At 43.6% G+C, this 121,896-nt stretch overlaps 2 protein-coding genes across 2 annotated transcripts; one reads left to right on the top strand and one right to left on the bottom strand.

Annotated features, from left to right (window-relative positions):
• Positions 1-2,066: 2,066 nt before the first annotated feature.
• Positions 2,067-38,345, top strand: FBXL5 (F-box and leucine rich repeat protein 5). Its single transcript, XM_087828194.1, has 11 exons — positions 2,067-2,174; positions 10,237-10,452; positions 13,186-13,281; positions 15,016-15,202; positions 17,242-17,424; positions 19,432-19,557; positions 22,296-22,444; positions 23,047-23,129; positions 24,178-24,897; positions 30,873-31,021; positions 37,552-38,345. Exons 1-11 carry the CDS (start codon positions 2,091-2,093, stop codon positions 37,626-37,628), a joined length of 2,070 nt encoding a protein of 689 aa, XP_087684320.1. The 5' UTR covers positions 2,067-2,090; the 3' UTR covers positions 37,629-38,345.
• A 3,355-nt stretch (positions 38,346-41,700) lies between these two features.
• Positions 41,701-116,002, bottom strand: CC2D2A (coiled-coil and C2 domain containing 2A). The gene is made up of 35 exons (XM_016204210.2): positions 115,816-116,002; positions 113,843-113,972; positions 107,602-107,690; positions 107,181-107,282; positions 106,084-106,185; positions 105,157-105,345; positions 103,093-103,255; positions 100,633-100,769; positions 99,873-100,004; positions 94,548-94,757; positions 93,488-93,594; positions 91,346-91,486; positions 88,474-88,630; positions 87,426-87,664; positions 86,094-86,271; positions 79,607-79,763; positions 77,229-77,376; positions 74,482-74,620; positions 72,356-72,559; positions 70,755-70,847; positions 69,100-69,191; positions 65,810-65,977; positions 65,498-65,603; positions 65,195-65,304; positions 63,354-63,450; positions 62,799-62,897; positions 60,642-60,818; positions 56,095-56,298; positions 51,246-51,335; positions 49,205-49,318; positions 47,778-47,912; positions 46,868-46,990; positions 45,623-45,681; positions 43,741-43,918; positions 41,701-42,023 (listed from the first exon to the last, which is right to left on the bottom strand). Exons 2-35 carry the CDS (start codon positions 113,946-113,948, stop codon positions 41,835-41,837), a joined length of 4,734 nt encoding a protein of 1,577 aa, XP_016059696.2. The 5' UTR covers positions 113,949-113,972; positions 115,816-116,002; the 3' UTR covers positions 41,701-41,834.
• Between the last annotated feature and the right edge of the window lie 5,894 nt (positions 116,003-121,896).

Below are 121,896 nucleotides of genomic sequence, written 5' to 3' on the forward strand. Positions count from 1 at the left end.
TTATTTATCAAGCTCCTATGGTGTGATAGATAATAGGCACGTAAGAGGTGTGAACAGAACATATCTGGTTCTTGCCCTCCTGGAGTCTATGGCCATTGTCAACAGAAAACAAAGAGTCAGGAGGCTCGGCCTAGAAATAAATAGCAAACATTTATTCAAGGGTCTTAGGGTTTGCAAACCAGATACACAACCAGGCAATATCCAGCGTGTTACGAAGGAAAGGAAAAAAAAGCTGAGCCCTGACAGTTTCTTACAGTCAAGACTACGCTCTTGAGAAGAATCAGTCCTGCACGCCCATCCTCTGGATGTCCTAGAGGCTTCCCGCCTCAGCCCACCTGTTCTTAGTGAGTGAGCAGCTTGACTACAGTGGCTCCCTTTTGTTTCTTTACTCTTCCCTCACCATTACGGGAGACAGGTAACCCTACCCTCTTTCTCAGCCTTCCCTGCTTTCTCCCATCTCTCTGTGTCCACCAGTCCCCGTCCCCCCCCCCCGCCAACCCCTACGGTGTCGTGGAACTGTGACAGATACTAGGCATGTAAGAGGTGAACTCAACAGTGGAGAGCTGATCAGGGTGACCCCGAGGCAGGGCAGTAAGAAGCCGGGAGAATTCCTGGGCAAGCAGAGCAGGGAAACGGAGGCAGAGCTGGACCCACTGGCCGAGCGATGCACAGCCGGACAGAAGGCCCCTCCTGCAGGTGACATCAGGCCTCGGTTGTATTTCAGCTCCAGGCCCAGAGAAGCAGCAAAACCAGGTCCGCGATGCCAGGACCCGCTGAAATAATGAATGACCCCTCCCTGAGCTGACCAATGGTAGAGACCAGAGCCCCGAAAGAGCGCACCTGGGAAAGCGGTGCACAGTCGGCTGAAACCCTCCCACACCTGCGAGAGAGAAGCGTCAGCACCAAGGCCGGCCGGGCTCTGCCTTTCCCTTCCCCCTCCCCCTCCCCCCAGGCCTGCGCCTCAATTCCACGGGACCCCCCCAGACTCGCGACCGGGGAGCAGGGGGCGGCGGCGGCTCCTCTGGGGCTACCCCCAAACCCGCGCCCGGGCCCTCCTCCGACCTCCCGGGGCCGCGGCGCCCGAGCGCGTCCTGGCCGCTCCGTGCGGCTTCAACCCCCCCCGCAGCTCCCCGGCGAGGTCTGCCCGCGGGCAGCCCGGCCCCGCACACCGCCGGGGCCCCGCCAGGGGACAAGGGGCCGGACCGGGGCCCCCGGGGCCCTGGGCGCCGGGCAGGGGCCAGGCCACCTGGGCGGGGAGGCCTCCCGTCCCCTTGCCCCGAGCCCCCGCTGGCCGCGGAGGGGCGCATGCCAAGGCTCGCACCCACCCCTGGGGACGACGCTCCGTCACCCCGCCGCCTCCCCAGCGCTCGGGCACCCTCCCTCCTCGGGGCCCTTCCCTCCGTGGAGCCTGCAGAATTCCATGGCGCCCCCATGTCCCCAGAGAGGGCAGGAGAGCCCCGCTCCTTGGTCTCTGCCCTGCCCCAGACCCAGGCCCAGGCCGCCCTGAGCGCCCGCCGGGCACCAGTGCCCCTCCTCGGGCCCCTCCCCGTGCGGTGGGGAGCCCGGAGCCCTCCCGCCGGGCTCACCGTCACTGGGGCCTGGGGGGGAGCCCTGCCCGGCGGTTGGGTTTGACGTCCGGGAGCCACGGGGGCGTCCGAGCGCGGGCGCGGGGCAGGGCTCCCGGCCAGGTCCACCATTGTGCCGGCGCCGGGTCTCAGGGTCTGGTGGGTGAGGAGAAGCGCCCGGCGCTCCCCGAGAAGGACACCCCGTCTCCACAGACACTGGGTTTTATGTTGCAAAGCGAACAGGGAGAGACTTGGTCCCTTTCTGCGACTCGCGACTCGCAGGCATGACGCCCGCGCGGGCGGCAGGCGGACGCGCGAGCCTCCGCCATGCGCCGGGTCACGTGGGCCGGGGCGCCCCTCGGCGGGGTCCGCGCGCCCCCGCGTCCCGCCCGGCCGCGCAGCTCGGGTGCGCGCGCCGACGGGGCGGGCGCATGCGCAGGGGGCGCGCCGCCTCTGCCCGGCGGCGAGGGTGTCTATGGAGAGGCGGCGGCCGCGGCTGCTCAGGCGGAGGCTGGAGCCGCGGCGATGGCGCCCTTCCCCGAAGAGGTGGACGTGTTCACCGCCCCGCACTGGCGGATGAAGCAGCTGGTGGGGCTGTACTGCGACAAGGTAACGGCGCGCGGGGCCTGTCGCTCCTCGCGCTCGCCGCGGCGCGGGCGGAGGGGAGGAGCGGGCCGGCCCCCCGGCCGCCCGGCCTGCGCCGCGCCCGCGGCCCCCGGGCCGCCCGGCGCCCACCGCCACCCCCGCACCTTCCCCGGCGCTGTCAGCGCCGCGCTCGCCGCCCCGCACCTTCCCGGAGCCCGCGCCCCGCCCGCCCCGGCCTCCGACCTGCCCTCGGGGCTGGCGGCGCGGCCCTCCCGGCGGGGGCCGGCTTCCCGCGGCCGCGCGGGGCCTCCCGCTCGCGCGCCCCGAGGAAGCGGGGCGCCTTCGCTCCCGCCGCCCCGCGGGGACTCCGGGGCCGCCCCTGCGGCGGGCCGCCCGCAGCTGTTCCCGCCGCCGCTTCCGCGCGGCCCCCGCCTTCCCCGCGGCGGGTTTGGAGGCTCCCGAGCCTCCCTGCAGACACCCATCCATCCATCTTCCGAGCCGCGAGCTCGCTTCCTGGCTCCGCGGGAAGCTTCTCCCGGCTGCCCCCAGCTCGTTTTCAGCCCCAGCTTTTCACTGGCTTGATTTGGGAGAAAACCCAGGTTTCTTGGCTTTAGGAACTAGCGGATCTTCCCTCTTCGTTTGTGGTTCTTTATTTATGTTTTCATTGCAACTTTTATTGTCCTGAGCATTTAGAATTCTTTACGCGGGCTGGAATAAAAAGGGGCCTCGGAAAAAGTTGGTTTAACCGTTGAGGACCTTTTTGGACTCTTAATTGAGCAGCATAAGCTGAATAAGCACTTTTGTGGAGGTGGGTCAGGGCCTTTTGCCCATGATTCTAAAACAGTAGTAAGAGTGCACGTTTTCTTGGGCAATATCCTGAAAACTTTGGGCAGTTGTGTTTCGTGTAGAAATGAACCACATAAAAACCACTTAAACAACTATTGTTTAAGCACAGAAATCAACTTTTATGAATTTTCAGAAATTACATAGCATTAATCAGAACCACTGTTAAGAGAGGAGTTCTCATGGCCCAGGGAAGTGGTTGCAGATGCCCAGAGGTTCCTTGCTAGGCCACACTCAAAACCAGCCATTTCAAGTGCACTCACAGCCATCCTTCCCTTCATTTTGAAAATTAAAAACTCCCTGATTCAGATACAGGTTTAAACACCAAGGTATTCTAGTGTAGTGCTTGTCAACCTCGGTTGCTCGTTAGAATCACCAAAAGCTGTTGAAAACCCTGATGCGGAAAGCACTAAAACCAGGATCTCTGAGGCATCGAGTACAGTCATGTGCATGTAATGATTCTTCCTTCAGGAGGAACGGCATATATGACCTTGGTCCCATAAGATTACAATGGAACTAAAAAATCCCTGTGGCCTAGTGACATTGTAGCCGTTGTCTCCAGTGCATTACTCATGTGTTTGTGGTGATGTTTGTGTAAACCTTTTGCATTGCCAGTGGAGTAAAGGTATAGCACATGCAGTTCTTCACATAGTACTTGATAATGATAAATGACTGTTACTGGTTTCTGTATTTATTATACTTTTCATCGTTTTTTTTGGAGTGTACTTTTTTTGCTTAGAGAAAATAGTTCCTGCCCCGGCCAGTATGGCTCAGTGGTTAGAGTGTTGGCCCTCCCTTGGAAGGGTCTGGGTTTAGATTCCTGGTCAAGGGCACGGACCTGGGCTTTGGGTTTGCTCCCTGTCCCTGGTTGGTGCCTGTGCTGTAGGCAACCAGTTGATGTGTCTAGATACTTCCATCTTTCCCTCCCTCCCTCTCTCCCCCCCTCTGCCCCCTCCCTCTCTCCCCCCTCCCTCTCCTCTCTCTCCCTTCCCCTCTTCCCCCTCCCTCTCCCCTCCCCTCTCTCTCCCTCCCTCTCTCCCCCTTCTCCCCCCCTCCCTCCCCCTCCCTCCCTCCCTTGCACACTCTCTGAAAAAGCAATGAAGAAAATATTTGGGTGAGGATTAACAACAACAGAAAAGTTTCCTGCACAACAGATGCCGTGTCATGCCACATCTCTTGATTGCATTATTTGCTCTCGTGCTTGCTATGACCTTATGTTTTGTGCAGCAACATGCTGTACAGGCTTGTAGCCTAGGAATACTGGGCTACACCGTATAGCCTAGGTGAGTCATAGGCTGTGCTTAGATGGTGTGCAGCTTGATGTGCACACAACAACAAAATCACTTCATGATGAGTTTCTCAGAATGTATCCCCATTGTTAAGGGGTACATGATTTAAAGTTCCAGGTGAGTCCAGTGTGCAGCCAAAGGTGAGAACTACTTACCCAGGAGAAGCATCAAGAGTGGGTAAGCTGTTAGTTAGGCTGAGTAACCCTGATTTTTTTTGAGTTAGCTTACTGTAGTGTTTTTAGCTCCTCTGGCTTTTGAACTTCTGACAGTATCCTTTAATTGCAGCAAAGAAGAAAAATGGGGAGGTTTTTTTACTTTCTCAAAATCAGAAAGGGAAAGTTAGTGAGGACTAGTGGAATCTGAAGTCTTTCCATTTTAGATTTGAGGAGAGGTAGTCAGGTGATCACCTGAAGTTGTTAAGGAAATTGTTGTGCATGTGTACGTTTCCCTAGGAGGTTTGAATCTGGAATTCTGCATCCAGATTTCTTCTTGATACTAATAGCCAATGGAACTCTCCTAGGACTTTTTGGGAACTAGCATGGAAAAAAATAAGTATTTCATAATGGCCGAATAGTTTTAAAGGACTATTTGTTTTTACTCATTTGCCACCCCAGCCTTTGCCTTCATCGTCTTTTGGTTGCTTAGACCAGGGATATCCAATGCAAACAGTCTACAGTAAAACTTTACAAAATGAGAACTAGTTTTTATATGCAAACTAAAAAACATACAAAGTATGTTATTTCACTGTATGCTAAATGTTGTCTCTGCCCAGTAATTATAAAGAAGCATGTGGGACTTGTAGGCTTAGGTTAGCTAGACCAAGTTTACATAAGCAGTTAGTGATAGATTCAGGTGAAAACCCAAGCCAGGATCATGCATGATTCCTAGTTTTATTTTCTTTGTATGAAACCAGAGTAGTTTCTTAAGAAATTTTTTGATAACATTCTTTTATGACTTTTTTTTTGCTAATTCACTGACCTTCCCAATTGGGATAATTTTAGTGAACATTTTCATTGGACAACATTCTTTTTCCAGTTTACTCCAATTCTTCAGTCTTTCCTCTAAAAATTTAACATTAATTCTGCCAGTGAGCATTGAGTTTCTTATGTCATTTGGCTGTATAGTAACTTATGTTGGCGATGTGAGATGAGGTCCCTATTCTTAAGGACTTTACACTCAAACCTTTGTGGTAGGATGGAAATCCAAGTGCAGAATAGTGGGAGCCTAGGGAGGTATATGGTCAGCTGTACAATAGAGTGCTGGGACTGGTCTTAGAGTCTCTTCAAACTAGTTTCTGAGAACAAAGTAGGTGGTGGTTGTAAGGACGTGCATGGCTCAAAGATTCCCAGACTTACACGTAAGCCAGTTATAAAAATTCAAGTGGTGAAGGCTTTACAGAGTGCCCAAGTTTTTCAGGTAAGGATATCAAAAGTGCCATCTACTTTTTCATTTTATAAAGAAAGCACCTTTTATGACCAAAGCAACTCGGGTAGGAATAAGTTCAGAGTAATTTGAACAGATTTTTAAAAAATTGAACAAATACAGCTTTATGAAGAATTCGTTTAGTTTCCCTTGTTTTTCTGTTTCTTCGTATACTGTTATTGACTGGCATTGAGAAGATTGGTTTATTTGAGACAATGCTGAATTGAGAACTAGGAGAGGAAGGAAAAGGGTATTCAATGAATTCTTACTACATGCTTAAGTTATTTCTTTAAATCCTCACAAGAGCCCTGTGAGACAAGTATTATCCCTCATTTAAAGATGAAGAGATAGACTTAGTGGTTAAGTAATTTACCCAACTCACTCAACTAGTAATTAGGGGAGCCTGAATTTTAATCTTAGGATTTTTCCCGTTTCTGAAGCCCATGTTTTTTGCATTACCTTACTGGTTCTGCTGCTTATTACTAACAATATGATTTTACGCAAAACATCTTCCCTGTGGATCACAGTTTTTTCTATTTGTAGAGTTAGTTTGACCAGAGGTAGTTGAGTTTCTTCATTAAGTGTAAAAGTCCCTTAATTAAGTGAAAGCATTGTCTGACTGAGTAGACAAAAAGTAAAAATTTATTTGGGATAATAATAGTGTTTGGGTTTTGTTATGTTTTTTTCTTATCTGTTTTTGAACTTATCTAGTATTTAAGTGACACACAACTTTTCAAATCAGTTTGAAGCGAGGCTGTAAGATTTTAGGTTGTAGAGTGAGACAGAATCAGCTATAAATTTTTAAAATATGGGAGATACCATGTTACTGGTTGTTGTTATTTGTTGATTATGAGTATTCTGTTCTACGTAGTTGTTTGTTGAATTTGCCAGGCATCAGAGTATACAAGTTTATAGGTCACCCAGGAACTTTTATATCCTACTGTAGAACATTGTTTTTCAAAGTGTGCCCTATGACCCATTTGGGGTCATTAAATCAATTTTGTGGATCAGAAACAGCATTAAAAAATGAAATGAAAAAGTAAATATTGGAGTATATCACAGATTAGAGAGAGAAATACTGTTTGCTGAAATTTGTTTGAAATGTTTGTGTATCTAGATTGCGCTGTACTTCATACTAACCATCATAGTTAAACATATTTAAAAAACACTTCTTTAGAGCAGCATTTCTCAACTGCAGCATTACTGACATTTTGGGCTCGATGATTCTTTGTTGTGGGGCCCTTCTGCGCATTCGTAGGATGTTTAGCGGGATCCCTGACTTTTACCCACTAGAGGTCAGTAGCACTTCTGCAGTGGTAACATCCAAAAGTCTCCAGACCTTGCCTGTTAGCTCCTGGGAAGCAAAATCAACTCCCTCGGGAGAACTTTTGCTTTAGAACTGGCATTCTTTTTGACAGTACACTCTGTGGGATCTGAAAAGATGGCTTTTATGATTGGGACTGACACTGTATCTCATAGGTTTTAAAGTCGTAGAGATCTGATCTCTGTTTTGTTGTCTACTACTTGCCTCGTTTAGGGGTAAGTCATTTTCTCTGAGCCTAAGGTTTTTCACCTATAAAATGGGAATTATAATACCCACTTTCTAGGGTTATTGTAAGATAATATCTAAAAATACTTAGAATAATACTTAGCACATCATACTCCTCAGTATGTCCCAGATATTATTACTGTATAGGTTTATTTTTTCCCTCAATCAAGCCTATATGCTTGAATAACTTTGCACAAGCAAACAAAAATTTAAAAAATAATTCATATAAAGAGATTTTATAAAAGTTAAATTGTTTATGCTCTGGTTATTTTTTTAACTGCTGAATTTATTCACTTTAGTGTCGGGTTAAAAACAGTTCTTTTCAAATGGAGAAAAACTAATTTGGGTAGTATAACGACTTTCAATGATAGTTTTATTTGAGCTAAATATAGAAATAACAGAAAAGCCCAAGTAAGGCTTACACATGTTATATTCTGTGTTCTTTAAATGTATTAAATTTCACAAGAACCCTCTGTGGTAGTTAATGTTAGTAGTCTTATTTTACAGGTGAAGAAACTGAGGTACAGAGCAATTTAATGGCTTTTGCTGACAGAGGTGGATTCACACCTAAGCGATCTTGCTCCAGAGTCAGCACTTTTAACCACTATGCTGGATTGACTCTCCATATGACATAGAGTCCTTTTATGTATCTGATTTGGTTTTCAGTCTGTAACATGAACCTGGGCTTTACCTTAGCTGGTCATTAAATCTGAAAGATTTTATAATAGTCCAATGAGAATGTATGCAAAATTCCTGTATGTCTTTTAAAATGTCATTTTCCTAAGTGAGGACATTTTTTTGCTTAATTGAGTTTAGAGAGAGAGGAAGAGTTTGGGGGAGAAAGAGCAAGAAAGAGAAACGTCAATTTGTTCCACTTAGTTATGCATTCATTGGTTGATTCTTGTATGTGCCCTGATCTGGGATTGAACCCAAAACCTCGGCACATTGGGACTATGCTCTAACCAACTGAGCTACTGGCCAAGGCCTAGGACACTTTTTTGCCACGCTTTTGTTCTTGTGTTTTAAAAAATTTTTAGCTATTATTAATGCTTTCTTTTGATTTATCTCTTATTTCTACTGAGTCATTTAAAATTTTTTAAAAATACAGTGACACATGATGGTATTTGCTGAAATTAGAACTAATAAATTTTGTTGTGATCTTATGTGGCATTTCTTGGGATAAAAATCTACATTGGTTTAACCAAATCATCCTGTGTTGTTTTTGTGTGGCTCAGGAGCTAAAGTTTGAAAAAATTAAAAGAATAATATTTTAGGATGTGAAAATTATACAAAAATCAAATTTCAGTGTCCATAAGTAAAATTATGGAATACAGCTATACTCATTTGTGTGACTATTTTTGTGCAACAACAGCTGACTTACCTTGCAAAACTTAAAATATTTACTGCCTCGCTCTTTACGAAAAAAGTTGCCACCCCTTGTTTTAGATAATTTACTTATTTATTGTGGTTATATTCATTGTCTTATTTTCCTTTATTTACATCATAGAATGTAAGCTCTACAAAGACAGAGATGTCATTTTTATTAACTGATGTATCCAAAGCATCAGAAACAGTACCTGGCTCATGATAGCTGCTCATTAAATATCTAGAGTAAAGAATGCATGAATTTATAAAACCAAATGATTAATTTTCAAAATAATGATAGCTACATTTACTAAGCACTAATTCATGTTACTCTCACAAGTACCTTGTGAAGTACAGGTGTTGTTGTTATTCCCATTTAACCCCAAGAAGAAACTAAGGCATGGAGGGAGAAAATTAACTTAGCTACGGTTACACAGCTAAATAAAAGGTAGAACTGGGATCTGATCTTAGAATCTGACCATAGGTCTGGTTTTCTATAAATGACTCTTAATAGCTCACCCACGCTGCCTTTTACAGGAGCTAAATTAATTCTGTTGTGTATAGTGGAGTTTTGTGTTAGTCATCTTTTCTCATGCTTTGTCTAGCCTATTTCTGCCGAGAACAGGCAAGACAGCTTAGACCGTGCTCCATTGTAGGAATACTAGATCAGGCTTTACAAAGCAAGTCTAGGAAGTACTGTGTTAGTAACTTCTCTCCACCCATTTACTGTTATTTCTAACCTAATCAGATTTTCCACTTCCAAGTGCATTTTGAAACTGGAATTGGTATTAATCAAAGGTGGATTTAATATGGCAAAAGTAATGGAAGGCTTGATTATTTGAACTTTCAACTTGAGTTAAGTTGATAATATGTATGCATTACACATGAGAATTTAATGTGTCATTTAAATGTAAAAAAATAATCAGAATAGTCATTTTCTCTTGTTGAATAGAATTTTAAAATGGCAGTGTATATATTTTTTTATGTTTTCATTGATTTGTTTTTTCCTTCAAGTGCATTTGCCTTCTTATGACCTAGGTTTCCACATTGTATTATTGTAGTGCATCCACTCCAGAAAAGTATGTGGTTTCTAATATAAGCTGCTGAGTTAGTTTCCCTAAAATTTTCTAATAATGTTCTAATAGCTCAGTATTTTATAATTATTTTTTGAACAGAGCAGACTCATCTTAATATTAAAGTTGTAAACAAACTAACAATATTTTTGAATTGTTTAAATTGTAAAAGTATAATAGCATTAAGAACTTTTTAAACAAAGAAAAAATCACTTATCACATTCTAATGACTTTTTTACATCATTATTACAGTATTATTTACTATATTCCCTGTGCTATACTTTATACAACTATTTTAATGTTTACATATAACTCTACAGAGTATCTGTATTTAGCATATGTATAGACTAATGGAATTTTAGGTTTAGAGGGAATCTAGTCTAATCTCTCTTTTTTAAAGAAACCTGAAATTTAATCAAGTAATTTAACCAAGTATAAGAGAGCTATTTTGCTATGTACAAACTAAATAGTAACGCATTTCAGTATTTTTTACTGGTGCATATTTACATGTATTTATTACACCTCTCTTTTTAAATTTTTTTCAGCTTTCTAAAACCAACTTTTCAAACAACAATGATTTCCGTGCTCTTCTACAATCTCTGTATGCTACTTTTAAGGAGTTCAAAATGCATGAGCAGATTGAAAATGAATACATTATTGGTTTGCTTCAACAACGCAGCCAGACCATTTATAATGTACACTCTGACAACAAACTCTCTGAGATGCTTAGCCTCTTTGAAAAGGGACTGAAGAATGTTAAGGTGAGTTGTAAAATGGGTCTTGTATGTCATTGGTAAAACTTGTTAGCATTTTATAGTAAATGATGTTAAAGAAAAAAAACATTTTGACACTTGTTAATGACTGTAAGGAAGACTTTATTTAGGGGGTTATTGCAGTGGGGTTCAACTCTGAATATAACAAGGACAAGTGGGGATTTATAGCTAAGGAGCAGGTTGTGAGCAGGAAAATTACTAAGGGGAAACTTCATGGCTATGGAGATTCTTGCTAGACTGATAAAGATTTTTCCTGAAGGCAGACCTGAGTGGTAAGATCTCAGGGGTGAATAGATATTAAGGGTGATAAGATGCTAAGGGAATTTTTTGGTAGGTTAGATTGATTCAGGATGATTTTTGCTAAAACTGGACTAAGTGTGCCAAAGACAAAGCTCAAGGTTGAACCTAGCTAAGAGGGCTTAGTGGAGCCTCAGTCAGGTTTGATAAGAATCTTTGTCAGTAACATCTTTATTACAGTATATAAAATCCTATAACGAATGCTGCTCCCAAAATCTTAGTTGTTTTTAAAGTTGAAATTTTATTACTGTAAAAATTTTACTGTCTTATATTTGCTGAACTCTTAAAAGAAAGATATAATAAATGCAGTTACTGGTGACTAAAGGTAAAATTGTTACACAGAATAAACACTGTAATTTTAGGAATTGTATTTTAAAATTAAATGTTAGCTAAAATGTTTACTATATTTTCTTTTTCCGTATTTAGGACAGAGGGTTTGTTAAACAGGATCATTTTACTTGTGAACATAAAAGTTAAATAGTTTTGAGTGTAGTTTAGGAAAATTATATAGAGAGATTTTTCTACTAATTATATTTACATATTATAGGATTTTAAAAATTTGGTCATTGTTTATCCCCCTGCTGCCTTGGTGAAGCATAGACTTAAGTTGCAACTCTGTCAGACCACCGTGCACCTGTCGCCTATAGAATTGTATTCTATCTAGAAAGACTGTTCTGCAGTAGGAAAGAGGATGGCTTGAAAGGAAAGAAGATTTAAGCAGGAAGACTGTTACAAAAAATTACTGTAATAGTCTCTGGAAGAACACTCAATAGCTACTTGACAGGGAGGTGGAAGATGGGCTAGTGGTAGGTTACTGGGTAGTGATGATGGGAGATTTACTTCTATGAATACTTTTTTATACTCATTGAATTTTATACAGGGTGGGGCAAAGTAGGTTCACAGTTGTGAGTACATGAAAGCTTATTCTTGTATTATTATTTATTATTGTATTATTTTCCATATGAACAACTGTAAACCTACTGTTGCCCCACCCTGTATTATGTTTATGTATTACCTATTTTATAAAATGATTAGATATGAACTAAAGTAATGGATAATGGAGATAGAAAGGAGGGGGCAGACTTGAGAATTTTGTAGGACATATAAAATAGATAGGATGTAATGCCTGCATAAAAAGGGAGGAGGGAAGGAGAGAGAGAAAGAAAATAAGAATGAGAATTGAGCCTGATTTCTAGGGAGTATAGAAGACACTTGGGGAATAAAAAGATCTGTTATAGACAGATTGGGTTTGACCTGCTTGTGCAATCCAGGTGGGCATTTATTAATAGGAGGAGGCATAGATGGGTTTCAAGGTCAAAAAAGAGTAATTTGGTTTGGAAAAGCAAACTTGATCAGTATTGGCAAGTAAGAGGAAATGGAGGCTACTTGGGCATGCTTATGGAAAATGTATAAAATTTAAAGAGAATAGGACATGCAATTGAATAAATTAGTTGAAAAAGGAGGAGATTAGAGAGGACTCAGCAGGAATAAAATATTCCCACATTTTGAAAGTTAATTATTTTATAAATTTTCCACATTTTAAGTTTAGAGGGCTGATGTAGAAGTGATGGATAAGTTATAGGGAGATGTCATCTTAGCTCATATGAGGAAGAAATTTTTAGCAGTTATCTGGACTTAGAGCGATTTACTTTAAGATGTAGTGAACTTTCCTTGCTTTTAGAAGTTGATACCTTGTCTCTGGAAGTGTATATGCTATTCTGTAGGGTAATGTAACATGTATTTTGAATTGCTTAGAGGAAGATACACTAGATGATCTCATTCAACCTTTTTCATCTCATGGCACATATAAACTCATTACTAAAATTCTGTGGCATATCAAAAATACATTTTTTGCTGATCTGACAAAATAAAATAGGTATGTTTGATTCATTCATACTGGATGGCTGTTACTGTGTTTGCTCGTCTTATTTTTTTACCTGATAATCTCAGGGAAGAGAGGTCAGTGCTTCTGACTAAATAGTCAGGTATTACATGGTTTAAAAATTCTTGCAGTGTGCCTCTTGTGGCACAGCAGTTGAAAATCACCACCTTCAAGGGATTCTGTAACAATAAGAGTCCGGTAGGCTCCTGTGGACTGCTTGGAGATATATTAAGAAAACTGACACACAGAAATTATACAAATATATACATTAAAATCAATAGAAGTTTTGAGCAAATACTTGCTATTTTTAGATTTCTTATGATATTAAAAAAAGTATGAGATCTCATTATTTAAAGGAATTCAAGGTTCAAGATGTCCTTAAGACAAGACATCTTTTATACTTAGAAAAGTACAGAGACCACTTTGCTATTTGTCTTTTTTTTTTTTAGGTTTTATGTTGCATTTTAAACTGGCTTCTTAGGATCAGGTACAGTGTAAATAATGAAGCAGGACTTTTATAGAATACTTTCGTTTCTTTCTAGAACGAGTATGAGCAGCTAAATTATGAGAAACAGCTGAAAGAGAGATTGGAGGCTTTCACAAGAGATTTTCTTCCTCACATGAAAGAGGAAGAAGAGGTGAGCATACGTTTTCCTCCTTGTGATTTTGATTTATGAATTTTTAAAAACATTATTTTGGGCTTTCTCTGCCCCTTGGGTGCAGGTGCACATTGTGCCTTTCCCTTCCGCCCTTCCTCCCCCAGGTGCCTTACCTTTCCCTTTCCCTCCTCTAAGCCCCAAGGGCCCCTCTTCTGCTCTGTAAGTTGTTTCCTGAGCCTACACAGTGTAGCTGGCTCGCTTCTGTTACTTCTGTAACTTGCCAAATAAACTTTCCCTTATATTTTGAAAAATGAATAAATAGTTATTTTACCTTTGATTCTTCAAATAATACATAGGAAGATAAGCCTCCAGTTCATTTTAGGATGTGATTGTTACTTTTCATTGAATGAGTGATGTAATTCACTTATTTAATATTTATTTTCTTATTATGCAGATGGCACTGTATTGAATGTTCGTAACTTTTTATGCTACCCTAATGCATTTTCAGAACCTTTAGAGGATTCTTTAAACTTTTTGTATATTTTCATGCTAAGTTTAAAGAATTTTTAGTGTTCTCTGTTTAGTAGTGGATAAGTAATTAAGTGGTGGTGTTAAACTTATCAATCTTAAATGTAGTACACATGTATTAGGATATCACTAAATGGATGAACAAAATATTTTCTCATTCTGTTCTTTCTCGAAAGTGGGATGGGTGCACTCTTCTTTGAGCACGCCCTTGCCCCCCTTTCCTCAGGTTTGTGCTTTGCTGCTTCTGCCCTAAACTCTAAGGGTCCCTATGAGACCTGCACCCAGGGAAGCAATGGGCAGTGGAAGCTTGTTCTGGGATTACCCCCAGATCCTGTTTCTAGGAGCTCTCCCTTTGCCTCACTGTCCCAAGCTTTAATAAACTTACTGTCACTTAAAAATAACAATAATAATAATAATAATAGTAAAGTGGGATGAATATCACTGTAAGGAATAGAGAAAGTAGTTGATAAGGAACTGGATTCTTGTTCATCTGTAAATCAGTTATTATAGTAATTCTTAACTATAGCTTCACTTTATAATCAGATTGGTATTTAAAAAAACAAAACAAAACGCTTTTAAGCCCTTTCCAGACCAGTTAAATCAGGTGGGAGATAACGGTATGGGTACATTTCAAAGGCTCCCCAAGTTATTGTTACAAGCAACCAGCATTGAAACCACTTAGTTACTAGAGCAGTGTTTCTTAACCTGTCATGTACATCAAAATTATCTGTGGACCATTAAAAAAAAAAAAAGCTCCACCTCTAAAGGTTCTAATTCTGTAAATTAGCAGTTGGGACTAAGCATCTATTTTGATGAAGAAATCTAGGTAATACTGAATAGTTGAAAGTCGCCGTAGAGCTGGTCCCATTCGCATAGGACTTTGAGGCCTGTTCAGGTAGAGCCAGTTACTGGAGGAGCGGAAGGCAGTTAACTGACCCAACTGTCTAACTGTCAGAGAAGGACCAAGAGTGTTGGACAGGCTCTGGACAGGAGGACATTCTGGTTCTGATGCTTTGAAATTGTTTAGGGGTTGATTTAACTAGAGAATTCATAGAGAGAAGGGTCTTTTTGGTGATAGTCTTCTCTCTAATTTTTGGATAAACTAACTTGGTGGTAACAACTAAAATTTTTATTTCTTTGAAATAGTTGGTAATAATACTACATTTCAGTCATTGGTAGTTTAAAAGGTGTAGAGTAAAATAAAACGAATTAAGCATCTTTCCTCATGACTTTTGTTTAATTTAGGTTTTCCAGCCCATGTTAATGGAATATTTTACATATGAAGAACTTAAGGATATTAAAAAGAAAGTGATTGCACAGCATTGCTCTCAAAAGGATACCGCAGAACTCCTTAGAGGTCTTAGCCTGTGGAATCAAGCTGAGGAGCGACAGAAGTTTTTTAAATATTCTGTGGATGAAAAATCAGATAAAGGTGAGATTCATGTTTAGATAGCAAATGATTTATTAGTTTCAAGGTCATTTTTTTGTTGTTGATAAGAACTTTAGATTTTTGTTTGAGGAATAATTTAAGCCATTTGTTTTCAAGTATAATAAATTTAATTGAAGGCAGTAGTTGCTGTCTTAGAATTCAGTGTCTGATAATTTAATATCTCATATACTTGGCCACATGTAACAGTATTTCTTAAAGGGATTTATATATACATAAACTAACAGTAATAATAATTGGCCTGGCAAAATTACTGAAAACTACCATATACAGAGCACTTTAGCAGTATCATCCAACTTTTTGAGTTCCGTTGACCATAATGGCTGCTTTTATCTTTCCTTGTTTTTTCATCAGTTTTCAAAATCATTTATGCTTATAGTTTTATTTCCATCCTTTCCCATGTGTCATTCTCTTAGCTTACATCCTGTAATACGTAGAGGAGTATGAGAGGCATAGTTTTTCTGTGAATAGTTACTTTGAGAAAATAAATGAGAAATGCAAATAAAATATGCCTACTTTTTTAAAAAGAATTTTTATTGCTTTATAGAGAGAGAGGAAAGGAGAGGGAGAGAGAGACACATCCGTGTGAGAGCAAAACATCCATTGGCTGCCTCCTGCACACCCCCTACTGGGGATCTAGCCTGAAGCCTGGGCATGTGCCCTAACCTGGAATAACAGCAACCTTTCAGTGCACAGGATGACACCCAACTAACTGAGCCACACTGGGCAGGGCAAAATATGCCTACTTTTTTTCTTAGACTACTTCCTCCTTTTTATTCTTATTTGTCTTTGAGATAGCTTTGCCTTTTAAACACCATTTTTAAAAAATTGGCATCCTTAGGTTAGTAAAAATTCCTTTGTTTTTTCTAGATGCACAATAGCAATGACAGTTCTGTTAAAATAGCTTAAAAATTTTTGAAATTGGTCCTTTTCTGTTATTTTTACTTAACAAAGTAGGTGAGATGCGTGTTGAAACAAAAACGTTTTTGTAGGTTAAGCTATAATTAAACCTATAAAGCTTGTGTGCTTCACTCTGAAATTCAACTTGTGCCTTAGACACCAAGCCAAGACCTGCTGTGTCTGGTTTAATTGTAGTATAACATGGGATTTAAAAGCATCATACTTATTACATTTAATTTTCCCACTCCTTCAAAGCAAATTATAGCTGCATTATTTTTAAAATATTTGCCATTTAAAAAGGGTTAGCCGTAAGTAATTTGATCACAGCATTTCTCTAGTTGTGTGAAGACACATAATCCAGAGTCCTCAAATTCTTCATAGTACTGTCACAGTGAATCCTACTGTATACCTCATTTATGTTTTTTTCAGAAAATTGCTACTGAAATAATACATTATAGGAAATTTTACATCCAATGACTACTTTCTGTAATAGTTGCTGACAAAAGATTCCTGATAAATGTATGCCAGCATTAGAAATATTTACATTATATTGTCTCAACTGGATCATAAATAATAGACGTATAAATAGCTTAGGATATTTACAGGTTCAAGAATTGAGATTTCACAGACCTCTTATATGAAATGTGAAAGGAGGGGGCACTGTGAAGATACTGACAGGAATCATAATGCATGAATGGAAAATGTTGTGAGATTTTTGTGTGTCATTAAAAATGCCAGGGAGATCTCATAATCTGGCCGACTCTACACTTGTTGATTTAAAGCAGTATAACCTGTTGGGTTTCTTTTTGAAATGATGCGTCTTATGCTACAAAGTGAGTATTGTTTTTTCTGTGACGCCTTTGTAAGAGGAAGTGGATCCTGTGTTTGCTGTTGTAGCTTCCACTGATGAAGTATGATTTGGACCATGATAGTTTAACCCTACGGATTCTTAACAAGTTTAACATCCCCATGTTACGTCTAATCCATGTTACTTCCTTTTCACATCTTGCAAGCAGGAAGGAGTGGACTTTAGGCACTTGATTTTATTTATAGAAATATGATTGTAATTTCTTACTGCATTTGCTCTTACAGCATCTAATACTAAAGTTTTCTCTTTTTTTCAGAGGCGGAAGTGTCAGAACCATCCACAGGTATAACCCATCTTCCTCCTGAGGTAATGCTGTCAATTTTCAGCTATCTTAATCCTCAAGAATTATGTCGATGCAGTCAAGTAAGCACCAAATGGTCTCAGCTGGCCAAGACTGGATCGCTTTGGAAACATCTTTACCCTGTTCACTGGGCCAGAGGTAGGTGTATGGGACTTTTAGATTGTTTAAAAAATATTTTAGTGGTTTTTTTTAGATAAATACTCATAGACATTAATAAGCAAGGCTAGGGATGGAAACTGAGAGGTTGACTAAAAAGTAGATTTTAAAATTAGATTATGATCTTCGTATGCATTTTGGAGAAACTAGCAAAGCTAAATGAAATATTCCATATTCATGGATAAATTATGTGATGTGTGCAGTTTCCTTTAAAATAATCACAAGAAAATAGTTGGAGAAAGAATGGAAAATAATAAACTGTTGATCATCGTTGAAGGCAGGCGGTGAGTGCCTGGGTACCGGTGCTGCTTCTTAATGCTCTTTCTTCCTGCTCTTGATTATGTTTGGAGTTTTCCATAACGAGTAAGAAACAAAGTGTCGGAACAGCTCTAAATAAGTGGGTTGTTTGAGTATTTAAAAAATACAGAATAAGTTAAATTAGAGTGAGGTGCTGTTAGTTGCCTTTTGGTAGTGGCACAAAGTAACTGAATCTGTTTCTGTCTTCTGCATATTTTTTTGTGTGAGTAGTAATGCCTCATTCAGTAAATCAGAATTTTATGTTAATTAATTTCATGTGGTAAGTTACTTTTTTACATGTGAGCAATGAAAGAAAATTTCTTTTCATGAGCATGTAATGCACTCATAGGATAAATGCAGCTACTATTGCATATATTTTTTTTGTCACTGAGTTAAAGTAATTTCTAGGTGAGTATTAACCTCAAAATTCACAGTAAGTTATTCTTAGTTTTCTATAATTTAAATGAAAAAATATATGTATTTCTCACATAACTAAATTATAAATCTGATTTTTAAAGTTTTATTTTTTTCATTAATTATGTAGCACTTTTAAAAATATGCTGTTGTTAGATATTTAACATTTTTTGCGTGAAGCTATTTGGAGTTGTGGGTGGGCTTATGTGATCCAAATGATCAGAATTTCTATTTTTATATGGGATAATATTTTCTATTAGTGTAGTATAATGAAAATCAAATGACAAATATGGACGTTTTAAATGCTTGTTTGCTCAGCTCTATTTTTAATTATGAATAGTTATTAGGAATTAATATGTAACGTAAGTACTATTTAAAATAAAGATCAAATGTCATCATGATGCTGCGCTAGACTTCTGTGAAGTTAAGTGGATCTTAATGTTTCTTTTATTCCTTGTTTCAGTATGCTTGAAAAGTTCCAGTAGAAATGGTTTTTATTTACTTAGAGTATTTGTTTCCAGTGGTTCTCACTCAGAATTGATTTTACCCTCGTTGAGGGGACGTTTTGAAATATTGTGGAGACATTTTTGTTTGTCCCATCTGGGGACATATATATATACTGGTCTTTATAGTAGGTAGAGGTCAGGGTTGCTGCTAAACACCCTGCAATGCATAGGACAGGCCCCCACAACCAAAAATTCCCCAGCCCAGAATATCAGTAGTGTTGAGGTTTGAGAGACCCTAATTTAGATGTAATGTTGGGAGTTCAGTAAGTTAATCCTGCGTTGTCTCTCGCTTCACAATCATATAATCAAAGTGCAGTATATTCTCCAGGATCTTTAGATTTATGGTTTACTTTACCTTAATCTTTCCCTTTTACTTCTGTTCCAACCTCCTTGTGAATTGCTGACTAACTCACTAAGCCGAAAGTCTTGCTTCCTTTTGTTTATTAGCTGTCATTATAATGGGGATAGTGCTGGAGCCAGTGTGAAGCCCCTGTAGGGGGAAAAGTTAGGTTGTTTTTAGTGATTTCTAAAGTTGCCGGTAAGATTATTGATAAATTGTTTTTCATTGTTCTTTTTAGTATGTCTGAAATTGAATTCTTTGCTTATTTAAGTGTAATTCTTTTTAACCGTAATTGCGTATTTCTAACAATAGCTGGCCCATTGGCTGGTTCTCATATATTTTCCTTGTGCAGAGATTTTTTTATTATAAATAGGTTATTTTTTTTGTAATGGTAGCCAATCTAATCTTATTTTGTTCTTGTTTATTAAATAGGTGACTGGTATAGTGGCCCTGCAACTGAACTTGATACCGAGCCTGATGAGGAATGGGTGAAAAACAGAAAAGCTGAAAGCCTTGCTTATCAGGAGTGGGATGAAGATGCCGATAGGGATGAGTCTGGTAAGCCCTGCTTGGAGGTAAAACTCTTCCATGGCTCTTTAGTCATCAGTATTGTATTAAACAAGTAAATGCTCGGATGTTAACATTTATGTATTTTGTGTTTTCTAAAGAAACTTGTTTTTAAGCCTACTACTTTTTAAAATTTGAAGGAATAATCAGCAATTTAAAATGTATTCTGTTTGAAGTAATTTTTTAAATGTGTATGGGGTTGTTTCTCATATACTTCTATATTTAAATACCTTAAAAATCAGAAAATCATGACTCTTATTGAAATAATGTACATTTATTATAGTGCTTTGAAGTGTACGATGCGTTTTTTAAAATGTGCTCATTTGATCAGTTCAGTAGTATTTATTGAGCCATTCGTGGCCCAGAGGAAGGAGCATGGAGCTATTGAATCTGTTTTTTCTCTTCTTTTTTTTACTTGACTATTAGGGTGACATTGGTTAATAAAATTATGTAGGTTTCAGGTGTATACTTCGATTACACATCATCTGTATATTGTGTGTGTACCACCCCAGCTCCAGTCTCCTTCCATCACCATTTATCCCCCCATATGAATCTGTTGTTTCATTTGTGAACAGTCATACCACTTGCCTCATGTGGTCGTAGAATTGAGAAGTAATCTATATGAAAATTCTTTGCAAATGGTAAGGGACTAGTGTAGCCATTGGTTAGGCACTGTGGAAGAATGCATGGGTGAATAAGACTTTGTCTCTACCCCTAAAGTACTCGCAGGTAAGAATTTAGAGTACATGATTCTTAATTCACAGTTTATAATGAAAACTGCATTTTAATAGAGGTGTAGAAAGGTGCTATTTGGGAAAGGAGAAAAACATAAAGTTTGTCTCAGATGTTATTCGGATAATAATCACTAAAAGATGATGAAATAGTAAAAAGACCAGCAGATAAGATACTGTTCTACTTGGTAAAATTGAACCGGTAGAAAATTTTTATTTAGAAGTTGCCCACTTAAAAAATAACTTGGTCTGGCAAAAGAACTATACATGTGGAAAGTATTTTATGACATGAAGGTGCCACATTTTGGTATAGTTTTGAGCATTTGGAAGGTGCTATATAAGGAATAAAGAGATCTATTCCAGTTAGATTTGACGATGTGCTTGTCCTGTTGCAGGTACTTTCTGAGCATGGGATTAATAGTGAATAAAATGGGGGAAAATCTCTGGCCTTGTTTAGCTTAAAATTTGTAGAGAGTAGTCAGATAATAAATGCAGGCAAAATATATTCTGTATTAGGTAGTGTCTACTGCTGTATAGAAAAACAAAGAAGGGCAAGAGTGCCAGGAAGAGAGAAAAGTTATGTTTTTAAATAGAGTGAATAATTAAGGTCGCTTGAGAAATTTGAGCAAAGACCTCAAGGAGGTAAGGCCTTTATGCAGATGTCACCTTAAGGAAGACTTGATTTATCTGTTCTAGAAAATTGATTCGTAATATCCATGTTGAGTTTTAAGGCTTTACCAAACTGTTTCAACACTTGAAGATGGCCAAAGTGAAGGTGTTTTCCTGTGTATTGGAAGGGGAAAATTAAGGCTATAAAGCAAGGCCTTTCTAAGATCGTATGTCTGTTCAGTTATTTGGTGGATCTAAGGCTAAACTTTGGATCTACCATCTAAGTTAGTACTTTTTCAGCTTAGCTGTCCTTACCAGTCTTGTATAGAAGTTAATGTTCTTCATAGAATGTTTAAGTTTTTTTTTAAGATTTCATAGTAAACAGTACACATTTAGGTAGGGAGGGCCACAGAGAAAAGAAGCATTTGTGAATAAAATTATAGTAGAATAAATAGGGTTAACCAAAAGTCATTTCTATCCATAAGTATATAAAATGTCTGGCTAAAGGAGGAATTTGTGATATTACCTGTAAACATGGAACCATCAGTGACAAATTCAGAATTGTTCTTTCTCTTATATTCCTTTCGTCAGCTACGTTGTTTTGTTTTTTAAATGAGACTTCCTTAACTTATTTGGTTAAACTGTTTTATGTTTAGAGACGTTTAAGGTCTTCAGGTAAGCATAATGACAATAGGACCCTGAGAAAGGTGATAAAATTATTAGTTCATTCTTTTTAGTGTAGTGTTTTTTTTTCCTTATGTCAAATTGAAGTTTGTAGTTTTTTTGTTTTGTCTGTTGTTACAGTAGTGCAACCTGTTGTAAACATCCAAGCTCTACCGAAATTGTTAAGCAAAAAGCAAAAGCCATGCTCATTTTTAACTTCTTAAAAACCCTAAGGTACTTTACTTTGCTTGATACATTATGACCAGGATGACTTGTTTCAAATCTTTTCCAGTTCTGTGTTCCTTTTATTTAGGTAAAATAACAAATCCCACTTTTAGTATGGCTTGTTTTTCCTTTGATGTCCTATATTCTCTTGAAGATCTAATATTCTTCAAGTATTAAAATTTTTTTCTGAAACTGTTTTCAGTGCCTGAAACTGGAGTTATTTTTAATTTTTCTCTGCTGCCTATCTTGATATGAAAAAAACATTCCCTTAATTCTCATTGTAAACCATTTTTTTCTTCTTTCGCATCTTTTTAGTTGAAGCCAGACCAGTTAAATATTAAGGCCTGGAGAGTGAGACTTTGTCTATTTTACTTGCTTTGCATACATAAGGGAGTTTAAGAATAGCAAAAAGTGTTTTGTATTTAATGATTTGATGATTCCTTGAGTAGCCTAATTATAATTAGTGTTTCAAGTTCTTAGACTTTTGAATTCATTTTACAGAAGAGTCTGCAGAGGAATCGATTGCTATCAGCATTGCACAAATGGAAAAACGTTTACTCCATGGCTTAATTCATAATGTTCTGCCATATGTTGGTACTTCTGTAAAAACTCTAGTATTAGCGTACAGCTCTGCAGTTTCCAGCAAAATGGTATGTATAAAGTAGCACTGTTTTGGGTATTAACAAAAACTAGCAGTGATCTAAATTTGGTTTGCTTATTCCTGAGTTTAGTTAAGGAGAACAAAAAACTACCCATGAGAGCTCCTTGCCATGTGTAGGCATACACTGCTCATTTTTATATTATTTCATTTCAGGTCTCACAGTAATCTTTGTACGTAGATATCATTGTCCACACATTATAGATAAGGGTGCAGAGGCTAGGAGAGGTTAAACTGTTTAGTTTTGCAGATGTTAGTGATGGAGTCCAGTTTTATATGATTTTTTATAGTATGTGAGGCATGGTCAGATAGGCAAATGAGATTAAATCTGTTTTATAAAAATATGTCTTGTGATGTCCTACATCAGAATCTCCTTGGGTATTCCTTAAAAATGTAAATTCCCTGGATCTGAATTCACAGTTACTAAAACAGATTCTCTGGGATTTGAGCCCACAATATACACATTGGCAATGCATATTTGAAGTGATTTTTACATGCACAGATGTCTGAACACCTCTGGATTATGTTATTTACTAAAAGTTATCTGCCTCTTAAAAGTTTATAGATCTTCACAGTGACTTTTCCCCCCCTTAGGTTAGGCAGATTTTAGAGCTCTGTCCTAATCTGGAGCACCTGGACCTTACCCAAACTGACATTTCAGATTCTGCATTTGACAGGTTAGTTGTTTTTATATTTAAATATGATTTCTAACTATGAATTCTTAGACTTGTTCTGTAGTTCCTTATTTGCATAATTGTAGTTTAATCAGACTCTTACTTTTTATTGTCAATTCTCAGTCACGAATGGCTGTAATTTGATAGCACCTCCAATTCTTTGCCTCTCGTCAGGTCCCAGCTGATCCAAAACTCCAGTCTGTATCATCCTGTCATTTTTTTTTAGTATGTTTTTATTGATTGCGGAGAGAGGAAGGGAGAGGGAGAGAGAACTGCCTTCTGCACGCCCCCTACTGGGGATGGAGCCAGAAACTCGGGCATGTGCCCTGACAAGGAATCAAACCAGAGACCTCTTGGTGCATGGGACATTGCTCAACCAACTGAGCCACACTGGCTGGGCTCATTCTGTCTTTTTTGTAATTCTGCACTGTGTCTAGGCCTCTGAGCCTTGCTGTGCACTAATGTTTTTAAGATGTTTTCAATTTTAGTTGTTCCCTAGTACCGTTTGGCAAGGCTCCCTCTTATAGTCTTCATATTTATTCTGAAATTGTAACACTTTCTTCCAGGTACATTCTTCACAGGTTTTATTTCTTTGGATGCTACCGATTTCCTTCTCAGTCTACCTCAATTTCCTTTTTTTACCCTCGCATTTAGATCAGCACTTTCTTCCCATGTCAGGGGAAACGGTGTACCCTTCTCTGGCTAAAGCTAATGCTCTATCACTTCCTAGAGCTTGTTTCTTCTGGATCTTCCTGCATTAATCATTAGTTACCTCTTTTCTCATGTACACAGCCTTTCCTTTACTGGTTACTTTTCAGTAAAATAAACTAAGTCTTTTCCTTTCCTACCCTTCAGTTAGGTTAACTACTCTAAGTTCCTAATTTCTCTTATTGTGTTTTTGTATCTCTGGCATCTAAAATTGTGCCTGATGATATATATTTAGTAAATGTTTGATTATATTTAAAGCCTTTTATTTCTACTTACATATAGTCAAATGCTTTTGAAGAATTTAATAATATCCATTAATAGTCTTGTTACCTCTTAATTATAGTTGGTCTTGGCTTGGATGCTGCCAGAGCCTTCGGCATCTTGATCTGTCTGGATGTGAAAAAATCACAGATTTGGCTCTAGAGAAGATATCTAGAGCTCTTGGAGTTCTCACATCTCATCAGAGTGGCCTTTTGAAAACTACAAGCAAAATTACTTCGACTACATGGAAAAATAAAGACATTACCATGCAGTCCACCAATCAATATGCTTGTTTGCAAGATTTAACTAACAAGGGCATTGGAGAAGAAATAGATAATGAACACCCCTGGACTAAACCTGTTTCTTCTGAGAATTTCACTTCTCCTTATGTGTGGATGTTAGATGCTGAAGATCTTGCCGATATTGAAGATGCTGTAGAATGGAGACATAGAAATGTGGAAAGTCTTTGTGTAATGGAAACAGCATCCAACTTGAGTAGTTCCTCCTCTGGCTGTTACAGTAAGGACATTGTTGGACTAAGGACTAGTGTCTGTTGGCAGCAGCATTGTGCTTCTCCAGCCTTTGCATATTGTGGTCATTCATTTTGTTGTACAGGAACAGCTCTAAGAACTATGTCAGCTCTCCCAGAGTCTTCTGCATTGTGTGGAAAAGCATTACGGACTAGATTGCTTAGGGAACAAGACTTACACCCTGGGAGGGAAAAAGCTGATGGAGAGACTGGACGTGTACTTCTGTTTCTCAGTCTGTCTGGGTGCTACCAGATCACAGACCACGGTCTCAGGTACGTAGTCAGTTGCAGAGTATTGGGAAATGGACATATTCTCATTCTCAAATGGAATATATATTTTGAATCCAAGTGTCATGCCTTTTACCTGATTTATTTATCCAAAATTGTCAACCCTCATTTGTCCTACTTTTAAAGTGTTGGAACAATATAACTTCAGCATGAAGTTTCATTTCGGTCAGGTCAAATACTTTGTGATATGTGGAAGAATATAAACGTTTAGTAAATACTTAAATGCCTACAACATATTTTCCGCAGTGCTTTAGTGGATGTAAACATCAATAAGATAAGAATTTTTACTTGTAATAGAGAAGAAAATATGTATGCCATCTTCTGTTCTTGGGTATTATTTGTGTACATTTGTTAAGTAATTTTGAATAAAGATTCTGTGGGGATCAAAGAAGAAAGTAAATGATCAGAAAATGTAATGAGGTGGCACTGAATTGAACCTTGAAGAAAGGTGAAGGATTTTGATAGGTGGCAGTGGGAGAAGAGACATTTCTAAGCAGTGGGGATCACTTGAACACACAGTATAGCACTGTTGTACCTGCTGTTAGGTTATTTTGTTATGGTTCTCATCATTAATAATGTGCAATAATTGATTATCTTTGATATGAGTCTTTGGAAATTGATTACATGTTTTTTGTTTTGCCTTTTAATAGACTTGAATTTTTTACTAAGGCTCTTTAATAATGGGATGTCAGTCATGTTAAACAGTGAAAATTCATCCAGCATAAAACCTAGTAGTTTCTCTTTTCTTTTAAGTATTTTCTCTAGCAGATTAAATTGAAGTTGGTTGGGAATGTTTAGAGGAGACTTGGTATTCCAGTTTGGTTGTAGTGAGGGATATGTTTTGGGGAATGCCGGGAGATAAGGCTCTGAATTCAGGGCAGAATTCTTTTGGGAATTGGAGAAACACAGGAGCTATCTTATGTGATATTATTTGGACTGGTAGATAATAAAAAACTTGGCAATCTGAGTACAAATGGTCTCTTTAATTAGGTTATCTCAAAGGAATCTTTCTTACTCATTTAGATATTTATTGAGCACCTACTATATGACTTGTCCTGTTCTCATTACTAGGGAGCCAAACAAATTTCATGCTTTCATAGTTTATAATCTATTAGTAGAAATAGACAATAAACATAATATCAAACTCAATATTCTGAAGAAAAGTAAAGTAGGGTTACAGGCTAGAGAACATTGAGAATACTTCATATTTGATGGTCAGGAAAGGCCTTGAAAGGAAGCATTTTTTTTTCTTTTAGTAGAGATTGGAATGAAATTAGTAATTTTGTGTGCATTTTCTGTGAAAAAAAATAAGAAAATAGAAAATACAAATTTAATATTTAGAAACAACTTTTTTGCATTCATCATGTTGGTTTAAAAAGTATTTTCATGCTTCTATGCCAGTGAATCAGTCTATTTTGTTTACCAGTTTATTATGTTCTTTAGATTCCAGATGTGAGGTCATGTGATATTTGTCTTTCTCTGCGTGGCTTATTTCGCTTAGTATAATATTCTCCAGGTGCATCCATACTGTCCCAAAGGGTACGATATCCTTTTTCTTTACAGCTGCATAGTATTCCATGGTTTAAATGTCCTACAGCTTTTTTATTCACTCATCTACTGATGGGCACTTGGGCTGTTTCCAGTGGGTGGAGGATGGAAGGGGTTAGTGGGGGAAAAGAGGACATCTGTAATATTTTCAACAATAAAGATAAATTTAAAAAATATATATAAAGTAAAAAGCAAAAGATATTTTAGTTAACCAGTTATAACACTAAGTACAACTGGTGTCAACAGGTTAGAGAACAAATATAGTTCATTAAGTATTCAACTCAACTTATGGGAACAGAAGAGCTCAACTTGGAAAAGAAGAGCTCAGCTTATGGGAACAGAAGTGCTAGTTGGGAGCACTCAGTGTATCCTTCTGCATTATTCATTATGTCTTACGCAGAGATGAGTAGCATGAGTTTTGGCAAGTTTGTTAAATGAGGTTTGTTAAAAGAGTATTGTACAAAATGTAGCTTGAAGATTAAAGCTTCAAACTAAATGGAAGCCATAAGGAACAGATAGTGTTGTATGTAGTGCTAATGTAACATTTTAAGGTTTTCATAGGAATGAAATAAAATAAATTTTGGTTGTCATTGAATAAAAATACCTCTTAATGTAAATTCTCAGTCTTTTTTGCCACCCTTCACATTACCATTATTGTTTTTGTACAAACTACTCTTTCTCTTCTTGAACTGAAGACAGCTGCTCTTTAATTTTTGCAGACAGCATGCATGTAGTTGGGTCTTTTTTTTATGCAGTTGAACATTGTTATTTAGTTGGTCTGTTTAGAACATTTACATTTAATAGAATTATTGATATGGTTAGATTTTCTTTTAAATTTATTTATTTTTTTAATACATTTTATTGCTTTCAAAGAGAGGAATGGAGAGGGAGAGAGAGACAGAAATATCAGTGATGAGAGAGAGTCATCGATTGGCTGCCTTCTTCACACCACCTGCTGGGGGTTGAGGCCGAAACCCTGGCATGTTCCCTGACTGGGAATCAAACCTCGATCTCCTGGATCATAGATCGATACTCAACTGCTGAGCCATACCGGCTAGGTGATATGGTTAGATTTATGCCTGCCGTCTTGCTGTTTGTTTCCCCCTTGTTTCATCTTTTCTTTATTGTTTTGTCTTTTCCTGACTGCTTTTAGATTTATTAAGTACTGTTTTATTTGCACTATTTGCTAGTACCTCATTTATTTAGTGTTTGCTTCAGGGTTTATATGCATCTTTTAAAAATAATGGAAAAATAAACATAAAGGTTACTATTTAAACCATCTTTAAGTGGCATTAAGTGTAACCTTCACCACTATTTCCAAAACTTTTTCATCACTCAAGACAGAAACACTGTAACTAGCAAACAGTAACTCCTTATTATCCCATCTCTCCCAGTCTCTGGTAACTTCTGTTTTACTATATGTTTGCATTATACATCATAGATACGTCATATAAGTGGAAACATATAATCCTTGTTCTTGTGTCTGGCTTATTTCACTTAATGTATTCAAGATTCATCCATGTTGTAGCATGTATCAGAACTTCATTCTTTTTTATAGCTGAGTAATATCACCACGTTTTTTCATTCATCTCTGATATCATTGATGGGCCTTGGTTTGTTTCTCCCTCTTAGCTGTTGTGAATAATGCTGCTGTGAGCATCAGCATACAAGTATTTGAGTCCTTGTTTTCATTTCTTTAATTTTTTTAGCAGTGTTTTGCCTTCTTAGTTAAATTCATTCTTAAGTATTTTTTATCTCTTTGATGCTATTGTAAGTGGAATTGTTTTTTAAAAATTTTCTTTTCAGATTGTTCATTGCTCATATATAGAAATTTTTGCATGTTGATTTTGTATTCTGCTACTTTACCATATTTATTGATTAACTCTAGTGTTTCTGTGAATTCTTTAGCGTTTTCTACATATAAGGTCATGTCATATACAAACACATAATTTTACTTTTCCCTTTCCAATCTGGATGTTATTTATTGATTTATTGATTTTTCTAGTCTTAAGTGCTCTGGCTAGAATTTCCAGTACTGTAGTAAATGGAAGCGTCCTTAGTGGGCATCCGTATCCTGTTCCTAATCTTAGGGGGGAAAGCGTTCATCCTTTTACCATGGAGTATGTTAAATGTGCATTTTCCATATATGGCCTTTATCATGTGGAGGAACTTCTTTTCTGGTCCTAGTTTACTGAGTGTTTTTATCATGAAAGGGCATTTGATTTTGTTAAATGCTTTTTCTGCATCAGTTGAAATAATTATGTGCCCCCCTACTTCATTCTGTTAACATGGTATGTTATGGTATAAAAAGGTGATTGATTTTCATATGTTGAACCACCCTTGCATTCCTGGGATAAAATCCATTTGGTCATGGTGTTTAATCCTTTTAATATGCTCCTGGATTCAGTTTCCTAGTGTTTGTTGAGGATTTTTGCATTTATTTTTATAAGGAATTTGGCTTGTAGTCTCTTTCTCTGGTGCCTTTGTCTCACTTTGGTATCAGGGTAACACTGGCCTTATAGAATGAGTATGAAGTCTTCTTTCTCTAGTGTTTTGGAAGAGTTTGAGAAAGATTTTTAAAAATTATTTAAATTTTTCAATTACAGTTGACATACAATATTATATTAGTTTCAGGTGTACAACATAGTGATTAGACATTTACATATGTATACCTTACCAAGTGATCACCCGGTAAATCTAGTACCCATTGGATACCATAGTATTATTTTTAATTGTCCTTTAAATGTTTAATAGTATTCACCAGTGAAGCCATCTGATTTTGGCTTCTTGGTTGGGAGGTTTTTGATTACTAAATCAATCTCCTTACTTGTTACATAGGTCTATTCTGATTTTCTTTCTTTTTTTTTCCATTCAGTTTGTTACTTTCTGTGTCTTTAGGGAATTTGACCATTTCATCCAGGTTACACAGTTTGTTGGCATACAGTTGTTTATGCTACTGTTTTATAGTCCTTTCTTTTTCTATGAGTGGTAGTGGTGTCCCAGCTCCCATTTTCAACTTTGATCATTTGAGTCTCTTTCTTTCTTTCTTAGACAGTCTAGCAAAATGCTTCTCAGTTTTGTTGAACTTTTCAAAGAACCAAGTTTTGGTCTCATTGATTTTTCTCTATTATTTTTGTATTCTTTATTTTAAAAAAATGTTTGCTCTAGTCTTTGTTACTTCTTTCTTTTCTAGCTTTTGGTTTAGTGTGCTCTTCTCCTAATTTGTTATGGGGAGTTAGGTTATTGATTTAAGATCTTTGTTTTTAGTGTCAGTGTTTACAGCTGTGAAGCTTGCTGTCTGCCCTGTGTTTCCTGTATTCCAGCAGCTTTGATTTGTTGTGTTTTTGTTTTTATCCATCTTTAGTTTTATGTGTGTGAGACTTTTTTTTTGGCCCATTGGTTGCTTAATAGTATATTGTTTAGTGTCTACCTATTAGTGAGTTTCCAGTTTTCTTTCTGTTAATGATTTGTAGTTTGATTCCAGTGTGATCAGAAAATATTTATATTTTGTATGAGTTTAACCTTTTTAAATTTATTAAAACTTGTTTTGTGGCTTAATGCGGCCTTTCTTAGAGAGAGAATGTATCTTCTGCTGTTCTTGGATGGAGTATTCTGTCTTTCTAATTGGTTGTGCTGTTCAAGTTCTATGGTTTTCTGTGCTTTCCTATTGACCGTTTGTCTGGTATTGAAGTCTCCAACTGTTTTTGTAGAACTGCCTCTTTTTCCCTTCAATTTTGTCAAATTTTGTTTCCTATATTTTGGGACACTGTTATTACATATGTATATGTTTATAATTGTTTTATCTTCTTGGTGTAGTGAACCTTATATCAATATATAATATTCTTCTTTGTCTCTTGTAACCTTTTTTTAAATTTAAGTTTACGGTCTCTGTTGTTCAGCAGTAGTATGGCCACTGGAATATGTTTTCTCATACTTTTACATTTAACCTCTTTGTGTCTTTGTATCTGAAGTGAAGTCTCTTATAGATAGTACATGTAGATGCATCATGTTTTTTTAATCCAGTCTGCTAATCTCTGCCTTCTGGTAGAAGTGTTTGATTTACATTTAAAATTATGTATATAATGTACCATTTGATTCCCTTTTTTCCCCTTTTCTGTATTTTTAAAAAGTTATTTTCTTGGTTGTTACCTTGGGGATACAGTTAACAGAACTTAAAACAGCCTACTTTGATAACCAACTTATTTCAATTATATATAAACACTCTGTCCTTACACAATCAAATATATTCCTGCCTAAGGATGAGGTTAGTTATCATGTTTTATGGTGATTTTTAGATTTTCTCATTACCAAATTGAAAGGTTTATTGATAGTGGTCCAGTGGGCCATTGGAATGGAATAAAGAAGTTTTCATAGATGAACATATTCTAATTGCTGGATTGCTTCTCTTACAGGGTTTTGACTCTGGGAGGAGGGCTGCCTTATTTGGAGCACCTTAATCTCTCTGGTTGTCTTACGGTGACTGGTGCCGGCCTGCAGGATTTGGTTTCAGCATGTCCTTCTCTAAACGATGAATACTTTTACTACTGTGACAACATTAACGGTAATGCCTTTTACCAATGAGATAATTTTGAAGGAATTGATTTTTTAAAATTTTAACAATTCGGGTTATTCTTAGGGTTTCTATTTAGTTTTCTAGATTCCTAATTACCAAACTGTTTTACTTTCAGATTTAGTCCTTTATGTTTGATAAACATTTTTTAAAATCACATTTTTATTAATTAGCTCCTCTAAAAGTGTTTTATAGATATTTCAGATATCCATTCTGCCATATTTTTGAGATACGTAGTAGTTCAGTCATTTCAAAGTGGCAAGTTGTAGAAATACTAAAATTCTTATAAAGTTTTGGGCAGTTCCTCTAGAGTGACATAGCGCTCATTAACAGTGTGGATGTGTTGATGTTCTGGATACATTGATTTCTCAGGCATGACAGACTCAGTTTTCTAGTGGGACAGCTTTATAAAATGCAGTAGGAAAGGAGGACTTTGGTCATGTGAACTCCTCAGGAATTCTGGGCCTGGTTCCAAACAAATCATGGAAGAGTGAGGAGGGTGAGGGAAGTGGCTGAGGTGCTTTAGAGATGACTAAAATTCTTAAAGCATTTTGAAGACTGATTCCTGAACCTACTTTTAACAATCATCAGATAAACATGTCTTGAATTTTACACCTATCCCTACCCTTCCGTGGGTCTCTTCCATGTGCTTTTGCAAAGTATAGCCAGTGCCCTTTTGAGCATTTGATAGTCACTGGTAGAGACTGAAATTCCCAGATGCATAAAAAGCTGCTCTCCAATTATTAGTAAGCATTTCAACTTTCTGTATTTATAACTGGAAACATTTAGATGGTTCAGATTATACCATGCACTTGTTTTTTTACACCACATACTGTCGTCTGAGCCTGATTCATCTTAAGATGAGGGGAAGATCAACTGAGTTTTTCTCAAGCACAACTATGGACAGGAGCCAGGAAGCCTAGAGGAGTGGTCTCTTCTTTAATTACTACCAGTAGGCAGAGAAGTCAGCAAATTTGCTGTTTCTCAGAGATTAGATTTTCCTTAAAATATATATGAAGAGACAGGAGATAGCAGCTCTCTTATTTCTGGCATCACATTGGTGATGCAGGAGATGATCTTTCATGTCTCAAAATAGCAACACTAACTTGGAGCATTTCTTTGCCCTTTGTCGCCTTTGGTGTATAATCAAGGAATGTGAAATGAACATCTAAAATTTTAGTTGACCTGCTAGGTGCACTGTTAAAAACAGTCTGATCACTATAGTGAAGGACTTGCTTTTTGCATAGATGCAGTGAGTTTGAGAAGGGAGATTTTTAAAAAATTTATCTTTATTGTTGAAAGTATTACAGATTTCCCCTTTTTCCCCCCATTGATCCCCTCCACCCCACATCCACCCCCCCCCCCCCAGGCCTTTCCCATACCATTGTCTGTGTCCATAGGTTACCCATATAAACATCTAAGTTCTTTGATTAATATCTCCCCACCCACTCCTCCACCCCTGCTTTCCCTCTGACATCCCTCAGTCTGTTCCATGCTTCTATGTCTCTGGATCCACTTTGTTCATCAGTTTATTTTGTTCATTGTATTCCACATATAAGTGCGATCATGTGCTACTTGATCAGTCCCTCTCTGACTGACTTATTTCACTTAGTATAATACTTTCCAGGTCCATCCATGCTGTCCCCAGAGAAGGGAGATTTTTTTAATGTACAGTTATGTTATTATAGGTGTAGTATTGTACTTCCTAAGGCTTAATAGGACGCATTGTGAAAAGTAACCAGTAAGCAGTTATTTTTATAAGAAAAATATATGTATGTTGCACTTGAATTGTCCAGAATGATTTTAGCATAGGTTATGCTTGTGGGAATAAATCTCACAACCGAATTTGTTGTATTTATTTTGGGTATATAGACATTATGGGGTAGGGGAGATTCGTCTCAGTTCATTTTTATGATCTGCCTACTTGTTTTGTGTGCATAATTTTTTAAGTCTTTTGAAATAATTTACATGATGGGATAAAATACTTAAAAAACTTTTGTACTTTGTTAGGATGTTAGAATTCCTTTCCTCTTAACTGGTTTTGAATACATAAATTATAAAGTGTTCCAGAGGAGCTGCTATATTCCTTTTATTGAATTTTAGATTTTTTTCATGTGAGTGATAATTTTCAATAAATGAACTTTAATGAAGATACCTGACTTTGAAAGACGTTGAAGGAATTGACAGTGCTTGTGTAATCCAATAGTAAGCCTCCTTTACAGCTTCCTAAAGCATGATGTGGGGAAATGGAAACCCTTTAACGCTTATGGGTGAACTGGTCATGTTACTTGTATTCCAGAGTACCAGCCAATTGCTCTGATACAATCTTTTTCTTAAAAAGACATGGACAGCCTAGAAAGTGTTAGGATACACTTGCATTGCATCCAGTTTTGCAGGATGACACGATTCATCCAGTACTTTTCACTGCAGCTCAAACTTATACAGTAAATAGTGACTGCTTAGGGGGCCTCCCTTTTTATTATCATTTTTATTATTTTTGAAAGTAGTTAATATGCTTTATACATGGTCTTAAAATAGTATGTATACTTAGGTGACAAATTATGTTTTAAATATTTGAGAGTAACATTTAACGAAAAATGTGTTTTGTCAAAAGAAAGTTTACATAGTTAACTACAGGTTACTAACTAAAAGAAGTAAGTACTGATTAATAATATTCATTATCTAAATAATAAGTGATAAGTAAAGCAGAATGATCTGTTTCCTAAGCTCTGGCAGAGGTTTTGCAGAAGGTAATTCAGTAATCTAATATTTAAACAATATCTACTGTGAGGAAGACATTGTACTAAATGTCGATATAAAATGCCATTTTTTATTCTTCTGAATGATTCTTCATGACATTTAAATTTGTTATTTGACAAATTAAGATTTAAATATAAAAGAAGGCTTCTTAGCCTTCTTTTAACAAGTGTTAAATGGAATTGCATAGTTTTAGAGCTCTGAACAATGATAAGAAATAAACTTTTTGTACTTATTTGCATTTCAGTATATGTGTAATTTATGAGTTAAGATAGATTAGCTTATAGTTTTGGAGGTGACAGTCTCAGATGATTTGCTCTCTTATGTTTCTAATTTAAGTTAAAGAGGAATTAAAGGTAAGTTCAGGTAAGTGCAGATATACAGCATAATAAGTAAGATGCTTAATGTCAAGGAAAAACAAATCATTCAATAATAAAAAATTTGAGTGAATAACTATAGCTAACATATTTAGTCATATTTTTTTCCCAATGCTGCCTCTTTTTTTCTGTTGTCCATTTATTGCCTTTTCTGAACAGCCCTCTGATGCTTAAAGGTTTTACTCTTAACATTGCTTATGATTTCCAGGCTTTGGAAATTGTCACTCTCCCATTTTCTACAATATGAGACTAACCCAAGTTAAAGATAGTGGTTGTCTTCACTTTTGCTTTGCCCTAGGCCATCAACAGCATACAGTCCCTTCATGGATGACATCACTGGGATGGATTGTTAGGATCAGACACCTGCTCTGTCATTGACCTTATGATGGGATTGCAGTTACTGTTGCAGTTATTGTTTAAGTACCCATAGGCTTTCTACTTTCACATTTGAAAATACTGGCATATTAATTCCCCCTGTTTACTCTGTTCACTTAGAATCCCATTGAAATGCAGACATTCTAGTGATGACTGTTTGAGGGAGGGAGTGCATTTTACATAAGTGTGAGCAAGAATGTTGTTTTGTCATGAATAATGAGAAGCTGACAGGCAGCAGGATTGGGTTTCTGTCTACCTAATAGAGGGCATGTGTTCTTTTCTTTCACTATTATCCCTACTACCATCCATTAGCTTTTGAGAGCAAAGAGTAGCCCAGGTGGCCAGAGTGGAGATTGAGGATGCTGGGCCCCTCTCTTTTGGGGCAGATGGTAAAAAACTGTGGTATTTGGAAAGAGGGATCTTTAGCTTCTTACATCCAACTGGCTCCTTTGAAGGCTCTCCTTTGTTTTCTCCCTTGAAAACCAGTAGCATACCTCACTTTTCATTGCTTTCAGTCATTGTTTATGATTTTTTTCTGGCCACTGATGAATTTACTCTAAAGACATTTTGAAGTATTTTAGGGAGTTTTAGTTTGGAGAATTTATATGACGTCTCCATGTCTCTTTCCTCTTATTTCTCCTGTTTAAAAAATTTGGAGTAGAATTACATACTGAGAAAAAGATAATCAATATCTTTAAAGGATAATACATTTTTGCACAAGCTACCAGTTCAAGCATTTCACCTCAATTTCTAAGTGTCAGGGCAGGGCCATGGTAGTGAACAGGGGGTTGGGTCTTGAAGAAAGTCACTGGGTGATTGGTAGGCACAGAGTTCATTGGGGTGGTGGTGGTGGTGAGGTAAGGCAAGATGGGGCGGCATGGAGGGTTGGGTGGTGTTGAAAATATAAAAGCTGAAAATGTATTCAAAGGGAAAACCAGGTCAAAGGTTGACAGTGGGAGAAGGGTGTGAAACCATAGGCTCCTTATCAGGGCATTTTTGATAATAAATACCTGATAATGTGCACTAAGAAATTATACTTTGATTTTGGTTAAGATGACTAACCTTGTGTCTTATTTTAAGGGAAAATAATCTTAACAAAAATGCTACTTTGTGAATTTTAAATATTTGACACACTCAACTTCTCATTTTAAAATAAAAAATGAGCTTGTGGTAATTTGGTTTTATATTTGAAATAATTTTAGATTCTTTATTGTGGAAACATTTAAACCTATAAATATGGACTAATGTAATGAATGTTTGTGTATCACTGGCTTCAGTAGTTGTAAACCTATGGCCAGTCTCTTTCATATACCACTGCCCACTTCCATACACGCTCCCCATGTCCCAGGCACCACTTCCGTTTCAGAGTTAAACATAAGTGAAAGTAAATGAAATGATAAGCTGTTGCAGTTCCACATGTTTGTAAAGTTCATTACTTTCTCTTCTTACTTATAAGATACATTATCATTTCTATAGTGAAATATATGAACATTATGCTTCATTGACTGTATATACTAAGAAATTTGCCTTTTGTATTTTATACATGCAATTTCAGGGATACAAGAAACAGTTAAATTCTGGGAAATAAATGTATTATGCATGTCCAGTTGCGAGTAGTTATTTTCTTAGGTTGGCATTAGCATAGTGGCCTTTTACAATGGGTTGCTGTTTTAAGAAACAAAGCTAATTTAAAGTACATTTCTGGTTAAGCTAGATGTCAATCCAGAGTACTGCAATTTTTCAATTATAACCCTTTGACATAGTCTATAATAAAATTACATTTCATGTACTTTTTGTGTGATCCTTAACATTTATCACAATTGCAAGTCTTTTAGTTCTGACTGATGAGTAAAGAACTATTTTCTGCTCTTTCTTTGTTCATGGTGCAGGTGCACTGAAAGGCTTCTGTACAGTTAAAACATCTTTTTCCACATTTGCCTGCCTTTCTGAAAACTTATTCAAAGTAATTGACATTTAACTGTGTGCCATGATATCTTTTTCCACATTTTAAAATTCACAGCTATGTTCCCTAATGGTCTTTTATCTAGTTTCTGGGTAGCATAATGTGACTGGGATAAAATATCAGCTATTCCACAAGTATTATTACTGTACTTTGTAACTGAATCACATTTTTTATTATGTCTTGATATGTTTAGTTAGTTAACCACTCTATACTTAATTCTGGAAGATTATTTCACTTAACACTACATATGATTTATTTTGACTGCAGATGTTATAAAAATATGACAAACATGTTAAGCCTATGTCTCTGTAGTTTTTTAAAATTCTGAATATAATGTTTATTGTAATTGCTCAATATTGGATTCTTTAGCTGATCTATTACAGATAAGGCTGTTTTTGCCTTAATGATAGTTTTCGGAAGGATGTTCAGAGTATAAGAAATCTGTTAAGCTAACCTGTCAGTCTTTTTTATTTTTAAAAAATTTTTAATATATCTTTATTGATTTCAGAGAGAGGAAAGGAGAGGGGGAGAGAGAGAGAGAAACATCAATGATGAGAGAGTCATTGATCAAGCCCACAACTGGGGCATGTGCCCTGACTGGGAATTGAACCCCGATTGCCTGGATCCTAGGTGGATGCTCAACCGCTGAGCCATGCCCAGCCGGGCCCTGTCAGTCTTGCTGTGGGTTATCTCCTTTTATTCTTAGATTTTTATTTTGTAAGAATGTTGCCAAAATATTATTTTCCTTCTTTTTTCATTTAGCTTTTGGACCATGAAGGATATATTAGTTGAAGTCAAGCTATTGACAATTTTTGTGTCTGAATAAATTTTTATACACTAATTGTGAGATTTTACTTCTATGTTACAAATGCATTGCTGGTAAAAAAAAAAAATATATATATATATATATATATATGTGTGTGTATATACATATATATATATACACACACATATATATATCAGTGTTCTAAGCTCTTTCATAAAAGCAAGATTATTTTTATGTGATCCCAAAGAAATTCCTCCTTTCACACTTTTCTGTTTTTATACAGGTCCTCATGCTGATACCGCCAGCGGATGCCAGAATTTGCAGTGTGGTTTTCGAGCCTGCTGCCGCTCTGGCGAATGACCCTTGACTCCTGACCTTTGTCTACTTCATTTAGCTGAGCAGGCTTCCTTTCATGCACTTTACTTGTAGCACATTTCTTGTGTTAACCATCCCTTTTTGAGTGTGACTTACTTTGGTCCCATTCCTTATGGCCTCAGAAATCTTAAAACTTACCAGTGAATTGTACAGTGTTGTTTCTCTTACAAATCATATTTTTGTTTTAGAAAGAGATTAGGTCTTTTCATGAGGATGAGAACAGTTTTATCAGATTTCTTTTAAATTGAATGCTTTGAAAATAATGTCACTAATGCCTTGCCATTTAAAGTATTTTTTAGATTATTTTGAGTTTTAAAGTCAGTGGGGGTTATTGGTTCTCTTTCTATATAAACACTGTACCAAGCTTTGCAGATCTTTTCAAACATACACTTCTGAAGTTTTATTTTCAAAGACTGCACGTTTTGGAAACCAACCTGTTCTCCATAATGTTTCTTTTACTTGAACAATTCTCAGAGGGCCAATTCAGACACACCCACATATAAGATTCTTTAAGATTATAGAATAAATTGGCTACTTGGCAGTAGCTCAGTGAGCTCGCAAAGCACCAATTTATTTGTATTTGCTTCAAAGAACCCTGGTTCCTACCACTGTGTCCCTAAATTGTCAAATTTGGGAGGGATTTTTAAAAATTCCACAATCATTTGAAGAAATGTATAAATAAAATCTACTTTGAGGACTTTACCAAGTAATGTCTTTCGTGTTTTGACTTTATCATCTCAATGCAGGTTTACTTTAGTGTAAAATAGGACTAAATATTTTAGCCCCCATGAAATCCTGACCTTGATAAACAGTTTTAGACAGACACCTAATTTTGTTGAGCTGACTTTTTAAAAATTAATTATGCAGTAGTCAAAATTGGAATTTGTAAGCTTATCTTCATTGCTGTGTGAAAAGATAATGGGAATGGAGACCTCCTGTCCAGAAAGGTGCATACTGAGCCAATTTTTGATAATGCTGTATATAATTTTATGTCACGAGGAAGAGAATAGTGAGTGGCATGCCATCAAAATACGTGCGAGGCTGCGGAAGAGGAAGTGGTCTTGCGGTCCTGTAACTTGTGTTCCCAGGTATTGTTTAGTTTATTGGGGGATAGGAGGAGGAGAGATAGAAACGATAGGTAAACAGGTTTCAGTTCAGCCTAAGAGAAAACTTGGTCTTAGAGCTTTTTAAAGATGAAAGAAGAATCATTTGATGGGCATATAAATAAGGGTAACTCACGCATGCTTTTACATTTCACTAACATTTGAGTTTACTCTCTGAGGGAAGACCAGCTCTCGAGGGTGGATGTCGAGTGACTGAATTGGGACCATCTTTCTTTTTGAGTTTGCAGCTCTTCAACTTAAGCAGTTACGTCTTTGTGGTACTGCTTGCACCGCCTTGTCCTCTAAAGGCTGGCCTAAGCCCTGGGGGAGGAACTGCTTCTCGATCCCTTAGAGAACTCGAAAGGAAACCTGAGCTTACGGAACACTTACAGGGTCGGAGGTTTCATTTTGTAAGGTTGACTGTCTTATAGTTACATTTTTATTTCTCTAAATGTTTAATCAAGTTTATTGGAAAAGCTGACATCAGGGACTATTTCAAGAAAACAACAAGAATTTTTCTGTGGTGAATGCCACCCAACTCTGTACTTGGTCTTCTCTGTACTTGCATAAACTGCATGGTAAAATTACTCATCTAGAACCATGCCCAGGTCGCCAAGGGAGGACTCACTTTTATCTCCCGTGAAATCATACAACAGCATAATATTCTGGGTGGAAATTATGAAAATACTTATGTAAAAAAAAAATCATGATTAAATGGTGTTTCAGGACTTGGTTCTAAATGTTATTCTTTTAAATTAATTAATTTGAGCAGCTCATTTCCCTAGGGATTGGCGGTAATTGAGGTGCCTCCCTTTTGCTTTGCCCTGTGCCGGTTGATGTTAGCGAACAATTAAGTAGGACTTGGCAAGCTTGAACCACATTGACTTCAAGTCAGTACTCGTCATGTGGAAATGTTTTCTACTCTCCACCTTCCGTCCAGTTGCATGGGGGAGACAGCGTAATTTGCATTTAGTTTTCATACATTATTGCTGTTCCATTATTAAGAGGATGGTTAATATTTAATGTTACACTATATATACTTGGTTTAAATTTATCTTGGGTTTTGTGATTGATTTCACAAACTATTGAAACTTCATTCTTAGAATGCAAGGCAATGGTTAATGTAAAGCACCTTGTGGTTCCTGACATCAGGTGCTCAGTGCTGGGCAGGGTCCTAAGTACAGTTGATCCTTGAACAGCTTGGGTTTCCACTGTGAGGGTCCACATACATGGAGTTTTTCAATAAATATTCGACTGTTTTGATCCGCAGTTGGGCGTCTGTGGATGTAGAGAGCCCATTGTATGCATTGATGTACGCCATCTTATATAGGGGACTTGGACATCTGGATTTCGGTATTTGTGGGAGTGTCCTAGAACCAGTCCCCCTGTGGATACTGAGGGACACTAAGGTTTTTGGGAGTCAAAAGTTATATGCAGATTTTTTTGGGGGGGAGCTTGTGCCCCAGCCCCTGTGTTTTTTGAGGTTCAGCGGTACTTTCCATGTACTGACTTGTTTAATCATGACAACGATGTGATGAAGTAGGCAATGTAACCATCACCATTTTTATGTGGGGAAAAATCAGTAACAGGTTAAGGAACATGTCCGTGGATTCCCAGCTAGGAAGTGGCGAGCTCGGCTTTCTCTAGAGTTCATTCTCTTACCCACTGTGCCATTCTGTCTCTGTTGTTACACTGATAATGACTGTTAGGGGCCAGTCCTGGACCTCTCCCCTTAAGAGTTCATGTCGGTATCAGAGGCGTGTAGAAACATTATTTTAACAGTTTGATAGGAAGGCACAAGGGAATATAAAGGGGAAGGTTTTCCTTTATTTGCTCCCTCTGTCTTTGTTTTGTTTTGAAGTGAGGTCCTATTCCAGGTACATTAGTTGTTCACAGCTGGAGGTGATTTATATCATAAAGGACATGAGGCAGTGTCTGGAAACGTCCTTGGTTGTCATTTGGCAGAGGGGAAGGATGTAACTGTAGTGGAGTGGGGAGAAGCCACAGACGGTGCTAAACATCCTGCAATGCACACGGCAGCCCCCACCAGCAGCATTTACGTGGCTGAAATGTCAGCGGCGCTGCTGCTGAGAAATCCTGCTTTATGGGTCTCTCCTGGGCACACCTTCCTTCCCTTGCCAGCACATACATTTGATCCTCTGTAACTGCTTCGTATGGTACCTGCACTTCGGTCCTCATCGTCTGGGCTGCTATGACAGTGCCATAGATTGAATGGCTTAGGCAACCTTGCTCACAGTTCTGGAGGCTGGGAAGTACGTGGGCAGAGTGCTGGCTGATCTGGCTTCTGGTGAGGGCTCTCAGTCTGGTTTGCAGACAGCCATCTTCACGTATCCACACGGCCTAGAGAGAGGAAGCAAGCTCTCTCCTGTCTCTTATCAGGGCACTAATCCCGTCTTAAGGGCTCTACTCTCATGACCCAGTTAGCTCCCAAAGGGCCCCATCTCCAGATACCATTTACAAAGGTATCAAAATAACACTTCAGAATAGGAGCTGGGGGTGGGGGTGGGGGGCACAAACTTTCAGTCCATAGCAATGGCTTAATTTTTTAAACTACTTCCCTTTTGTTACATATTTAAAAATATTCCCTTTTCCCCTCTAAAAATACTATAGTGCTTCAATCAGTGGGTGTATGTGTGTTTGTATATATGTGCATGGGAATGCATATATCTAGTTGCTTGGTATTTCTGTAGGATATGGTCTTATTCAGCATTAAAAATAATTGTATAGTGCAATGTTGTGCCTCCTCCCCGCAGAAAAGTTGAGTTGTTTTACTGGGTTTTAAAGGTATGATTGATACTCTGCTGGACAGGCAGAGAAGGCATTCCAAGTAGGAGGTCAGCAATACAAAAGTATGGCAGGATAAAGCTTGGTGTAAGGAAACTGGTAGTTTCTGAGTTTAGGTCAAAGCAGCAGAAACTAGGCTGACTACTAAATACTTTTTTGGCACTGTTTGAAATTTTTATTTCATTTGCAAATATTTTCTTCTGATGTGACTGATCAGTATTAAAACTATTCTCATATCCTAATTACAGTTTTACATCATATAAAAAGTATGGAGTGAAAAAAATTACCTGTTACGTATAAGGGAGGCAACATAGATCCAAACAGACAGAACGTTTTTGGGATATGGGTGGATATATACAGCTAAAGCAAATTCAACATTAGGAACATCAATATTGTGTACTCCAGTGCTATACACAGCTTCAATTAAAGGCTTCAATTCAGAGTAGGGCATGTGGAGGGGAAATCCAGAGAACTGGAGGGAGAAAACAAGATTTGTAGACATTAGTGAAGCTTAAAGATTTTATTTTTTTTTCATCTATGCAATTCTTAATAAGCCTTCCTTCCGGATCTCAAAGTCATTTATTTAGCTCTTTCTGTTCAGCTGTATACTAGCAATACAGAAAAAGGAGTGGCTCTAGATATTTTTTTTGTTGTTAGTTGCAAGCATACTGACCTGGTGTATAAGACACCTGTTAGTCACCCTCCGTTGTTCCCTTCCCTCTTACCTATAGCCCCTAGTTTGCACAGTAACCCATGTTATTTCAGGGCCCAGGTTAAGGTAATCATTGCATTCTATCCCCCTGGCCACAGGGATGGGCACGTGATCAAAGTGGAACTTTGCTAGGAATAATGGCAGTCAGGCTCTCCTGCTTTGGCAGTGTGTATGCATGTTGTCAATAGGTGGGAATCCTGTCTGGAACTTTCCAGCCATTTGCTGCCACTGGAGAAGCCAGTTTGAGGAAGATAGCATCACTTGGAGGAAGCAGACTTGCAGAAAAGCCCTGATACGTACTCGCCTCTTTTATTTAAACAAGCGAGTAACATTTCTATTGCTCAAGGATGTTTTGACTAAGTTTTCTGTTACTTGAGAACATCTGGCTGAAAACCTGGCCTTAAAAGTTCAAGGATACATTTAAGTCAGTGAATAGAATTAAATGTCCAACTTCACACTGTTTGTCTAACAAGGAGAACCTGCTTGCAAGGTTTTACTGGCCAGCTGTGAACACTCAGCACTACCAATAGGCAGTAGAGAGGATATACTGTCTATTAATGAGAATTGTTCTTAGCAGTGAAAAGCAATTAGTATAAAATCATATCCTTTTAAGAAACCTGATTGAGAGTGGTTGGTTTCACCTTTATGCACAGATGAATCTAACATCAGCTACATGCTTTTATTTAATACTTGCAATGTATTTTATAAATTACTTTTTATAGGATCATCTTATAAAAATTGGTGTTTTCATTTTAAAGAGGTATTCTGCTGTTTAATGATAGGTTAATTACTGAGATTTAAACTTTTAGGGACATCTTTTAGTCTGCACTACTTTATCTATATCCTTTGCAGAGAAAGTAGGATTTATTTTTATTGTTCAGTTACAGTCTTCATTGAATACCATTCTACACCAGCTGCAGATACACAGCATAGTGGCCAGAAAACCATGCACTCCACAGAGTGGTCTCCCCGCTGCCCCAATCACCCGCCTGGCCCCATACCCGTTTATCTTGATGTTACTGCCTATATTTCCACGCTGCAATCCACATCTTCGTGGCTCTTCTGCAACTACCAATTTGTCCTGCTTAATCCCTTCACCGTTTTCATCCAGCCCCCCAAACCCTCTCCCCTCCGACAGCTGTCAGTCGCCTGTGTCTATTAGTCTGTGTCTATTTTGTTAGTTTATTTTGTTCATTAGATTCCACATGTAAGTGAAATCATATGGTACTTGTCTTTCTCTGACCAGCTTATTTCACTTGGCATAATACCTGTAGGCCTGTTCATGCTGTTGCAAAAGGTAAAATTTCCTCCTTTTTTTGCGGCCGAGTAGTATTCCATTGTGTAAATGTCCTACAGCTTTTTTATCCACTCATCTGATGGGCCATTGTAGGAATTTGATGCCAAAAACCCATTACAGAACAATTTCCCATTTGAAACATGGAAATGCACAGACGCAGTTGAGGGCCTCGTGGCTTACCCTGTAGTCCCCCAGCTGTCTCAGCAGCTCCGCTCGGTGGTCCTCCTCTACCTCCTCTCCTCGGCTCTTCTCCAGCAGGGGCAGGAAGTGGCGCAGTGTGGAGGTGCAGTACCTGTTCCACCGCGTCAGGTGCCGTGGCCGCCAGTCCATGATTTTTTCTTTTAGTATTTTTTCAATCCTGTTTATAAAAAATAAACTTCATTTTTTGCTGCTTTGACTTCCATTTTAGACAAAAATTCAGTTTGAGTGCAGTGGAGATTCAGGTGATTACATAGCCACATTTTTGTCTGCGGAGTTGTCATTCACTGGGCGTAGTTGGTACCTAATACGAGCTAGAAATTAACACAAGTGATCCCACCCTTAAGGGCTGTATATGGTTGGGATGGGAAACAGACCTGTGATGGAAAGTATATGATATCCTAAGGGCCATAACAGATTCTTGAACTGGAACACAAAAGGGAGCACTGAATAAGGGGAGTAGCTAAATTCAATACAGTCAGCAAAAGATTTATCACGAAATGTTTTATCACTTTGTTTACCGGTAACATACGTACAGACCAATTAGACCTGGGCATACAGGGTGGGTTTTTGCCGAGAGTTTCCAATAGGCTGTGAATGGCGCGTATTGCTTCCTGTGCCTTCTATTCATGAGGATTATTTTTCTAAATTGCCGTAAAACTGCCTTTAAAATATCCATCATCATTGCAACTTAAGTTTTGATATCCTACTTTATAGTTAATATGATGAGTGTTGCATCCAGAGGATGGGGAGCTTAAACATGGAATGAAAGGAAACAGCTACTACTTACTGAGCCTTTATTCACTAGATACTGTGCTAGGGCTTTTTATACATTTTTATTTAATCCTAACAGTAACCCTATGAGGTTGGGTGATATTGCCCTAATTTTGCCTGTGAGGGGACAGTGAGGATAAATGATGATGGCAGGGGAGCTGGGATTTGAGTTGAGGCCCTGCTAGCTCTAAAGCCACTTGTGCGTCCCTAACCAGACACTTGGGTGTAGGGACCCCACCAGCGTCCTATGGCTCAGTGCTCTGGGATCCCTTCCTCTTAGCACATAACACGGTCTCTGTGTTGGGTTTCAGGATGGGCTAAGCAAGAATTGCCTTGCACTTCTCATCAGTGTTAGAGAAACAGATGATATGAGTCTAACCAACAGTGTCCTGAAACTATTAGAAGAGATAAAGAATTTCTTGGCAATTAATTCTAGGTGGGAATCCCAAATAAGGCTTTATTTGAATTTGAAATTGAGTGAATTGGTGTTTCCTAGTAGTAGTACCTTAAACCGGGCCATGTTCAGTCTGTGTAATTTGGCGTGCTGCTCCTCAGAGAGCTTGGTACAGTGGAGAGGGCGCACAGGATCTGGATCACAACGATCTGGCAGGGCTCCAGCACCCCAACCCTTAACAAGGACGTGGACCTCTCTGAGCCCATTTCCACATTTGTGAAACTGGGAGAAGTGGTTCTGTTTTGCAGGATTATGAGGATTATAGGGACTCAAATAGGTTCTTACAAGCCTCTGCCATAGTTTAGGTTTATAAACTGGCTGAAGCTCTGTAAGCCACTAATTGGACAAAGGAGGCATACAAGCTGAGGATTATGATCTGCCTGAACAAGACCCATAAACACGATGTTGAACTCCAATCCTAGCACTGCGGAGTTCACATCTGCTTGTCCCACTCCATGCTGATGCTCAAGTCTCCTTTTGAGCCATGGGATTTAGAGACCACATCTGTGCTTGAAGTCTGTAAACATGGATTAAAATTTAATTGCCCAAATGATTTCACGTTGCTCCAGGCTGAGAGTCAGCTAGTGTGGAATTATACTCCTGGGATAGTCCACGTGAAGTGATGGTTTCACTGACCTGTCTTGTAGCTCGGCTGCGGCCTCCTTGTTGGTACGCTGGTAAACAAGCTCTTCCGGCTGTGAGAGAGGAAGAGTTCAGAATTCTAGGGGCCCCGTGCACCTGATTTGGATAGCTCTGCACCCTCTCCTGCACCCTTTTCTAAAGCTGTGGCATCTTAGACTCCCAGCCAGACACGGAGAGGGACATGCCCGAAGCCAGTGTGCCCATGCCCGTCCTAAGTAAGACATCACCGGTAACTTATAGTTCTCCCTCGGTTTCCCTTCTCTCTCATCACAGAAGTAACCATGACCTGGATTTGTTTTCTAGCACTTTCGTGATACATACATAAAGTACCTACTCTGTGTCAGGTGATGGGCATGTAGCTTTGAATAAAAGCTTCTGCCCCTATGATATTTAAATTAAAGTGGACATAGGCAAGTTAATAAAGTGCGTTTATGATTTTATTACAGACATACATATCCCTTAACAATATACTGTGTTGTATGTTTTCTAAACTATGTAATTTTGTACTGTGAATATGCAACTCGCTTTTTCTCTCTTAACAGTATATTTAGAAATAGCAAACACATTTTTAGAGTGCTTACTAAAATTAATTACTATTAATTCATTTGTGTAACAACTATAAAATACTCCATTATGTACCATAATTTATGCCCACGCTGTTCTAATTCTTAGACTTTTGAAAACGTCATTGCTATGAATAGTCTTGTATATGTCACCTTGCACACGTAGGAGAATTTCCCTAGGACAAGGTTTATTAAACCTTTTTTTTTTTTTAAGGTTTGATCATAGTAAAAAACACATTTTATATTACACACCCAAGCATACACATACAAATCTAGCTCTCAAACAAAAGTGGCAGTCAACAACTCTCATGCTTACTGCTTAACAATCTATTACCAGGACCCCCCATATTAATCTTATGGAGGATCATGCTATAAAATTAATTTTGTGAGTTGACACCAGAATTTAAAAAATTATGTAGAATAAACTTCATGATACTTTTTATGTCACGGGACTCCTTATATCAAAACGTTTTCTTTCACAGGTGTGTACTGGTTCATGACATGCGGTATGTTTCTTATTGTGAGTTGGGCTCAACTAAGTTTGAAAACATATTATTTTAGACAAAATATCTAGGAGTAGAATTAAGGGTGAAAAAGATATCTGGCTACCTAGTACAGTGACTTCAAATTCTTCACTTTCTTTGTCTACATTTACTTGTTATTAAAAGAATTATACCTGAACGCTGGAAAGGCCAGGGTATGGAAGGCTTCTTGAAAAGAAAGATTTCCATAGCTTGGGCTTGGTGACATCAAAATTTATCCTTAGTGGGGAATCGTATCGTTGAATATTAAACCAGATCTAAAAAAGACAGGACCAAATTAGCACATATGGTGTTAGATATATATGCATGTGTGTGTGGGTGTGCATGTACGTATAGTGTTAGATGTATATGCATGTGCATGTGTGCATGTATGTATGGAGAGGCAGATCCCTGCTTTATACAGTATTCTCCATCATTAAGAGGCCCGCAAACTGGATGCAACCAGAAGCATCTAGTGGTACCTGGAAATCTCAAAAAAAAAGAAACTCAATTTTCTCAGGTGATAACTCAAAGCAGTATGCGTTAGGCACTGTAAGATATTTTGGAAGAGTAAACAGGACAGGGGCAGGACACAAACTTGGGTCCTCTGACTCTAATCCCATATTACTTCTTTAACTTCATTCTGCTTCTTTGCAGGGCAGGTGACTAATCCAACAATAGCTTATTTAGGACAGTTGTGTGACTGTGCCTGACAGTACATTTCTTTAAATGGTATATAAATAGCCCTGGCTGGTGTGGCTCCGTTGGTTGGAGCAATGTCTTGTACACCAAAAGGTGGTGGGTTTGATTCCTGGTCGGGGAACATACCTAGGTTGCATATTTCCGGTCGGGTGCATACAGGAGACAACCGATTGATGTTTCTCTCTCTCTCTCACTTCCTGTCTCTAAAGTCAATAAACATCCTCGGGTGAGGCTAAAATAAAATAAATGGTGTATGTGGATGTTTATATAAGCTCTTTGGATACATAATTATTTAAGTCAGTAGGTCAATTAAAAAATAAAGCAACAGTCCGCCAACCATATTTAAGAGATGTTAATACTTACATTATCGGGACCTATTAAACAGCCTACAGTTTTTAAGGGACAGAATGTATCAAATTGTCCATAAAAATGTCCACTGCAGGGATTCCATAGTAAGTAGTGACTTTGCTCCAGAGTTAGCACGTAGGCAGTTGGGCCCTGAAGGAAAAGAGCCATTAGAAGAGTTTCCAGCTACTGCAGTTTAGTGAACAAACATGGCTCAACCAATATAGCTTCAGATTGACTGAAGGACTATTATTAATGGAAATAAGTACTCACTGAATTTTCTCTTTTAGTCTTTCAAGTATTTAGAAGGCTGATTATGTCTGAATACTGCTATTTCTAGTATGTTAAGTAATATTTGATACACATTTATAGTTGTGTAAAAACATAGAAGGCAGTTTGACAAGATACATATCCAAGTGTCAGTAGTGAGTGACTACACCTGAGGAATCGGTAGGATTGGGTTTGGAGCCTGGAATGCATCTATATTATTGGGTTATCTTTTTATAATGAACATTTATTCATTTTTAGCTCATGTATGGTTTCTTTTCATGCTCACAATAGCCTTCTGGGGAAGGCAGGGTAAAAATTATCCCAGTTTTCTTAGAGCTCAGAGTTGTGAAATGAGTGGCTTAGAGTCACAGCTCCGGAGGAGTGGGCAGAGCCTTGAACCCGGCCCTGTGACTTCTAGCGCAGTGGTCTTTTCCCTGTACCAGGCTATCTGGAAGGGGAATGATTAGGATTCAGATATGATGCTACCTGCCTTGCAGCAACCTGTGCTATTTAATTCCTAGAAGACTCTTAGAGCCTCTTTTTGAAACACTTTGGATAAGCTGCTTCAGTCCATGTGAATTTTCTAAACTTGTACCCAGAATTACCCCAATGTGTCCCAAGTGTAGGGATATTTTCAGTGGCTGGGACACAAATTCTAATCAGTAAATCTCCAGTCTAATAAAAATAACTGATAATATCAAAATACAGCTGCTCACATACTTTGCTCCTTGTGGTTTCTGCCTTGCTCCCTTCCCCTGCGGGTTAATAGCAGATGCCTGTAGAAGCAGCAGGAACGGAAGGAGAGACCTTTAACTTGGCCACACTTCTGATCCCCTTACCTTAGCATGAATAACACTAGATCGCTGAGGGAATCAGAATTCTTAGTAACATGGCAGGAGAGGCTCATACTAAACAAAGCTAGGCGGTGCTTTGCATGGGAAAGGGTGAAGATTTGCCAAAAAGTCTGAAGTGTGAAGGGTTTGGTACTCGGGCACCGCTGAAAATCACTTCATGTCTTATCACTGATTCTCTCTGCCTGTGAGGGAATCTCTGGGCCACATTCCTTACAACTCAAAAGATAGTTGTGAAAATAAGCCCTGTTTTTGACCTGGAACATAACGCAACCCTGTTAGACAACTCCACCCCTCTGCTAGAGCCAGCCCACCGGGTCTCACCTCAGGAATAGCATTGCCCATCACAAGCCAGGCCTTTTTTCCCAGGGAGAGAAAATAATTACATAGTAACACTGCATGTTCTTCTTCATCTCCTGCCAGGAGGTCCAGAAATTGCTGCCAAGAAGAAAAAAATACATTGACTGACTGTTTCATTCTGGGTTGGCTGTGCAGGATTTTAAAAAGCCATTGTTAAAAGTTGTGCCTTAAAGTGTGTGACCTAGTTTTTAAATCTGTTCTAAAATTTGGGCCCTGGGTTTTAATTCATTTTATTTTTAAGCGCTTTTAGTGAACGTGGCACTTTCTCAGACATTAATGAAATGGATCGCTAGAATCAGTGCTATGGGGTGGGGGAGACTAATCTCAAAATTTTACATTTCATTTTGAATTTATATGTGACAGCTCACTATGTGCAGAACGCTTTTTTTAGTCTATTTTTAGAGCAGTTAGGTTCCCAGCAAAGTCGGGAAGAAGGTGCAGAGATTTCCCATGTAACTCCTGCCCCGCATGCACAGCCTCCCTACCAACATCCCCCGGCAGGGTGGTACATTTGTTAGAATTGATGAACCTACATTGACACTGACACATCACAATCGCCCAAAGTCCATAGTTCACATGAGGCTTCACTCTTGGTGTTGTACATGCTATGGGTTTGGACAGATGTATAATGACATGCATCCATCACTATAATGTCGTACAGAGTATGTCCGCTGCCCTACAAATTGTGTGTGCTCTGCCCACTCATATAGATCTTCTTCACCTGCCTCCAAAGTGTTCTAAACACACTGCATTTTTGGATAAGTTGCTTCAGTCCATATGAATTTTCTAAACTTGTACCCAGAATTACCTCAATGTGCCCCAAGTGTAGGGATATTTGCAGTGGGCTGAGGGAACAAATTCTAACCACTAAGTCTCCAGTCTACTAAAAATAACGATAATATAAAAGTGTAACCGCTCACATCGTCTGCTAATCCCAGAACAAACCTTGGAGGGGAAGTGGAGGCGCAGAGGGATGGGTACTACCTAGGAGGTGGGAGAGCCAGTCTGGTTCTAGAGCCCATGGACAGTGTTTTGTATACCTTCTAGATGTCTCCAGGTTGTGGAAATTTTTATCTCTGAATTGGCAACATCATGTTGCCAAAATATATTGGGGAACAAAAACTTTAAAGTGCACTTCAATTTCTTCGTCTTAGAGCTGTCCTTCAAAGGGAGTTGCATAATCAAGTTTGATTTTATGCAAATACAGTACAACCCGAGATGCAGAACAGAATCGGGACCAGCGATATATGTGTGTTTCCTTCTTCAGAGATCCCATTGGACGTTAGTGGCACACCTAGACTAAGCTCTGTGAGGGCAGAGACCACGCTGCTTTCCCTGGTAGCCAGAACTTAGTACAGTGTCTGATACGTGCTTGGTGGCAGGAAATACATACTGAATGCATAATGACATGGCATAGCGTAAGAAGCCCACAAATTAAGGAATGTACAATTCGGAATGTAATAGAGGCTGTAGTTTTGATTTTTTAATGAATAAAACTCGGATGTTGATAAGACTAAATACTAGAAGGATAAATCACAGTTAAGACATCTGAAGTGCTTGTTTTTTTTTTAATTTCTTTGTGCAAATAATTTTTAATATATTTTTTATTGATTTTAGAGAGAGAGGAAGGGAGAGGGAGAGAGAGAGAAAAACATCAAGGAGAGAAACATCCATCGGCTGCCTCCCACACGCCCCCTTCTGGGGATCGAGCCCACAACCTGGGCATGTGCCCTGACCGGGAATTGAACCCATGACCTCTTGGTTCATGGGTTGACATTCAACCGCTGAGCAAAACACCGGCTGGGCGCAAATAATTTTTTTTAACTTTTGATCTTTGGGCAGATTAATGCAGAAAGAAAAAATACTTAAGAATTCAGCCCACCCTGTAAACAGATGACACAGTAGATTTTTATAATGATTAATGAATGTTGTGATTTAAAATTATGCAAGGTAATATTCCAAGAAGTCAGCTCCAACTGGTAAGTTGTGACGAAAAACGACTTACATCAGATGTGCTCCACAGGTCACAGATGCCAGCAAAGGAAACGGTGTCAGGCAGGAAAGGAATCAGTGACACATACCAAGCCACTAGTTCCTGTTTAAACAAAAATTAGCTTTAGAAAAATAATTTCTAATCCAATAGAAAGCTGGATCCTGTGCCTCACTGCCTGCAGGAAACTTTCATGTATCACAAACATTCATGTGCACAAAATAAAACGAGTGCTCACCAGCGCTTCCCAAGTGCTGTATTAATATTAGCCCATCAGTCCTCTCCAGACAGCCTAGGAAGAAGGTCGTTTTTATCCATTTTTTACAGATGAAGAAACTGGTCCTGTGTCTCTTCGAAATGTCTTTATTACCTCCCCACCCCCATTTCCTTACTTTCTGCTAAAACGACACTTTTCGGGATCATTTTGTTTATTTTTTTACATAGTCTAGCTACTATTCCTTCGTCTATTACATATGTTGCAAATATCCTCTCCTGATTTGTGGCTTGTCTTTTTCTTTATAGCGTCTTTTCATCAACTCAAGTTCTTGGTTTTAATGTGGTCAAATTTAGCATACTTTTTGTAGTTTGTGCTTGTTTTGCCTTGTTTAGGAAACACTTTGTATCTCAGGTCATAAAGAGAAAAATGCCTTTCATATTTAAGTCCTCAATCTGCAATTGAATGAGGTGAAGTAGGACTCTGTTTCTATTTTTTCATGTGAAAATCAATGATCCTGGTACAATTGATGCAGTAGTTCATCTTTTCTTTACTCCTCTCCAGCGCCCGCTTTGTCGGGTACCAGGTTCGAGTGGGTCATTCTTGAGTGGCTCCAGTTGGGAGCTTTTATTCTTTTATTTTTCTCTATGTTCTCCGTGCGTCAGGACCATTTTACTCTAATCACTATGGTCTTAGCAGTCGGGATGTGTGGTATGGCAAATGTTTTGTTTTTCTCTCTCTTAATATTATAAGTTTATTTTGTTAATATAGTCATTTAAATTAAGATGCAAATCATCCCACTGAGCTCTTACTCTGCAGGACTGTTTTGGCTACTTTTGACACTTTGCACTCCATATAAATAAATATTAGAATCCGCTTGTCAAGTTCCACTAAAAACCAGAAATCTATTTAACAGACTGTCTTTTAGCAGGAAAGTTAATCCCTTAGCTTTGATTGCTGTTATTGGTAAATATTTAGACTATTTTCACTACCTTATTCTGTGCTTTTTATTTCTTGCACTTTTTCTATATATTTTCCCCCTCCCCACGTTCTTCGCCCCATTTCATTATTTTTTCTGCTGCTATTTTGGAAGTTATAGCACTCACTTTTCTTATTCTTTTAAGTGGTTAGTCTAGAAATTTCAACATGAAAATTTTACTTAAATTCAAAAGTCAGTAAATATGCTTGTCCTCATCTTGGAAAATATAAGGGTGTTACCCTCTGGGACAGCGTGGGTGGACCTGGAGAGTATTATGCTAAGCAGAAAAGCCCGAGAAAGACAAGTGCCATATGAATTTGCTTATATGTGGAATCTAATGAACACAATAAACTAATAAAATAGAAACAGACTCATAGATCCAGAGAACAGACTGACAGCTGTCGGAGGGGAGGGGAGGGGAGCTAGGGGACTGGGTGAAAAGGGCGAAAGGATTAAGCAAAAATAGAGGACAGTATGGTGATTGTCAGAGGGCAAGGGGGCTGGAAGGGGGCAGAGGGGGCAAGTTGAAAAAAACAACTTCCACCAATCCTGTCCTGACATACACGCATTTTTTCAGGATTTTTTTTCTATCCTGATTTTTCACCCACATTATATTACTATTGGTATGAAAACAATGCTTTTTAAGATTTCCTCACAAATTTCATTTATTTATTTTTACCTAGCCTTATGTGTTTCATCTAGAATTTATTTGAGAGCCTTTATTCTCTTTAAAGTATATATAGGGTGTCCCCAAAAAATGTATACACACACTGGATAATTATAAAGGCAGTGTTCATTAAAATACATTTCATTTTCAAAATTGAGCTGTCAGCTGTTCAAATGTGTGTACATTTTGGGGGGACACCCTCTATTTTAAGGAATTCCTTCAGTGAGGATCTTTTGGCTGTAAATTCTACCAGTGTTTGTGTGAAAGATAGTCTCACTGGGTATAAACGATTAGTTTGACAGCTCTTTCCTTTCAGTCTTTTGAAGAAATTATTCCTGTTCTGGCTTTCATTTGTGTAGTTGAGAAGTGTATTGGTTAAACTTCTTTCTTTTGTAGATAATCTGTTTTCTCTTGAGCTGCAGTTAAAATCATCCTTGTCTTTGTAGTTCCCTCTGATATGCCTAGATCTTCATTTCTTTATATTTATCTTGCTCAGGGTTCACTGGACTTCCTGAATTAGAGGATTGTTGTCTTTCACCAAATCTTGAAAATTCTCAGCTCGTTTTCTTTGAATATTGCTTTTTTTTTTTTTTAAGCACAATTTGGTTCTCCTGCCTCCACCACCTACATCTCCTTAACCATTCCTTTCCATTTTCCATTTTCTCACTCTCTGCTGTATACCAAGGAATTTCTTTGCATGTGTATTCCAGTCCACTAATTTTCTCTGTTTTTAGCAGTCTGTAACTTAACTCTGTATTTAACTGCATTTTGTTTAACCTGTTTGTTTAATTTCTTAGTTAATTTTAACTATACAATCTTTTATTTCTGCAAGTGTAATTTTAACAGCTGCCTGCCAGTTCTGATAATCTTTTTCTTTTGTTGTACATTCAATTCCATAGATTTCTGAAACTTAGTAAATGTATCTATTTTATATTCCAAATCTGATCACTCTACTCTTTGCAGTCTTTATGCCCCGATTCTACAGTTTGTTGTTTCTGATGTTTTCTTCCTCATGACGGCTTATTTCTTCATTGACGCTCTTCATGTTGCTTGGAACTTTGTCTATGGACTTTTTTTGAGGCTGAGCTTAAAGGGTGTTTTTCTAGAAGGATTTGTGTTGCTTCTGACCGGGATCTAGGGGCATTACCAACAGGGAATACTTTATTATTATTATTTTTTAATTGATTTTAGAGAGCGAGAGGAAGGGGTAGAGGAACAAAGATTTGTTGTTCCACTTACTTCTGCATTCACCGGTTGATTCCTGAATGTGCCCTGACCAGAGATGGACCCCACAACCTTGGCGCGTGGGGATGATTCTCTAACTAACTGAGCTACCTGGCCAGGGCCAGGGAGTAGTTGCAATTAAATTTTCGGTTGACGTTTTTCTGGGTCGTACTGGTTGTGTAAGTTGCAGCACTGAACGTGAATAAATACAGCTTTGGGATGAGGAATTCGCAGGGGAGTTTTCTTGTTTTCCCTTCCGTCGAGGCAAGGCCGAGACAGGCGGGCCTCCTCCTGCGCGCAGGGCGGCCCCGGGCTCGCCGCGTACCCGTCGGGTTGCTCGTGGTGGCCGAGCCTCCCGGTCAGCCTTCTCGGGCCCGGTTCCCCGTCTCCAGCAGCCTCGCGGCCCGTGGAAACCAGCTCTGGGTGCCGGGAACTGTTCCACGCCCGCGGGGCAAATGCTACTCCAAGCCCTCGCCCTGGCGGAATCTCGCTCTTGCTGTTTCCCGTCCCTTCCTAGTTCAGCCGCGATTTTAAAATGTTTTAAATATTTAATTCTCTCTTAAATGTTCTGTCCTGTGAGAAGGTTTCCGCACATCTCTACTGTGCTGGAGACGGTAGAAGTCCCTTTATGATTTTGAGTAAAAATCGGTTAATAAAAAGAGTAAATAAAATGTGGAACACACGGTTTTTTTTTTTTTATATACTTATATCTGCAAATAGAGAGCTCGTTATCCTGGTCCTAAATTACGATTTTAATAACGTAGCAGCAGCAGTGACTCCTGTACCATCCCCTCTGCAGACAGCGGGGGTTAGAGTCGCTGAGCAAGAGCCTGCTGAGCGCGCGGCTGGGCTGAGCTGCGCCGCGTGCCGCCGGCGCGCGGAGAAGGGCGCGCGTCCCCGCGGCCACGGCCCGGGTGGGGATGCGGCCCACGTGCGGGGTGGCCATGCGGGCCCACGCGCAGGGTGGGGGTGCGGGCCCACGCGCGGGGTGGGGATGCGGGCCCACGCGCGGGGTGGGGGGTGCGCGGCCATGGCCCGGGTGGGGATGCGGCCCACGTGCGGGGTGGCCATGCGGGCCCACGCGCGGGGTGGGGGTGCGGGCCCACGCGCTCCACGCGCCCAAACACCGGGACTCATTTTTGCCTATTTGAGCTCAGCGATGCCTGTACGGTCAGCATAACGCTGAGCAGCTGTCTGGGGGGTGGAAGCGCCCGGGTTCTGCAGTGGGGGCCCAGGCTCAGGGCCTACAGAGCTGCGCGTGGACACCGCGTGGGGAAGACGCGCTCAGGGAGCCCCCGTGGGAGCGCAGCGCGGCCCGGGACCTCCGCTTCCCGGCGCGCCCCGAGCGGGGGACGCAGGACGCGCAGTGAGGGCTGGAGGGCGAGCCAAGGATGGTCCTCCCCGGGGCCCCGCGCGTTTCTGAGGACGTAAGCTTCGCGGTACCACGCACGCTTTCATCCTTACCTTAATCACTCATGATCTGAGTGACAGTTACCTTCATTTTTAAAAAAATATGCTTTTATTGCCTTTTTGGAGAGAGGGAGGGGGAGAGAGAGAAGCATGGATGTGAGAAACAGCCATCAGCTGCGTCCCTCGTGGGTTCCGACAAGGGCGCAGCCTGAGCGTGTGCGCTGGCCCAGGCCGCCTTGGGGCGCAGGGCGACGCTTCACCCACCGGGCGCCCCAGGAGGCTGGGGCACTTTCTTAAGTACCGTGAGATATGCCCCGAAGCTGGCAATGCGCTCAGCGCCCCCGCACCCCCGCCGACCGCGCGCACTCACCGCGGCCGCCTGGGGGTGGCCGGGATGCGCGTCCAGCAGCTCCTGGGGCGGGTTCAGCGCCTGCAGGTAGCGAGTAACGAAAACCGTCTTCCCGCCCACGTCGATCACGGTCGTGAGGCACTGGCGATTCGGGAACTTGGAGGCACACTCGGCCTGAAACGTCTCTGTTGCTTGAAGCAATTTCTCATCTTCCTGAGAATCGAACTTGAAAGAGAAAGACCCGCGGAGCCCACGTGTGAGGACCGGGGGCGGAGTAACCCCCGCGCAAGTCTCAGTCCCGGGAGCCCAGCGAGCGACCCCTTCCCGCCCGCCCGCCCGGTGTCGCCGAAGCCTTATAATCTTAAAGTTAGATGGTTCATTAAACGCTTACAGTACATTTAACAGGGTTGAAGGAAAGTAGCCAACAGACAAGCAGCCATACAGGATTCACAAAACAACCGATAAGACTCACACCCGGATGGGCTAATTCTCATCTCCGAGACCAAGCGGCAGTTCTAGGCCTATTTTGATGTTGGGTTTAGAGGGGAGAGGGGCTCAGAAGTCTAAATCTCCAAGGCAAAGCTCAAGGTGAAAGGACAGCAAGTTTACAGAAGTTGTGGGTGTACTAAAAAGTCTCAAATCCATAATCAATGAAATAACTAATGGCTCTCAAGGAGAAAGGAAGCAGGACTGGAAACATGGAATGGATAAGTTATTTTAGTGGTTTGCTGATCCAAGATGAGCTACCATTTCCCAGACTTTTTAAGTAACTCAAAGCAGATGAAACAGAACAAATTTCAATTGCCCTTCCCCCCCTCAAGCCATTGCTAAAAAATAGCATGGAAAAAATAGCAGCTCTTTAAATGTTTTTATAAGATTTGTGTTGCTTAGTATAAAAATATATGCATTGTTGCTTACACCTCAGAGGATTTCAAGACAAATGCAAATAAAATCTTATTAGGAAAATGAATTTTCAAGTAGAATTTAGATTCTAGGCAGTGCTTGAAAGCTTTTTGTTTTGTTTTTATGGTTTCTTTTTTTTTAAGACGAAAACACACGGAGCTTCCCCCCCATTCCCTGCTATCCTCCTCATCTCTATTTTATTATTTTTATTGTTTAAAATCGCTGATATATGTTAAGTTTATTTGCTCTATCTCCTCCATAGAGTAAGTTTCCTGAAGTCAGGGATTCTGTTTTGATCTCGGTTTTTATCTCCAGTACCAAGAATACTGCCCAGCACATAGTAAGTTTAACAGATATTGTTGAGTGAATGAATGGAAACGGTCACACTACTGTTTGTGACTTCAGCCAGAATCGAGAATGTTGTGACTGTTCTTTCTTCCCTTATATCGAGCTGGACCATGGCTTCTGTTTCTAATTTGATCTCCGCACCCTGAGGGATTAGGGTAGCGGTTGTGGGGGTTAGGCAGGGCAGAGGCACCTCCAAAAGCCCCCTATATATTCCCATGGGATGCCCCCCTGACATCAGAATCTTGAAAACATCATCGTCATCGTGACCACCTACCACTCAGCACATGGCAGCCACCCAGCAGGTGTAGTGACGAATACACAAATGGACAAGGCGAGCCTGTGAGGTTTGGTATGGGTGTGTCACAGACCCCTTGGGGACTCTCAGGCCAGACAGTGTTACAATTTTAGAAAGATGGAGAATTGTGAAACAAGTGTGAAAAAAGCACTCAGTAAAATCTTATTCCTGTTCTTTCACTCACTTCCTTATTCATCCATCCGATTATCTAAAAATGTCGCTGGGAGTCTGCAGGGTCCCAGGCACTCTGGACAAATGCGTATGAAACAGCCCCTCAAGGAGCTTCTAGTCCAGAGGGGAGCATAAGTAAGCAACGGGCGCTTCAAGTGCTTGACCAGAACCTCTGTGGGGATCAACACTGTGCTACAGGGCACTGAGGGAGGCAGGCATAGGCACTGTCCAGAAAGGACAGTAAAAATCTCGACTCGGGACTACTGGCCTTGCAAGTTGGGAAAAAGTGTGTTACACTTTCTCTGCCACTTGGGCCTGGTGTTGTGTTTTGACTCGGTAGCCAGTGCTTCCTGAGAGCAGGGCCCATGTCTGAATCACTTTTTGTTCGTTTCTGCACAGGGCATGTACAAGGTAAACATTTAATAAGTATCAGTGGCCATTAATAGTTATTTAGGCCGCTGGGATGCCATTTCATGGCGCGAAACAGTAATTTAAGGAGCAGGAGGCTACACTGGTAATCTAAGAAGTGCCAAGCAAAAGCTCCATGCTGAGAGAATTCTGGTCATTTGTGATGAAACTATTAAGGTGGAACTGACAGAGTCACCATTTGATTCAAGGTGACATCTGGAATTTTCTTAACTGGCTCAGCTTTCTCTAGCCTCCAGGTTAATGTAAGTACTAAAAGGAGGTGAATGGGCTTCTCCCTGTGAACAGCCACATGGCAACCGCTCCCCCGGCTAGAAATAACTGTCTCAGACACACCTTCTCTAAGATGCTGCTCACGGGCTTTATGGACTTGGAAACACTGGGAGCACCTGTGACTGAGAGTCAAAGCCGAATAACAGTCCTTCTGACAAAATGAGATGGGCCGAAAGACAAAGCTGGACATTCTGTGGAACTGCAGACGTCTGCAGTGCATTGCTGAGGGAACACACACACGTCAGGACCCGGCAGACTCCACACGGCGGCGGGGACAACAGCAGGGAATGAAAGCCTAGGAACTGGTGACTGGTGGATGGTGAAAACAAAAGACTTGGTACCTTTTTAAGCATCTCACTCATCTCTCAGAGGCAAGAAGAAAGAAAAGAAACAAGAGAAATACTTTATTAACAGAAATAATCTATTTTCAAAAACTTGTTTTAACCAAGACAATGTAAAGGAGGGGATGTTAGAGTAAGAGTTTCAGGATTTGCTGCTGACTGTTTAGAAAATTTCATGAGTAAATACCTTTAAAGACCTCATCAAAAGGGGGGACATCTGTAACACTTTCAACAATAAAGATACATTTTTTAAAAAGTCCCATGGAATGGTCCCATATGGGATGATGGTGGAGGGAAGACTCGTCCACTAATCCTGGAGGTTGCTGTCAGTGGAAAAACAATTCCAGGTGTGGGTCCCTATTATTTTCGGGAGAGCTGCTCTTTCCCGCATAATGTGCAGGGGTCACCCCGAGGGACCTTCTCTGCCTCTGTGGTTAGGATGTGAGGGTGCTGTCAGGCTCTGTGCCTTCCTTATAAAAAAGCATCACAGAATCTGGCTCCGAGGGGTTTCTTGGGGCCTCGGTTTTGGAGGTCTCAGAGAAATGCCTCCTGCCGCCACAGCGGGGCAGTGAAATGCCACACAGGCAGCAAGGACCGCCTAGTTATCTGCGCCAAGGCAGGCAGGCTGCAGGTCTGGGGAGCTACGTTTCCGAGCCCTGGAGGCCTCTGGAACATTCTGCGATAGGAGGCCGGTGCCCCTGGATCTGCCAAGTGCCAGGGAGTCTCTGATTTCCTCCTTCCAGCCACGGCCACAGCCGCAGGCACAGGGCGCCCGCAGGGCCTGGAAGCGCACCTCCGGGGGCGCGCGAGCTGACCGCTTTCCCTCCTTAGGATGCACGGACCTGTAAACTGTCTTTTGTCCAGGAGCCTTCTGTGTAAACATGCCTGCTGGCTTCCTCCAGCTTACACATTCGGAACATGTTTCCTTTTCTAAACTATTTTGCAATGCATATATTCTAACATGCTTTCTAGACAACACATTTTTCACAGCTTTGGTGACAAAAGACCAGCATGTAAGATGAATCTGAATTTCAGTAAATTTGTTTTTCCAAAAACCCTTTATTTCCTCTGTAAATGCTTTGCAAATGGGAAATAACGAGAGTATTTTCCTCTGTGAACCAAATTGTAATACTGAAAAAGGAGAGGCATCTGCTCATTAAAAAAATCTCCATCTGAGTCTAATTACAACGGGTAAAGAGTCGGCATTGTAGTTTACGCAGTACAGCTTAGTAGCTAACAACCTGGGCTCACACATGACCGTAAACTCCAAGGAATTTTTGTTTGCTTTTCTAGACTGTTGTATCCCCAGAGCCTGAAAAGCACCTACCACATAGAAGAGGCTCTGCAAATACTTGTTGAACATGTAAGATTTAGAGTTAGAGATGAATTGAGGTCACCCCTGAAGGTCACCCAGCCTTATAATCCTATGGATCCATTCAGTCAGCGCGGCAGGGATGCGAGGTTGTGCAAATGTGTTTTAGCGCGTTACCAACACATGTCCAGATAAAGAGTCACACTTGTCTTCCTCCCACTGAGAAAACCCTCCTGAGAGGGGAACATGCTTGCACTGGCCTTGCTTTGCCTAAAAGTTGACGCTGCTGATTGACCTAGTTACTGGCTCAGTGGAAACACAGACGCACATGGCTGCCCTCTGCCCCTCACTCTGTCCAAACTGAATGAGTGTTAGGTGGATGCTGGGGAAAGGAACCCCACTCGTGCCGTGCAGTACAAGCCCACACCGGCATGGCCTAGCGAGCAGGTCTCGTGTGTCGTCAACGTCAGACGTGATTCCAAAGTGTAGCCCGACTTACCTTCTCTCGCACCGACTCCCCAGGGACCAGCTGGGGCTCGATGGTGATGAACAGGGTGATGTAGGAGCCTTCGCTGAGGCTGCGGACAGAGTCAAAACCCCGCTCCGCAATCACGCTCCGCTCCTTACTGTAGCCCAGAAGAACTGGGGGGATGTCTATTTTAAACGTTCCGTCAATCTGTGAAGAAAATGCGGCTTGGTAAACATCCTAGTCATTTTCCAACAGACGTTTAGAGGCAAGTGTCAACTCATCGTGTGATGAATTCAGTGCACTGCCCAGACTGGCATTCAGGGTCCGCCCCATCTCCCCGCCAGTCTTCTTAAGGGCTAGAGACAGGGCTCTCCTTTCCCCGCCTTTTCTTGGTTCTGCAGTGTGTCGACTACTTATGTGCACTGATACTAACACTGGGTTCACATCCTGAATTAAACCCCAAGTACCTCAATTTATGCCTTTGTAAAACGGAGACAATGATAGCACCTACTTTGCAGGGCAGTTGTATGTGCCGGATGCATTAATAGATGTAAAGCACTGAGAACAATGCCTGGCGGACGGCTAACTGCTCAGTCGTGTTGGCTAGCCGGCCCCCCCTTTTCTGGAACGCCCCAGCCTCCTGCCTCCATCGTTCAGAATTTTAACGATTTTTCAAGGCTTGGGCCGGATGCTATTGCCATCATGATTTATTTTGTCATCTCCACCAGCCTCACGTGTAGTTTGTTTTTGTCATTTGTTACACTGACACATTCTGTCAGACTTTATAGGTGTGTACATGTTTGTGATTTTCTTCCAGGTAACTGCTCTCAGTGAACAGAATCTGTATCCCACTCCCTTCTGTATCTCCCTTCTCCGATATATGGCAGTATTCTGTATACACAGCAGATACCCACTAAATGTGGGCTTAATGGATTACAAGCCGCTTTTACAGAATGAGCTAACTATGCAGAGGTTCAGAAGGGCAGAACTTTTAACTCCTGTACAGTCAAAGCATCAGTGTTTATTAAAGACTCTCTAGTGCTACAAACCCGATCAGGGCTGGAACCTGAAGGTATAGAATTCAAACTTTTGTTTCAGTCTTTAGTGGCATTTGTGTCTCAGGAGAAATAGGGAAAGAGCTTAAATTTGAAGTGAATATGCCTTTCAGGGAGGAACGGACATTACTTGGATATAGTCAAGGAGACTGATTGATCAGGAAGGGGTTTGGAGTAATTTCTTCTGAGTTTTCCTCCAAATGTGAAACTCAGCAATGGCCAACCCCATGGGCCATTTCAGTTGTAAAATGGTGTGCTTTAATTTTTTTTTTAATTTAAAATTTATTCAAAGAAGGAAATGTGAACTCTTTCGGCAAGCATGTCACTGCAGCATTGCCTGTAAACTGTCCCTTTTGTCTGGGGAGTGATTGCAATTCCAGATCATCTATGAGATTCCGATCAGTCCAAGCCTCTCGGGGTTGAGGCTTGGTCTTGGCCTTGCTGGACTCTGTGGTCCAGGCAGCACTGCTCTGCGTGCTCATCGCATGTGGAATTAAACCGCCCCTTCCTCAGCCATGTGAGATTAGCCATAGTCTTGTCGCTCAAAGCTTTCTGTTGCCATGGACTTAGAACTGGGACGATACAGCTATTTCAGCATATTTAACTGTCCCCGATTGGAGGCAATAAGTCATCCAAGAGTTGTTAACCTAATGGATCCCTTTAAAAAAATTGCTAAACTCTGAAGAGGGGTGTCTTCATTGAGGGAGTTTAAATAGTGAGGACTCTAGAAACAGTCACGAAACGCACTTGGTTCAATGGGCCATCAAATGTCCTGTTTTCTTCACGCTATTTTCAGGCGTCTGTCCATTCCATTCGTCACTTTGACAAGTTTCCACTTAGTTCCACCTTCTCCTTCACTTCTATTTAAATGTTTTAAAAAATCTCAGATTGGAACAGTCAGACATTAACAACTAACAGTCAGACATTAACAACTAACTAAGGAAGATGGATGTTTCCTAAGTGGTGCAAATATGACAGAAAATCAATGGCCTTGTTTAGTGGTTTCCGCGTCTCCAAGGCGGCTTTGCACGTGGGTCCCCTCGGGGTTGGCGGCATGTACCCACAGGAAGGCTTGAGCAGGCAGATGGGGAGAGCAGTCCCCGTTCCCACGGAGGCCGACCCCGACGCTTACCCTTGCTTGGAAGTATATGGTGCTAAATGGAATTTTCACGCATCCCAGCCAGTGTCTCTCGATGCGGGTGTGGATCCCATGCCCTCTTTCCCGGTCGTCCTAAAGGAGGGGAGGGAAGAAATGATCGGTTAACAACTGCAGACACTCATCTGATGAATGTTGCAGCAGGAAGGCAGCCGGAGTTGGACTGGAAGCACATGGGCTTAGGGTAGACGGTGCTAAGTCACATTCCGCTTCAGATGCTTAATGGTTTTGTGACCCAAAGAAAGTCTGAGCCTCAGTTTTCTCATTAATACATTGGAGATTTAACAGTCTGCTTCGTAGCGTTATTTTAGAATTAAATAAGAAAAGGCGTATGAAGAGCACCTGGTACAATTCCTGGAACCCAGCAGACGCTTAATTGAAAATAAAAAAGCGCCTTCTTTCTCTCCTTCCTCATTTACGTCAGGTTTCAGACATTCATGATACAAGAGGGATGGGCAGCGGGTTCGGGTCTGACGTCGGGGATGCAAGGCATGAAAATGAGCGCGGGCGTCTCTCGGACGGAGAGCTCACCTCTAAGACGTCACACAGCACCTCGTCGAAGATGTTAATGAACACGTCCTCCTGCACCGACTGCAAGCTGGCCGTGCTGTAGTCCCCGTTGGGGGCCCTGCGGGTGGCACAGGGGACCAAGGGAGCGGGAGGATGGGAGACAGAAAGAAAGGACGCTCAAACATCAACACTCGGGAAGGACTCGAACGAGGGCACAGCGTGAAGATCCTAAGCGGTGCTTTGGTTCCCGGGTTTCCCTGTACGGGGTGGGCACCGCAGCATAATGCCTGCAGCCAGGCGGAACGGGCGCCAAACCCCCGTCCGCTGGCTCGGGTCCATGTCCCACCCTCTCCCCCACGGTGAGCTTTGCAAGGAGCCAGCTGGCCAGGGCGGAGCTGGCCCAGTGGGGGGATTACTTTCAGGGTCTCCAGCTGAGCCTGGAGTCGGTACGCGGACTTGCCAACCAACTGGCTCCAGAACATGCTTTCCCAGCAGGCCATTCCCCGGTCCCGAACCTCCTGTCGTTACGCGGCTGGTGGGACGCTCCCTCCGGGCGTCCACCTGCTTCCCCGTTGATGAGTGGAGCACTGCAGGGCGAGTTTCACCTCCTGTGACAGCTGCTCTGAGGCCAGCAGGCCAGTGGAAGCAGGCTGCTCCCTGGCCTAGCCAAGGCCGGCTACGGCAGGTGTCTGGTGAGTGTTGGCCTTTACATTTTCCCATTGTTTTGGCTTATACCATGTATACTAGTGGTATCTGCCCCTCCCTTCTGACTTCACTAGCCCTAATTCTTGCTCTGTCTCTAATTTACTATTTAATCTTAAGCAAATCACCTTCCATCTTTGGGTTTTAGTTTCTTTTCTATAAAAGTAAGAGTGTTGGACTAGAGAATTTATAAGATTGCTTCAAGATTTGAGATAATGAGCCTTCAGTATCTGAAATCATTTATTTTTATATATCTATGTGTGTGAATTTTATTTTTAACTGAATTTGTTGGGGTGACATTGGTTAATAAAACCATACAGGTCTCGAGTGTACAACTCGGTGACACGTCATGTGCACACTGCACCGTGTGCTCACCACCCAAAGTCAAGCCTCCTTCCACCAGCACTGTCCCCCTTACTCCCTTCTGTCTCCCCGGCCCCTTTTCCTTTGGCTGTCACCATACTGTTTTCTGTGTATGTTGTTGTTGTTGTTGTTGTTGTTTTTTGCTTCATTTCTTCACCTTTTTCACCCGGCCCCCAACACAACCCCCTCCATCCTGACAGCTGTCAGTCTGTCCTCTGTATCTATGAGTCTGTTGCTATTTCGTTAGTTTATTTTGTTCATTAGATTCCACATGTAAGTGGAATCATATGGTATTTATCTTTCTCTGACCGGCTTATTTCACTAGCACAACGTTCCCCAGGTCCCTCCATGCTGTTGCGAAGGGTAAGAGTTCCTTCTTTTTTAAATGCCTGTGTGTTTCTGGTAAGGGGAAAGCATAATTTATGAGAATGAGGGAGTTTCAAATGTACTTAAAGCTTCCAGAGTTGGGGAGATGCGGAAGAAAGGCAAAGCGATGGGGGGCCGTGGGCGAAGGGAATGGGAGGCTTGGGCGCTCAGCAGCCAGAGCCTGGAGGGGAGGAAGGTGTCCAAGAAGCGAGCCTGAGTTTCGAACGCTGGACATTTCCCCACTTTATTCCTGATTGGAGTCAGTTGTGGTGCACGAGGGAAACCACGGAACTTGGTGTCAGAGCTCCTGGCTCCTGTTCAGCTCACTAGCCGCACAAACTTTCACCTTAGCTATTCCTCCCTCAGCCTCTGTTTCCTTCGCATCTCTTCAAAATACCCTCTAGAACTTTAAAAGAGGAATGCGTGCTTACCTAAATGGAAGTTCAAGCTCTTCATTCCAGCTGGGGTTCGGGCCCTCAGCCGTCGTGGTATGGCAAACTGTTCTTTGGAAAGAGACTTCTACAAAAGGACGTACTAAAACCTAAAATCAAAAGCAAATGTTAGGAGTCCGTACGGCTAGTTGAGCTACTTCCCTCTTTGCATAAGTAGAATATGTTTACTAACTAGTTGGCTTCCAAAAAAGCAAAGCAGAAACAGAGTAGGAAGTGTCTAGGCAATTCTCAGAGACATAAGGGGGTAGGTTCTAAGCAGAGATCAGCATTTGGGCATCTCACCTGGCCGAGGGGGTAGTCAGCACTGTGGGTTGGGCTGTGTGTGGTTGGGGAAGCACCGTGCTTTTCACTGAAAGGCCTTGAAGACCTTGATGGCTGCTGGAATTTGCTAGGAAGGAAAATGTATGAAAAAAATAAATGACAGGGAGTCATTGGTTCTATTACTTGCAACCAATGGGACTCTGACTTGGGCAAGAACGCCCCACCCCCCAGACTAACACTATGTTAAAAACAGGAGTGGACATGCTGTAAGGAAGCGATGGACGTGGCCAGGATCCTGCCCCATCCATCCCAGGGCTGTCCGAGGGCTCTCACCTTGCTGTCGGCTTCCTCACTGGGATGTCGTAGGCCCGGATGATGTTCACCAGCAGCTTTATGTCCCCATCGGACAGGTTTTGGGCTGTCACCTTCTTCCGGCCTTTTCTCCTGGGTCTCAGGGGTCGCTTTTGTTCTGCCAGCTTGAAAAGGCTTAGGCCCAAAATGCTGATAATTACAGAGCAGGATTAGGGCTCTAAGGAAAAGAAAGATCTAGGAAGTCCCCAGATAACTCAGGCCCTGTCCCTTACAGGTCCTTGAAAACTCTGTCTTATTAAAGAGGGTGGAAACTGTCAAGAGATTCTCCTAAGATGGAAGTGATCTGACTGTATGGATTATTCAAGTTTATTTTAGCTGCTACTGATTAGAGGAAGAAAAGGGTGTTCTGGGCCCTCCGCGCGCTTCCCTTGCTTCCTGTCTTGCTTACCCCGCAGCCCCTCAGACCAGCCCATCTCTCCTCTCTCTGCCTCTGCCTGCCCCTGGTCCCTGCACATGGAGGCCCTCCCTCCGCCTTCCTCCCACCTGCCCGCTCAGTAGCAGTTCTTTCTACCCTCAGGGCAGGATCTCCCTGCCCGGAGGCCCAGGAGCACTTTCTTGCTGCCCCATCCTCCTGACAGCTGACCTTTACTGCCTTTCTGACCTTAGACAAGACTGGGCGTGAATCCTGGCTCTGCTTGCTCCTTGACCTTGAGCAAATGATTCTGCCTTTAAGCCTCTGTTTCGTCATCTGTAAAATGGGGCTCACAGCTACCTCCCGGGTTGTTGAGAGGATTAGGTGAGGAGGTGCCTGCCGAGCACCCTAGCTCTGGTCTAGTACGAGCAGAGGAGACATGGTAAGTGTCGGGATGATGACAGTGACTATGATGCCAGGGATTATGCTGGAAGGAAGCAGGAGGTAGAATCACAGGAAGGGAGGGGAGGGAGCACCAGGGCCCCAAGTCTCCCCACCTCTCCCTGAGAGGCTGTCAGATAAACACTTCCCCGAAGATGGAAGCAGCATGGTCAGTGGCTCATGGGAGAAAGGGCCTTGGAGCGGATAATTAAATTCTGGCCCGGAGACTAAGCAGAAACACAGACGTGCCTCGGTACCTGGAAGCTGACATGACTGACCCGCCAGGCAGCCCAGAGCAAAGGCGGCTGGGCGGGCCGCAGGCTGCGGTGCTCTGCTCCCCTGCGGGCTGGGCGGGAGCCCTCCGGCCCGGGGGCCAGGCCACCGGGGAGGCTGGATCTCCGTCCTCCCAGGACTTCTGTCCCCAGAGCACAGAGCAGCTCCCGTTCACCTGCACCTCCGTGAGTCAGGCCAGAGCTAGGGGCCTCACATAAACTATTTCTAAGCCTCACAGGCATAACGTTTCCCCCAGTTTTCATAGGAAGAAACTGGAGGCTCTGAGCGCTGATAGGATTTGCCGAAGGCTCCTAGGTAGGGGAGGGGGAGCTGGGGCTCAATCTCGGCCCCTCTTCTTCCTGTTTAATATGTATAGACATTTATTTATTAGCTCACTTAAAGCAAGAATGAGCCCGGCGATGTTAACATAAGGTAACACCAGGAAGACTAAGTCTCCTCTCCAAATCAAAATGCAGGGAGAGTGGCATTATTTTATATTCTCGCAGATCTCTTCTTGTGTGTGTGATTATCTACATTTTGTTATTTTTATTATTTTAAATTTACCTTTACTGAGATGTAACTGGATTAACATTGTGTAAGTTTAAGGTGTACGGCATGTTGGAGTGATGCATTCGTACATTATAAGATTCCAGCAATGACATCAGCTGACACCTCGATCACGTCACAACTGTCGTGTCCTTTTTTGTGGTGAGGACAATTAAGATCTAGTCTCTTAGTAACTCTGAAGTTTATACACAGTGTTGTTGCTATAATCACTGTGCTGGGCATTGGATCTCCAGGACTTATTCATCTACTAGTTATAAATTTATACCCTAAAATAACATCTTCCCAACTCCCCTACCCCCCAGCCCCTGGTAACCACCATTCTACTCTCTGTTCCTATGAGTTTAGCTTTTTCGATTCCACATATAAATGAAATCATATGGTATTTGTCTTTCTCTGTCTGACTTAGTTCACTTAGCACGGTGCCCTCTAGGTCCATCCCTGTTGTCACAAATCACAGCCCACCTTCCTCAGCTCTCCACCAGGACCAGCTAACCCCAACCTGGGACCTGAGAGGGACACGGGTGCCAGGGGTCCTAACACAACACGCCCCTCCCTTTGCTAATACTGCCCCCCTCCCCCGAGAGGGCTCCCCCAGACTCCATGGCAGCCAGCACGGGCGTGGCTTGGAGGCCCGCACCATGAAATACAGAAACAACTTAGTTTAAAGTCCAGAACAAATCAAAATTTAAAGGAGAAAGAACATACCCCGAGCCTTCAGAACTTAATGCAGAAAGTAAAGCAGAAAAAAAAGAAAAAGAAAGAAATGAAATGGAAAAACAGCATGAAAAGTCACCATCGAGCCTAAGTATACTTTTCACGACCAAGTAAGACTGAATGTCTTAGACTCTGGGCCTAGACTCTGGGCCCGGGGGACAGAGAAGGGGTTTGGTGAGTGGGGGTGGAGGCGAGGGCCCGGCCGGGGCAGCGGGCACAGCACAGTGTGTCCCCTGCCCGGCCGGAGCGTGGGAGGAAGTACACGCCTCAGGAACGACCTCTTTAGGAGACCAGGAGATCCAGCCCAGGAAGGGCCGTGGGGCGACCGATGGAGAATGTTACCTTCCACCTTTTACGCACCCACCCCCGCTGGGAGCATCTGGAGTTTTTTCTAAATGACAGGAGGGCCGTCAGGCAGATACGGCCAATTTCCAACTTCTGCGGCAACATGGTTTTCCCGGCTGGCCTGGTGCCTCACTGAACTCAGCAGCTCTCTCCTCCAGCTCGGTCCTGGAACCAGGCCCCGGCGCCCAGACCTCGGTGGGCCGGTGCTCGGCACCCCCTGCCCCGTGACGGACAGGCAGGGAGGTGACGGGGCAGAGGCGTGTGTGCCGGGGGCGGCGCCGTCAGGCTGGTTGCCATGAGCAAAGGGCAAAGGCTGGCGAAGCTGAGGGGCCCTTGGGAGGGGACACAGGCCTGGGCACGTGATGGAGAGGACCTTGCGTGACCTGACCTGACAGAGGCCCCTCGCCTAGCGCGATCGGTAGGAATTAATCAAGTCTCACTTCAGCATTATTCTTGGCCCGAAGGCACACCATACAATGACAAGCACCTTATATCTACATGAACATTTTACTCTAATGCAATACAAATAATTTCTAGAAGTACCAGAGGTGGTTTTTACCTGATATTGGGAACTTCCTCTTCGACTATCAAATCCGCAAGAAGAAAATGGCGTTTCGCAATTAGGAAACGATTTAACACTGATTCCCTAACCTGCGGAAAGAAAGAGTTTTATTTAAAATGTTCTCGTCCTAGAGCCTTCACGGGCCCCTCCCTAAACCCCATGTCTTGCCCCGCTGTCCCCTCAGTGCAGCCTCCGCCGGTCCACGTGCACTCTCCGCAGCACTGCCCTCTCGCCGCTGGAGACCGCCCAGCTTTGCTCCCAGGGCAGGCTCTAGGCAGAGGCTTTCGGCTTTGCTCCCTGCCGGGTCCCCAGCGCCTGGGAGAGGTCCCGACGCACAGATAGTGAAAGCTCGCCGAATGAAAAGCAGGACCAGTCTCAGAGCACGCACAATGCAGAAGTGATCCTTTTTAAAAATAAAAAAAACAGCCCGGCCAGGCGTGGCTCAGCGGTTGAGCATCGACCTGGGATCCAGGCGATCAGGGTTCGATTCCCGGCCAGGGCACATGCCTGGTTGTAGGCTCGATCAGTGACTCTCTCATCATAGATATTTCTGTCTCTCTCTCTCCCTCTCCTTTCCTCTCTCTGAAATCAATAAAGATATATTTAAAAAATATATGTATATATTTTATTTTATTTTTTTAGAGAGAAAGCAAGGGAGAGGGAAGAGAGAAACACCGATGTGAGAGCAAAACATTGATCTGCTGCCTCCCGCACGCCCCCTCCTGAGGATCCAGCCGGAAACCCGGGCCTGTGCCCTGACTGGGAGTGGAACTGGCAACCCTTCATGGCACAGGCCAATGCCCAGCCCACTGAGCCACACCCTGGCCAGGGCCAGAAGTGATTCTTAAGTTCTTCCCCTATTCTGGTTTACTTCCTAATTCTCTTTTAAATAGAGGGCCTCTTAAATATCATAAGTTGTTTTTTATACATGAGCCACAGGGCAGATCAGCTGGATGGGAAAATGTACTATAGTCTATAGTCACTGTAGCCTTTCTTGTCAGTTACATTTCTTAAAGAAAGGAAGGCAGGAAGGGAGGCAGAGAGGGGCACAGAAAGACACTTCAACTTTCTAGTGCACAGGGCAGTCAGTGTGTCATTTATAAAACTTCTATTTTATTACAAAGATAGGATGATGCAAACATTTAAATACTGAGTCTCTTGTAGTCATACCCCACCTAAGATAACAAACTGAGGTACATCCTAATGTTTTCATGTGTTCAAAAGATGAAGAGAGCCCTGGCCAGCGTGGCTCAGTAGTTAGAGCACTGGCCTATGCATTGCTGAGGTCGAGGGTTCGAGTCTGGCCAAGGGCCTGTATCTGGGTTGCAGGTCTGATCCCCCGGTCCCTGTTGTGGTGCGTGTGGAAGGCAACCAATTGATGTCTCTCTCTCACATCGATCTCTCTCTCTCCCTTCCCTCCCCACCCCTTTCCACTTTCTAAAAATCAACTGGAAAAATATCCTCACTCCTCAGGTGAAGATTAAAAAAAAAAAAAAAGAGAGCTGTTAATTTCACATCTGAAATTATGAGACAATAAGCCTTCAGGGGTTAAGCATCACATAGATATTTAAAAGAAGAGAGACCTCCCACCTTCCCTCTTAGGGTGCTGGCTGTTTTCCCCTCTTAGGACTGTTATAAATTATTTTCCTTACCTGCTGGAGGTACTTGGCTACTATGGCCCGATGGCTATCTATGTGGTCCTTGGTCTCAATGACATTTCTGTCTCGTAACCGTTTCTCATAGTCCTAAAAAATTAAGAAGGAATAATCCTATGATTTTAAAGTGTTAGCCCTCTCTCACGCCTTCTCTAGATTAGAGAATTTATCACACGTGGCTCAAGTTCATAAATTAGGGTTCTGAATGTTTCTTCCACCTTCCTCTGACCTTTTGGTTCAGAATCCGTCTTTGATGTGAGAGATGGGACTTGGAGTCAGTGGCTGATGCCTTATACGTGGAAGAGAAACCTGTAATTATCACCTGAGATGTTCACGAGGGTAGAAATGGAGGCCGCGCAGGTAACAATCGCCGTGGTTCAAGACGCTAAACTCACCCGGCAATTCAGCCAAAGCCTGTGCTTACTTTTGGCCTTTTCCCATCTTGAGTAAAGGAATTAGAAACAGCAAATAGCATCTGGATGCAGCCAACTTGGTCATCAAAGGGGAGGAAGGTCGTAGGTACTTTGGCTTTGTCTGCATTTTCCTCCCTTTTCCATCAATAAAATTCCAAATGGGCCCCAGGGAGTTGCCACTTCTCCTTCAGTCCCTTGCTGGTCACACCGGATGCTCAGCGTGGCCTCTAAACCCCACGCTGTGTGACTCAAGAGCTGGTCCCAAGATTTTTAAACTTGAGACAAGAGGACACACCTCTCCCTTCCAGCTGAAATTGCTAGATGTGAACCTGGATGATGCTGGCGAGCATGCAGCCAAGCAGACAAAGTCTGTCTACACTGGGGGAAAATGAAGCTGCCAGAGCGAGGGAAGCCCAGGCAGGATGGGGGGGGCCCTGGTGGCATTCAGGCTCTGCGCCCAGGGGTCGCCGAGGCACAGACGAATTCCTGCCATGCACACATCTCTGGATATTTAGCCCCATTTGGGGATTTCATTCTTCCCTTGGTGCCTGAGCTCGTTCAAATGGGTTTATCACAGTCACAAGCCAGGCAATGCAGACAAGAACCAAATAATGGAAAATGTCCTCCAAGAATAAAAGTCTGACTGGTACCAGTTTCTAATGGCCCTCCATTCACCTCATCAAATACAAACTCACCGGCCTGTATTTCCTGGCTGCCCCGCCCAAAGACCCTCCCCACAGCCCTCAGAGGGCTCCGGCCCGCCCAGGCCGTGCAGCCGGCTGCCCTGCCCTGCTCCCCACTTCCTTTCTGTCCCTCCTACCCCAAGGCTGCTCCAACCTACCCTCAGATTTCCCCCAGTGCTCACCACTGGGCTTCGTGCTTGGCTTATTGGATTAAAAGGGCCTTGGAATGCCTTCCTGACTAAGGCAGGGCAATTTGCCATATTAACACTTAAGATATTTCTCAACCCTACAATTCTAATTTTTCTTAGTTTATGTCATTCACTATATTGAGATACGAGATTATATCAACCTTGGATTCAAGAAAACTGATGGAAAGGTTTGTAAGGTGCTGCAAAAGAGAAACCAGTTTTGCTCCTGGGAGCAAACATATCAACAACAACAAAATTCATGGAGAAAACTTTACCAAGTAGCACAGCGATATTTTATTACAGCCATTTCTTACCTGGAATACCTTTTCCATAATTTCTCGGTCGTATGCTGGGATTGGCTTATAATTTCGGAATTCTGGCACCTCTTGGTTTCTAAGACACAGGAGCCTGAATCGTTTGGCTCTATTTAGCTCCTCATCTGAAACGAAGTTAAATTCCTGCTGCAGCTGTTCCAGTCGAAAGAAATCGGGGACATAGGATTCACCACTGGTAGCAACCTGTAAAACACAGGGGATGCAAAACTCTAGATATTGGGTAGATCTCATGCAAAGAAAGCTGGCCCTGAGCATTTGGGAGTGGAAGCTTAAGTATTGTAGACTGAGAGACTGGAAATGCCCTGTGTTTAATTTAAAGACAAAGTACATTAAAATGGGATAGTAACAAGGAAGATGCTGTTATATTCACTTAGTAGCTATAAAAAGTACCACGAATAGTTTTTCCAAAGAAACAGAAATTATAAGGTTCATTTCTGCTATGCACAGTCCCCTAATAGGTGTTATGAAAATATACAGACTGAAAAATAAGAAATTTATAGTAGTGTATTACTAGGTACCTACTGCAAATAAGATTACTCATATGCAGTGTATATAAAATTTAATATATGTGTTTTAAATATATGCATATTTTTAATTAAATTTATTGGAATGACACTGGTTAATAACATTATATAGGTTTTAAATGTACATTTCTATGATACGTTATCTGTATTGTGTGCCCATCACCCACAGTGTAGTCTTCCTGCATCACCATGTATTTGACCCCCTTTACCCTCCTCATGTTTTAGATTTATTTTACAATATAACTTTCTATATTCTTATGCACCTATGTAGATAAAAGCACGACAGTCAGCTCATCACCTTCACTTAGTGCCAGGGCCACGCCCTCCTGCCCTGGTCATTGAGAAAAGTGAGCCAGAGGTGGTTCTAGGAGCCAGCCTCCAGTGGCGCAGGCGGACGGCGGTGGCACCGCTGCAGGCTGAGCAGGCGAGGGCCTCGCTCCGCCCAGGTGACCACGAGCTCCTCTGCTGGAAGCCCAGGAGCAGAGGCTTGCTGGGCTTTGTGACGGGGACAGTGATCCTACGGTGCACATCCTGGCTCCTGAAGAGACCAGCCTGGGAGGCGTCCCCGTGTTTGTGCCTCTGCGGGGAGGCAAATAGTCATAAAGGGAAAGTGAAGGTGACACGTGTACTCTGCTACTTCTGATTTAAAGGTCGTAATCGGATCGTGATTTGAAAACTTTACATGGAATAGACTACCCTTTAGGTAACAGGACCTGCTCTTTCTAGCATTTATCCACGCTAACGGTATCATGTTGCAAGGACAAAAGCCAGACGCTTGCTTTGGGACTTAGAAATACCAGGAGAAAAATGAGAATTTTCACCCTAGTTATAGTCACCCTACTGATGAACCTACACTAATAAACAGGATCACAGGATGTGTTGCTATCGTCACTCTTTCTGGATCATCTACTTGTTTATGTCTGTGTGGGAATCATGACGTGGGGAGTAAAAACATTTGTATCTGCTACCAAGAAAAATCATTTACTGACTAATGACCCATTTTCTTTATAAATTCACTGAAGAAGAATTCTGAATGTTATGATAGATACAAGCAACTTATCTCATAAATACTTAAATGAAACCTAAGTAATAATCAAACTCATCATCGCCCAAGAACACAAACAAAAGCATCATTTCTTAAAATGGCCCATCAGTGGGTGAAGGTGGGATGGGAAAGGCACAAACTCTGAAATCCAGTGACCCTGGATCTGAGTCCTCACCAGCTGTGTGACCTTGAGCAGGAACTACAGGGGAAATGAAACCTTTTTCAGGGGTTTTGCAGAGGGCTGGGGTAAGAATAACAACAGCAGCAGCTAGCATTTATCGCACGCCAATGGCGTTGACATGCAGCAGCTCATGCATCGGGCCAGCTCGGCGAGGGCATCTCAGGGTGGGACGCATGGGTGCCTGCCTCGGTCACACGGCCAGGAGGGTGCAGGGCTGGGACTTAACCCTGCCGCCCGCTCGGCCCTCCGCAGAGAGCACAGTGTGAGAGAGCGTGTGTAAAGGGCTGAGCCACTCCTAGTATCGTCACACCGAGTCAGCACACAGCGTGTGAGCGCGGCCCCCCTGCCACATTACCGAGATCAGCTGCATCAAAGGGGAGTTGTTGGGGTCATTCGGATCGAGCTTGGACTCTGCCGCCCACTTGGCCAACTTTTTCATGTCCGTCAGTCCCGAGGTGCCAATGGATGAGATGGCATCGGCTCTTTTCAAAGCACTGGAAAAAAAGTTCATTCCATGAGGCAGACTTGACCACAGAGCAGTTTCCAGCAGGACCACGAAATCCCAGGGACACATTGTTTAAGGAAGCTGTTATCCACCACAGAAAGTCTGGTAATAAAGACAGACTTCCACCGTTTTCCTTTACTTGAAGATTGCTCTTAAATATGTTAGAAGGACAGTAAGTAACTATGAATGGTGGGAGAAAATATTTGCAAACCACATATCTGATAATGGGTTAATGTCCAAAATATATAAGAAACTCATACAACTCAATAGCAAAAAAACCCCAAACAATTAAAAAATAGACAAAATAGATAATTTAAATATAGACATTTTTCCAAAGATGATATTCAAATGGCTGACAGGTACATGAAAAAATGCTCAGCATCACTAATCATTAGGGAAATGCAAATCAAAACCACAATGAGATACCACCTCACCCGTTAGGATGACTGTTACCAAAAAGAGAAGAGCTGATGAGCGTTGACAATAATGTGGAGAAAAGGGGACCCTCATGCACTGTGGGTGGGAATGTAAACTGGTGCAGCCACTATGGGAAACAGTATGGAGAGTCCTCAGGAAATTAAAAGTAGAACTACCATGAGATCCAGCAGTCCCACTTCTGGGTATATATCTGAAGGAAATGAGATCACTATCCCTAAGAGATATCTGCACCCCCATTGTCACTGAAGTATTATTTGCAATAGCCAAAGGATAGAAGCAACTTAAGTGTCCATTGACAGACGAACGGATAAAGAAGATGTGATATATACATACAAAGGAATACTATTCAGCCATAAAAAAGGAAATCCTGCTACTTGCGACAACGTAGCTGAATCTAGAGGACATTATGCTATGTAAAATAAGTCAAACAGAGAAAGACAAATACTGTATGATCTCACTTATATGTGGAATATAAAAAAACACACACACATTTATAGAAACAGAATAAACTGGTGGTTGCCAGAGGTAGGGGGTGAGGGAAATGGGTGAAGGTGGTCAAAAAGTACACATGTCCAGTTATAATAAACAGCATGGTGACTGCAGTTAGTAACACTGTAATGTATACTTGAAAGCTGCTAAGAGAGTAAATCTTTAGAGTTCTCATCACAAGGAAAATAATTTGCAACTATATGCGGTGATAGCTGTGTACTAGAATTTACTGTAGTGATCATCTGACAGTGTGGACGTAAATCATTATGGTGTACACCTTAAACTTACACAATGTTATATGGAAATTAAACTTCAACAAACCTGGGAAAATAAAAAAAAGTACAAAGGGAAGGAAGGGAAATGTGACTGTTCCCACAACTGCCCAGTGCATGTCAGGGTCCCCCAAGTCCCTGGATCCAGGCCAGGGAAAAGGAGCCTCCTCACCTGCTGCAGGGGTGCCCAGGAGGCTCACATTTAGGCAGATGGGGAACCACTTGTAGCTAAGACCATAAAAAAGAGAAAAAAATAAACATGCAACTAACATAAACCCCAGCTTGGGACGCCATCGATTGCACAGAGGCCAGGGCGGTCAGCACCGTTGAGCTGGGGTGTTAGCAGCAGTGCCGCGTTTCTCGCTGACTCCCCTGAGCTGGAGCTCTAACCCCCGGCAATTTCCTAGAGCGAGTCTCGGTGAAACGACTGCAGGACGCGTACCCGCAGAGGCGCAGGCGGCCGCCCCAGAGAGGGGTGCCAGTCTCCTGGCTGAGCAAGGGCAGAGCCCCCCAAGAGGGCTGCCAGTCTCCTGGCTGAGCAAGGGCAGAGCCCCCCGAGAGGGCTGCCAGTCTCCTGGCTGAGCAAGGGCAGAGCCCCCCGAGAGGGCTGCCAGTCTCCTGGCTGAGCAAGGGCAGAGCCCCCCGAGAGGGCTGCCAGTCTCCTGGCTGAGCAAGGGCAGAGCCCCACGTCCCTGTCGTTTCTATCGCACAGACACAGGTTTGTGCTGGGATGCAGAGGGCAGGCGGCGAACAGAACAAGCCTGGTCTGTGTTTCTGCATGTTGAAAATGACAGTCTGTGGCTTGGAAGGTGTCTTCTCGGGGATCAGAATACATCCTTTTACAGATGAGGCACTGAGGCCTAGGATGTAAAATAATCAACTCAAGACAAATCTATTGAAAAATGACAGAGGCAGACTCGAACCCAGGATTCCTGGCTCCCACAGTCCAGGCTGCCTGGACAGACATCACCCCAAAAGAGAGGGAGCCAGCCTCGGGGTCTCTTCTGTTTTGAGTAGAAAGCTAAGACTCTAGCAATCAAGGAAGGGGACTGGGCACAGGGACTTCCATGCAACCAGATGGGGGGACACCAATCATCATGAGCAGCGAACCTCTGCAACTACATGTGGCTTCCTCCCCACCTGTAAAACGGGAGAATACGTCACAGAGCTTTGTGAAGATTCAGTAAGAGAAAGTGCTTTTTGCTGTCTCCGACACTGGTAAACACCAAGTATTTGTTAGGCCATTCATATTTTAACTTTTGCCTTAAAAAAATAAAACCCCCTGAAGATACTGGCCCAGGACGATATAAGGAAAGAATGTGATTTGCCAGCTTTTTCCCCGCTGGGTACCGCTCATGGGAAGGCTGACCTCACTAGTCAGTTCCAGCCACACGTTACCTCCTGAATCCCGTGTTCTGCTGTGAGAGCGGAGGGATTAAGGGTGTCCCGTGTTCTCCAGTGGCCCATGCCACACTGTGGGACACTTTCCCTGAGGTCATCAGAATCAGTTGATTACTACCGTCGGCTTCAAACGACAAGGGCACGCCTAGGGAAACAGCACATGGAACAGGATGTTGGTTAGAAAGAGGGAGTGAGCCCAGTCCTGGAGATAAAGCTGACAATAGACAATGGAGCAGGCGGGTGGTGGGGGTGGTGGAACACATTCAACGTCACTGAACTTTAGGACACGACACTCAGGATCACTGCTTGGCTCTGTCTCTGAGTGTAGACACCATAATGAATGATGCACTCCAGAGCAGGACCGTCTGTGTGCATTTTCTGGTCCTGACACTTAGCAGCTGTGTGACTGTAGACAAATTACTTAACTTCTCTGAGCCTTAGTTTCTTAATGTATAAAACAAGGGTAATAATAGTATCTCTTTCAAAGGATTATTGGAGGACATTCACTCAGTACATACTTAATTGAGCTCCTGCCTTGTGTCTGGCACTACTCTAGGCCCTGAAGATAGCAGTAAAGAAACCAAACCGAGAAGAACCCCTGATCTCATGGGTTTGTATTTGAGTAGGAAAGATGGGCAATAAATAAGATGAATAAGTTAAATGCAATGCATAGTGTGTTGCAGAGTGGTAAGCGCAAAGGAGAAACATAAATTAGGGAAGGGACATAGAAATTATGCGTTTTGGAGGTGGGGAGGGGTTGGACTCTCAGATGGAGAGGCTGGGGGAGGCTCCATGAGAGGGGACTTTTGAATAAAGGCCTGAAGAAAGTGAGCAGGTGAGACTCGTAGAAATCTTGGGAAAGAGCATTTCTTGGCAGAAGAGACGAGTGTAAGAGCCCTAAGGCGGGAGTGTGCCTGGGCGAGGAAGAGTGGGATAAGTGAGGCCACGCTGGCAAAGCACTCAGTGCCTGCAAAACAGTGACCCCCAGGAAATGCTCACTATTGAAAAGCTATGTGGCCACAGTGAAACCCCCCGGATCTGGCCCCACCCAATGGAAATGAGTGACAAGAAGTCTCTGGGCAGCATGTTTAATCAACTAAAGGAAGGAAAGGTTTCCAAGCACTAAACAGAGCAACTTCACACGCTGGACTTCCAGTTGATGTTGTTAACACGAAACAATACCACTATCACACCGTAATGCATCTCTGTGGTTCTGAGAGATTTCTGCTACGTATTAAATATCCCATCTTGATCTTCAAAGTAGCCCTATAGGGCTCTAAAGGAGGTGGTATTACATCTATTTTATGAATGAGGAAGATGATATTGTCACTGTCAGAGCTGGGACGAAAGCCTAAGTCTTTGGACTTTAGACTGGCAATTGGATTTGGGCCTCAGGATTCTTGCAGACTCCAGGTACGACCTCATAATAAAAAACCACCAGACGCACGAGGAAACAACCACCACGAACAAATGGCAACAGAGTCAGACCAATAAGCAGAAAAAGGTATTAGAATGATCAGATACAGAATATTAAAATAATATTTTAATATGTTTAAAAAATAAAGTAATGAATGGATAAAAAAAATGACCAAGTCTGAGAAAGCGACAAAAAATTATCACAACTGCCCAGGCTGATTGGAGAAAAGCTAAAGAGAAGATCTAGCACAGCCGGGCATGGTTCAGTGGTTGAGCGTCAGCCTGGGATCCAGGCGATGCAGGCTTGATCAATGACTCTCTTATCATTGATGTTTCTATTTCTCTCCCTCCCTCTCCCTTCCTCTCTCTGAAATCAATAAAGATATATTTTAAAAAAAGAAAAGTGAATTCATGACTTGGAAGATGGATATAAAGAAACTACACAGAATGGAGAAGTAAAAAGAAAAGATATCAAGTATAAGAAACACAGTGGAAGAAGTGAGATGGTCCATCATTTATCTAGCCAGAATCTCAGAAGAAGATAAAAGAGAGAATATTAATTAGTAATCTCCCTATTGTAATTATTTAAGTCATTTCGAACTTTTCAGCCTTAAAATAATACCACCAATTACATTTTTTTATGCACAAAGCTTTTTCCTCATTTCAAATTATTTTCTTAGAAAAGATTCCTAGGAGCAGAATTAAGGTATCAACACACTCTAACAGCCCTTAATTACACTGCCAAACTACTCTATCCTTGCAGAGTTATATGAATGTACTGGCCAAAAAGGATATGTCATGGATTTATTGGAAAAAAATTGTATATCATTGTTTCAATTTGAATTTCTGACAGCAATTTTAGAATTATCTGGTTGACTGAGAAGTGAAAAAAAAAAAAAGATCTGTTCAAATCTGACAGTGGAACTGTGAGGCATTGAGGATGATCAGCTGTCCCATACCACTTCCAACTCCCTCGTGGTCCAGGGTCACATGCTGGTCGCTGCTAAACTCCACTTCTTCAATGGGAGCCCTCCCAGCAACAACGGTAGTTTCAGGAATAGGCAGAAACACTTCTGCCAGCAAGGAAGTGCCACTGTGTCCAACTGTTTCATATACCTGCAGTCGAGGGAGAGAAACAGCCCCATAAAACAGCCACAGAGCACCTACTGAATGGGGAGACATTCGCAAATGCTGTATCCTGTAAGGGGCTGATATTCAAAATATATAAGAAATTTATACAACTTAACACCCATAAAGCAAACAACCCAATTTAAACATGGGCAGAGGACCTGCAGAGACATTTCTCCAAAGAGGACATACAGACGGCCAACAGACAAGAAAAGATGCTCGAAGCCACCAATCATCAGAGATGCAGATCAAAACCACACCGAGATGTCACCTCACACCTGTCAGAATGGCTCCATCAACAAACAAGTGATGATCCCTTTTCAAAACCCTGCTCCAGCTTCCTCCTCCCCTTCTCTGCTGAGCCTCTGGGAGGGAGCCTCCTTCATTTTCTCTGCCGTCACCCGCCGGGCCCAGTCGCCGGGTCCTCACGTCATCGCCCCACTGCGCTCTACCTGCCGGGTCATGGGCCACATCTAACAGCTGGGTCATCTTCCCGTTTCTCACCGCGCTTTGCACGGTGCATTGGCTCAGTGAAGCACTTGCTGGGCTGAATGTACAAACCACAGGTGGTTGCAGCGCAGTGAGGTGGAAGAGAACAGGCTCTGGGGGCTGGGCCCCGGTTCTGCCCCTTTCTGGCTGTGTGACCTCAGCCAGTTACTTAATGTCTCCACACTGCAGGGTAATGGGGACAAAAATACAGCTACATGGAGGCTTGTGAGGATTCAATGAGCTCATCTACAAATAACGGTGCCTTGCAATTGTCCAGTAACTATTGTCTTATACTAAACAGTATTAAAAACCAACACAGCTCAGCACATAGTGATGCCTCAGTTTGTCTTCTAGGGCTTTCCTCACAGTAATTAGTTCTCAGAGTGCAGAGATGTGTCAGATTTTGGACTTAGCTCTTCTTGACCATTATACACAATATGGTGAAATGAGCCTGAAATTTAGAGTCAAACAGAGCAGGGCTTGAATTCTGCTCTGCCGTTGACTTTCTTTGTGTTACTGAGTTTCTCAGTATCTCAGAAGCTCAATTTCTCCATCTTTAAAATCGGGGGAGTAAAAGTACCATGGTTTTCTTCAGGATAACATGAGATTGCATATGCAAAGAACCTGGTCCTGAGTAGACATTAGGTAAGTGTTATTGCCTAAAGATTTCCCCCATTTCCACGGGCCCTGCCTACTCAAACCCCCATCTTCTCCCATTGGGGTGACTACGCCTGTGTCTACCATGCCCGGGCGACCCATTTCCCTCCAGCAGCCGCTGCCCCTCTACCTGCCCTCAGCCACCTGGGTCCTCTGGCTGTACATCCTGGGAGGTCCCTGGACCTACTCCCCTTGGATCCTAGGGATGACCTCAATAATCTGACTCACCCAGTCATGTGTCATGGCCTTATATCCATAAAGGACCAACGACAACCACAAAAGGGAGCTGGCAGCATTAACGAGGACCCTTTTCCAAAAGGGATTGGTTTTCCCACGCCCATAGCGCAATTCTGCCCTTGAGCCAGAGAAATCGGGGGAAGCCCTGGGAAGGGAAACTCAAGGAAGAGCCAACCTGGTTAAAAGGAAACTTTCCTACCTCAACCCAATGCCAGGAATACGAAAGCTCAACAGGATTGATTCATAAGGAAAAATCATCATGCTAAAAACTGTAAAAACCACCCAGCAATATTACACAACAGTTGTTAGTTTGGGGGACTAAGGCGATGACTACGAGTGGCGATGTTACAGATGTGAGTGATAAACAAAGAAATGGGAGTCTTCATATCACAAGCTTTCTTATCTCTAAATCAAATTTCATTTTTGTAGAAGGCCAAGCATTTATTTTGGAAAGACCTCAGAGGTGGAGATTTCAAGACCTTTCTGGAAGGTCCCGCTCCAACTCCCCCGCCCCCTGAAGTCCAATCTCGCCCTTCCCTTGGGGCCAGCTTTGACTCTCCTCCGTTTTGCTTTCTTAAGCCAAACTGTCATCAAGTCCTGTCAAGCCCTCCTTTCCAGGCTGCAGCATGGCTTAATTAATTCCTCCCTCCTGTCTCCAAGGCCAGGCCGAAGCATCCCCTCACTCCTGGCTTTCTGTACGGGACTTTTCTCCGGCTTTGAAGGACTGCCCGGGCACTCTTATCTCCAGCCTGTCTAGGAAGCAACAAGCCCCATGGTTCAATCCGCACAAGAAATCAAACATTGCAGCCCACGTGGTTCCCCTCCCGGGGCCTGTCCGTCGGCTCACAGCTGGGTTTTACATTTTTGTAGCTCTCTCTCTCTCATCTCCCAGCTGGGCTTAAAGTCCTGGAGACAGGGCCGGGCACCGTCCCTTCTACGCAAGGTTTCCAAGTCTCCCCCACGTGCCAGGCTCAGTGTTGGACACTCAGTTGGCCCTTGACACGCAAACAGCCAACATTTATGCCTTCCTGTTGGTTTGTCAGTTGATAAGTTATAGTTTTGAGAACCTCAGAACTTTTCCTGAAATAATTAGGGTCTAAACTTAGGAATTTGATAGCACTGGCCTAAGCTGATGCACTTAAGGCAATTTTTCTCACCCTCCTAAAGTTGCCAATAATTCTTAAACCTTCCCTAATTTAAGACTTGCAATTATATGTAAAATTTTCAAATGGCATAGTACTATTCCTAGAGAGTTGAAATACAGTACCCCCTAAATTAATTTCATGTGTAACTGTGACTCAATCATAAAAAATTATGCCATGGGCCATTAGGACATGGGATTTGATCAGTTACTACATATTTATAGATAGCTTAAGAACTTACCCAAAACTTCTTTCATTTGTAATTTTTAAAAGAAGATTACATGATTCAGCTATTTGGGTGGGGCTAAGCAATTGCAGATGAGTATATTCTAGGTATTATAAAATAAAGATTTGCTTGTTTACTTAAAAAATTCATTTCATAATATTTTAGAGAATTATAGTTTCACACTGCTTTAAAAAATTGTTTTGATTGTAACATCCATAGCAAGCTAATATTCAAGATAGTACACAGGAGAAAGTATAGGAGGCTTCTCATATTTTAGAATATCTATGAAATAAAAATATTGGTGGACTAGTGGAAGGCGGAGGAGGTCTTTCCTTCCAGAAAATTGAGAACTGCCCAGGATGGCTGCCCAGGTGATGCAGTCAACAGAGGCATGGCTGGGTGCCTGCCGGCAGGGGACGCCTTGCCTCCTGCCCTGTCTTCTGTTCCGTGGGGTGCCCCTTCCTACCTGCCACCTTTTCTGCTGCTGTCTCTTAGCTCATGCTAGCTGCCTGCCTGGTCTTCTCACGTTAATCTTGGTCTTCTCACATCAGCCTTTCCTCTGCAGGGGGAATGGGGAGGGCGGGTTAGGACAGATCTCAAACCAGGGGGCAAACTGAATAACGGGCCTTTGCTCCGCTGGAATGGAGAAAGGAGGGGCTCATATAGGGGCCCCCAGCAACCCCTTCCTTATTAAGGGCAGGCGACAGCAAGGTGTCACCTGGAGATTGTGTTCATTTACTTTCTCCATCAAGTTTTATTTTTCATGTAGACAGTTTTCCACATGCAGTGTAAGTCTTACTTTACATTGTAGGTTAAGTGCATGTGTCCGGGGCCGGGGGTGGGGTGGGTGTCCCTGTGTGAAGCCTGAAGGAGGGGGGAGAGAGGCTCCAGAGCCAGCAGAGTGCCACCCTCTGCCCAAGGGCTTTTGGATTCCAAAGCCCTCGCCATTCAAACAAAAGGGCACTGCCCCAGGCTCCTTGCTGCAGGGGATCCCTGGCCCAGAAAGGCGGCTCCTAATCAGGTGGCAATGGTACAGAGAACACTAGGTCTTCCAATTTCAACCTGTCTGAAATGGGACCCTGCCTTTTGATGGCGTGTCATCGTTGAAGTGGCTCGGGTAATGGTGCGCCTCACAGGGAGGGGAGATACAATGAAAGCTAGTGAAGGACCCAGACCCCCTCAGACGTGGCTTTGCTAAGACGGTGGAGGGAGGGGAACCCTTGGGGTGGCCCAGGCATCAGGCTCCACAGGGGCACCGGGAAGGTGGGAGGGGAGTCGGGTGGACCTGACAGCTGAGAGCAGGGGCGTTGGCACCAGGTATGCCCACCAGTCATCTGCCCAGAGGTGGCCCAGCTCACCCTCCCAGTGTGGAATCAGGTGACTTTTCACCCCCACCTTCAGGTACGATCACCTCATTTCACCCTTTGCATCCATATAGAGTTGTAAACCCGGGGGAACCAGTAGGAGTTTATAAAGGTTATTTTCCCACAAACGATATTTGCGAAGGGAAGTTTCCGACTTCAGGAAAACTCAGTTTTTCACCAAACCTCCAAATTTAACCCCTTTTCTGAAACCATCCTTTGCTTTAACAAAATGTCCTGCTTTCTTCTCTCATCCATATGGTTATGTTTAAGTTTAGTAGCAAATTAAGTTCTATTTTTTCAAGTTCCAGAATATATAGGCATTTCCTTAAAAACTAGATGGGGTTTAAAGGAATCATATGAGTGACTAGACTAAGCCAAGTTCTAAAATTTAAAAAAAAATTTAAAAATTCTTCAGTTGTGTAGATATCAATGCTGCTACCAGCGCGGCAAAGGAATTTGGGCTGCGTTGCGCGGCTCGGTGCTTTGGGAATGAGGATCACCCTCTGCCCTCGCCACCCCCAGGTCACAAACGAAAACCATGGGACAAAATCGCCACCGTCTCTGGGAACATCCCAATGAGAGGCGCTTGACCTTGGGTGTCCAGTGCTGACCCTATCTGGGTGCCCACCCCGTTTCTTGGCACCTCTACTTCTTTCTGAGCATGTTTACTATGCTTCCTTCCCCTTGTCAGAAGGCCCCCCTGTCTTGTGTCTCAAGCTTCTTCTTCCAGGTTTAGAAGGTTTTTAACTACTGAGCAGTCTGGGCAGGGTTGGTGTTCAAAATGCTGAACAGCACCCGCGGCCAAGCGCGAACCAATCGGAGGAGATTCCAGCCACTTGCGGGAACAGGGTCCCGGGGGCTTCAGCTGGTCCCCTGTGGGAAGGTGGGGGAGGGCCTTGGGACTAAGGTCCATGTGGCCAGGGTGGCATTTTGGGGGATCCAGGTCGGCAGCCACCTACCGTTTGGTACAGAAGTATTTAAATATTTTAACAGGTAGTGGCTGCTGGAGTGCTGTGTTGAGAAGGATTCTGAAGTGATATCCGGGCTCAGTGGGGATAAAAGGGGCACCATCAAGTAGTCGTTTCTGGAAAGGGTGGTGGAGGGGAATGAGAACTTTCTGCATTAGTGGAGGATAAAGATGAGTGATTCTGCACGCGTGGTGCGCGGCAAATATGTGTGCTGCATATCTGCAACCCTGGTTAACAGCCCTGTTAGTATCGTAAAAGATAATTCTATTAGCACTGGAGACAGGGTGCACCATGAACACAGCAAGTCTAAGGCACTGTAGTGGGTTGAATAGCGTGTCCTCTAAAAATCGCTGTCCACCCGGAATCTAGAGTGTGACCTTATTTGGAAACGGCATCTTTACAGATGTGATTAGTTAAGGATCAAAATGAGCTCCTATTAGATCAGGATGTACCTTAAGGCCAGCGGGAGTATCTTTGTAAGAGACAAAAAGGACACCGAAATACAGAGAAGGTCACGTGAAGACAGAGGCAGAGACTGGAGTTATTCCAGCATCAGCCAAGGAACTCCCAGAGCCACCAGAAGCTGGGAGAGGCCAGGAAGGACTCTCCTCCAGAGCTTCTGGTGGAAGCATGGCCTTGCTGACACCTGGATTTCAGACTCAGGGCCCCGAGGATTGTGAGAGTCAATATCTGTTGTTTTAAGCCACCAAATATGTGTTGCTTAGTATGGTAGCTCTAGGAAACTAAAACAGACAGAGATAAATATATTGCTAATGGTGAGATTTAAGCTAGTAGGGAGATTTATTTTTGGGGGGGATCCTAACACCTGTAACCCCCACTCCCCATACCCCTCACAACCACCTGTGATTATAGCATAATTGATTTCTCTGGTACATTATGCCAGGGTCCTTATAGAGGGTGAGACTGAGGCTCTCCTTGGATGAACGAGCCAGAGATTCTTCCCAGTGCCCCCTCCCTCAGCCCCCCTCTTCTCCAGGCACACCCTTGAGCACTGTGGCCAGAGTTACTCTGTTAGCATTTTCAGGGGGTGAGTTCTGATAACAGGCTTCCTTCTGCCAAGACCTTAGGAACGGACATGTCCAGGAGGAGGCTGACCTCTGTTCCCCTTGAGAACCTACCAGGAAGCCGGCGTAGCCGATGGGCCATTTCAAACCATCTCGCACCTGCAATGACCAAAATATTCTTGGGACAGTGACTATCATTAAAATGCATACCTGCAGCTTTAAACTCTCCGGCCAGTTGACTATCTGCAAATTGAAGATCTGTCCAAAGTGAACTCGGAAATCTGCCCCGAGTGGCCGACTTTCTGTCCGGGACACCTCCTTGTTGTTGAAGATCACCTTTAAATACACCGAGCGCCTCTTGACATCCTCCCTTCGTAAGGCTTCCGCCCTGCAGAGACCACCGGCAGGTGAGGTTCGTACTGACTGCCCAGCATAACTGGAGTGCTTGGCAGATGGGCACTGAACAGGGCAAGGGACACTGGAAGTGACTCTGCCAGTCACTGTAGCCCTCACTGAACCAAAGTAACCCCAGGTCCTGCAGAGCTTCATGAAAGTAAGTATTGTGATGTGGAGTAGGGGGCCCAAGAAGGCCTAAAGAACAGGGCCAAGCATTGCTCTACAACAGTTTCCTTAATTTTTTCAAGCAAACCTTACATTTGCATCCCAAAGTTTTAAGTAAACAGAAAAATACTACTTATTAAATGGAGAGAATTCAAACCATAACGGGTAGTAGTGATTTATATTTGGGTGGGACATTTTATTCTAAAAATATGATAGCATATCGTAGCAGTTAGGTCACGGCCACGTGTCCCCAAGATTCAAGCTGGTTTTTAACACTTTCTGATGGTGAATGACTGCTCCCTGGATGCGGGAGATCGAGAAATATCCCTTATTTTTAAAGGTCATTTAAATTCCAAGAAAAGGTATCCTTGGAAAGTATATTATTCTTAAAGCCAGCAAGTTAAAAAAAATATCAAAACCTCCAAGAGTGGCTTTTAATTTTACTGTGTCTATGTGCAGAGATGCCCACCCAAAGCTCCAGCTATTGGTTGAGTCAGTGGCTGCTCGAGCTTGTTAAGGAGGGTAGGCTTCAGACGGCCAGACTGCGTGTCCACAGCTCCCGTGGCCGGCTCCGCAAGGCCAGCAACGGCAGAAGCTGGCCTCTGGGGCAGCCGAAATCAGGGCTGAGGAGAGACCCAGTGCCTGTCTCGGGGACAGGGGTGCGCTACCAGTGGACAGGCTCCAAATCAAAAGCCATGCGGGCAGCAATTGTGAAGAGCGCCCCCTAGAGGCAGCTCCGCGTCACGGGCTCCTGGGCAGCCAGCAGGGATGCACTCATTAGAGAGGGAACCGCGTGGAATCGCCAAAACAGTGACAGATATGGGCAGTTTCATGCGGGTCAACCAGATGTACGTTTACAGAGAGCTAGCGATTCTCCTGACTGCGTGGTGTCGGTCGGGAGGCGTACAGGAGATGCACCCCCACAGTGTGTGAATACGTGTGCATGTGCACGGGTAAGTCCGAATGTCACGTCAGCCTCACCTGGGACACTGGTCGTTGGGGGTCACGCTCCCCGCCAGGCTCAGCTCCGGGACCAGCGTGGGCTCCCCGGGCCGCCTCCTGCTGCGGGCGGCCCTCTCCCGCACCTGCCGCTCCAGCACTGCCCGGTCGGTGGGCTCCGGAGGGAGGGGTTTCACAGGATCCTGCCCGGGAAGTGGCTCCTCCGCCTCGTCCTCGGGATGTTCTTCGACTGCGTGTTTCTTTTTCTTTCCCTTCGCCCTCTGTTGGGGACGAGCAACCTTATGTCAAACGGAAATGTTGGAGTTCCACTGAAGAGCACAGGCTTCAGGATCGGAGACCTGCAGGCAAAGACAGCTCCTCCTCGACCGGCTGCGGGCCCTGGGGTGGGGAGGAAGCCCCTGACCTCTCCCTGCCTCGGGCTTCTCAGGTATGAAATGAGGACAATCATGAGAAAACCCTTCCAGGGCCGCTGAAATGGGGTAATTAGTGCCTGTAAAGCACTCATCACATGCCCGGCCCCTAGAAAGAGCTTTAAAATGTTAGCTATTCATATGATCGTTAACATCGGTTCTCAAGGCCAAGGGCACATCTTGAAATTAAAGTAAGGCTGTGAGCACGGCTGGCATTGCAGGTCACCCTCATCAATGACTTACTGCCCTTGGAATTAGTTGTGCATGTGACGTGTGCAAGGTTATGTAGTTTTCTGAGGGAGACCGGTGAGCATTCATGCCCCACATTCAGTGGGATGACTCGTGTAAAATGCTTGACATGTACGTGAGCGATTACAGTTGCTACTTGTTTGTCCCCCAAAGGGCCTCGACCTGCTAAGAGCTTTCTGTGGAAGAGATGCTCTGGTTTCAGCTAGTTTTGCGGCCTCTTCAGCAAGTGCATGCATGAGCCAGTCCACTCGCTCGCTCTTCTGTCCCCTGCAAGGGGCAGGGAGGGAGCCAGCAGAGCCAGCGGGGGACCCCAGTCTGCTCCCCCAGTTTCCCTCCTGCCTCATGGGGTGCCCCCAGGCCGTCTCCCCCCCAGGTCAGCCCAGTCCGAGGCTGAGCCTCCGCGTGCAAACCTGGGCCTTCTTCCAGGCTCTCCACTGCTGGTAGGCGGCTCTGTACCCCTCCATCTTCTGCTGGTACTCCTCCGAGCATTCTTCCAGCAATTCGCTTACTTCAGCTTGAATTTCTGCTTCATATGCGTCTTCATCTGCTTTCTGGTCCACTTTTTCCCTTTAAAATAATTTGCAGTGCCTTGGTTATTTCTTGAAGTTAATTAATAGAGTAATAATAACAGCAGACTCCTGCACTAGGCTTGTTTTGTGGCAGGCCCTCTTCTAAATGGGGTTGTTGCAGAGCAGTCCAACCCCAGATGCAGGGACTTATCTGCATTTTACACACGAGGAGACGGAGGCACGGAGAGGTTAAGTAACTTGCCCAAGAACACATAGTGGTGATGGAAGAGCTGGAATATGAGCCCAATATCTTCACCGCTAAGCAACAATGCTGCTCCAAGCTAAATGACCCAGATGGACACACTGACACGGTGCTCGTAACTCTCCCCCTATAGCGGCAGAAGGTCACCGAGTTGTCCTATTAGTTCTTTACGTCTCTGAGGACCCACTTCGCCATGTTGCTACTGAGTCCCTAAAACCACCTTTTGACTTTGGGTGGATGATCTGAGGCTTTCTTGGATGGTTCTGCCGACACTCCAGCAGGAGCTCGGCTCAGCCCAGGGCAGGGTTTCCCAAGGTGTGTCCTGTAGAAGAGTAGTTCTGTGAGATGCCCTACGAAAAGGTGCTGCGGCCAGGTCAGCCTGAGGTCAGACGAATGCGAGAGGTCCTTGCACAGCTCTGCAGAGCCCTTTATCTGTTACTGGACAGTGTGACTCTCTTGGAGGGGGATGGTCAACATGCCTGCCCAACAGCACATCCCACCCAGAGCATCCCGCTCAGCACATCCCACCCAGCGCCTCCCACCCAGCACTTGGAGCTGTTGCCGCTGACTGCCTGTGCTAAAGTCAGTGCCATATGGCCTCTTAAGGTCCCTCATCCCTTTTAGATAAATGTAGTCAAGTGCCTAGAGCTGACAAGTGTTTGCTATGCAACAGTGTGGCCTGGTGCTTTAGCAATTAGCAGTTCCCCAAGGTGACCTAGAGGTGACCTGAAGGGTAAATTTTCTATAAATTTTAGTTTATCCTAAACTTAGGAAGGAAGGAAGAAGAAAACAATCTTGTAAATATTTATGTTCTGCTTTGAGGTTAGAGGGATAGCCTGGGAGACAGAATTTAGAAGTGGAGACTGGAATTTCTGGGAGATATTCATGGTTTCTGTGGGAGAAACTATCTGAATTTTTCATGAACTAATATTCAGTGAGCACCCACTAAGTGGCAGGTGCTCTGTTGGGGACCAGAGATCTAATGGCAACAAGGTCCCTAACCTCACAGAGCATAGTGTCACCTTTGTCCTGGAACCTGTAGGAGGCCTTCTCAGCCTCAGGAGGATTACAACCTTCCCAGAACGACAATTCACAGCATCTTTGGCTGAAACATGGCTGACTTCAAAGCAAAGCATCAGCTAGTTGCCCACATTCGTCACTTTTCATGTTGGTGTGCGGGCAACTTATTCGGAGGAAACAGTCAGGAGGGCACCGGTGCCAACAGAGACACTCTTAGATTAATGTACAGGACTTGGCCTTTCTGTGGTAACTGTGCTCTTGATCATGGATCAAAGTCTAGTGAGTGGGGCTTCATTAGCTTTAACACGAACAGAGCATAGCTTCCCCGCACCATACCCAGGCCATTCCAAGTGGGTAGAGATGGACATGAAAGACAGAGCTGTAAAGACCGCAGGAGACGACATATAGACAACGTAGACCATCTACATGACTCCGGGAGGGTTTCCTCAGCAGACAAAAAGCACGACCATAAAAGAAAAGACTAACATGTTCTTTTAAAAATTAAGACCTTCTATTCATCAAAAAGCAGCAGAAAGAGAGTAAAAAGACAAGTTCAGATGGGAGAGGCCACCTGCAGCACCCATCATTTACAAAGGTCTTGTGAACAGGGTGCCCTAGAACTCCTACAAATTATGAAAAAGATAAAAAGACAAACAATCTAGTTCTAAAATCAACAAAAGCCTTGGAGAGACACTTCATAGAAGAGGAAATCACGATGGTCAACTCACGTGTGGGAAACAAAAACTAAAACATGCCATCAGATTGGCACAACGTTCACGTTCGACATCAGGCGCGATGGGTGATAAGGGTGACGTGAGCCCATGGGAACACTGGTCAGAGGATAAATCAGCTCAGCCACCCGGGAAAAATGTTTGGATTCTGCATGGAAATATTTAGCAAAGTGCCTCCCTTAAGGCTGGACGGTTTCAGTCCAGGTACACCTCTGGAAAACTTAGGCACGTGTACCCTAAAAGCCATGCACCCGAAAGTGTCCACAGAAGTGCTGTTTGTAACAGTTGAAAAATGGAATCAACTCGATGTCCACCAGCAATAAAATGGACAAACCCTGTAATAGTCATATAATGGAGAATTACAAAGCAAATAATCTATAGCTGTGTGCACAGTGTAGGTGAGTCTCACATAGTATCAAAGAAACATGTGTGTACTCGCTCAAGAATACACACAATACAGTTCTATTTGTGGAAAAGTAAAAAATGATATATTCCTAGGGATTACATATGATGGCAGACCTATAAATAAAATCAAGGAAACACTGGTCCTAATAGTCCAGAAAAGGTTACTTGGGGACTGAGGGGTGAAGCTGGGGCTGGGAACACCATGCGATGTTCCACTTCTGAACCTGGGGCATGGTAACATGGCTCTTCATTTGTAAGTATTTTTTCTAATTACTTTTTAAACCGTATCTATGTTTTATACATTTTTCTCTATGCATGATATAACCCAATAAAACAATTTTTGAAAAGAGCCTACTTTCTCAAAACGAGTTTCAAGGGTGTGTTTGTAAACCTCTGGAACTCTCGCAGGGACTTCATTTCTTTCCAGACTTTTATGATGCTCTTAAGCAACGTGCGATCTTTTTCTTGCTCAGCATCACGGAGTTTTCTTGTTTGCCTACAAGATAAAAATTACACACATGCGCGCACACACACATTATTTAGGTGTGTTTGCAGATTTAAAAAAACTAATAATGCTATAGTGATTGCATATTTAAGAGCTACAATATCTCTTCAGTACTAGGAAACCAAAATATGAATGCAAATTTGAAGACATTGGGCTGTTGATCTGTTTTGAGAGGCTATTTGATTTTGTTTTTTGCGAGGGGAATCTGACTTCTACTTCACTAAATTACCTTTTAAAATTATTACTAACACAAAGTACCCTTCATCCAATCGCCACCGCTGACGCTATAAAAATTAAGGGCCCAGTAAACGCAGTTTTCATGGACCAAATGATTGTAAACATAGGGGAGCATATTGCTGTCCCAGTTGGCAGCTAATATATTCAGGTCTCAGGTCTCCCTTTAGGAGAGGAAGCAGTGTTAGAGCATGCCTCGGCGAGTGCGGTGCAACTAGAGGAACAATATTTTCGGCCTGATTTGAAGAGACATCCTTGGAAAATGCTTCCATGTTCATTTCCATTATTCAAAGTGTTTGGCAATTATCTAATGGCTTACTTTAACCTCTCTCTACAAATGACAGCCCAACCCAGAACTCAAATGTACTCTATTATATCTTTCATTCATTAATTAGACAATTTTTTTTTTCTTGAGCAAGTACCAGGTGTCATCCTGGGGGATTCGGAAGTGTCTAGGAGACAGAAGGGGTCTCTGTCCTCAGGAAGTTTAGCTCAGGAGGCAGACACATAGATAAATGACTATTACATACAATGTGAGATTGGCCTAAGAGAGTGTTTCAGGTATGAGCACCTCCTGGCCTCCAGAAGGAAGGCCTGCGTCTGGGGGTTGTACTTGTGATGGCTGGTGGCGTTGGGAAAGGAAGATGACAGCCAGTTAGTTGTTGGGTGGCCGAGATTCAGGACTCTCTGAAGGCCGTGGAAAAGCAAGAAAGCAGAGAACTAGAATAAGAAGCAGTCTTCTTGAGGAGCCGCTAGGCATTGTGGTTAAGGGCACAGAAGTAGGAACCAGACCACCCAGGTTTAAGTCCTGGCTCTATCATGTACTAGCCGGTATGTGTCTTTTCTGTCCATGTGTACCACACGTGTGTGCCTAGGACAATGAGTACTGTGTCAGGTGTTATGTGGGTTTAGTAAACTGCATCACACAGCAAGCATCCGCTTACACCTGGATTTAATACACACACACACACACACACACACACACACACACACACACACATATATTGATTGATTAATTTTAGAGAGAGAGGGTGGGAGAGGGAGAGAGTTAGAAACATCAGTGAGAGAGCAACAATGACCAGCTGCCTCCTGCATTTCCTCTACCAGGAACTGGGCTCACAACCCAGGCATGTACCCTGATGGGGAATTGAACCGGTGACCTCTCGGTGCATGGGATGACACTCAACCAACTGAGCCACACCGGCCAAAGCTACGCCTGAATTTTTAAATTCAACATTGTTTTATCCACATCAATACCTGCAGATCTAATTCAGTCATTTCAACCATGGTATAGACGTTCAGTGTAACTCTAGCAGATGTGTTCATTGCTACGTTATTTCTAGTTTCTGATTTTTAAAATGATGCTGTGAAATCCTTGCACACACCTCCAGGTGCACATGTGCACATGGCTCCTTGGAGGGCACACATCTGGAGCAGAATTGCTGGGTCCTTGCTGATGTGCATTTGAGCACTTTGCTTGTCTATGGCCAGGCTGTTCCCTGAAGTGGGGGCTGTCGCAGTATTTGTTCACACCAGCAGAGTGTGCAAGTGACAACATCCTGCATCCCCATTCCTTTACTGGGCTTTGAATTTGGTGTTAATATGCTGGATATATCTCACTGCTTTTTTTGGCTTGATTTCACATGTGTTCAGTGCATTCAGAAAAACTCTGAGAAATGAGTTCTCAACAAGTACACATCAACGAGGGAAAAAAGTTACAACTACAGACTTTACTCACCGAATTTCAGATTTACTCACCGAATTTCAGATTTATACTCATTGATGGCTTTTTGGGTTATATCAACAGACCTATCAGTTTTTGCTGGATCAAGGCCCATCTCAACAGCATTTCTTAGAGCTTGGAGCTTAAAAAGACATGGATACAAGTTTTGAGTTAGACTCTCTCCTTCCTACTGCAGGTAATGTGCCTGGACCCTCCTATGAAATGACCCGCCCACAAAATGACCCAAGGACCCTGTGTTGTGAATGGATGCCCAAGCATCCAGTTGTCTTCAAGCTTTCCCCAAAATGAACTGTGACAAAGAGCTATTTCTCCTATTCTTAAAAAGAAAAGTAATACTAAAGAACATTGCATGTCTGTCCTTGTTCTGTGGCCCAGATAATCAAGGGGCTCATGAGAAATGCTACTTTTATGTGCATGTCTCAGGAACAAGGTTTCTTTCAAGGCTAAAAGTGGATCTTTCTGGGTCCTGGACCTACAATGATATTCTTGTGATGTGAAGAGATCATAAAATAATAGACTCATAAAAGGAGGTATCATGGAGTTATCTTTTTGGGGGGACAGTAAGTCTCAACGTCAGGGTATAAGACTAAAATTGCCTATAGTAAAAATTATTCATGAAAATTCCACAGGATAGGGTTACACTGGAAACCGATCTTAAAGGGATGTCCATTCCTTTGAGCATCAGTTGAAACAACTCACTCGTGTTTAGGTGCTACGTTATGGGAAATTACATATAAAAATGAGAATGTCTCTAAGGACAGAGCAATTCTCAAGGCTTGAAGAGCCTCAGCACCTGAGGTCACATAAGCGAGACACAGCCAAGCATCCTCTATCTAATGCCCACTCCTGGCAGGCGACATCACTGGCTGCACAGATCTTCCTCTTTAAGCCACTGGACTGGCACACGTTCAAGTGCACCGTCACATCCTTTCTTTGCCTCTAGGTACAACATATCAAGCCCCCTAGAAAGAGGGACCAGGCGAAGGAGGCCCACGAATGACTGCTGCTGGAGGTGTTTCTGTTCAGGTCATCAGAAGAGCCAACCCCGCCAACAATAAGGGTGGAAGAGTTTACCTTATCGGTAAGAAATTTTGCCTTGTTTCTCTGGCGTCTTGCAAGGAACTGGTCATATAATTGGGCCAGCTTGGCTGCCAAAACATGCTCCCGGCTAAAACAGGGGTGATGGGTAAAGATTAACCCTGAAATATCAATGTCCAGCTGGAAATTTTCAGGAGGGTCTCCAGGTCCAATCATATGTTGAGTTTTCTGCACGTATCTGACCGCCTGCCAAAGAAAGCGGAGTGTAGGGGACACAGTTACTTACCAGTAATGATCTGATAGGCAAGGGAAGACAGATGCAAAACACCTCCAACCTGGCCAAGCAGGAGAATGATGCCCATCCTGTTTCCTGGAGGTGTTAGGGGCCTGCTCTTTTCGGAATATTTGAAAGGCAACATGACAGACCAGAGTGAGAAAGGAAACCATTTTTATCTTGTCTCCAAGGTTTTTTAGGTTTTCTCTGACTCAAGTCAGTCCTAATCTTTGTCCTGCAGACTATCCTGTTTCTTAGGTTTTGTAGCTGGTGACCTTGAAATTATTTTGACAAGAGAAGCACAGACTCTGGTCCAAACTGGTCATTACTGGGATCATAGATATACTCCCCATGTGCATAGGAACAGCAGCAGAGGGCGGTGGAGAGGCTGAGTGTGTGGAAAACAGGAATGGAAATTTCCACTGGGACTTTCCTGGGTCACCTGGTGTCTAGTGTGTCCGATCAATCTCTCTGTTTATTCCATAAAATCTTTAAGATATGCTACATCGATCACCACTGCTTTGTGGGAGTCTAGGTTTTGACGTTGGGAGGTCCACGGAGGGGAGACCTTTTTGATTTTGTGTCTTCATTTATGCAGACACTGGCTGATCGGGATCTGGGCTTTGAGACACATCACTCGACACTCCCTTTTTGCAGAATGCAGCTTTTGGAAGCTGCTTACACTGTCTGGAAAATGATTATATAAGATTCTGTGACATAAATATGTTATTTATAAGTTACGAGAGGTTGTAAACACTCTAGTAAGAATTGAATCGTCTGTCCTTCGTAAATTGTGGGTAACGTTCAGTAATCTCTTCACTTAATTCCTCTTCATGGCATCATGTAAAGATGCTGAGCTGGGGCTAGAGGCCTTGGGTTCCAGCTCTGGCTCTAACTCTAACTTGCTCTGGAGCCTCGGTCAGGTCGCTACACATCCCTGAGCCTCTATTTCTCCATCTGTAGAAATGGGAGGCTGAGGAAGAAGACTCAGTTAGCATTTTGTAGGCCATTAGGCATCATATAAATCACTTCACATATACCATCTCATTCCTTCCACAAAGATGAATGGGGTCTGCAACTTGGTGGGCCTCAAGCAGCCCTCGAGTTAGAAGGAGGCCTGGGATCCGATCTTTATAACACGAGGCGGGAAGGATACGGCCTGGGGTGTGCAGAGGGAGGCTGGGAAGCCCCGGAGAGGGGACTCCGCAATCCTATGATTGTAAGATTCTGACATTCTTCCCTGTCAGACCAAGAGCAGAAAAGGGAGGTCCAGATTGTGTGTGCATGTACGTGTGTGTGTGTGTGTGGTGGGGGTGTGTGTGTACACACTTACATTCTGTGCTCCCACTGGTTATATAGTGTGATCTGCTTTTCAGTTACTATTAGTCATAGAAATAGGCCAGGCATTCGCACTTACAGCAAAGCATGTACACGAGTCGTCATTTACCAGTAAATCTGTTATAGTTTTGTGTTGCTGGATGCTTTGTACTGATAAGAGTATATGAGTTTATTCTTTCTAGACATTTAATTTTATACTTTGCCCTCCCCCCAGATTCGTAGACTACTAATGTATATTTAGGACTTATAATTTCCTGCGAGACTTCAGTAGAGTGTATCCTGCATTGATTTTAATAAAATAGCAAGTTTTCTCCTATAAAAAAGCATTTAGTCTGTCTTTAATGAGAAGACTGGTAGATTTTTCGTTTTAAAAAAAGAAGTCCTTGTAAACCAGGCTGTGTTTACAAGTACAGTAGGCTCTAACAGGAAAGGACTGACTATGTCTCAGTCCCTCCCCAGATATGCTGAATTGAATCTCCATTTGCATTTGTAGGGCAGAAAGACCACCCTGTACAGGTAATATTCCACCAATATTTTGCACCTTGTGAAAGCCCTTGTTCTGGCCATTAAGGTCTTTACTTTTAGGTGGCAACAATGGAAGCCTGTTTCTTCCCTCTTTTATTCTAGTAAAAGTACTCAGTTATCACCTGCACTCATGTGAGAAGTTTCTACTCTGCATGTGGTCACTATGTGTCTTGTGATCACCCAGACCACCTGGAACTTAAAACACTCCCACCTCACTAAGACAGGTACAACTGAACATCACGCCATAGGCCTCGTGGAACATTCCCCCCCAGCTGATTTGTTCTTGCTGGGTCTTGCCTTGCCTTTCTTTACATGGGGCTCTGAGATCACTCAGGGTGTGGCTCTCAGGTTCTGTCTTGTACTCTTCTTGGTGAGTAATCAACGTTGGTAGCACAGTTTTAATTACTTAAACTATCACCTGGGGCGCCTGTACTTTGTATCTCCTTCCCCAGATCTGCATCAGCCCGTGTTCAAATGATTATTGGTGGTCTCTGCCTTACGCTGAGCTCAGCTAAGTAAAAGTAGCTTCCAGGACTCTTGGTAGTCATTGGGTAAGACCACTCAAAAGACCCCAACTTCCTTCCTACTGGGGAGAAAGACCCCCTGAATTGTTGTCTTTCTTTTTGATATATCTGTGTGTACACATGTGCCCTGGGAAAATAGTAGCTATAGAGTCTGAATCCAGCCCAGAGCCTGCAGGAGCTTCTAGGGCCATTGTCCTGGTCTTTCTTGGGGATGTTTCTCATTCTCTCTCTCCAGGAGGGGAGGGGGGGAAACAGGGGGGCAACGACACATATGTGCCACTTACAACTGATGTCTGTCCTTGAGGTTAATTATGTGAGCCTTGGGGAAAAATACTACGCTTTTCCTCTGGAGTCCCTAAGCCTAGGTTAGGAAGGGTCACGCCCCCTAACACATAGAGAATTCTGGCCTCCCTGCAAATGTGGTTATATATATATGTATGCACATATATATATAACCACATTAAATTAATTAATTAATTTAATCCTTACCTGAGGATGTTTTATTGATTTTAGAGAGAGAGGAAGGGGGGAGAGAGAGAGAGAGAGAGAATCATCGATGTGAGAAACATCAACAGCTTGCCTCCTGTACCTGTCCTGACCAGGGATCCAACCCAAAACCTAGGTACATGCCCTGACCAGGAATCGAACCCACAATCTCTTTGGTGTGTGAGATGATGCTCCAATCACTGAGCCACCCAGCCAGTCAAACCACATTTTTAAAAAGGACTGAGATACACAGGTAAACAGTAAGCTTACTAGGTAACTTGTTATGAAGAAACAAAGAGATAGGCCTAATACTGGCTCCCTCGAATTTAAACCCCTATGCTTCTCTCTTATACACTCGACCACATTCTCCCTACTTTGCTGTGTTCGAAGGCTACCCTCTAAGGAATGACCTTGGCAGACATCAGCCCCTTTGGGTTTCTCTCTTCTCTAACTTCTTTTGCTCTGTGATGCTGGATAACCAGCCCTCCTAGTGGGACTATTCTTTCTCTACTTTCTTATTTCTGCCCACAAGATAGGAAGATCTCCCCTCTCAAAAGCACTGAGAGGGAAGGGAACCCTCTGCACTTCTCTCCCCTGCCGCCATCCCCACAGGCTAGAGGGAAGGAAGAATGTGCCCGATTGGCAAGTCAAGTGGAGCCCAAGACCCATTAGTCCAGGTCCTCTGCTGGGCAAAGCGACCAGTAGCTCTTAGCCCTCTCCAGGAGAGCCCGCTCGCCGGCCCCCGTGTTGTCCTGGGCACTCCACGTCTGGGCTCACGGGGCAGTCCTCTAGCTGCTCAGCTTGTGTCTAGATGGGGAACATAACTCATGGAAGACGGAGCAGGAAGGCTATCTGGCCTTGGTTCCAGGTCACTCCACCGTCCAGTGTTGCCCTCGGTGGGACAATATCTGCACTCCTCTGAATCCTGTGCGTTTCCAACGAGCTCAGAACTTCTCAAGGAGACAGATGAGATTCATTGGCTCCAATACCCCACTCTCCACAGTAATGATGCTTCTGGTTTCTAACTTTAACCCATAACTTAGTGCTTCACTGTATCTGTGCTGTATGCTGTAATGGATGGGCAGATGAAGAGAGAGACTGATGGATCCTTAGATAGATGTATAAGCTGAGACTGTCTTGATCACTGATTTTATCATGTGTCTTTGTCATGTAAGCAAATCGATAAGACCCTCATGGACTAGGACGGAGGTTTATGATTGTTTTGTAATCTACACCCAGGATCTCATTTCTGCACAAAGAAGCCACTTGTCAATACTTGTCTGTAATCAACAATATTTTATAAAAATTCACAATTTTAAAAGGCACACATATATATTATCTCAATACTTTCAATGATCGTATGAGGTAGGGAAGATTATTATTATTTTTCAATGAGGGAAACGGGTCCAGAGAGGTACAGGGACCTGCCCAAAGCCACAAGATCCTTGACAGAATGGCGGACTCCACGCTGTGTCTTCTCTGTTCATCACCCACTTTATAGAATGATCACTATCTCCCCTCATTCTGTTTTACTTTATCAGCTGAAATGTTACAAATCTGCACTTACACAGGTTTCTGAAGGAGGAGACCCTTGCTCATGAAGCAAGAGCAATGTAATTAAACGAGAAGACAGGCAACTCTGTCCATATAACACTAGGCGGCCCTCACTGAGCCCTGTTCCGGCACTTACAAGTATTATCTCAACCAACCTGCCCAAGGATTCCAGGAGATAGGTGCTATTATGACGCCCACTCTACAGATGAGTAAATTGAGACAAAGATCCAAGTCTGCCCTCCGGGGAGCTTAGTGCCAGGACTCAAGGTACCACAGCTCAGGGAAAGACAAAGAAAAGAATTTGCAGGGATGGGAAACCCAAATTTACATAATAAAGAGACAAAGAGTGGGAAGCAATCCTGCAGCTTTAGTAAAATGGCAGAAAGGAAAGAAGAAAAATAGGGGCGAGTAACCTGGGTATGCAAATAAGACACTGGCTCAGCCCTTCCACCTGGTCCACTCACTGCTGGCCTAAGAAGGGATCGGGCGAGCACCGCGGACTCGCTCGTAAATATGCCTGCTGTCTTCTGTCCTTTATGTGTAAGACTGAGTTATTTAAAAAATAAATCCAAGTAGAATGTTACAAATGCAGCATGCCATGCGATTCAAGAAGCAGAGCACTTTCAAGCAAATGCACGTATCAAAAGGAGGAGGGTGTACCTTCTTATACAGCGTTTCCAGTTCCGCCTTAATGTCCTGCTCCTGTGTCAAGGTTGGTGGCCTTGAAGGGAACTGCTTGATGGGGTTGGGCAGGGCTAGGATCCGGCCATCATCTCCGAACCACCTTCTGTCCTGGGGATCAAGTGGAGGGAAGGACATTTTCTTCTCATTGGGCAGAAAGGGTTTACACAATAAACAACGTTTGCAGGGACACTCTAGGTCCCCGTAACATCTCATGTCCCTTCCCCTCTCCCAATACATCTTCTAAAGCCTCTGTTTCCGTTACATATGGGGTCTTCACTAATGCCCCCCCCACAATTAATTCAAGGTATAGTCTTCATCCCCCCTCCACACCCTGCAAAAAACAAAAAGCTCAAGAAAAACTGAAATAATTGCTATGGGAAAATCTGCATTCTACTCATTAAAAAAATCAAGGAAAAAAAAAACCCACAGGAGAAAAACAACTGAGAACATTCTGTCTTGGAGCATTAAACATCTCCGTGAATGGGGAAAACGTTGCCAACATCTGATCTAGCAGAAGCTCGAATCCAGCTGGCAGAAGATGGGTTTTGAGCAGCGAAGAGTCTGTGCTGTTTGAGATCACTAAACATGCTGAGACAAATTAAGAAAAAATTAAACGACTGTGTGTGGACACCCTCAAGTGGCAGCGAGTGCAGCGGTGCGTTGGCTGCCCTGTTAGGAGGGTCACTCAGGGAGACACTGGGTCCCGGGGCGACGCAGGGAGTGGGTGGCTTCTTACGGGCTCCTGCACCAGCAGCCTGTTCTCCACGGTGTTCTGTGTGGCCCGCGGCACCTCGGGCCTGGTCCCGATGTAGAGGCCTTCGTCCTCCAGGAACCTGGGCTGCACGTTCTCTGGAAGCTTCTTATCCAAGGGCACTAGCCGGTGCACAGAGAAACAGCGACGTCAGTGCCCGCCCAACCTTTCAAGCTGAAATTTGGTGAGTTAAAGCAACCCCGGGAGATTTTGTTTCTGTTCTTGGAAATATGCACATTTTCCAAATTAATTCCTAGAAGCAGAACTAAGGAAAAAATGAATGTGCTCCCCTGCAATATCATGTCGGAGAAAGATGAAATAATTCAGTACGTAAGTCGCCAGCATGTAGATTGAGGAGTGTGGCGTTCACATTGAAAAGCCAGCCCCACTGTCACTACCAGAATGAGTCTGGGCAGGCATGTCATTGTAAAAAATTTTTTTAGCCTGGCCGGCGTGGCTGAGCAGTGGAGCATCAACCTATGATTGAGGAGATCATGGTTTGATTCCCAGTCAGGGCACATGCCCAGGTTGCAGGCTCGATCCCCAGTAGCGGGCATGCAGGAGGCAGCCGATCAATGAGTCTCTCATCATTGATGTTTCTCTCTCTCTCTGGAATAAAATAATAATAAAAAATTTTTTAAAAGTTTAAGTTGATTTTAGAAAGAGAAGGGAGAAAGAGAGAGAGAAAGATTGATTTGTTGTTCCACTTATTTATGCATGATGAGTTGCTTCTTGTACGTGCCCTGATGGGAGATTGAACCCACAACCTTGGCGTATCTGGATGACGCTTCAGCCAACTGAGCTACTGGGCCAGGGCTGGGCAGGTACTTCCTGAACTCTTTCCTTCGCACAAAAGAGATGATAATATGTGTCTCACTGGATTATTGGGATGTCTAACAAATTCCAATACTTTGAACATATGTGATTCAAACGACCTATCAAAAAGAAACGATCATTTATCCTTGGCTCAGCAGTTAACTGGAGTTCAGCTAGAACATGATAAATGGAAAGAAATCCAACCTCCAAGCGAGGTGAGCGCAGGCTCCCTGGCCTGACGGGGACTCGCTTGCAGGACTCAGGCTGCCCTGCATTTTAAGTGTGAGCTACTAGGAACTGGGGGAACCCCTCAGGTGCCTCAGGGGGAAAGGAAATTCCAGGGGAGAAAAGAGCAACAGGAGACTCAGGGCAGAAAGGAAGCAGAGCAGCAATGAGTTGTTAATCAAAAGGTCCGCTCCCGTACCCTGGCCAGTCCCCACCTCAGGGAACCCCCACCAGCCTGCTTCCTAACACACAGCTGCTCAAACCCTTGGACTCTCCAAAGCGACCACTGTCCATCCTTCTGTATGCTAATGAGATGGCTCCTCAATAGTCTTGGGATGAGAGCTGGTGGCCTGGGGACCCAACCGTGTGAGGAGAGGGTTGGGACTTTCGCTCACCCCTCCCTCCACTCCCACCTCTGGGAGAAAAGCACAGAGGTACTAGAGACTGAATTAATACCAACGGCGGTGACTTAACCAATTGTGAGTATATAATGACACTTCCACAAAAATTCCAACTGCAGGGGTTTGGAGAGCTCCTGAGTTGGTGAACAGATGGAGATGCTGGGGGCAGGGGGGCCCCCCGAGAGGGCGTGGGAGCTCCGTGACCCTCCCCACATACCTTGCCCTCAGCATCTCTTCACCTGTATCCTCTATCACGTCCTTTATTATATAATTCACCAGTAAATATAAGCCAGTGTTTCCCTGAGTTCTCTGTGCTGTTCTCTCAAGTTATGGAACCTAGAGAGGGAGTCATGGGATAAAAGAAATGATCATTTATCCTTGGCTCAGCATTTAACTGGAGTCCAGCTAGAACATGACAAATGGAAAGAAATCCAACCTCCAAGCGAGGTGAGCGCAGGCTGATTGGCCGTAAACCTGGGTAGAAGTGTGTGTGACCTGGGCACATGCTACTTGGCAATTGCCGCCTGAAGTAGCAGGTAGTCCTGTGGGACTGAGCCCTTCATTCGTGGGGTCTGCACTAACCCCAGGCAGGTAGGTCAGGGCTGAATTGCGGGACACCTCGCTGGTGTTGGAGGACTGGTCGGCGTATGTAAAAGCCCGCCCCTCTGGTCAGAGGAGTGTCCGAGATGCCGAGTGTGAGGAGGGCATGACACACAGCCGTTGCTTTTTTGCGGCCTGAATCCCAGGGCTCCCAGAGCTGGCCACTGATGTGATGAAGGGGTCCCAGGGCATCGTGGGATTCCTTCCGCTATTCTATCAGTAAGTGCTTGTTCCGTGGGTATTTTTCCACATTCTACATTTGTGTGTGTGTGTGTGAAGATATTTCTCGATTATTAAATCAGATTAGAAATTGGGGAGAGTGAGGGACATCAGACGTCCTTAGACACCGGCAGCATTTCACTGGAAGGAAAATGATGAGAAGGAATCTAGAAGGAGCCAGCACCTGCCAGCCTGCTGGGTGTGAACAGGAGCTCCTTCTCCCTCTGCAGCCGAGCGCGGGCGCTTTCGTAGTCTGCGGGCCTCACAGCCACGACATCTTCAGCCGCGGGATCTAAGCCCAGTAGGAAATCCTGGGCATCTTTGCCATTAAGTAGCTCTTCCTCACCCTGCATTATGTTAAAAAATAACAAAACAACAAAAAATACTACGCTAAGATGGTCAGTTTACGCCAGAAAAATAATCGATGATATTAAACTCATCAAACAAACAACACGCTCTATGACAAAATTACCTTTTCATTTATCTTTTTTAAATGAAAGCATGGCCTTTCACATTTACCATGTGGATTTTCTTTGTTTTTTACTTTTCTCCGTATTTGGAAAATGTCAAAATCAGAATGGGCTGAAACTAGAGGAGACTGCTAAGGGAAGCTACTGAAAGCTCAACAACCCTGGCCCCCTGGGAGAGCTGATAGTTATTTAAAGAACGTGGGTTCATAAATTATGTAGCATTTTAAGCTTCCACCCGGCTCTCAGCCCAGGCAAATGCACAAGCATAGGGTCCACAGTCTCTGCTCAGACCGCCTGGAGCCCCAGCTGCGCCCTGAGCTGCCCGGCGACGTCAGGGAGCTCACCCCCTTTTCTGACCCTCAGTTTTCTCAGTTGTAAGATGGGGACATTAACAGAGATGGCCTCTTAGGGCTTGGACAGGATAGAATTAAATGGCACATGTAAAACTTTTCAGCACAGGACCTGGAGTTATAAATATTAGCCGAAGAGAGTTAATTTTGCTTAATTGAGGATTTTCCACGTTTCCCCCTCTTTTCCCCTCCTTCCCTTTCCCTCTGACTTTCTCCGTCTTCCCCTTTTTAAAATTTGAGCCTGGAGCCCATTTACGAGCGACGCCTTGTAAAATCCTGCGGAGACTGGCAGGTAGCTGCAGACGCCGGCGGCCTAGCTACCTGCCTCCTGATATTTCCTCCCCACACACCCCCGACAGTAAGAATGGAAAAGTCAACTACACGGTAGCCAGGCTCTCAGCATAACAGGAGGACAAGAGAATGCCCAACACCTCAAGAAAGGAAAGGAGAGACCCCCCCAAATATCAGTGTGTGACGTTTCCTGCTCCTGCTCCGGCTCTGCTTTGTGATGAGCAGAGACAGGATTGGGAAAAGCTGCAGAAAAGGCAGAAAAAGGAAGGCAGTGAAAGGGCCTCTGGGTGATCTAAAACTTCCACCGGAAAGACCGAACCCGCTGAATGAAAATACCAAAAACGGGCCCGGACACAGCGAAGGGGTTTCACAGTGCGCACGACTGCAAAGGGCGGTTTTCAAAGCACAGATTCCGGGGGAGAAAATGCAAGAGAGAAGGGAAGTGGCTTTTGGGAAGACGTGTAATCTGCCTAAAGAGGTATGTCATTGTGGCTTTGGTTTGCATTTCTCTAATGATTAGTAATATCAAGCATTTTTTATGTGCCTATTGACCATTTGCATATCTTCTTTGGAGAGATGTCTATTCAAGCCCTTTGCATATTTTTACTGGCATGTTTTCTTTTATCGCACACATACCTCTCCCAGTTATGGAATCTGAGTTGTGTTGGCCTGGGTGTGGCCCGGGCACAAAAGGCTGCCTACCTGTGAGGCTGCGGGCCGGGCGGGGAAGACGGAGCTTTCCTTAGCCTTGGGCAGGTCAACGTTTTGCACGTGAAATGAATACTCATGGTGTGGAGTCTGGCAAGAAAAACCTGCAAACCACACTGTTCTGCTTTTTTCCCCCACAGAAGAAAGAGAGACCGATTTATTTCAAGGCCCTCACTATCCAAACTGAGGGGGGAAATCAAAGGCCACAAAAAGTAACGTGAGCCTAGTACCCCTTTGCTTTTAACTAAGACATGGGTGAGCTGTTCCGTGTGGTGGTGACAGGTTTGCCGTCAGCCACCCTCTTCCTGGCCAGGATGTCAGCCCCAGCCTCATCAGCAACATCACCACCATCATCACCATCGTGGTCCTCATCGTCACTGACACCAGCACCCGCGCCCCTCTCCGCGTCACCATCGCGATGTTAAATACCGTGCTGGCTGCTCCCCGCACCGGTGGCTCCCCTTCCTCTCCCTCCTCCTCGTGCTCAGCTCCATCTCTGTGTTTTGCTTTCGGTTTTCCCTCGGAGCCCTCTGGTTCGGGATCGGGATCGGGATCGGGATCGAAGCTGAAGGTGAAGAAGCGATAGGCTTCCTCGGCGGTGGGGAAGCCAGGCGGAGCCTAAGGAGAGGCAGAGAGCGACAGGCTTGGGGATGGGGGGAGCCGGAGTGAGCGCCCACATTCCTTGCTACAGGCATCGGCACGGCCTAGGCCTTGGAAGCCTGTTACCTCTGCTGACGGTGCGAGGCGACCGGTCATGAGCGGTAACAAGTGCAATAGGCGGCTGGTGGCCTCCTTTAATGAGTCCCTTTAATGAGTTACCTTTTATACACCAGCTATTATTTACTCTCCTATAAGCACAAACATATATTATTTAGAGCAGTAGAAGCTTTAGAAAGTATGATTAAAATGCTAAAAAATGGATTCATTCTTTTATAGGCCAATGCTGAGACAGTTTTATTTAATTATGAGCAATACAAGATTTGCTAGCCTTTTTTTTTAAGACCATTGCTTTTGGTTTTGGTTCTTCTTGAGTTAGTATTCCCTTTTTCCCCCACATTAAAAGCTGGAGCAATTCAGAGCAGAACAAATAGTTTCATCACTAACATGTCCTGCCCCTCCGCGCATTTCCCTGCCCCAAATCGAGCATTAGGCTAATCCCTCCTGAGCAGAGTCTAGGGTTTTGAAAGAAGGATTATTTCTCATAGTATTTCTTGCATACTCCACAGCAATAGGAGGCAGGCCATGTATGTCATCATCTCTCATTGGATATTTTTGAAAAACACAAGCTAACGAAAACGTGATTTAAAGTAGGCAGGATTTAAAGCAAGTGTGATTTAAAAAGACAGGATTTCTCACCGGGGGTGTAGGCTTGATTTTCCGTACGGCGTCATGGAACTTGACTCTTGAATAACTCTGGGAGCCATCTTCTTGTGGAGTCCTCTGTGCCTCTCTACCTGGCTAGGTGAGTAGAAAATGAAAGATACGTCATTTAAATCAAGAAACTAAGGACGTTGTTAAACAAGTGTCAACTCTTCAAAGGCTTATCTTGTGACCATTAATGCAGATCACCCTTCCTGAGGAATGAAATGCTGACAAATGTCAAATCTATTTGAAGGTTAAGGTTGCTGAATATTGTCTTACTCAACTCTGTCTTTCTCAGGACCAAAAAAATCTAAAGTTTTATACTCAATACACCCTAAAATGAAAAGTGTTATTTCTCCTACAGATCAATAGATTATCCTTCACAAAGAATCATTTCCAAATGGTCTATGAAGAAAAGTATCAATAATGTCTGAGTGTAAATAAGCCTGACATACACCCTTCAGGGCACACAGCCTGCCCGTCTCGTGGGCCTTGGGACTGCTGTCCCCACTGGAGGCTGAGCCTTCTCCCTACACCGGCTTGATGTGCTAACACTCACTATGGGTGTTCTTTCTTCCCTCTGACAGCCAATCCGCCAGCTGCTGTTCCCACCTGGTCGCATCTCTCTTCGAAACCACCCCTTCTAGAACCTCGCTGCTCCACCCAGCAGACACTACAGAGCTTCACCACCCCATAGCTCCTTTGTCTATTAACATGACTGACATCCCCCGTGGGCTGCTCAAGGGGGGACGGTTACTGTCGCCTCTGTGAGTTCAGGGCCCACTGGACACCTGGCGGGAAGGAGTCTCCCCCAGATGCTGGCTGGATAACAGGCAGAGTGTGTCAATGGATCAGATCTTGGGTAACCTGGACACTGACCCTGGCCCACGAATAGAGAAGTTTTGGTCCTGTCTAGTGGTGCCCAAGTATTCAAATGCTCTGTGTCATCTCCACCTTCATGTTTAAGGGTTCCTGGAGATTGTGTTTAGCTTTGTTCTTTTACCAAAAGGTCTGTTCTAGAACTTCTGCTGGAAGTGTCACATTCTGCTTCACTATCTCCAGCCGTAAAGCAGCGATGGCCCGTGTCTCACCTCCGTGCCAAATCCAGTCTCCAGTTCCTTCTCACCAGGGCTTCGTAAGCGCCTGGGCCGGGGGGTGGGGGCTTCCCGGAGCAGAGCACTTTCTGCTTTGGACTAAAAAACCAAACAGGAAATTACTGCTATATTGGGTCAGGGACGCTGTGAAAACACAGTCACCCTCCCGCTGGAGCAGTCGGTGAAAATAGACGCTTCACCTCCTCAAGCCACGAGAGCGAGTGGGGCGGTTTAGAGAAACCTTGAATTCTTAAGCATAACTTTCGCCTGTACCAATGTTACATGCGACATTGACACTTAAGTGTGAGCAACATTTAACGGCCTTCAGATCCACACAGTTTGAACAGACAGAGCAAGCTAGAGACCAGACCCGGAGAACTGCGCTGGGCACCGGACCAAGTGCCCGGGGTCCCCTCACCCTCGCCGCCTGCAACTTCTCCCTCACGCGCTCCCGCATGGAAGATTCCGCGAGGCCTGTTCTGGAAGCCGAAGGAATTGGAGGCAGGCCTAAAAAAATATAAGAGAATACTTTAAAACAACATTTCCTTTTTTCCAAAGGGAAGATTAAATTAAAAAATAACAAGAGAATGTAATTTTATTTTGCAAATTTAGAACTTTGCCTAAGTAAACAGGAAAGGATACTCAGAGCCATCTGTTTGTCTTGGCTTCTCTGAGATTGACAGTGAAAGCCTCAGTCCTGCCTGGACCTTCACAGCAACATAACTAAGAGTAAAATGAACGACATTTGACTATTCAAGGCCAGACACATGTACCCGTCCAACCGTGCCACTCGCTCAGTGCCGGTATGGAGGCGTGACGTGGCCTTGGTAAGGATTATGGTCTCGCACCTGTGGGCTGAGGGTCACGTTCCTAAGAGAACCTCCATCGGAGCAATGATGTGAAGACGCTCAATGTCACTAATCATCAGAGAGATGCAAATTAAAACCACAATGAGATGTCACCTCACACCTGCCAGAATGGCTGCCATCAATACATCAACAAACAGCAAGCGCTGGCGAGGGTGTGGAGAGAAGGGAGCCCTGGTGCACTGCCAGTGGGGACGCAGACTGGTGCGGCCACTGTGCAAAGCAGTGTGCAGGTTCCGCAAAAAATTAGAAATGGAGCTGCCTAGTGACCCAGCACTTCCACTTCTGGAACTATATCGAAAGAATCCTGAAACACTAATTAGAAAATATATATGCATCCCTATGTTCACAGCAGCACAACTGACAATAGCTAAGATCTGGAAACTGCTCAAGTGCCCACCAGTGGATGAGTGGATAAAAAAGCTGTGGGACATTTACACCATGGAATACCACTCGGCCATAAAAAAGAAGGAAATCTTCCCCTTTGCAACAGCGTGGACGGACCTGGAGAGCATTACGCTAAGTGAAATAAGCCAGTCGGAGAAAGACAAACACCACATGATCTCACTCATATGTGGAATCTAATGAACACAGTGAACAGACACACAAAACAAAAACAGACTCACAGAGACAGAGAACAGACTGACAGCTCTCAGAGGGGTGGTTTGGGGGCCTGGGTGAAAAAGCTGAAGGGATTAAGCAAAAATAAAAACCCCTTGACACACACAACAGCACGGCGATTCCCAGAGGGAAAGAGGGTGGGGAGGCAGAAGAGGGGCAGGGGGATGGGCGGTGATGGAGGGAGACGACCTGGGGTGACCACACAGTACAATGTACAGGTGATGCACTGGACACTTGTACCCCTGAAACCTATATAATTTTGTTAGCCAATCTCACCCCAATAAATACAAAATTAAATTTAAAAAAAAGATATACAGATGACAAAGGCACATTAAATAAAAAAAAAAAGAAACAGCCTTTGGCCATTTGGCATTCTCTATTAACTCACTTAAAACAAACCCAGGTCATTACTTTCCGTTTTAAAGATTCTGTAACCACAGTAGATCATGTCCCCTGTTATATATGCTCAGAGTCCCAAGGCCTTTCCTACATCACATTTGTCATGCTTTCTTATTTTTTCTTATTTTTTTTAAGTTTCATTTTCCAATTACAGTTGACATTCAATATTATATTACTTTCAGGTGTGCAGCATAGTGCTTAGACATTGATGTAACTAACAAAGTGACCCTCCTGGTAAATAGCTGTCACATTTTGAATTTGTACATCTGTGTGGTTATTTGATTTACGCCTGTTTCCATCCCCAGGTTCTGCGGCCCCAGCTGCACAGGGCAGGCCCGTGGTCAGTGTCACTAAGCGAGTGTGTGGAATGGGGAATAAAGGAGGGGGGCTCTGGTCTGAGCCTCCCGGTGCTTGTCACTCCTGTTCCCCAGCTCACCACCCACCCTGCTTCTGCCCCCAAAGAGAAACTCTTTTATAACTAACAAGAAATGTCTCTGAATGTGAAAAAGCATCTTGTTTATTTATCGTCCTCCTTTTTATAAAAAAAAAAAAAGAATTCTAGCTTTTCAAGTTTCCTTAAAACGGCTAATACCTATATGTACGTGGTTCACTAGAATACTTTTATGAGTTATTCTTTAAAAGAGACACAAGATATTTTATTTAAACATTCTCTGCTGAACAATACAACTACCATGGTTTCTTTAGTATTAGTTCTTAAAGACTGGAAAGCGTTTGAATGATAAACAGTGTTTTAAAAGTCTGCTAGTAACATTTAGGGGACATAAAGATTTCCAAATCAGGTCTGTGCAGGTAGTTGGTGGTGTGTCATTTTCCCAGTTAGACTGTGACCAGCCTGAGGGCAAGGACCATGTTGGTGACTTTAGTACCTGGCATTTTTTAGCACTAAATCAGCGAAGGAAAAACAGATAAAGGGGCCACGAGGATGTGAGGGATATTATTCGTATACAGGTATTTATTTATTTATTTATTTATTTATTTATTTATATCTTTATTGATTTCAGAGAGAGGAAAGGAGAGAGAGAGAGAGAGAAACATCAATGATGAGCGAGTCATTGATCAAGCCTGCAACTGGGCATGTGCCCTGACCGGGAATCGAACCCCAATCACCTGGATCCTAGGTTGACACTCAACTGCTGAGCCACGCCCGGCCGGGCTACAGGTATTTAAACAAACTAAATGTAATCCTAATGGATGAAATCAGATGATGATGACCCGTTTTGAAGGCATCGCTGCCGGCCGGTGCGGCTCAGTTGGCTGAGCGCCGTCCCATGTACCAGGAGGCCACCCGTTTGATTCCCGGTCAGGGCACATGCCTGGGTTTGGCTCGTTCCCCAGTAGCGGGTGTGCAGGAGGCAGCCGATCGATGTTTCCATCTCTCTCTCCCCCTCTCCCTTCCTCTCTCTGAAATCTATAAACACACATTTAAAAAAAGAAAAAAAAAAAAAAGATAATATCACTGACCTGACGTGATATCCATGGAAAGCCAGGAGGGCTCATTTTCTCCCTTTGCCGTAATAACGAATAGGGCTAAGTACTCTCACTTTATCTTGGGCGACTATGGCAGCCAGTGTTGCTTTAAACAGCTGGGGACACTCAGACACCCTCGTGAAACATTCCCCCTAAGTTACAGGCAACGACTCCACTAGTTACCCATCACCTATGCATCCCGCACAGTCTCTACTTTCCTGCCCTGAGGATAGGAGCTGCTTTGCAGGCCTGGGGAAGGGTGTTGTTTCATGTTTACATAAAAAGACACCTTTGGAAAGTGGCCCTGACACATGAAGAAACCCTGGCAGGACTGACGTTTCCGCAGCATCAAATGCAAAGTAGTGCGATGGAAATAATTATTAAAGTTGTTAAAATTTGGCTTGGGGACATGCAAGAAATTATGGAGGAGATTTTCAAGTCATTCCATCATAATATCCAGAAAATAAAAGATATTTTAGAATACAGTGTGCTGTGTACTCACACTGATCTCTTCAGCACGGTGCGAGGAGTGCCTCGAGTGCAGGTGAAACTTTTGGCTCTCCAGCCTTCCCCACGGTGCTTCCTCTGACTAGAATGTTCTTTCCCTTCTCCAGCTGCTGGGCTCTGAGGTGACTCCCAAGACCCAGCCCCTTTGGGCAATTCTCCTTTCTGTTTCAGGCTGTACCTTTAACATCTGTTTCCCGGGTCAGTTTCTCTGGGTCTTGATGGCTTTTAAAAAGTATGCCTCTCCCTGACCAGTGTGGCTCAGTGGTTAGAGTGTCGGTCCAAGCACCAAAGGGTCGACGGTTCAATTCCTAGTCAAGGGCGCGCGTACCCGGGGGACGTGGGGAAGGCAACCAATCAATGTGTCTCTCACATCAATGTTTCTCTCTTTCCTCCCTCCCTTTCTTTCTCCCTCCCTTCCACTCTCTCTAAAAAATCCATGGAAAACATATCCTCAAGTGAGGATTAACAAAGAAAAAAAACAAACAAAAAGTATTCCTAAACTAAATGATCTATTTCCTTTCATTTGCATCACATCTCATCAGATTCTGAACTTTCTTTTCAATCAATACTGAGAAATTGGCCCTGGAACGATGCTTTAATCAGAGAAACTAACACAAATGAATGGAAAACAGATGTTGGTAATAAAGAAATTTATGTTCATGAGAAATCACTTACCATTTGATAGTTACTCCCTGAAGAAGGGGTGCGAGTTGGAATCATGGGGAATGCATGTACTTTTGTTCTGTGTTTATTTGGTTTGGAACTAGTGTCTGTTCAGTGAAACACTTGCTTTGTTTGGAATAGCCTGACTGTGTATATGTTTGAATAGAAATTAGAAGCCAAAGAGTTCCCCGCACAGATTTGTGCTGCTGTTAATCAGGGACATAGCACCTCTGGACTTGTGCCTGGAGCAGTGGGGGAGGCCACATAATCAGGGTGCTGGTATCTGAGTGTCTGAACCCTGTCTGACCTTGATAGCTCTTGGAGCCATGTAGGAATGCCGCAGTGTAGAGAGGGCCGCAGGTTCAAGGTGAGGAGCTGGGGTGGCAGCTCTGAGGGGCAGGCCAAGATGGGAAAGTTCTGGGCCCAGGTGAGCAGACTTGGCGGGAAGGGCATGGTGGGCGTGGAGGTGGGTGGTGAGTGAGCAGGCTAAGCCAGAGCACAGCCTCCAGTCAGATGCAGAATGGCCAGCGTGAGGCGACTGTTCCCTCAGTAAGCACTGGTGAGTGCCGGCTGTATACCAGCACTGTGCTACGCAGAGCTGAAAGTCAGTCTCCGCCCTCAGAGGCTTCTAGTCCAGTAGAGAGGGGAGGCTGTGTGCCAACAAAGAGAGACTTCGGGCACTCCCATGGGCACAGGGGACACAAAGCACAGAGCAGGTCTACTGCGCCCATATGGGGGCCATGGGGAACCTTCCCAAAAGAGGTGATATGAATACTGATTTTTGAAAAGTAAGGAGCTAGGATAAGACAAACAAAAACCCCAACTAGAAAAGGGGTTAGTCTAGTCTGGGGAGTAAGGTGTGTGATTTACCCGAGTGACATTCTTTGGGGAAAAAAATGAGGCATAGCCAGGCTAACAGCCTTGTGAAGACTCTGAGCTGGCTCTGTGCCCCACGTGAAGAGTCCTCGGGGCCCTGGGAGCCACTGTTGACAGTGCTGGTCGTAACAGTGCATTGTTTCTTTCATGGGCAGCTGGACACTCTTAGCTTCAAAGACCAGTGGGGGTTAAGATTTGTAGGCGTAGGATGATGCTATAGTGCAGCTTCCAGAGGCCTGCAGACTGGAGGCTGTGTTCAGGCTCCACCACCTCCAGTTGTGGTTCTCTCTGAGCCATGGTTTCCTAGTCTATAGAACGGTGCTTAACGATAGGACTCTTCTGGGAACTGAATGATCTAATGCATGTAAAGACCATGTCACGGTGCCTGGCAGGTCAGAGACTCAAGAAATGAAGTTATGTTTGTTAGTTATTTAGCATCAAGTTTTTCTTCCAGCTGGAGGAGGTACCAGGTATGCACCAGACCCTCTGTGGGATGCTGTCAACATCTCACCTGGTGTCATTGTCATAACAGCTGCGTGAGGCCAGGATTTTGTCATCCCTGTTGTATAGAGGAGGCTCCTATGGCTCGTGTGGATTTGGTTATTGCTCAAGGCCCCATGGCCAAGAGTCCTGAAATAAACCCTCATGTATGTGGTCAAATGGTCTTCAACAAGGACGCCCAGACCACTCAAGGGGGAAAAGACCGTCTCTTCAACACACGGTGTTGGGAAACTCACCATCCACATGCCGAAGAATAAAGGTGGTCCCTTACCTCACACCATATAGAAAAATAAACTCAAAATGGGTTACAGACCCACATGTAAGACCTAAAATTATAAAACTCCTAGGAGAAAGCATAGAGGAAACCTTCATGACACTGAGTTTGGCAATGATTGCTTGAACATGAGACCAAAAACATAGGCAGCAAAACAAAAAACAGACAAATGGGACCACATCTAACTTAAAGCTTCTGTGCATCCAAGGACACCATCAACAGAGTGCAGAGGCAAACCATGAAATAGGAGAAAACAATGCAAATCATATATCCGATGAGGGGTCATTATCCAGAATATATAAAGAACTCCTACAGCTCAACAATAGCAACAAAACAAATAACTGGATTAGGAAATGGGCAAAGAATATACTTTTCTCCAAACATCATATACGAATGGTCAACAAGCATATGAAAAAATGCTCAATGGTACTAATCATCAGAGAACTGAACCAAGAGACACTTACTCCGTGGGCCTCGTCGGGTGGTCATGCTCAGAAGGTGGGTGTCAGGGTTGGGATCTTCCTGCACCGGCTCCTGCTGGCTGCCACCCTGGGGTTTTCCAGACACCATTTCCTCGGGAACAGCGGTCCGCAGCTGCAGGCAGAGGGGCAGAGGGGCAGAGGGGCAGAGGGGCAGAGGTTGGGACTCCCAGGGCTTCAGTTGACTAGATCCTATCTCAGGATGAGGTGGGTCATTTAAACAGGGAACAGACCTTAAAGTATTCAGATCTAGATAACTGTGGTCCCTGCAATCTGAGTCCCTGTGGTCACCCCTCAAGGAAGCGATGCCAACCCTGAGTCTCTCTAAGAGATTTCTAGGGAAATTACCAAAATAAAGTGAATATTTTCCCTTCTTTTAGGTATATGTACAGAGCTCAGCAGAAATTGGAAAGAAAGGGAATCAGGAAAGTCACAACCAAACTATTTGATCCCAACTCCAACTCATTTGAAATCAGCTGCTCAGTGTCCCTGGATAATCCAGGGCAAAGAACAGCCTCTGGTCTCTTCCCCAAACTCCCTGAGCAGGGCGGGTGGGGAGCGGAAGTGGCAGTGAGGCCATGGTTGAGTGATGGCCTTCAAGGTCAGACAGAGGCTTGCCCCAGAGCTCAGATTCTCTGTGGAACCTGGGAAGGCTACTTGACTTCCTAACTTCCTTCCCTCCTCATCTATAAAGGAAGGAAATGAAAATTCACTGAGATGCTGCTCTGTATCAGTCATTGTGCAAGGCACAGAGATGCTGACAAATAAATGACCTGGGGGAATCTGAGGCATCTACTGAAAAAAAAAATCCCCAAGTGTCAGTGGGGTTAGGAAACATTGCTCTAGAATTCTGTGATGCCCCAAAGACTGCGGAGCTGTCTGCGATCAGGGCTCTGAGCCGGTTAAATGAATGAGACGACACCTAGGAAGCGTGATGCCTGTGACTGGATTCTATTCTCCATCCACACCCCCTCGCCCGCCCGGTCACCACTGCTCACCCTGCCTGCGGCCCTTGATCTAAGGACTCGCACTTTTTTCTGTCTGCCCTGGGCCACTGCCGCCTCCATGGGTTCCCCTGCCCCTGGCTGCAGAGCCACCACTCACCCTGCAGGAAGGGGTTAAAGCTCCCAGAGTGGCCAGAGGGACCAGCCACGTGGCTGGGCAGCACCTCCCATCCTCTGGGCCCTCCCCTGGGCGGCTCCATCTCAGCTGTGGAGCGGAGGCCGCACCTCTGCCCAGCCGGTCCCAACTGTGCAGTGCCGGGGAGGGGGGCCCAGAGGAGGGTTGCTTCCCAGTCCCGGGCTCTCGGATGCCCTCCCCACCTTCTCGCCTCCCCTGCTCCCCTCCTACAGGGCCTATCACGTGGCTTCTGGCTCAAAATGGCGCTCCCACCCCTCCCTCCCCAGCTGGCATCTGAGTATCCAAAGAAACTGTCCCCCCCCTCCTCGAAGGGGAGGACTCTGACCACGGGGTTCTATTTACCTTGAGAAGCTGACCCTGCACGCCCGGCTGCTCCAGCTAAGCAGGGCCACCCTTGCGGAGGGGAGAGCAGGGGAGGGACTGCCAGCAGCCCTGAGCCCGGAGCCGGCCTCCCGCTCAGACTAAAGCAGAATCCGCGCTGGGAATTGCAGGAGGGGGGCTCCCCAAGATTTGTAATCCTGCACTGCCATCTATCGCCGGGCTTAGCTTATGGCCTTTGATGGCAACACTACACTGGGCTCTTTCCATCCTTTCTAGACTACTCCCTACCTGGGGAAGGGAGAAACCTTACAGGAAAATGTTCCCATGCTGACCAGGGTCTCACCGTGAGTGGCATCTGTCCCACACAAGGTGCTACACCCGGACCACCCATGACATCCCTGCCTCCCCCCCGGAGGAGCGTGTGTGGCCCCTGTGGGTGCGGGTGGGTGGTTAACCGACAGCCCAGTAGACAGACCGGTCTTTCCTGTCACTCCTACCTGTTTCTTTCTTTTTTGTCTTTGAGCCTTGGAAGTCGTCTTCTTTCTTCCCACGTCTGCATCCTCAGCGCTTTCAAGGACCTCCTTTGTTAAAATGCAAATGAAAGAGTTGTCACTTGGGGTGTGTATGTAAGCTGGGAAAGAATCATTGAAAGAAATAGGGATGTGATTCTTAGGTGTTAAAACTGAAATCACCGTCTTGTCCTGGGCCCTCCATCCACTAACGCTGAGTGTAAGTGGCTGGAAAAGACAGTTGATTTGATCAAAGCAGCCATCTCATCTACTCTTCTCAAAATAGGCGTGTCCTTCAAAATAATCAAATGGCAACATTCTAAATGAGATGATGGGGCTTCCGTTGTCCCAGGTGCTCCTTCAAGCAGAGGACATTGAGCACTTCCGGTGTTCTAGGCCCCGGGGGCACAGAGACACTCCCGCCCTCCAAAGTCACAATCTAAAGAGAGCAACTAACAAGTGACTCTGCAGGACAGGTGGTCCGGCCCATAGACACAGGGGGACCTCAGAACCAGACTCAGGGTTTCGAGGGTTGGGCTTCTCTGCTCCCCAGTCTCACTAGCACGTCGAGGAAGATGAAGATACAGGTTAAATCATCATGGGAGTTTTGATTTAAAGAAAATTTAGCAGATCTTTCTGAAAAGTGAGAATCCTTTAGTAGAGCAAACTTTGTTTTCTTTTTCCACATTCCACTTTCTAAAGTTTTATTCATAATTTGTTAGAGCTGAGTGCTCTCAAATCTCAAGCTTCCAACTTTTCTAGTCCTAAAGTTTTCCAGACTGGGGTGCAAACACCTCTGGGTGTAAAAGTAATTGCAGGATAAAGCCAGAACCTCTCTCTGGTACAACAAATTTATTAGGATTTTTCTCTAAAATTGGGAATTAAAAAACTTTTATGCAGAAACAAACTCAGAACTCAAAATACGGATTTTAATGGCTGAAGAGGACAACGGAACGTCATGCAGGTTGCTGGGCTGGGCTCCAATGACATGTCAATGCCCTTGGCTGTCTGGGTTAGAGAAGACATGGGCTTGAGTTACAGAGAAGGTCCTCGAGGTCCCACCCAGGGAATGGGTGTAGGGTGGGCTTTTCCTTGGTCCACAGGACTAATCTCCCTTCTCTGACTCATCCTCTGGGTTCAAGTCCATATGTCCTTCGGGTGCCCACCAGGTAGGGAGTGCTCTTAGCTCAGAAATTCGCCAACTTGGATTAGATACACAGTGCTGATATTATGGGGGCGTCCAAGTATGGGTCTTAAGACAAGTCCAAGTTCTTACTGGCTTAGAATGAACTTATGAGAAATCTAGGTTCTTTCAAATGAGACAGAATGTGAACTCCACAAAGGCATTGGGTTTTATAATCCACTGCTGTATCCCCAGGGACCAGAGGAACAGTAAATACCCGTTGCATGAATGAATGAGCAAACATAACGTGATGTGCTTTGATCTGGGTGATGAGTTCCTCCAGGCTTTTTGAAATATTATTGAAAACAGCATATTGTCTCCATTCCGGCCTCTGTGGTCTCTAGTCAGTGAGCCCTTGGAGCACAGAGAGAAGCAAGGGTGGGGAGGAATAATTTCTCCTCTGGTTGGAGGGCTACAGTCTCCAAATGGGAGACAGCTCTCCTTCTCTGTTCCAGCCAGTGTTTAATGATGTTTGTACACAATGAGCTAGAAATCGCAGGACTCCACGAGACAGAGAGTTTGAACAGTGGCTCTAATCTATGACTGCTACCTTCATTCTGAATTTCTTTAGAAATCTATGTGTGTCGGCCAAGTTGGACCCAGCAGCAGGTGGTACCTTAGAGCTTCTGCGTGGCAGAATTCAGGACATGGTGACGAGTAGTGACAACCCCTGGCCTGCCCTCAGAGCTGTATTTCCTTCACCATTCCCCCACCCCGCCACGTGCCTGACATAGCACCCTCTGGTGCAGTGGCCCAGCAATTAATGCTTATTGTGGGCTTAGCTTCCTTTCTCACAAACACAACCTCAGCAGTATTTAAGCAACCACTCACCTCTGTAATTATTTTCACTTTTTCTTCCTTGGGATCCATTCTGGCTGTGATGGCTCCTTTCTGGCAGGCAAAGAGCAAAGAAGTCAGGCCTTTGGACATCAGCTAAACAGCTCTCTTGCTATTGATAAATATGAAGCTGACCTCCACGGTTAGAAAAGTGCCTGAACTGATGTCCCATTCACAAGGAATACGTTCCTGCAGACCTAGAACTGGTGGGAACAGGAAGGGTGACAGACCCTTTATCCCCATGAGCCTGGCAATGAGCTGGGCTGTGCTGGGCAGCAGGTGGGAGCCAGGAAGGGTTCAGCTCTTGGCATCAGAAGGACCCAGGTTGGAGTCCAGCTCTGGGAGGATATTGCACAGCTTCTTCTCTCCCCTCAAACTCACCTTCCCACCCCTGTCTATACCCTTGACCTTGGTTCTCACTTCACTGTGCCAAGAGATGGGACCAGAGAGGGTTTCCACAACCCCCTCCCCCTCCCCACTGAATCATGTCATCTCTCCTCTGCTTCCACTTGGGCCTCTGCCCTGCACTGGCTCCATCCCCTCCCCTCCTCCAGGGCCGTGATCAGGACAGTTTCTCCCTTTCATCTGGACAGTTACTTTTACCTGTTCTATTGGCTCATTGCTATCAGTGTACATAGTGCTATAAGTGGCCCCTTCCTAAAAAAAGCTCCCTGGACTTCATGTTTCTTTCTAGTCATTGCTCAACTTTTCAACCCTCTCCAGGAAAATCCCCCAAACTCTCTTTCCAATCAGGTCTCCGAGCTCAGCACTTCCTGAGACGGCTCTTGCTGGGGTCTCCGATGACCCCTGTGCCCCCACATCTAGGGATCAGTCCTCAGTCGTCATCTCATATGACCCAACAGAGACATGCAGCAATGAAAGTGACGCATCACTTTCAGAAAAATCTGAAATATTTCCTTCACGTGGCTTCTGGGCCATGTTCTTCCCTGGTTTTCCTCCTGCCTGCTGGCTGCTGCTTCTCAAACTCCTGGGCTGGTTTTCCATCTGCTGACCGCCCAGGGTGCGTGCCCCGGGCTCAGCCCCTCTGCTCCGGCCCCTGGCAGTCTCGTCCTTGCTTGGCTTTCGACACCATCTCCCTGCTGGTATTCTCGAGTTTACATGCTGGGCCCACACTCCCAGAACTCCAGACGGAAATGTCCACGTGCTAGATGGATACTGGCTTAACCTGCTCCAAATGAAGCTCCTTGTCCTGACCCCAACCTGCTAGTCCTGCAACCCCCCTTGTTAATAACCCTGTTAATAACCAGAACTGCATCTTGCTCAGGCTGAAACCCTGGAGTCATTCTTCATTCCACTCTTACTCTCACATGGCAGCCCCCACCCAACCCATCAGATCCTTCCAGCTTTGCCCTCAAGTTATGTTGAGAATTCAGCCATCTCTACATGCCTCCACCGCTATCACTCTGCCTGAGCACCCTTGCCTCTCACGTGGGCTCATGCAAGAACCTCCTAGTCTGATTCCTACCTGAGTTACCTATAGCCCAGTCTCTACATTGCAACCAGAGTGAATTGTTGAAAATTTAAGTGAGATCACGTCATTCCTCCACCCCAAATCCTCCAAAGACTTTCCTTTCTCAACAAGGTAAAAGGCAAAATCCTTTCAATGGCTTACAAGGCCCCACCTGGTCTATGGTTGAATCCTCTGGCCTCAGGGCCTTGGCACTTGCTGTTCTCTCTGCATAGAATGCTCTTTCCCAACACATCGGTGTGGCTCTCTCTCTTTCAAGTCCGTCAGGACTCTGAATTTCATTTTATCAGAGACGTCTTTCCTGAACACTCACAATTCAAGGATAACCTTCCACCCTTACCTCCTGGAACTCGGCAACTAGGTTACAATGATTTATTTTCCCATTGCACTTATCACCACTCGACAAACACATTTATTCATATTTATTTGTGGTTGTCTGCCCACTCCCCATTGGAATATAAGCCACAAGAAGACAGGAACATGTGTTCATTGTTTATCTCGAGAGCCTGGGACTATGGCACACAGTAGACTCTAATAAATACTTTTCAAATGAATGACTACATCACTATCAGCTGTGTGTCTATGGCCACATTCTGGAGCCCATCAAAACTTCATTGCTCTCTCCCTGGGCTGCTGTGAAGATTAACTGAGCACATGGGGAGAAATACCAAGGCTGATGAATCCTAAGCCCTCCCCGATGCCCCTGGAAGCTGAAGCTTAACTGGGACTCTCATTTAAACAGCTCACCTAAGTTGTTCAAGGTTTCACTGACCCTAATGGGGAATTGGCATGTTAAAGGGAAATAAAGCACCTAAAATTGTATTGTCTCCCATCCAGACCTCCTCACAGGCTGCAAAAAAGAGAGGAAGGGAAATGATGAAAGCAGCTAAGAAAATAAAAGCTGAGGAGGTGATTCAGAGAGCACAAGGGGGCAGATGAGAAAAATAAAATTCTGAAGGACACAAAAGCGCTCTAATAAATAACACTGGCAATTATGAACTTGAAAAAAAGAACCGTGGGATGTTTTAATAAGTAAAAAAAGATTCTCAGTAAATTAAAAATGTTATGTATGAAAAAAAAGAAATAGAAAATGAAAAATGTAACACGGTTGATTTTTTTCTTCTGATTCTTTCCTGATCATTACCTCTGAATGAGTTTCTAAGAAAATCAAATGACATCAGAATTTATTTTTGTATGAATACTCTTGCTAAGAAAAGATAAATCAGTACTGCCCAACTTTAATATACAGCTTGTCAGCATGTGCGCTGAGTGCCTGTTAAGACATTTCCATTCGCAGTATCAAAACGAGAGTGTGACTTGCTGCCGACTTGTTTTGTGCTCTGTCTGGATACAGGTTAGCACGAGGTCTCCCGACAACACCCTAGCTTAGTAGCACCTGCCTCAGTTTACACGTAAGGAGACCGAGGTTCCCTCTGTCATTAACCTCTGACAGCTTACATGATTTGCCCGAGATTATAGTTATTAAATGTCACATTCAGAATTTGACCCAAGGCTACTCCAGCGCCCTGCCCGGTGCTACTCGCCGTCTCTGTCTCACCATTTACTCTTGTTTTTTCAGCGATATCAGTAGCTGTTCCGCTAGCCCCAGGTTCTGGAAATATTTACAACTGAAAACTGGGAGCACCGCCCCAGTGAGAAAGGACTTTTGCTATGTTAGATTAATGATTTATTTAACTCTATGCAGAAAACCGAACACATTTTTGAAGGAAAGTACTGATATCTCCATCTAGACTAATGGACTCTCTCCGAGGGTCCCCAGAGGATCAGTCATAAAGGGACCTGTGACACCTTCAACAGGCTGCCGGGAGGAAGGCATAAAGATGTAAGAAAAGGGCAGAAATGTCTGCACCTCAACCTTGGCTGCTTAAAAAAATCACTATGTGCATCCTGCTCCAGAACAGTGAGAACACGGGCTCATAGAAAGAGTGAGGGCTCTGCAAACAATTACATGGGCCTGGGTTCAAATCCCGGCTCTGTTCATCAGCTGTGTGCCCTCAGAGCTAGGCCTTCACCTCTCTGAGTTGCATTTCCATGTCTGTGAACGTGTGGCCGTGATTCCTGCCTCGATGGGGATTACTTTATAAGGGTTAGGTGGCGGAGGGTGTGCCATAAGACGCCTGCAGACACCAGGCCGCTCCTTTCTGTTTCCATGGACGGTACAGTTGGGAGCCTTCCCTGCCCTCACACCAGAGCATTTCCTCCCTGAGGACAGTGCTTAGCTTTTCTGTCCCATCCCCTTAGAGCCGGAGCCTGGACCTGGGCAGGGGCTGCTCGCACCCTTTTTGAATTCATTACCTAATTCTATGAGTTATTCCAGCCATAGCTTCTCGTGGCGTAAGGTTAGTGACAAATAGCTTTAGAGCATCATTTAATCGGCTGGATAGAACATAAATCGCCGTCAGAGAGCGCCTGTAAATATTTGAGCTGCGCTATGTGATATGTGCCCAGTGCACTGGCCTGATGAACTGGGAGCCCCCTGGCCCTCCTGGAGGGATCCCGAGGGCTCTAAGCACCTTAGCCCCTTTTATAAATCTCTCAT

The sequence above is a fragment of the Miniopterus natalensis genome, chromosome 1 (assembly GCF_054644295.1).
Source record: "Miniopterus natalensis isolate mMinNat1 chromosome 1, mMinNat1.hap1, whole genome shotgun sequence".
Lineage (NCBI taxonomy): Eukaryota > Metazoa > Chordata > Mammalia > Chiroptera > Miniopteridae > Miniopterus > Miniopterus natalensis.

What these genes read in the sequence shown, in the direction of transcription:
- FBXL5 (XM_087828194.1), top strand. Translation starts at nt 2,091, where the DNA reads ATGGCGCCCTTCCCCGAAGAGGTGGACGTGTTCACCGCCCCGCACTGG. An exon ending in ACATGAAAGAGGAAGAAGAG is followed by an intron (nt 13,282 to 15,015) that starts GTGAGCATACGT and finishes TGTTTAATTTAG; the next exon opens with GTTTTCCAGCCCATGTTAAT. An exon ending in ATCACAGACCACGGTCTCAG is followed by an intron (nt 24,898 to 30,872) that starts GTACGTAGTCAG and finishes CTTCTCTTACAG; the next exon opens with GGTTTTGACTCTGGGAGGAG.
- CC2D2A (XM_016204210.2), bottom strand. Translation starts at nt 113,948, where the DNA reads ATGGTGTCTGGAAAACCCCAGGGTGGCAGCCAGCAGGAGCCGGTGCAG. An exon ending in CCACGAGGGAGTTGGAAGTG is followed by an intron (nt 77,377 to 79,606) that starts GTATGGGACAGC and finishes CTGTTTCCCTAG; the next exon opens with GCGTGCCCTTGTCGTTTGAA. An exon ending in GAGGAAGTTCCCAATATCAG is followed by an intron (nt 65,978 to 69,099) that starts GTAAAAACCACC and finishes TGTAATTATCAG; the next exon opens with CATTTTGGGCCTAAGCCTTT.